Source organism: Trachemys scripta, chromosome 7, assembly GCF_013100865.1.
Source record: "Trachemys scripta elegans isolate TJP31775 chromosome 7, CAS_Tse_1.0, whole genome shotgun sequence".
Taxonomy (NCBI): domain Eukaryota; kingdom Metazoa; phylum Chordata; order Testudines; family Emydidae; genus Trachemys; species Trachemys scripta.
Genome location: NC_048304.1, coordinates 57983089 through 58126416, shown reverse-complemented (window position 1 = coordinate 58126416; position 143328 = coordinate 57983089). Strand labels below are relative to the sequence as shown.

The 143328-nt window shown below is 45.7% G+C and overlaps 2 protein-coding genes across 11 annotated transcripts; both read left to right on the top strand.

Moving 5' to 3' along the window:
* The first annotated feature begins 24832 nt into the window (after window positions 1-24832).
* Window positions 24833-85386, top strand: WASHC2C (WASH complex subunit 2C). Of its 8 annotated transcripts, none has more exons than XM_034775651.1 (30): window positions 24833-24967; window positions 26274-26438; window positions 36160-36225; window positions 37013-37186; window positions 38195-38288; window positions 38705-38763; window positions 39751-39798; window positions 40557-40658; window positions 41515-41602; window positions 42879-42947; window positions 43606-43721; window positions 46613-46685; window positions 47504-47560; window positions 49094-49258; window positions 49870-49994; window positions 51810-51902; window positions 52922-53029; window positions 55455-55571; window positions 58704-58870; window positions 62433-62544; window positions 63353-63532; window positions 64966-65154; window positions 67693-67821; window positions 68025-68120; window positions 70916-71041; window positions 74333-74395; window positions 75007-75219; window positions 79938-80543; window positions 81170-81344; window positions 84882-85386. In XM_034775651.1, the coding sequence occupies exons 1-30, from the start codon at window positions 24875-24877 to the stop codon at window positions 85019-85021; spliced, it is 4008 nt and encodes a 1335-aa protein (XP_034631542.1). In that variant the 5' UTR covers window positions 24833-24874; the 3' UTR covers window positions 85022-85386. The 8 variants fall into 8 exon arrangements, with proteins under 8 accessions (XP_034631542.1, XP_034631541.1, XP_034631540.1 ...); XM_034775650.1 differs by having other exon boundaries at window positions 52919-53029; XM_034775649.1 differs by having other exon boundaries at window positions 39751-39804.
* An 8141-nt stretch (window positions 85387-93527) lies between these two features.
* ZFAND4 (zinc finger AN1-type containing 4) lies at window positions 93528-132567 on the top strand. 3 transcript variants are annotated; one of them, XM_034775376.1, is made up of 10 exons: window positions 93528-93731; window positions 94352-94651; window positions 103641-103716; window positions 103820-103887; window positions 108103-108289; window positions 118783-118930; window positions 119745-120926; window positions 121524-121578; window positions 126898-127012; window positions 131658-132567. In XM_034775376.1, the coding sequence occupies exons 2-10, from the start codon at window positions 94468-94470 to the stop codon at window positions 131791-131793; spliced, it is 2151 nt and encodes a 716-aa protein (XP_034631267.1). In that variant the 5' UTR covers window positions 93528-93731; window positions 94352-94467; the 3' UTR covers window positions 131794-132567. The 3 variants fall into 3 exon arrangements, with proteins under 3 accessions (XP_034631267.1, XP_034631265.1, XP_034631268.1); XM_034775374.1 differs by having other exon boundaries at window positions 126895-127012; XM_034775377.1 differs by lacking the exon at window positions 93528-93731 and adding an exon at window positions 96688-96811 and having other exon boundaries at window positions 94519-94651; window positions 126895-127012.
* Window positions 132568-143328: the final 10761 nt, after the last annotated feature.

Here is a 143328-nt window from a genome sequence, read left to right as displayed (position 1 = left end):
GGGCTGTGGAGACTAGATCAGCCCCACTCTGCAAACTTTCATCGATCTTTTCTGCTTGTCATGGCATTTCTGTTCTATGCCCAGTTTGGTATGTGCTTAGAGACATATCTGTCCTGGGACTTAGAAAATCATTTGTGCATCCAAAATATATTTTCTGTTCTTCTACCTCTTGTATCTGTGTGCCCTTTAAAGATGTACAGCTTGGAGAGAATGAGCTTCACACAGGCACCAAATTCAGGGAGCGGAAACTGAGATAAGAGAACTGGTGATAAATGACAACTTGTAAGCTGTTTCACTGAGCTTTATCGGAAATGAGTTTCCGCCCCCTGACTCCCCACTAGTGATAATGAAGGGCCAGCTCCTCAGCTTGGTTCAGTGCTGGTTTACACCAGCTGGGGATCTGACTTCCAACCTTAGGATCTTTCACTGGCTTGTTACCCCTTGGGCAGATTTGGGCTTCTGCCAGCGCTAGGCCAAAAGAACTACAGCATGTACAGGCAGCCTCTGCTAGGCCACTAGGGTCATGTTCTGAGGAATAGGGGACTTTGGCATCTGGGAAGGCCAGCCAGGACTGAGTGAGTTTGGGGAGCTGTCTGTCTCATTCTTTGCTTTGTGACATGCCTGATGGTCCGTTTGCCCTTTTAATTGTTCCTTCCCTTTCCTTGTTCCCATTCCGCAATAAACTTCATCCTTTGCATTTCACAATAGGCGCTGTTACGTATTCAAAATGGTTTATTGATTCCAGAGAGCATGATGGAAATTATATTGCATGTCAGTGCCATGGTGGCATCCACTGTGTACACACTTCCTGGGTACTAGAGACTGTGTGCAAAACCAACTCCTAAGAGATGCCCGATCCCTGGTAACAGAGCCGGAGGCTAGGTATCATACCAACCCATGAGCCCAGGCCTATCACTCTCAGACCTGGTCTACACTATGAATTTAGGTCAAATTTAGCAGCGTTACCTCGATTTAAGCCTGGACCCGTCCACACGACAAAGCCCTTTTTTTCGACTTAAAGAGCTCTTTAAATTGATTTCTTTACTCCACTTCCGATGAGGGGATTAGCACTGAAATCGGCCTTGCCAGGTCGATTTTGGGGTAGTGTGGACGCAATTCGACGGTATTGGTCTCCGGGAGCTATCCCAGAGTGCTCCATTGTGACCGCTCTGGACAGCACTCTCAACTCAGATGCACTGGCCAGGTAGACAGAACAAGGCCCGTGAACTTTTGAATCTCATTTCCTGTTTGGTCAGTGTGGCAAAGTGCAGGTGAGTGCAGATCTCATCAGCAGAGGTGACCATGATGGAGTCCCAGGATCGCAAAAGAGCTGCAGCATGGACTGAACGGGAGGTACGGGATCTCATCGCCGTATGGGGAGACGAATCCGTGTTAGCTGAACTCCATTCCAGTAAATGAAATGCCAAAACATTTGAAAAAGTCTCCAAGAGCATGAAGGATAGAGGCTATAGCAGAGATGCAAAGCAGTGCCACGTGAAAATTAAAGAGCTAAGGCAAGCCTACCAGAAAACCAGAGAGGCAAACAGCCGCTCCGGATCAAAGCCCTGAACATGCCACTTCTATGATGAGCTGCATGCCATGCTAGGGGGTGCAGCCACCACTACCCCAACCCTGTGCTTTGACTCCGTCAATGGAGAAGCACGCAACATGGAAGCGGGTTTTGGGGACAAGGAAGATGATGATGAAGAGATTGAAGATAGTGCACAGCAAGGAAGCAGAGAAACCAGTTTCCCCAACAGCCAGGATATATTTTTCACCCTGGACCTGAAGCCAGTAGTCTCCGAACCCACCCAAGGTGTGCTCCCAGACCCTGAAGGCGGAGAAGGGACCTCTGGTGAGTGTACCTTTGTAAATATTAGACATGGTTTAAAACAAGTGTGTTTAACAATTAATTTGCCCTGGCATTCGCGACCAGTACAGCTACTGGAAAAGTCTGTTAACGTGTATGGGGATGGAGCGGAAATCCTCCAGGGACATCTCCAGAAAGCTCTCCTGGATGTATTCCCAAAGCCTTTGCAAAAGGTTTCTGGGGAGGGCAGCCTTATTCCGTCCGCTATAGTAGGACACTTTACCATGCCAGGCCAGTAGCATGTAGTCTGGAATCATTGCATAACAAAGCATGGCAGTGTATGGTCCCGGTGTTTGCTGGCATTCAAACAACATCCGTTCCTTATCTCTCTGTGTTATCTTCAGGAGAGTGATATCATTCATGGTCACCTGGTTGAAATAGGGTGATTTTATTAAGGGGACATTCAGAGGTGCCCATTCCTGCTCGGCTGTTTGGCTGTGGCTGAACAGAAATGTTCCCCGCTGTTAATCACGTGGGGGGTGGGGGGGAGGGATGAAGCGATAATCCCAGAGAATTGGGTATGTGTGTGTGTGGGGGGGGTATTTGGGTTTGTACTGAATGCTAACCCGCAAACCGCAGCCCTCCTTTTAAATTGCCAACCTATTTTAAATGGCCAACCCAACGGCCATTTGGTATGGGAAATGAGGGCAAGGCAGTTTGAAACCATTTCCAAACATTATGAAGGTTAAAGAAGCCAAAAGACTGTGGCTTACCATAGCTGCCTGCAAGCTGAATTCTGTTGCCTGGAACTGCGTGAGTGATCTCTCACACCAGACCGGCAGACCCTCAATATAAGAGGCAAAATGCGACCTTGTAATGAAAGCACATGTGCTATTTAATGTGAACAGCAAGGTTTAACGTGAAAGAGTCTACCCATTGTTCTCTAAAATGTGTCTTTTTAACTACCACTCTCCCTTTTCCTCCACCAGCTGCAAACTTTTCTCCTTCGCAGAGGCTAGCGAATATTAGAAGGTGAAAAAAACACACTTGGGATGAAATGTTCGCTGAGCTCATGCTGTCCTCCTACACTGACAGAGCACAGCAGAATGTGTGCAGGCAGACAATGGCAGAGTGCAGGAAAGCACAATATGAACGCTAGGAGAGGTGGCGGGCTGAAGAGAGTAAGTGGCGGGCTGAAGATGATAGGTGGCGTCAGCTTGCTGACAGAAGGCAAGAGTCAATGCTCCGGCTGCTGGAGCATCAAACTGATATGCTCCAGTGTATGGTTGAGCTGCAGGAAAGGCAGCAGAAGCACAGACCGCCACTACGGCCCCTGTGTAACCAACAGCCCTCCTCCCCAAGTTCCATAGCCTCCTCACCCAGACGCCCCAAGAACGCGGTGGGGGAGCCTCTGGCAACCCAGCCACTCCACCCCATGAACCTGCCGCATTAACACCATGATGTGCACATTGCCGGGGCCCGTACTTTGTGAGAAGTCTATGTCCATATCTATGTCCCCATCACTCTTGTCACTGCGCTGCCATCGCCTCCTCACCTGGTTTTGCTTTGGAAGGTTCTGGTTCTGCATATGCTCCAGGATAATGCACGTGGTGTTTAAAGTGCTCATAATTGCCACAGTGATCTGAGCAGGCTCCATGATCCCAGTGCTATGGCATCTGGGCTGAAAAAAGACGCGAAACAATTGTCTGACGTTGCTCTAACGTACGGTGATGGTGAGCTGAGCAGGCTCCATGCTTGCCGTGGTATGGCGTCTGCACAGGTAACCCAGGAAAAAAGGTGCAAAACGATTGTCTGCTGTTACTTTCACGGGGGGGAGGGGGGGGCTGACGACATGTACCCAGAATCACCTGCGACACTGTTTTTGCCCCATCAGGCATTGGGATCTCAATCCAGAATTCCAATGGGCGGCAGAGAGTGAGGGAACTGTGGGATAGCTACCCACAGCTACCCACAGTGCAACACTCTGGAAGTCAATGCTAGCCTCGGTACTGTGGACGCAGTCCGCCGACTTAATGCACTTAGAGCATTTTGTGTGGGGACACACAATGGACTGTATAAAAACGATTTCTAAAAATCTATAAATTCGACCTAATTTCATAGTGTAGACTTACCCTCAGCAGAGTTACAAAGTGGGGTTCCCTGGCTATAGCACAAAGCCTTATTTGGTACCGTCAGCTCCTGCAGCTCATTGTAGCAGAGATAAAGATGCAGAGGGATCCTTTTGTACAGAGATCACTCAATGCAACAAAAATAAATCTACTCACAGGGCTGCAGCCAGGGAGCTGTCTGGTTTTAGTTTAACTGCATCGAGTGAGGGACAAACTCCCACTGACTGACAGGAAGTAAAGGAGGCATTGGGCATAGCTCCATTCCATAATTCTCTGGATAACCTGATTAACCCCTATCATGACCAACAGCTTTCCTACAGTTCCCTCTTTCACACATCCCGTTTGGGGTAGAACACTCAGACTACTCGCTGGCATGCGTGTGCACACACACACACAAGACCCCAGCAGATTCGCTGGCTCTACCTGTCTGCTGCTATCCTTTGCAAAGCTCTGGGGGTGGAGGGCTGGCATCTGGCACCTGCTGGAGACCCCAACGAAGGGAGCACAGGATCCCAGGCAAGGTAGGGAACAGATGAAGCTATAGGTCCCAACTTCTGGGAAGAAAATTAAGGTACTGTAGGAGTTTGGGCAGACAGTATGGGAGAGGGGGCACGTGTGGGTAAGAGCTGGACAAACTACATCAGGCCTGTTCTGTAAACATTCGTGGACCTTCTGATCTTTCCTGCCTGTTTCGTATGTTGTGGAAGTCATCATGCACGTTATGATTTGCATCCCAGGACTTGTTTTGCTCTTCCACAGCTATAAGTCCTGTGGGATCTGCGTGAGTGTCAGGTATGCTGGGAGGACGGGGCTGAAGCGTGGTGAACGTGCTAGTTTGGTTTATGCTTGTGGAGGAAGAATGGGTTCGTTAGTCACTTTCAAAAGATGAAAAAGATCTAACTCGGTGCCCTCAGTCGCTCAGCATTCCAAACCAAGCACCTGCCCCGGCCATCGTCACACAGCCCCTCACTGGTCTGGACTGCACTCTGGTATGGCACAGTGGGGTCAGCGCTTCTCTCCTGGACCAGGCATCTGCCACCATGTTTTGTTTTCCCTTTATATGGAAAAGTTTGGAATTCAAGCCTTTAGGTTTGTGCAACCAGATCAGTGAAGAATGATCCGTTAATACCCTGAACTTTCTGTTGAAAAGATAGGGCTGTAACTGCTTTATTGCCCACACAATTGCATAGCATTCTTTCTCTATGACAGAATAACTTTGTTCTGTGGGTGTCAATCTCTTGCTTAAGAAAGCAGTGGGGCATTTGTTGTCCTCCCTTGACTGCATTAATACAGCCCCTAAAACAGTGGCTCGTGTTTCTGTACACAGCTCAATCTGAACAAGCTTGAAGAGGCTTTTCAGACAAGATTTTCTCCTCCCCCCCTACTGTTTTTAGCTGCTGTAGGAGCTGTGAGAACCCTCCCCCATGGAGTAGAATGCAATCGTTCATAGAACGTCATAAAGATAATACAAAAGACACCAAAATCACGGCCTGGGGTTGCAATATCTGTCACAGCCCTTGCATGGAAATAGGGCAGCTGGGTCATGAGGTCCCAGGTTCCAAAGACCAGCGCTGACACCCCGCCCTCCCCAAGATTCCACAGTAGCTTAAAGACATCTTCTCCCAGAGCTCCAAGCCTGTGGGTGCTGTGGGTTTACAGTTCACCATCCTCTTCACAAACTGTGATAGTGGAAAGAAAAAGACACACCTGCTTTGCAAAGGTACCAACATACAATCATTCTACTGTCATTAGCACAAGAAACATAGAGCTTTAGACAAAATAATAACACACTGCCTACATTTCCCTGCCTCCGTTTCCTTGCCACCCTTGGGGCTTAGGCCATTTGCAGCTGAAACAAATGGGTAGGAAGGAGGCGAAGACCTAGGGTTCCTGCTACTGTGTCACAGGTCCAGTGGCGGATTAACAAATTTGCTGCCCCAAGCCCCTCAAAAAATTGCCGTCCCGCCCCCCCCTCCCGCCAGATCACCTCCGCTCCCCCACAGCAAGCCTGGGAGGGAGGGGGGAGAAGGGGAGTTGTGGCGCGCTCGGGGGATGGCGGAGGTGGAGTGGAGGTGAGCTGGGGCAGAGAGCAGTTTCCTGACCCCCCCCAAGAGTTACTCCCCGCACTCGCCAGCCCCAGCTCACCTCCGCTATCCCCCAAGCGTGCCGCTACTCACTTCTCCTCCCTCCCTCCCAGTGCTTTTGCGCGGAAAGCCTGGGAGGGAGGGGGGAGAAGGGGAGTTGCTGCACACTCGGGGGATGGCGGCGGTGGAGCAGAGGTGAGCTGGGGTGGGGAACGGTTCCCAGCCCCCCAGGTTACTCCCCACACCTGCGGGCCCCAGCTCACCTCTGCTCCACCTCCTCTGAGCGTGCCGTTACTTGCCTCTCCCTCCCTCCCAGCACTTTCGCGCGGCAAGCCTGGGAGGGAGGTGGAAGGAGGGAAGTGCGGAGCACCTGGGGGAAGAGGCGGGCTGGGGATTTGGGGAAGGGGCGGAGTTGGGGAGGGGGTGTGAGCAAATTTGCTGCCCCTGCAAATTTGCCGCCCTAGGCCTAGGCCTTGTTGGCCTAGGCGATAATACGCTGCTGCACAGATCACTGGAGTTTCATAAGAAGTGTCTTTGCCAAGACCTCTCTGTTGCCAAGGCAGGCATTAACAAAGAGACTGGGGATCCCACAGCAGCCAAAGTGACCATTTGGACAAGCAGTCCCATCATGCTAGGCAGGGTGGGTGTGCCCAGGCAAACGAGATCAGCCACTGAAGACCTTTTCCACAGCTCACCACCAGATGTCAGGGTAGAGCTCATTCTGACTCTGCTTACACTTGCCAAGACCTCCCTGTTGCCAAGGCTGGCATTAAGGGCTAACAGTTCAGCACAATGAGCAGAGATTGCATGTAGGAATCCAGTTGTCCCAGTCACTCCACACACAGTGCTTACAGGTTAGCCCTAGGAGAAAGCTTGAGTTAAAGAAGGGATTACCTCAAGAATGGGAATGTCTTCCAGTGCCCTTGATCCTTTCCACCAGTAGTTTTTCCCTTGCTGCTTTACAATACACTGTATTCCAAATGGTGCATTGATTCCTAACACTCGATGTACTTGCGTTGTGTTACCGGTGAGCAGATGATGCCAAGCTAATGCCATACCAGTCAGCGAACAGAGGTTGCTCAGCTTCAATGGCTAGCATGGCTCAGAGGTACAGCCCTTACAAAGGCTGGTAGTGCTGTATTTCCAGCTAGCTGAGTGCTCCTGAAACCGGAGCACTGTTCCCACTGCTGACGCTTGCTACTTTGGTTTCCTGCTGGTGAATGACAATGAGGAACCCTATGATAAACGAAGGGGGGGTTGTAGCTCCCTTTTATGATCACCCCGCCAGCTAGTTAGCTGTAAAATCCCTTTTGGTAGCTGTTCTCTGCTTGCTTTACCTGTAAAGGGTTAAAAGTCCCCCAGGTAAAGAAAGGGAAGTGGGCACCTGACCAAAAGAGCCAATGGGAAGGCAGAACTTTTTAAAATTGAGAAAGAAACTTTCTCTTTGTCTGTTGTTCTCTCTGGGCTGCAAGGACAGGGAGCAGCAGTGCTATAAGCAGGAATGCTGTGTAAGGTGTGAACCAGGTATGAAAAATTGTCTTCCATATGTAGAAGAAATCATTGGGACAGGGAATGTTTAGATAGATGCGATCAGGTTTATTTCTTTATTTTGGCTTGTGGGTCTCGTCTGTGCTAACCCCAGATGCTTTTGTCTGCTTGTAACCTTTCAGCTAAATCCCCAGGGAAGCTATTTTGAGTGCTTAATTTTTGGAATTCTCTTTTAATATCTAGCAAAAGCCTAAGTTCCAAATGTATTTTCTTCCTTTTTGTTTTTAATAAAATTTACCTTTTTTAAGAACAGGATTGGATTTTTGGTGTCCTAAGAGGTTGTGCATGTTGTTTAATTAACTGGTGGCAACAGCTAATTTCCTTTGTTTTCTTTCTCAGCTCTTCCCCGGAGGGGGCGAAACGGCTTGAGGGTACTGCACAGGGAGGAATTCCCAAGTGCTCCTTCCTAGGTTCAAGGGGTTTTTTGCATTTGGGTGGTAGCAGTGTTTACCAAGCCAAGGTCAGAGAAAAGCTGTAACCTTGGGAGTGTAATACAAGCCCAGAGTGGCCAGTATTAATTTTTAAAATCCATGCGGGCCCCCACCTTCTGCACTCAAAGTGCCAGAGGAGGGATTCAACCTTGACAAACCCGTTCAGTGTTCAAAGAACCGTGGGCCAGGAGGAAACCTGGCATCTGGCATGTGCAAACCAAGTAGAATGCTGGGTCTGGGTACCTGCCGGCTCTTGCAGTCAATCAGGTGGTAGGTGTGTGTGAGAGAAGCATGGCCACACTGGAAATTGAGATGGATGGATCCTTATGAACATATATGAACCTGGACAAAGGGCACAGAGGTGGTTCAGGAAATACAGACTGATTCTTACTGTTTTCCTGAACTGATTCACCCATCGCAGTTAGAAAAACTGCTGAAATCAGTGCGCTCTCCTCAAAGGAAGGAGAGGGAGCCCCATCGTTACTTAGCTCTTATTAAGAAGACACTCAGGGACTTCTGGTGCTTCATGTGAGTTTATTTTACTCTGGTGATCAAAGCTCAGTTATGCTAATGCAGGGAATAACAGAAACAATATAGAATCAAGTACAGCGCATTCTCGCACACTGAACTGCTACTCAACAAGGAGAGGAAAAAACAGCTGTTAGTAGCGATGCTTCAAAGACCATCATGAATCTCGGAAGAACAGACTCATTCCGTTGTTGATCATTGGTAGAAGGGGAAGGAGAGGCACTATGCAGAGAATTCTAAATGGATTTGTAATTAACGCACCCAACCACGGACCTCACAGGTAGGGTGACTGGATGTCCCGATTTTATAGGGACAGTCCCAATTTTGGGGTCTTTTTCTTATCTAGCCTCCTATTACCCCCCCCACCCCCATCCTGATTTTTCACATTTGCTGTCTTTGGAGGGGTTGGCCTTCTCGACCATGCTGTAGTTACAGGTGTCCTTGTTGACAATGCTTTCACATTTTTCTCTGTCATCATCACCAGGCGATTGATAGCTGTCATTGGGAGAGAAAAAAGCAAATATCAGGCTGTGAGAATGGGAAGCAAACTATCTCCAGTGATGACAGCATCCGCACTTCCAGCAGGAAGAGACTGTGCTGGGAGGCGTTAGAGCTGGCTGAGCTGTTTTCTAGCTAATAGTTTGATTAGCTGAGCCCCTTTTGCTGCTCATGAACAAAGTCTGACTTTTGCAGGGTGTTTCATTCTTTGTCATTCGACAAAGGATCTGCAAACTAATTTCACCCGATGGCTTATTCTCAAAACGTGCACATTTTGTTTGTTTATTTTTCAGTTTTAATTATCCCATTGTCTGATTGGTCACTTTAGTCACATGACATTCTTTCTCTTCTCTGATTGGATGAGTGTAATGGGAGAAGATGGGAAAACTACAGTCAAGGCACTGGGCCCTTGTTTCCCTCTTGGAGAGAAGGGGAGAGCAGTCTGGGGAGTTAGGAGAACTTAGACCAGCAGCCTTAGGGAGTTTTTAAGACATTACGTCCAGAGGCAGATTACGCATTTGTGGGGCCCTGGGCCAGAGCAAGTGGGGGCCCTTCCCCACACCTTGCACCTGCAGTCCCCCTGCCCCACCCCCTATGCTCCTGTCAGGGAGCAGAGTCGGGGCACAGGGTCTTCCCCCGCTCCCCAGCAGGAGCACCAGATGGGTGGAGCAGGACAAGTCCCTGCACCCCGACCCCAATCCCCAGCAGAAGCACTGGGTGGGCAGGTGTAGTAGGTCAGGGCACAGAGTGCCCATTTTTCCAGGGTCCCCCAATTGGCCCAGTGGCTAATCCACCACTGATTACATCTTCTCCTTTCTAGCCACTTGAGTCAGGCCTGGCCTGAGACATCACTGCTAGAAAAATGAAAATCGAACTCCAGAAATCTGAGCTCCTTTCCTAAACCTGGAGGCCGTTAACATTTTTTAACATGAGCTAAATTTGCAAATGAAATTTTCCCATTCCTGCTAATATCTCAGGTAGAAGCTCCATATGCTGCTTTCTCTCTCATGGGGGGAAGAGCTTGGAGTATGTAAGCAACAAGGTGCAGGACATCTTAGGGTATTTACCCTCCTCATGCTTCTGTGAGGTAGAGCAGTGCCATTATCCCCATTTTACAGATAGGAGACTGAGGCAGAGAGAAACAAAGTGACTTGCCTGAGGTCACACATGAAATCTGTGGCAGAGCAGTGAATTTAATGCAGTTCTCCACGTCCCAGCTAAAACCGTAACCACTGGACTTCCTCTCTGATCATCAGAAATCTTGTGGCATTTTTCATAAAGCTAGGGGTGTTAGTCGCAGTGACCAGATCAAATTTCAGTGAACTTCATTCCCCATACAATTACAGCAGGATAAAATATTCCCCATCACTTCCTGTCCAACTAGAATGGACACTGTCACTACACAGCACCAGAACACACAAAAGCTACTTGCTTGAGTCAAATCCATTGGATGTCTGCTGTCTGTGATGCTTTCTGTTTACGCCTCTTGCCCACTGCCTGCCACTCTAAATATATAATTTGTGGGGTCTCCTACATTCCCCTCTTGATCCCTCTTTCATACCTTTCCTGACTAACATAGACCAAGTCAGAGAGAGTGTTTGTGATTCTTACCTTTGGTAGATTTCAATGGGTCATTTCGTTCATTAAAAAAGAACGCATCGCATAGTGTCATCAAGATGCCAAAGGCAAGAAGTATATTCAGTAAGCACTTTTGTAAGTGGTAGACATAGCAAGAGTGAGGTGTCTTTTCAACGGTTACGAGCTAAAAACAATTCATTTGTACGGAGTCAGACAGAAGAAATCTTGATATGCATAAAAACAAAAATCAAGAAGAAATAATTCCAAAGAACAACACAAATTTTCCTTAGGGTATGTGTTCACTACCAGCCAGATCAGCAGGCAGTGATCAATCCAGTGGGGATGCATTTATCGCGTCTAGACACGATAAATTGATCCCCAAGCACTCTTCTGTCGATTCCTGTACTCCACCTCGGCGAGAGGCGCAGGCAGAGTCAACGGGGGAGTGGCAGCACTAAGTAGATGTAAGTACGTCGACTTCAGCTACGTTATTCACGATAGACGACAGCAAAGTTGATCCCCTAAAGGCAATACCCCCACTTTGCCCTTAAATGGACTTGTTATATTGTGCAGATCAAGACAAGCAGACACAAGAGATACAGACACAATTGCTAATACCATGGGTAATTTGCTGCGAATTACTGCAGTTGGTGCACGCTACCCCATGTGCAGGACATCTTGGGGAAGACAAGATGCAGTTAGGATCCTGGCCTGANGCTACCCCATGTGCAGGACATCTTGGGGAAGACAAGATGCAGTTAGGATCCTGGCCTGATACTTTTGGCCAGAGTCTTTAAGGAAGTGGAGAATTTCTGTGCTTCATGTCCTGAATGCCAGTTGACAGCCCCCAAGGGAATCCTGCAGGCTCCACTAGTACCCCTGCCTTTGAAAGAATAGGAATTGACCTTATAGGCCCTCTAGAGAAGAGTGGCTCTGAACATCAGCATATATTTGTCATCGTGGACTATACCCCAAAGCAATACCACTCCAGTCTACAACTGCTAAGACTATTGCTAATGAACTGATGAAGGTCTTCGTGCGAGTAGGGTTGCCTGAAGAGATCCTGACCAACCAGGGGACAAATTTCACATCCTGGCTGATGAAAGAAATATGGGAACTATTAAAAATCAAAGCATTAGGCACATGTGTGTGTCACCTGCAGATGGACGGTCTAACAGAAAGATTCAATCAGACAGTCCAATATGCTCAAGAAAATTCATTGCTCAGGATCTCTGACACTGGGACCAACTTCTCCCAGCCTTACTCTTTTCTCTAAGCCACACCAGAGTTTTCACTCTTTGAATGGTTATATGGATCACAACCAAGGGGTATACTCGACCTGGTATGCGAAATCTGGGAAAGCCAAGCACCAAGAGCTGAAAACCTAGTGCATTATGTTTTAAAGTTACATGAGAGACTGGAGGCTATGGGCACATACACTACAGAAAGTCTCAAGGAAACACAGGAACAGCAACAATGATAAAGGAGCAAGGGTGTTCGTTTTTCAGCCGGGCACCAGAGTGCTGTTACTTCTTCCAAGCTTGGAATCAAAGTTAATGGCCAAGTGGCAAGGTCCTTTCAAGGTGATAAAGAAAGTGGGGACCATGGGCTACATGGTCAAACAACAAGGGAAGAAAAAAGGAACTCTGAGTTTACTGAAGCCCTGGAAAGCCAAGGAAAACCTTATCTGGAGGGATGAGAACTAGGACCTGAAGTTGATGACTGCCTAAAAGAAAGCTCAGTACCCCTCGGAAAGAAACTAAACCATAAGCAAAAGCAAGAGCACTCCAACATATTCTCAGTTGTCCCCAGGAAAATGTTTCTGGCACAACATCGCATTAATACAAAACCAGGTAAAGTAATGCAGAAGGGTTCCAACCAATCCCCAATAAGTTATGGGGGGGCAACGAGAAATGGATGAAGAAGGACACCCAATAACATATATCAGCCGGAAACTCTTCCCCCGCAAGAAAGTAGACTCAGTGATAGAAAAAGAGTGATTGACTACCAAATGGGCCAAGACAAATACCTCATTTCACACAGACCAAACAACCATGAGGGGAGGGGTAGCTCAGTGGTTTGAGCATTGGCCTGCCAAACCCAGGGTTGTGAGCTCAATCCTTGAGGGGGCCATTTAGGGACCTGGGGCAAAAATCTGTCTGGGGCTTGGTCCTGCTTTGAGCAGGGGGTTGGACTAGATGACCTCCTGAGGTCCCTTCCAACCCTGATATTCTATGATTCTATGGTATGTTTCTGTCACCAATTACCTAAGCCAGGGGTTCTCAAACTTCATTGCTTCGCAACCCTCTTCTGACAAGAGAAATTACTACACCACTTCAGAAGCGGTGACTGAAGCCTAAGCCCCCCCCCCCCCCCATAGAGGGGCCAAAGCCTGAGCCCCACCGCCTAGGTCATGGGGGCCAAAGCAGAAGCCCAAGGGCTTCAGCCCCAGGCGGGGCCCTGTAACCTGAGTCCCACTAGGGCAAAAGGTCTCAGGCTTCGGCCCCAGACCCCAGCAAGTCTCATGCAAGCCCTGGTAACCCCATTAAAATGAGGTTGTGACCCACTTTGGGGTCCTGAGCCGCACTTTGAGAACCGCAGACCTAAGCTAAACCAATAACTGAAATGTGAAAGGCTCTGCAATAATTAGTTAAGAGGAGAGAAGACGGTGAGGAATTACAGAAGAACTTAGCTAAGCTTAGTGATTGGACAACTCTACAGCAGATGAAATTCAATGTATGTAAATACAAGAATTTGAACTAATCATACATACTAAATTAACTACTTGGGGAAAAGATCTAGGCATTGTTCTAGACTAGAGCTCTGTGAATAACTGATTTTGTGGCTTATTGCAATTCAAAAAAATAAATTTTAAAAAAATTATTTCCGTTCAAACAAAATATTCAAAATATTGTGAATTTTTTTGGAATTTTTAATTTGTTTTAAACTGAAACAATCTGACAAAGCAGACATGAAATCACCGTATATTTTGATGTTGCCAAATCTGCATTATTTATTTGTTTGTTTGCAAAAAAACCCAAAAGTTTCGGGTGAAAAATTTTGCCTAGCTCTATTCTAGATATCTCATTAAAGACATCACTCAAAGCTTGGTGACTTTAAATAAAGCAAAACTAGATATTAGGTTTCATAAAGTAATAGATAGAAAATAATTCTGACAATATTAATGCTGTTATATAAATTAATATACCTCCTCACCTTTAATACTGTACAGTTCTGGTCACACTGTCTCCAAAATAGTATAGCAAAGATAGAAAAAGCTCAGAGAAAGGAGGATTGATAAAAACATGGAAAGGCTTCCATAGGGGGAGAGAAAAGATAAGGACTATTTAGTTTAGAGGAGAGTAAATGGGATGTGATAGTTATGTAAAATGAGAAATGGTGTAGGGAACTGAAATCAAGTGCTCCTCTTTGAGAGAATATATTTACACAATGAAAATTACAGTAGACCTCACTGCCACAAGACCTTGAGGCAAAACATTTAGTCAGATTCTATAAAGGATTAGACGCTGACACGAATAATAAAAATAAGTAGAGTTACATTAACAAAGTTAGACATGTATATGGGATATAAGCCATCACGATGTAGGGCATAAGTCAGCCACTAATTAATGAGGTTGAGTAGATGCTTCCCCTATGGGCAGGTTATTCCATAATTGTCCATATCTGTGTTTCTTGCACCTTCCCCTGAAGCAGCTAGTACTGGTCACTGTCAGAGACAGGATGTTGAAGTAGGTGGCCCATTGATTTGATCCAGTCTGGCTATTCCTATGTGCCAGAGTAAAATATACTCTATTTTGAAATGGACTAAACTCCCAAGAGGCAACTTGAAATCAGCCCTTTTATGTCAATTAGAACAGTGCGATTCTGAATGGCTTTAGACTCAGAGGTGCTTTTACAATGACCATTTCTCCCACCACCGAAAGAAAACGTTCAGCCCTGTGAGTAACAGAGACAAGCACCACCTAGGAAATGTTCATTGGTGTTCTCATAGAATTACCCTCAGCCTTTCATTCCCTTTATGGACCCCTCCAGGTATTCTTTAAAATGTATGTAAATAAGTTACGTGCATAGTTGGGCAGCTGTCACTAGCCCAAAGAGTAACTAAAATAAAGTAAATAGGACTATAGACTGCATCCTTTTAAAGCGTGAGATGCACACTCTGACTTAGCATTGTGGAAGCTTTCCCTACCGGAGATCCAGTAGCGTAGCTAGGGGGGTTCAGGGGAAGCAGTTGCTTCCCCTCAGCACATTTTTCAAAAGTGGCGCCTTAGGGGTTACCTTATATGGCGCCAGTGGGTGGGGCCCGCTCCTCTCTGAAGAGCAGCACAGACGGAGGAGCCATGGGGCGGGGGGGGCGGTGGGCGCATCTGGAGGAGCACGCCAGGCGGCCAGGTAGAGAGAGGGGACAGGCTGCGCTGCGCTGCTTGGCCTGTTCGGGTCCGGAGCGCTCGGGCTGGGTTGGGGGGAGCATGTGTGGCGGCGGCGGGGGCCCAGGGGGAGGGGAAGCATGCGGGGCGGCGGGGGGCTGGAGGGAGCATGCGCGGCAGCGGGGCTGGGCTGAGCTGAGAGCGTGCCGCCTGGCAATATGGGTGCCGGAGGCGGGGGGAGAAGCGGCGAGTGGGGAAGAGGCTGGGCGCCTCGGCAGCAGCCTTGAGGGAAAGGCTCCGTTTGGCTGGGCTCAGTGCTGCAGGGTGTATCAGCACAAAACGCAACCCTCCCCTTTTGCAACTGGGAGCGGTTTCTGCCACGCAGCGTAGCAGTTTGGTAAACTGTTTGTTAACTTGCTACCGCCTGTCCATGGGGTTGCGAATCAGGAGGGGATGGGGTATGTGGTCAAAAACGATCCCGATCTGCTTCCTGACCAGAGTGGCCGTTTTCATTGCATTCATGAAAGGGGAGGTAGGATTTGTGGGTATGGAGCGTGCCCCTGAGCCCAAGTTGAGACCACAGTGGCCCCTTTTCATTTTTTCCACTGCAGGGATGGGGTATGTGGTCAAAAACAATCCCGATCTGCTTCCTGACCAGAGTGGCCCCTTTCATTGAATTCGTGAAAGGGGAGGTAGGGTTTGTGGGTATGGAGCGTGCCCCTGAGCCCAAGGTGAGACCACAGTGGCCCCTTTTCATTTTTTCCACTGGCTTCTCCTTGCTTAATTCCAATGACTGGGCTGCTCATGCACCTGTCACTGGTCCAGGGATGGTTGCAAAACGGGAGGGATGGGGTTTGTGGTCGAAAACACTCACGGTCTGCTTCCTCTGGGGGATGGTTGCAAAACGGGAGGGATTGGGTTGTGGTGGAAAACACTCACGGTCTGCTTCCTCTGGGGATGGTTGCCCATTCAAAAGTTCTGCAGCCACTGGTTATGAGCCCAAGCCTTCATTGTTTCAGAAGATTTTCTGCCCTTGGGAAGGATGTAAGATGACACCATATAATATACTACACTGAATATTTGTGAATCAGCTTCTACACACAAGTCCAGCACACAGGTCTTGTTGTCTTTTCACTGCAGTCCTTGATCTTGCTGACAAATCTGTAGAGAATTACTGGAACCATAAACTCCCTGAACATTAAATCTCACCAAATGAGAGTCAATCCATCCTCATCATTATATCTACTCATTATACTCCACACCTGTACATAGCCACTATATGAACTTCATACCCTCATATCTCAATGCCTGTACTTTGACCCATCAACCTTTTACCCCGAATCGGGGATATTGCAGATTATGTATTCCTTATGCCACCTGATTTTAAACCAAACTTTGCACCATCGATAATTCTGTACAGTATTCCCTGATAACCATAAACTTCTATGCTCAAACTCTGTTCACTTTTTTTTTTTAAATCATCTTAATAAAAATTTTAAATCTGTTGAAACTGGTCTAGGTCTAGGCAAGAGATCTCAGGAGTCATGTCCCAGGGATATGCCCCACTCCCCAGCACTGCTCCAGCTCTGAGCTGTCTCCACTGCGACTGCCTGGGACCTGTGGGGCCCCACCTGCCTCCCCAGGGAAAGAGCCACCTGGGACTGGTGCAGGCTGGGCCAGTCTCAGCCAGTCCCAGAGGACGGCTGGGGGAGGGGGAGAGTGTGGGAGGCTCAGCTGGGTCCTGCCAGGCATGTGGGTCCTGAGGGAGCCTGGCCCGGGTAGGCCCTGCTCCTGCTCCAACCTGGCTGATTGCACTCCCAAGGGGCCGGAGTTATCCTGCCCCAAGACAAGCTCTGGCTGCGCTGCCGGCTCAGCCTGGCAGACACAGTCACCTCCCATCAGGGCCGGGTATTGTGGCTGGGGGTTAGGGTGTGGGAGAGTAGGTCTCTAGTGGGTCTGGGAGGGTGCTGTGCAGTGGGGGGTGGGGAGATCTGTGTGTGTTGGGGCACTGGGAAGTGTGCAGGGGTCTGGGTGGGGCACTGTGCAGTTGTGGCAGTGGGGCGGTGGGGGGCACTGGGCAGTGAGGGAATCTGTGGGGGGGCTCTGGGCGGGGAAGGGCAGGGCACTGTGCAGTTGTGGGAGGGCTGTGGGGGGTCTACAGCTAGGGGGCACTGGGCAGTGAGAGAATCTGGGGGGGGGTTGGAGTGGTCTGTGGGAGGGCACTGGGCATGGGGGCTTGTGGGGGTCTTTTCACGTATTCACACACAAAAACGTGAAAAAGCGCGCCTCAATTGTCCAATAGATCAATTTGGCATATTAGCCAGGAGGAAGCAGACCGTGAGTGTTTTTGACCACAAACCCCATCCCTCCTGATTCGCAACCCCATGGACCAGTGACAGGTGCATGAGCAGACAAGTCATTGGAAATAAGGAAGGCGGAAGCCAGTGGAAAAAATGAAAGGGGCCACTCTGGTATGACCTTGGGCTCAGGGGCATGCTAGCCAGGAGGAAGCAGATCGATGAAAGGGGCCACTCTGGTCTCACCTTGGGCTCAGGGGCATGCTCCATACCCCCAAAGCTTACCTCCCTTTTCACGGACTCACACACAAATACGTGAAACAGCGCACCTCAATCGTACAATAGATCAATTTGTCACATTAGCCAGGAGGAAGCAGATCAACCAAAGGGGCCACTCTGGTATCACCTTGGGGTCATGGGCCCGCCCCGAAGGGGAAGAAGCATGATGGGAGCACAGGGCCGGGCTGGCCAGTGTGCGTCTGGCAGTTCCCGGTTTGTAAACAGTGCCATTGTACTGGGCTGGGTGGAGCAGGGTTGTCCCTGCCGTGCCATGACCCATCTCCCATTGCCCCCGGCCAGCCCGTCGCTCTGAGGACTCTGCCCCCCCCATGCCCCACGTCCCCATTTCCCCCCTTGGGGACCACAAATATGTTTAGCACCAGGCCCACAAAAAGTTAATCCAGCCCTTTTTGGGGTGCAGGCTCTGGGATGGAGTTGGGGTGCAGGAGGGTTGCAGGCTATGGGTAGTTTGAGTGAGGGGTGCAGGCTCTGACCTGGGGCATGGGATTGGGGTACAGGAGGGGGTGCAGACATGTGGGCTCTGGGAGGGAGTTAGCAACTCAGCACGTTATATAAGAGAAATGAGCTGCAGTGATTTCATATAGGCATAGAAACTGATAGAAGACACTTTTACATATTCAAAATGTGAGAGGCAGAGTTGGAGGGAGGGAGTGTCTGTACAATATTTCACCGCATTCAGTCTCCTGGCTGGATCAGTAACGTAGCCGTGTACAGGGCCGCCCAGAGGATTCAGGGGGCCTGGGGCAAAGCAATTTTGGGGGCCCCTTCCATAAAAAAAGTTGCAATACTATAGTAACATGTATTTGGAAATGTAAAAAATAACCAGTGACATACATTCAAAAATGAATTTGTAATAATTTGAAAATACACTAAATACATTATTTAAAAACATTAAATGGTTTAATGGTATGTATACATTTGCAATTACATAATGGGCTGTTGCTGGGTGATGGTGATGGTTAGGATGGGGTCGGGGGGGGTGCCCCACCCCTTACCATGGCGCTTACCCCCTCTCCTGGAGCCTCAGCGTGCTGCGACCAGGAGCGGCCCCGGACAGCGTTGGAGCCACCGCGCTGCAGTGCGCCAGGGCCGCTCCCGGACGCGGCACGCTGAGACACCGGGGGAAGACGGAGTCGGGGGCAGCCTCCGACATATTCGTGGGGGCCCCTGCGGAAAATTGCCCCACTTGGCCCCCCCGTCTGGGCGGCCCTGGCCCTGCAACACTTGTATAGGATAGAGAGGAGCTGCAGTGATTAAGCTTTGACAGGCTAGGAATTGGAGGCCTGTGCCTTTAAGACCCCAGCCCCAGGAACCCGCCCCCTGCTCCGAGGCTGACATGCAGCGTCCCTGTGAGAACAACAAAAACAGCCTCTGCCCCCCCCCACACCCCTAGATTAGCAAGCACAGTGGGTGGCTCATCCCACGGGGTCACTGTTCCCCCCCTCCCCCTCCCTGGAGGGGGGTGTCGTACCCGCACGGGGTCTGGCAGTGTCTCCCGCCCCCCCCCCCCGCCTTAGCCCCCGCTGTCACCCCCCACCACCGATTTTTGCCCTTCAGCCCCTCTTCTGCCGCTAGCTACAGTAGCTTGAACCCCCCAGGCCAGTAAAATTCTGCCCCCTGCTCAGACCCTGACAGCCCCCCGCCGGGATTTGCCCCCCCCCCTTAATCCTTTTAAACCCCCCCCAAAGAGGAGGCAGCAAAGCGTAAGTAGAAGTAAGGGCAGAGAGAGGGCAGTGGCTACAACGAAGGTTACTGGGCATGCTCAGTTCGAGTGAGCATGCTCAGTACGCCCAAAGTAGCAAAACGGGAGCGAGAGCTGAGAACGGCCCAGCTCAGTGCAATAATTGATGGCAACAGCCCGGCTGACCGAGCAGGGGCGAGGAGTGCAGCCGGTCTCGGGCGGGCAAGCAGGCGGGTGGCTGCTTGCTGCTTAGCCTGCCGAGCTGCGAGCCCCGGCCTGGTGGGGCACCGGGCACCAGCAGCAGAGGAGCGGGGGAAGGGCTGGCCAGGGACAATGGCAGGAGGGATGAGATGCGGGGGGGGGCGTGGGAGAGGAGCTTGGTGGGCGCAGAGCAGCCGGAGGAGGAGCCAAAGGGGGCGTGGCCAGAGGAGGAGCCAAGGGGGGGGCGCCTTTTTATGTTTGCTCCCCTGCTCTTAAAACCTGGCTATGCCACTGCAGAGATCAAACAGTCTGTGGGCACTTGTGTTTTTGGCAGATTTATAAACCAGATAAGAACAAGTTTTTGGCAATGCCTAATGCTGAGAAATTTGAATGTACATAAATAACTCAAATATTTGCTCAGAAATCACATCAGTGGGTATGACTGAAGTCTAGGTCAGTTGGCAGGGGAAACGTTGACTCTGGTAGATCAGTGAGCCGATCCAAAATCCACTGAAATCAATGGAAACATTCCCAATGACTTCAGCAGTTTTTGGATCAGCCCCTAGGGCAGGGGTGGGCAAACTTTTTGGCCCTTGGGCCACAGATGGGTGGGGAAATTGCATGCAGGATCATGAATGTAGGGTTTGGGGAGGGAGCTCAGGGCAGGATGTTGGGGTGAGGCATGCAGGAGGAGTGCAGGCTCCGGCCCAGCGATGCTTATCTTGAGCAGCTCCGGGGTGGCAGCAGCGCGCAGCGAGGCTAAGGCAGGCTCCCTGCCTGCCCTGGCCCCACGGTGATCCCAAAACCGGCCGGCACCATGTCCCTGCGAGCCCTGGGGGAGGGGGGCCGAGGGCTCCATGCGCTGCCCTCACCTGCAGACACCGCCCCCCACAGCTCCCATTGACAGCAGTTCCCTTAGCCTTAGCCCTGGGGGTGCAATCCCGAGGGCCGGATCCAAAGCCCTGACGGGCCGGATTCAGCCCGCGGGTCGTAGTTTGCCCACCCCGCCCTAGGGCCCTGATCCAGTAAAGCCTTGAAGTATAAACTTAGCTTTAAACATATGAGTAGTTCTGTTGTCTCCATGGAAACTACACCATGTGCTTAAAGTGAAGCACATACTTGAGTGCTTTGCTGGATTAAGGCATAAATAAATGTAAAACATGAACTGGCAGCCATCTTGGCCCAGTATCTTCCCATGATAAGTATATATCACATGCTTTTTGGGTTGGTGGGGAAGCCTCATGGTCCAGGGGCAAAGGTACAGAACTGGGACTCGGAAGACCTGGGATCTGTCCCTGACTGTGTCGTGGACCTTGCTTGGGCAAGTCACTTCATCTCTTGGTATCTCTGTCAAGCAGGTGGGACTCTCCAGCCATGGCAGGACATCCACGCAGGAGAAGGAAAGCTCCAATTGCAAACCAAGAATGTCAGCCCTGGCCAGCCGGTTTGTAAAAGTTGTATCAGTCACACACGCTCTCTGGGTCTGCACCACCAACCCCAGCTAACAGGACACGCCAAAGCAATCAAACCTTTTTGGATAGTCTTCTAGACACGATTGCTTACAAAAGGGGGAGCAGACGTCATGCTCAGAAGAATGGCAATACTCTACAGTCCCACAGCTATGTGTCAAGGGTCCTAGAGATTTCAGAGAAGGTATCATTGCCAGGAGTTTCTTATTCCAAAGTTTGATAATGAATTAAGGGAGGGTACATGGGACCTTTCCTGGCTCTGACATTGACTTTCTGGGCAAATCCCTCACTTACAATTACTTACATACCTGTCAGGGGTGTTGTGAGGTTTAATTAAAGATTGAGCTGGGTAGAAGTGAAATGTATTATTTCCCGTACATGCAGTGTTAGCTTCTGAGACAGAGAATTAATCTGATATTCACCTTTACAGATTCTTTTAAAATGTATAACTTATTTTACTCTAGATTCAAGAGATTCCAGGCCAGGTTTTGTTCCATAAGGCTATGGTTTTACACTGATGTGGGTACTTATGATCTAGAGCAGACAGAGCCAACACAGTTTCATAGTTCAGGAGGCAATGATGAATCAACAAAGTGGTCATCAGCTGGGTAAGAGTCTTGGTGGTGATGATCATTTTAAAATCTTCCACTGGAAAGCAGGGCAAGCAAAAGATGTACTATAGGTTTTAGATTTCTTGAGGATCCTTAATAGCCTGGAATGTGTGTTATAAATACGGAAAAGGAAATAGACTGGTCTGTCAGTTGCCATTGAAAGCTATTTTTCCTGCAATCATCTGGGCATATAAGGAACAGTGATGTGTTTAATGAGTCCTGATGCATGGGGGCATTTTTAATTGATATTGTCTAATCAAAATCTGCCTGTCCATGACACCTAGGTCAAATAAAAAAACCCAACTTATGTAATTTTGAATTCCTCTCTGATGAGCATGATATTAGACCAACAGGTGATAGTCCGTGTTATCGCTTCTTTTTGCATGATGCAACAGACAGATGTAAAAGAAAACAGTCTTAAATCAAACTGAAAGTTGCCTTTATGCTGACCTTCTGAAAGTTCTGTCCACACGTAGGGCAATGGCGGGTAGTGGAAATGTTTCAAAGGCTCTGCTTTTCCCTTCAGTGGGCATGAAGTTGACCTACTGTGTTAGCAAATGTTTATACTTTGTGCCAGTTTGCACCAAGCGTCAGGTATTTTAAAAAGCATATCCAGGGGTGAACAGGGCTGATTTCTTCTCCACTGGAAAACAACCAGCAAGGCCCCGAAATCTGCAGCTACTTGGCAAAGGGATGACGCAACTGTTCAGGAACAAAGTACATAAGAAATATAGGCTCCAATCCTATACTGAAGTCAGTGAGGCTCTCTGCAGGTGCAGGCGTTTACGGACATAGAGCTTATTGGCTCGAGGCCATACTGAATGAGCATGAAGATTAACTGAATTTACCAGAGGCAGCCTGCTCCATTACTTAATGTTGGAGAGTGTGGAGAGCACTGAAAGCTCATAAGAATAATTTTAAATCATCCTCGGAGCTACCAGCTGCAGAGGCAGCTGGGAGCCCTGGGGCGATTTAAAGGGCCCAGGGCTTTGGCCGCTGCTATCGCAGCAGAGCTCTGGGCCCTTTAAATCACCAACAGAGCCCTGTCGCCGCTAACCCGGGGCTCCAGCAGCCAGGCTCGGGCAGTGCTTTAAAGGGTCTGGGGCTCCGGCTGCTGCGGGGTAGCGGCAGGTCTCCCACGGTGATTTAAAGTGCCTGGGGCTCCGGTGGTGCGATATGCCGTACTGGCTTACTTTCACCTCTGCCTCCCACCAGGGCTGGCTCTAGGTTTTTTGCTGCCCTAAGCAAAAAAAAATTTTGGCTGCCCCCCACCCCAGCCCTGGGTTCTCCCGCCCACACCCCCTGCTGCCCCAGCGCTGGGCTCCCCGCTTTCCCCCCCCACCAGTGCTCTCCCCTACCCCTCTGCCGCCCCAGCCCTGGGCTCTCCCCCAACCTGCACCCTCCTGCTGTCCCAGCCCTGGGTCACTGGTAACTCGCTCCCAGGGCGGGTCATTCAGCAGGAATTTTGGATGTGCACAGAACACAGACAGGATTGGTTCCCATATGGTTACAGAACTGCAGTAAAGTCGAACAATTTTCAGCTTGTGTGATTGGAGGATATCTGGATGCATATTATAAGACTATCCATAAATGAGGAAAAGTTGAGGTGCCTTTATTATTCTTTTGTTCCACTCTCTCTTTCTATGGAGAATTTGCCAATGCAATCACTGTCTTCCTTTTAAACAAATAAAACTAAAGAAAAAAGAAAAGGCAATGACTATTGAAAATAGCAATTCCAGTCCTAAAAACTACTGGGAAGCATTTCTTGCTCAATTTTATCCTACTTTTTCTACAGCAAGTTACAGTGGATCAGTATATTTGATTTGGGAGAAATGAAGTTAACAGCTGCCTGAATTGAGCTTGAGCACTCCTGAATTTTGAGGGTGTTCAAATCTGGAAGGCAGGTGCTAGATTCCCTTTCTGAATATTAGCTAAATCTGGAAAGGAAAAGTCAATTTCTGCTTCCATGGCTCAGAAGTGGAAATCCTCCTAAGTGCCTGGTACTGTATCTAAAGCTGCCCAGGTGCAGAGCCTCCCCTCCCTTACTTTTCATTTTAAATTCTGGTGGGATCCAGGAACCTCCCTTGCTAGGCTTCAGATAGAGAGGGGCACTGTCCATTTAGTCCACCCAATTCCTTCTTTGGGGGCTGCAAGGTGAGGTCACACCAGTATCCCTAATCCAGTCTGGGAAAGTCTTCTGAAGGGGATATCTGGGGCAAAGCCTTCTATTCCTTGGGCACACTTGTTCCCCATTCACAGTGCCACCCCTTTTGACTCACAGCAAGCTGCAGCATGGCTCAGCTACCTCATTCCCTACCGCTCCCTTTCCTGTTGATAGCTGCCAAGAGATTGCTGGGAAATGTAGTTCTTTCCCTTCTCCAGGGCTGGCTCTATAGGCAGGGAGCTAGGCAAGGAACTACAGCTCCCAGGGTTCCATGGGTTCTCAGCTCCCATGCTGGATCCCCAGCTGCTCTGTGGCTCCGCTTCTGCAGGGTTGTGAGAGGGCAGGAAGTGAGTTAAAAAAAAAAAAAAAAAAAGATGGCCCGAATGCTGCCCCCTGCAAGTGTGCCGCCCCAAGCACCTGCTTGTTTTGCTGGTGCCTAGAGCCGGCCCTGCCTCCCACATCTCAACCCCCTTCCCCAGCCTGGAGCCCCCTCCCACACTCCGAATCCCCCTTCCCCAGCCCAGACCCCCCTCCTCCACCCCAAACCCCTCATTTCTGGCCCCACCCCAGAGCCTGCACCCCCAGTTAGAGCCCTCACCCCCTCCCACACCTCAGTCCCCTGCCCAGCCCAGTGAGGGTGGGGGAGAGCAAGCCAAGGAGTGAGAGGGAATGTAGTGAGCAGGACGGGCCTCAGGGAAGGGGCGGGGCTAGGGTGTTCCATTTTGTGTGACTGGAAAGTTGTCAACCGTAAGGGGAGCTGGGATGTGCCAGGTGAAAAAGTCCTGGTGGAAGGTGAATGCAGGGGGTGGATGAACCCCAGCAGTCTGCAGGGTGTCAGTAATCCCCGGTGGCAGGGCGGGGAGGGTGAGTGAGTGTGGGAGAGGGGTTGTGATCCCTTGGTGGGGGGAGGGGGAGAATCAGCCCTGCAAGGCCTGGGGTGGATAAGCCCCTACGGGAGGGGAGGTCAGCGTGGGGGCAGTGCGCTCGGCGGGGGAAGGGGCGGGGTCAGTGACCCCGGGGGCGGGGCGGGGCAGAAGGGCATCTATCCAGTAACCAGAAGCAGCGGCTGCTGCTGGACCACGTGGTGGGGCGGGTCACATGATCGGGCTCAGCTGACGGCTGGCCGGGGCGGGGCGCAGCGCAGGCAGTGCTCTGCCATGGAGCGCGCTGAGCCGGTCTGGGAGCGGGCCTGGGCCCTGGACGAGATCCGCAAGGGCAGCCAGAGCTGGTCGCTGGCAGCTGACGCCGGCGTGAGCGTTGGGTGGCGGCTCGGGGCCATGGGCGCGGCTCCCGGGGGGCCGGGAGTGAAGGGAGGCTGGAGGCGGGGGTTAAGGGGGAGGTGAAGGGAGCTATGGGGGGGCTGGTGAGGGGTTGTGGGAGAAGTGACTTGCTCTCAGCCTCTGGGCCCTCCTTAGCCTCTCCTGGCACCTGTTTCCCTCTCCCCATGCTGTGGCAGTACCAGGGGGCTGTTCCCCAGGTGTTTCTCATTGCCCCACAGTGGGGGCCTGACCTGTTACTTGCTGGCCCCCTGCGAAGGGTGCTATCCTCAGGCAGCCTGTACCCCACTCTAGTGAGTGCAGTCGGGAGGGTCTTGGCAGCTGGGAGTAGTGGGGTGCTTGTGGGGGGGGGGCCCAAAGGCTGAGCCAGCTGTGTTCCCCAAAGCTAGCAGCTAAAGTAGGGGTTGGCTCATGGGTCTGGGGGGGTCATATACAAGCTGGCAGTGGGGCTCTTTGGGCAGCTGGCTCTAATGAGGGGTGTGTTTCTTCTATGCTGTGTGGATTCTTGAATATGTGGACCTCTCCCTGCAGACTGGAAACCCAAACATGGCACTAGGGTGCTAGTGCCCAAGAGCTGGGAAATCTCTTCCCCCCGGCCCCTCTGGAAATACAAACAGAAAATGAAACTGGTCTTACTCTCCAAACTGAGGGCCACCTTTCCTGTGGATTGGGGAGGAGGCAACCCACGGATGTCCTGAGAGCTCTAGAATTTCCCATCTCCCCATTCACCCTACTCCTCCTAGTCCCCTCTGTGACTTTCTTCTCCTCCCACCTGTTCAGCGCATGTACCGGTAGTGACAGGTTCAGCATTAAATACCTTCAGAAATTTCTCAGGTTGGCAGCACATCCAGAATAGTGCTGCAGACAGCTGCCATCCTGGGCTTTCCCCTCACTTCCCTGTGTCACATCAAGTCCTCATGGAATCATAGTGCAACTAGTGCCAGGTGGGGGGGCCATGGTGAAAGGAGAGGGATGTGATGCCACTTTAAATCCAACCCCTCAGCAAATCAGTGGTGGTTTCTGCTATTTTAATACTCTCTTGTTTTATGAGCTGGCCCTGTGTGAACTGCAAAAAAAATAAACTACAAAAATAATGGAGGGTTGGGGGGAAATCACAAGAACATTTAGAGTATTAGTAACTTGAGTCACGAGTTCTCCAGTCTAAAAGATCTTTCTTTTGTCATTTTCCCGTTTTTAATTCACTTGAATGACTGGCCTTTTTATTGTGACTAAAGTTATCTGAAATTAAACACCACTCTCTTATGTGTTTTGTAAATAGCTTCTGCATTTTCTGCAAGAGTTTTCCCAGCAGACCATCTCCAGGACGCATGAAATTAAAAAGCAAGTAGATGGACTGATTCATGAAACAAAAGCCACAGACAGTCGCCTACGTAATGTCTTCAATGACTTTCTTATGTTGTCCAACACACAGTTCATTGAAAATGTGAGTGCACCAGGATCTAACAGGGTTAGAAGCAAGTGATATAATTTGGAGTATGTTAAAATAGAGAGCATTCTCCTGGATCTCTCTTGTTTGTTCATTTTTGTTTTGCAATCCTATAACTATTGGTAGAATGATGTATTGTTTCTGATGATTTTGTCTGTTCAGAAGTCACTTCTCTAAATTATGCCAGAAATATTAGGCAAGTTTGTAGTTCTGGCTTCTTTACACTACTATGAATAGCACCTTCCCTTCCTTATCCTGGTGCCTGCTGGGTCCTAGCAACCCGGGGATTTCTTTTGGTTTTTCAGTTCAGCTGCCTGAAGTCTGACATAAGGGGCATCTCCTTGTGATCCACTTCTGGGTCACAGCCCCTGTCCATTGAGAGTGGCTGAGAGAGCCCATATCTGATTGTTCTCCACAGTGTTTTTTTAGTGTCTTGTTCAGTCCAGTTGTAAATGTCCTCTAAGGAGACTTTGTTAATCTTGGAGACTTCCACAGGCTGATCTGAAAAGCAATGTAGAGTTTTTTGAGATCACCTATCTCAGTGGTTCTTAACCTGGGGTGCACGCACCCCCTGGGGGTGCGAGATGCCCTTTCTGGGGGTGCAAGACATGCCAGATTTTTTTAGAAGGTAAATCATCAAAAACACAAATTAAGCACAGGCATGTAAGTACAACTACTTTGTTTCATCAAACCTATGTATTTATTAACATTATACATTTTTAATGATTATGCTGTTAAATTTTAACTGAGAATTATATATTTATTTTAATTTCAATCTTTCATCCTATAGTTATGATATATCTAGGTTTAAAGAACTGACCTACGTCAATGATTTTTGATAAGGGGTGCAAGAACATATTTTTGAGAACCAAAAGGGTGCAGGCTGCAGTAAAGGTTAAGAATCACTGACCTATCTGAATGTATCTCTTGATATACTGTTAATAGGGACAGTGTTCATACAAGCATTTGGTTCTGCTAAAGCTGCGTTTCCCAACCTGTATGTCATGAATCCCAGGGGGATCATGACAGAGTACTGTACTGGGAGGGGTGGGGTGTGTATGAGACCTTTGGGGGGGAAAAAAAGGGGGGGTAGAAAATGTAAGTAAGTGTTGCTAAAGTGTTGGGGGGGCGAGGGGTGGAAAGAGAGAATCAAAACTCTGGCACACTGCGATTGTCAGCTTGCATGGATGCATGACGGTACCAGCACTGGCAGCCACATAACAATGGGCTCGTAGATCACATGGTAGGAGTGCTGCCAGCATGGCACCCAGGTACTGCTCAGGCATGCTGGGCCTTGGGGAGCCAGGTCCTCAATGTGGCTGAGGCTTATGATTCTCTTGGCATCAAGGACCCAAGGCTCACCGGCAGTGAGGGGTAAGAGTGTGGGAAGCAGGGGATGGGTTGTGTGTATAGGGGCTCATGGTGGGAGGGAGAGCAGAGGCTCTTGTGTCTATGATCTCAGGGGCTCCCCCCCTTAAGGGCTCAGGGAGGCTCTGGGTCTGTGTTTGTAGGGGCTTATGGGCCATGAGGGGCAGGTTAGAAGGGGGCATCTGAGAGGGGAAGAGGAAAAGTCTCTAACCTTCAAAACGAATGTAAATAAAACAGTGTTATCCACCTTGCGGAGAACAGGCTGTGGAGTTGCTCAGTGAATTCTGTATGATAGGCCTGCAGCACCTTTGCAAGTACTGCAGCTGTAGTAATCACATCTTGGGTGACTTCACAGGTCATATTGGAAGCTCTGCACAATTGTAATGTCTTCATTATGGTATAGTAAAAGCAGGTGCTGTAAAATATCAGAGCTGATGGTTTGAAGACAATTGTCTGTAGCTATAGCTGTTTATTAGAAGAAAGTATTTGCTGTGACATAATGACTGTATTGGTGCTCGTATATGTGAACATCAGTGTTTCAGTACAGTAAGAAGTTGGATGTGAAAAATGTTGGCGTTACACACTAAACTTCTACTTAACGAGTAATGCTATAGCAATGAATGGCTTTAATTTCTTTAGGCATTCTGAAGTGTTGTGCACACTGGCAGATATTTTGCCTTGATCAACATTGTACTCTGATTGTGCTGGGCTTTCATAAAATAGAGATACTTTATTCCTGTAAGGGCCTTTGTACAAGGACAAGGCAGTGGAGAATCAGGCCCTTGGTATCTTTAGATACTGTGATACCTAGCTGTGTTGTGCTGCATCACAATGCTGCTGTGTACGACATTTAAAAGATATTATGGGTGCTCAATGTCTTTGAAAATCTGGTCCAAATTGTCTCAAGTTGGTTGCCCAAAAATTGAAGTACTCTGAATCGGGGGCCGCTTCTAATACCTTTGGCCTAACTTTTCTGTGCTTCAGTTACTAATCTGTGAACCAGTTTAACGTCTTACGAGATGTTCATAGCTAGGTTTGGCAAGCTGGTCAATTGACCATCCCTTATTTGACCATGGTCATGTATTCCAGCAAGTGTCCTGATGTCGGCATCAGCCTACCTTTTTGATTGCATCATAGTGCCAATGGATGACAAGCCTATTTAGATGTCTTGATTATTCACTTTACTACATGCTAATGCCACCTGTTGGGGGAAGAAGGTGAACAAATTGAAGTTGAGCATCTTGATTGGCTGGAATCTTCTAGAACAAACGTTGTATGTAGGATATATCTTTACTTGTATACTGGCCATCAATGCACTTAGTGACTTACAAAGCACATTCAGTAAATTAAGACAGTCTTTGCCTGAAGAATTTACAGTGTAAAATGACTACACAAACATGCAGAAATTAATTCTGAAGAGAGTGGACGAGGGAGAGGAGGGTTCAGTTATTAAAATTTCTTTCCCAACACAGAGAGAAAAGATTTAACTTTAATATTTTTCTTTTGTAACTGTTCAGTCTTGAATCAGTTCACATTTAAATATGAAGCTGACATTGCTTAAAAAAAGGTAATAATCATTCCTGTTTTTAGAACTTCACCTTACTGTGTTTTGCATTTTTCTCAGTTAAAGTAAATCAGTTAAGTAACTTGTTTTTTGTAATTAGGCATAAGCAAATAAGGCTAAGCCTATTGGAGACCATAAAGTCTTATTCTTCTTCAAGGGATTGCTCATGTCTATTCCACAGTAGGTGTGCATGCTCGCCACGTACACCAGTGCCGGAAGTTTTCCCCTAACAGTACCCGTAGTGGGAGAGCCCCATCGACCCCTGGAGTGGTGCCTCCATGGTGCAGTATAAGGGGTGCTGCGCACTCCCCCCATCCTCAGTTCCTTCTTGCCGCCAGTGAAGGTGCTTCGGAACGGCTCTGCTCCAGCTTTGCTGTAGCTCGTCCCCAAAACTGCTTGTTCGTTCAGTGTATGGTACCGGTAATTAGTTAGTTTAGTTTAGCTAGAGCGCCCGGGCTGGGGCGTGCCCCAGGTTTTAAGTCATGCGACACTTGTAGGTGATCTGTGCCACTGAGTGATCTGCACGCAGACTGCGCTTTTTGGGGAAACCCATCTCAGCGATCGCTGCAAGATTTGCAAGTCATTTAAGCCTCGGACCAAGAGAGAAAGGGACATTAGGCTCAGGGCTATTCTGATGGAATCAGCGCTGACCCCAGCTCTGGCACGCCGCCTCGAGTTGGCACCGCGGTGTTGGTGCGCGGTGACCCTTCGGCGCCAGTGACTAATCGGCATCGCTCCCCGACCATGGGGCATGTCAAGAAGGCTAGGAAGAGGCCTTCTTTGCTGCGGAACTGAAGTAAACCCAGGACAGGGGCTAGACCCATGTCAGGCAGTCCTTGATCCCCAATGGCCTCTAGGCCTCTGACTCAAGTCGAGTGGAGTAGCCCGGCCCATTCGGAGCAGGCCTCCCCGGATGTCTGGATGCCCTCCACACCGGAGGCCCTGCAGGCGACCCGGGATATTATGTCCATGCTGGTACTAGGAGCACCGCCAATGTCGGCCCCGCACTCCAGAGGCAAGCCGCCTCTGGGATCTCCACAGTCACCCCTGGCACAGTACCAGTCTCAGTCGGGGGAACGTTCCCGACACCGTTCACCATCCAGCAGCCGTTCAGGGCAAAGTCCACGTGGATCGCCCTCAATGCCCACCAGGCTGTCTGGTTGAGTTCCTTCTGACCAAGACTCTCTGCACCGCTCCACCTCGGAGCAAACACCGATGGGACCGAGGCAGACGATGCCAAAGTTCCTCGTCTCGGAGGGGCTATCGCAGCCAGTCATGGCATGAATGTCGACGTCGTTCCCGTTTGGTGTCGTGCTCCAGGACCCCGCCACGGCACCACCTCCGAAGCCCCGGGCATCAATCGCTGGCGTCTTGCTGTCGCAGGCCCACCCAGTGGAGCTGATCGCGGAGCAGCTGTTACCAACTGTACCAGTCCTCCATGTCGGGATCGCGGTCCTGTGGTCGGCATCCCTCCCGGTGCTGCTGCTCCTCCCAGTCCAGAAACAGCGGCAGGTCATATGTCAGCCTAGCCTCCCTTTGTAGCCGTCCATCAATGGGCCAGGCCGAACATCTGGCCCCACCGGTGCCACAGCAGGTGCAGTGGCATTGGGCCCTGTGGCTGGGCCCATGGTACCACTGGGCACCGTGGCCCCCGATGCAGCCCCTGGTGGAGGCTCGCTCCAATGCCTCAGAAGGACCTTCGGCCTCCCTCTCCAGACCTCCGAGGAAAGAGTCAGTGGGACGTACATCCTTGGCACCATGCCCAGAGACCAATCAGGTGGTGAACCCTCCAGTGCCGGTGGACACCCAAAGTACTGTGCCAGCCTCCTCACCATCCCTGGATGAGGCGATTATGGCCCCTCCTTCCTCTGTCCCACAGGAGGACTTTAGGTCCCACCAAGAACTCTTAAAAAAGGGTAGCATCAAGCCTCCACCTTCGAGCAGAGGAGTTGGAGGAGCCCTCGGACACCCTGTTTAACATGTTGTCCTCCTCGGCACCGGGCAGGGTGGCCTTGCCTCTCCACGAAGGGGTGGCGAAAATTTCAAATGCCCTGTGGCAAACCCTAGCCTCGTTGGCCCCCATCTCTAAAGAGAGTGGAATGCAAGTATTTTGTACCTGCCAAGGGGCATGAACACTTATACACCCACCCTGCTCCTAACTCCCTGGTGGTCGAGTCGGTCGACCACAGGGAATGGCAGGGCCAACCAGCCCCTACCCTGAAAAATAAAGATTCAAGGAGGCTGGACTCATTTGGAAGAAAAATTTATTTGTCCTCGAGCTTCCAGTTACAGGTGGCGAACCACCAGTCTCTCCTGGGCCTGTAGGAGTTCAATCTGTGGGTCTCCCTGCCCAAGTTTGAGGACCCCCCCCCCAGGAGTGCGACAGGAAGGGGTTCAAAGCACTGGTGGAGAAGGGCACAGCGGCCGCCAGGGCAACCCTGCAGGCAACTTCGGATGCAGTGGACGTGGCCGTACAGTCCATGGCCTCCACAGTGTCCATGAGAAGGGCGTCATGGCTCTCACTCTCTGGGCTGTCCAGTGAGGCGCAGACCTCCCTGCAGGACCGCCTGTTTGACGGCAAAGCTCTGTTTGCAGAACAAATGGATACAAAGCTGCATGGCCTGAAAGACTCCCGCACGACTCTCCAGACTCTGGGTCTCTATGTTCTGGCTCCAGCTAAACTTAAGTTCAAGCTGCAGCAGACTCCTGCTCAGGCCACCCAGTCAAAATACGAGACTGCTTATAAGAAGTTGTGGGACTATAAGAGGTGCCCACAGAAGCTGTCTCGGCCTGCCCCCCAGCCTGGGTCCTCCAAGGGCAAGCAAGCCAGGAAAAGGTGGCTTTGATGGGATGCCCTGGGGCACCCTGCTAGTTCTCAGGGATCCACCCTCAATAAAGCTTCCCTTCTCCAATCGGTTGTGTGCTTTCCCAGAGTGGTCGTGGCTGACCTCGGACCGATGGGTCCTCAACACCATCTCCCGGGGCTACACTCTCCAGTTTACTTCCTCTCCGCCCAACCACCCCCTGCCCCATCCCTTCTGGGGGACTCCTCGCACGAGGCTCTGCTCTAGCAGGAGGTGGGGCGGCTCCTGGGCCTAGGAGTGGTGGAAGCGGTATCGGGGGAGTTCAAAGGCAAGCGGTACTACTCCCGTTATTTCCTTATTCTGAAGGCCAAAGGGGAGCTCAGGCCCATCTTGGACCTGCGAGGCCTGAACGAGTACATGGTGAAACTCAAGTTCCGCATGGTCTTCCGGGCCTTCATCATCCCCTCTCTGAATCCTGGGGGCTGGTACGCCGCCCTTGATCTGCAGGACGCGTACTTCCACATTCATATATTTGAGGGGCACAGACGCTTCCTCTGTTTCATGGTGAGGCAGGAACACTACCAATTTACGGTCCTCCCATTTGGCCTGTCCACTGCCCCCAGGGCATTCATGATATGTATGTCGGTGGTGGCGACCTACCTCAGGCGCCGGGGGGTCCAGATCTTAACCATCTAGTTGTCCAGATAGGGGAAGGGCAGCTCCTGGTCGCAGGTGCGGGAACACGTGGCGCTCCTTCTGTCCACGTGCACCACTTTGGGCCTGTTGGTAAACAACACCAAGTCCAACGTTAGTCCTGGTACACCGCATAGAGTTTATTGGGGTGGTCCTGGACACCTCGTCGGTCAAAGCCTCCCTCCCACCGGACAGGTTCAAGACCATGAAGGGGCTCATCGACACGGTCACAAGGTTTCCGGTGACAACAGCAAGAGTGTGCCTCCAGCTCTTGGGTCACATGTCGGCGTGCACGTATGTGGTCTGTCACGCCAGACTCAGGATGAAGCCCCTCTAGCTCTGGTTGGCCTCGGAGTTCTCCCAGGCCAGGGGCAGGATGGACAAAGTCCTCACAGTGCCCAAGCCAGTGATTGCCTCCATACGGTGGTGGTCCTCCCCAAGAAACATGCTCTATGGGATCCCGTTCAGGGGCAGGGCCCTGTTGCTGGAGCTGGTGTCCGACGCATCAGACCTGGGATGGGGGGGCCATGTGGGGAACATTCAGACCCAAGGTCTGTGGTCAGCTCAGGATCTGACCCTCCACATAAACATCAAGGAGCTCCGGGCGGTAAGATTGGCGTGCATGGCCTTCCGCTCGCACCCGGAGGGCTGGGTGGTCAGGGTCCTCACTGACAACACGGCCTTGATCTTCTATATCAACAGGCAAGGCGGGGCCTGATCCTCTGCTGCAAAGCCCTCAGGCTGTGGGATTTTTCTATAGCCCACAACATCTGCCTACAGGCCTTCCATGTACCGGGTGCCCGGAATGTGCAGGTGGATCGCTTGAGCAGGGACTTCTCCTCTCAGCACAAGTGGTCTCTCCACCCAGAGGTGGTGCACAGACTTTTCCAAGTGTGGGGAACTCTCCAGGTGGACCTGTTTGCGACTCGGCAGAACCGTCACTGTCCCCAGTTCTGCTCCGGGGGTCCTGGGACGGGGTGCTATCTCCGATACCTTCCTCCTGTCCTGGTCAAGCAAGTTTCTCTATGCCTTTCCCCTGTTCCTGCTGATTGGCAAGGTCCTAGAAAAGATAAAGTTAGACAAGGCCTGGGTCCTTCTGATTTCCCCAGGATGACCCAAGCAGCATTGGTACAGGACCCTCATGGGCCTGGCGGTCGCCCTGCCATGGCTGTTGCCATCCTGCCTGGACCTGCTCTCCCAGGGCCGCCTCCTCCACCACAACCTAGCGGCACTCCACCTCACAGCATGGCTGCTCAATGGCTAGGTAGGGAGGAAAGGACGTGCTCGGAAGGGGTTCAGCACGTCTTCCTAGAAAGCAGGCGGCCCTCCACACGCCGATCCTACTTGGCAAAGTGATCTCGGTTTTCCAGATGGGCGGATGAGTTGGGGGCATTTCCCTGGTGGCTGCCCCGATCCACCTTATTCTGGACTATCTCCTTCACCTTAGAGCCCAGGGCCTGGTGCCCTAGTCAGTCAAGGTGCACCTGGCGGCCATATCAGCCTTCCATCCGCCGGTGCAGGGCCATACAGTATTCTCCCATGCTATGACTGGCCAATTCCTTAAGGGGCCCCATATGTTAGGCCCCCGGTCCTGCAGTGGGACCTAAACCTGGTGTTGGCCCGTCTCACGGGGGCCACTGTTTGAGCTGCTAGCCACGTGCTCTTGGTCACAGCTCTCGCGGAAGGTGGCCTTCCTGGTTGCAATCATGTTGGCTAGGCGGGTCTCAGAACTCAGGGCCATGACCTCCGAGTCCCCTACACGGTGTTTCATAAAGATATGGTCCAGCTCCACCCACAGCCTTCGTTCCTCCTGAAGGTGGTCTCTGCCTATCACATGGGTCAGGACATTTTTCTGCCGGTCCTCTGCCCCAAACCCCATGCGTCCAGTGAGCGCCACCTCCACACGCTAGATGTGAGATGGGCTCTAGCCTTCTACCTGGAGCGGACTAAGCTGTTCAGAAAGTCCTCACAACTGTTCATCGCCTCGGCCAAGCACATGAAAGGTCGTCCGATCTCCACTCAGTGGCTCTCCAACTGGATCACCTCGTACATCCGTAGCTGTTATGACCTGGTGGGAATCTGTCTACCACCAATTGTGAAGGCGCACTTGACTCGGGCGCAGGCCTCATGGGCTGCCTTTTTAGCCCACGTCCCCATCCAGGACATTTGTAGGGCTGCTACATGGTTTTGAGTTCACACTTTCACCTCGCATTATGTGATCGTCTCCCAAACCAGGGAGGATGCCAGGTTTGGCAGGGCTGTGCTCCGTCCTGAGAATTTGTGAACTCTTACTCACCTCCAACAGATATAGCTTGGAATCACCTATTGTGGAATACACATGAGTAATCGCTTGAAGAAGAAAAGACAGTTACCTTTTCCGTAACTGGTGTTTTTCAAGATGTGTTGCTCATGCCTATTCCACATCCTGCTCTCCTTCCCCTCTGTCAGAGCTGTCTGGCAAGAAGGAACTGAGGGTGGGGGGGCGCGTGCAGCGCCCCTTTTACCGTGCTGTGGAGGCACCACTCCAGGGGTCACTGGGGCGCTCCCCTAAGGGTACTGCTAAGGGGAAAAACTTCTGGCACCGGTGCGCGTGGCGAGCACGCACACCTACTGTGGAATAGACATGAGCAACACATCTCGAAGAACACCAGTTATGGAAAAGGTTACTGTCTTTTCTTTTGTTACTGTTCTAATAAATTAGTGCTTTTAAAATTTGACCATTTCTGATATTTGATCTGTCAATTGACTAGTTATTTTTAGAACAAACACCCAACCCTATTCATAAAATTGTTTTGCGATTCTCCTATTAAAGGTGCTATAGAAGTACAAAATATTTTGTACTAAACTGTAGAAAAAATGCCCAATCTTCTAATACTAAATTAATGTGTGTTTTTTAAATACACCTCTCCCCCGATATAACGCGACCCGTTATAACACAAATTCGGCTATAACACGGTAAAGCAGCATTCTGGGGGGGCGGGGCTGCGCACTCCGGCGGATCAAAGCAAGTTCGATATAATGCGATTTCACCTATAACGCGGTAAGACGTTTTTGGCTCCCAAGGACAGCGTTATATTGGGGTAGAGGTGTGTATGCATTAGCCAGTTCTAAAATAGCATCATGCTGAATCTCTCCGATATAAATGATCGTATTGTTTCTGTTTCCTGGAAATGTAGTGGGAATAGAGAGTCAATGTGTTAATTTTTCTATACTTTGTGGACAGTATGTTTTTTTCACTAGCTGCAGCAGAATGTTATATTAATTTGAATCAATTCTCTTGAATCCATAGAGAGTATATGATGAAGAAGTGGAAGAATCTATTCCCAAAACTGAAATAGGAGACAAAGCAGAACAGGTTAGATGACTTATATTATTATGAGTGATGACTGTGTGTTTGGAGCTGTGGAAAACAGAAGTAGACACAAGTTGTTTTGTTTTTGTTTTTTCGTTTTGTTTTTTTACTCTCAGGCACTTGTAATTTAGAGACTGAATTTTGTTTACTCTGCAAGTCCACCTGTTGGGTGACTTGAGTCTCACAACCCTAAGAACTCAGGAGCACTCTTGAGGATGACTAGTGTATTGTAACTTCTAGCCCAGTGTCTTGTGTCCAGTAGCCAAGCTTAAATTCTAGTTTTCCAAGAGCAACACGTAATTATAGCAAAAGGGGTAGGAGGCTAAGCACTCGTCCCAAATCCTGGAGTTGTGACTAGACACAGGATTGTGTCTGGCATCCTGTAATGGTGCAAAGCCAGGAAGTCTTTTCTTCATTTGGTAATTAAATGCACTTGGAAGCTAAAAGATCTGTTGTATTTCGGGGTTGGTAAAATGGAATTTAACCTGATGAAAAGATGTATTCAATTCTATCCATTTTAAGCTTACCTAGGGTTTTTTTGTCGTTTTAACTATAGTGAAACAGCTCTGAGAGACAGCAATTTTCAGTCTCATTGCTATGGCATAGTTGAACCCATGACCTCTACCATCAGAGGTGGAAACCATACCTCTATGCCACCAAGAGATCTGAAGGTAGCTGTATTGAGAGTGGAATCCTGCTGATTTGGAGCTAACCTCCTGCAGTTACGTTTTTCAGTGAAAATGACTTTGACTAAAACTAAACACTAATATGGTGTTTCTGTTATTTAAAGGAGAAAACCCGGGAACAAAAAGAAGCAGATTTGATTCCTAAAATCCAGGAAGCGGTGAATTATGGGTTGCAAGTGCTGGACAGTGCATTTGAGCAGCTGGACATCAAAGCAGGCAATTCAGACTCTGAAGAGGAAGAAACTAATGAAAGGGTAGAACTAATACTGGAGCCAAAGGTAAAGAAACTGCCTTTGGGCTGGTCTACACTGGGGGGAGCGGGGGGAGAATTGATCTAAGATATGCAACTTCAGCTATGAGAATAGTGTAGCTGAACTCGATGTATCTTAGATCGACTTACCTCGCGTCCTCACGGTGCGGGATCGACGGCCGCGGCTCCCCTGTTGACTCCGCTTCTGCCTCGCGCCCTGGTGGAGTTCCGGATTCGACAGGGAGCGCGTCCGGGGATCGATTTATCGCATCTAGACGAGACGCGATAAATCGATCCCCAATAGATCGATTACTACCTGTTGATCCGGCGGGTAGTGAAGACGTACCCATTGTGGGGAGCATTGGGCTTGAACCTTATCTCGTGTACGCCAGTGCAAGTGGAGAGCAATACCAGCCAAGTTGGTTATGCTGGTGTAAAACTGATACAAATTGCATTAGAATTGGGCCCATTGATTGGGGCTGAAGTGGCAGGCAGCAGCGCCCCTTGCTGAGCTATGTCTGGATTTGTGTAGCTAGCTCCTGTGTCTTAGAGCCAACCAGATAGTAGTTTTATGTATTTGCGAAGAGTACATAGAAAAAGGCCCTGTGCCCTTTTCTCTGGGTTTTCTGATGCATGTTGAAGTACAAGGGGGTAGTTTATATTGATGGGTTTGGGAGAGGGTCTTAATGAATGTGAACTCTTTGTTCTTTTATGGGGTTCGGAGACAGTTTAATTGATATAGACCACGATCTCCATTGGACCAACAAATAACAGCCCTAACGGTCAATCCTAGACCCAGGACTCCAGCCTAATATTTCTATTCGTCCAGTCTTCATGAGCATTATTCAGCACCTGATTTAGAACCTAAAACTGGTTTGGGATTAAAACATAGTGACTAATGGTCTGCATAGTGTTGGGTTCTTTTTTTTTTTTTTTTTTAAAGTGTGTGGTGTTGTTTTGAAATAGGAACTGTAAAGTGTCTTGTCCATGGCATAGAGATATAAACAAAAGCCCAACCCTCTTTGTCTCTTTACAGGATCTCTATATTGATAGGCCTTTACCTTATTTAATTGGCTCCCAGCTGTTCATGGAACGCGATGATGTTGGGCTGGGGGATTTCTCTAGTGAAGGTTTGTGCGGGCGATGGCCTTATTTATGTTGGTAACTAGTTCCTAGCTTATTGCTTATGGCTCATGTTGAAGTGAATGGCTCTGATTATGTTGTGTGCTGGTGATTTTGGTGACTGATGCACTAAGGGGGGGCGTGCATGCACCATATCAGGTACTTGCTAAGAGCTAAATGTTGTAGTGAACTGGCCGAGCTTAATGTGACTGAGTGCTCAGTGCTTACAAGATCTGACGCTTGTGGGCATGAAATGGAGGGATTATTGTAACCTGTGCTTTTCAAACCAGTCTCCTTTACACGGTGTTTAATTCTCCATTTACGATGCTGTAGGCTAGATGTCTGTGTTCTGAAGGCTGGATAGCTGCATGTGTCACTGTGCCTCTGAACTGAGCTCTCTTTTCTGTTTGTCATTTTTGAACAGAAGGGTCAGTAGACAGTGATCGTGGGAGTGTAATTGACAGTGAAGAAAAAGATGACGAGGTAAGAGGGGACGATAACTTGCTGTTTAAGCTTGTTGGGGCAGGGGCTATTTTTGTTCTGTTTTATACAATGCCTGGCATAGTGGGGTTCTGGCCCATGACTGGAGCTCCTAGGTGCTGTGCAATGATCCAAATAATTTTTTGCATAAACACTTGGGCTTCTTGATAATATGATGGCCTCATTATTTAGAATGACATTTTCCACTCCAACATCACTAAAGGGTTAAATCTCTCTTTTAAATTGTATATTTTAACTGTGATACAAATATTTCACATTGCTGTTCTTGTGCAGTAATTTTTCCTGAAACAAAATCTTTTCAATAGAGCAATAAAACTAGTTCTAATTTTGCTGCCTGTATTGAGCAAGGCATATTTGGCTGGAATATTTTCAGTCTAATCACTTAGTGTTGAAATGACAGAAAATTAGATCTTCCTGTGGCTACCCATGCGTTGCAGGTATATGCAATGATCCAGTATGGTGACAGAAGATGAACAACAGAAACCCCATTCACTGCTTACTCTGTAAACCTGCTTAGCTCCACTGATTATGGTGAACCATAACTTGTGGTTTTTTACCTTTACTGTATCAATCTTTTGCATCTGACAAGCAGTGTCTGTAATGTGTACATTACATGCACCAGCTGTATGCTAATTAGTGGAAGCATGCTCTCCTCTGCTCCTGAAAAGTTTTGCTTTCTGCATTTTGTAAGACTTGAGCTTTCCTTTTGAGCCAGACTAAAACTCCTGTTAAAATATGTTGAACACCTTTCTGAAAACAAAGCCTTAAAAACTCTTGCGCATCAGTCCTGGTCTGTAGTGACTAGTGACTAGACTGCTGGGTTCAGTGACGGAAAGCAAGCTGAATAGGTGCAGTAGGCTGTTTTGGCGGTCAGAACTGCTGCAGGCATGGAATTTTAAAGCATTCTACCTTAGGCACATAGCATGACTGTGTGCATTGTCTGTTTATCAAATCACTTTTGCATTCTAGGAATCAGATGATGAATTTGAAAACCCAAGCGAGGATGACCAAAAGCCAGTAAGGGCAAGTACTGTGGAATGGAACAAAAGGCTGTTTGATTTTTAAATCAAGATTGGGTGCTTTTCTGAAATTCCTGCTCTCGGAATTACTTTGGGGAAGTTCTTTGGCTGCGTTTTACAGGCCAGACTAGATGATCATAATAGTCCCTTCTGGCCTGGGAATCAATGTATCTATGTGCTGTACGCAATGGAGATGCAAGGGAGGGGAGATAAGATTTTATAGGGACAGTTGTTCAAAGTCTAAGTTAAAACACGAATCACATCATCTTTCAGATCTCTTGTTTGTGTGCTCAGCATGTTTGGACCAATGGTCCTTGGTTTGGGGGTGGTATGGGGTGTGGGTGAATGCTTTAAAAATGAAGTAAAGCCCACTTGCAGTTCAAGTCCAAACCTTCAGAAATGCACAGTGTCTCAGATAAAACAGAAAAGGCAAAGTAAATAGGGGATGAAGCAGAAGGGAAGGTAGAAACAGAGGTGGGAGGGGTGTATGTGTAATTGTGAGGATATTGTCCTAATCAGATTCTTTGTTATCTCTCTTCCCTTTAGTCAACTGGAGGAACTGTCTGTTAGTGCTGGGCCAGGGAGAATATGCAACATAACTTGGGGCTTAGGACACTTTCTTCCCTGTCATCCCCACTCCCAAAAAAATCATACCCCTAAAACTAGTTGAATGTTCCTGTAAGCAAATTCAGTTCAGTCTGCTGGCCTTTCTCTTTTTAGCTGTAACAGACAACGACTTGTGTTCTTGCTTCTCAGAGAAGGACATTGGTGAGTGATGAGGAGGAAGAGGAGAATGGGTGTGACCTCTTTGGTGACTCTGAAAAAGAGGAAGAGGACTTAGAAGAAAACACAAGGCCGGTAAGGGATTACTGCTGCCAGTGGGAATGAGGCAGGATACCCTCTTGAGGGTGTGAAGGAACTGCAATGCTATCAGTGTGAGGAAATGAGCAAGCACAGTGATGGCTAAGAGTTCTCTGGCATGGGGTGTTTGCAGAGACTGTTGAGGCTCCTTTCTAACATTATTGCCTGTTCATGGTACCTCTTGGGATGCCAGAGCCCCAGGTTGGCTCCTGAGCAGCCTCTGAAGCTGTGCAAAGTAGATTACTGCGCTCCTATATGCAAATGTTGTCTGTCTCTCACTCCGGGGACTGCCCAGAAAAAAGGTGGCGGCTTTAAGAATCTTGAAGACAAGTTGGAAATAGCTTGTGTTGCCTGTTGTGATCCATTAAATTACCTGATAATTTAAACTTGCATAACACTTTCTGTCCTGCAGGATTCCAAAGTGCTTTGCAAACCGTTAGCATATGGCCCTATTGAAGCAGTGCTACCTCTGGTGTGGAGCATGGCAGCTAATAGGGGAAGGGAAGTGATTTAGCCCAGAATGTTGGGAGAAAACCCTTCCTCTTACACACAGTCCTAGGACGTGAGCTCCCTTCCCTAAGGGTCTGATCTGAACCCCCTTCCTATCCCATGCAATTATGAGGTTGAAACTCTGTGGATTAGCCTCAGATGAATGAAGGGCTGATTGATTCTGCTGGCATCTATATCTGTGTTTACAGGTACCGAACCTGTTGCTTGCGCTGCTGAGCTGTCCCGTTGGGTAATGTTTTTATCTCTGCCAGTAAGGGGTGAGCCAAACATTCGTTGAGACATAAAATAGGACTTCACTGAAAGGAATACAGTATTCTCTCCCTTCTCCTTGTTGTACCCTCAGAAAAAGAAAAGACCAACGTCGTTTGCAGATGAGCTGGCAGCCCGGATCAAAGGGGATGTGCCTAGCAAACAAGATGAAGAGCAGTCCTGTAAGCTACTCTTTAGTACATGTCTGTGGGGCAGCGCTAGGATCTTGAGGCTGTTTGAGGAGTTCTTTGTAATAGTGCAATAATATTCTCAGATGTGTGAGTGCGTTTTGCATGAAAGCAAATAGCATGCATCAGTCCTCTTGCAATCAAGACAAGTAAATGATACAGACAATGATGATCTAATAACACAACATTTGACAATGGGATTCTAAAGGGGTTCTGGCCTGGGGTAGGTATGAATGTCAGGTTGGAATTTGTAGGGAGAACCAGTAGAATCCTCCATTCAGGAACAGGCTAATCACTTCTCCGCTTTCCTGCAGTTTAGGTCAGGAAGGGGATTTTTGCCTAGTCTTTGCCCCGCCTGGTGTAAAATTGCACATTGGTGAATGCACATTGTTTGGCTGTTTCATTAAATTAATGGAGATGTCCTATCTCCTAGAACTGGAAGGGACCTTGAAAGGTCATCAAGTCCAGCCCCCTGCCTTCACTAGCAGGACCAAGTACTGATTTTGCCCTAGATCCCTAAGTGGCCCCCTCAAGGATTGAACTCTCAACCCTGGGTTTAACAGGCCAATGCTCAAACCACTGAGCTATCCCTCAAACTGAGCTATCCCTCAAACATCTGACTTAGGGGGAGACGCTGGCCACTAGCCTCTTCCCTTTGTGGCTGCTCTAAGAGCGAGAGAAACAAAATATCTTACTGGTTTAGTGTGTTCAGGCTTTTAAATAAAAGCTAACCTGTCAATATCACTTGTACTCTGAGAAACATTTCTTGCTGCTGGTGTTAGTCCCACCATAGAGATGGATTGTAAAAGATTTTTGCCTCTTATTTACTCTTGACATTTAGACCACCTGTTGTTGTTTTTTTATTTTTCCCACTACTTTGCTCAGCTTGAAGGGTCAAACTAGATTGGTCAGTTTCATGCTTAATTTGCAAAATGTTCTTGTTTATGAAAATAGAGGAATCTTCTACATATACCACCATCTAATACTTTTGGACCCAGGGCCCTGATATATGAAGTTTCTAAGTGCTACTGTAATAAAAAAACACATTTCTATTCACTCAACCTCTGAAAATGTTCACTCAGTTGAACAATGGGCATAAAACTAGTTTGCAGGGTTGCTTCAGGAAGCTGTGCAATGTAGAAAAATACACAAATAGGCTCTTGTTCTGACTCTGTGTTTTTAAAATGCGTTTATAGTAAACTGGCCTCAGGTAATAAATCACAGGAGTAAAGAGACTCTTTAATGACCTCTTCATCTTTTCTTCTCCAAGCCCTGTCAGCAGAAATCAAAACGAAGAAGACTGTGAAAGAAAAGAAGGAAGTCAGAGTTCCATCAGACGGTAGGGCTTCCTCCTCTGCTCTGTAACTTCTGCTTCCAAATTTGGGGGCAGGGGGTCAGATCTTCTGGATAAAGTGATATATTCCAGACCTTCTGCACTGTATCAATTAGCATCCTTCATTTTATATGATGGGGTGTGTGTGTGTGTCTATGTATGTATGTATGGAGATATACCTATAGCTCAGAGAACTGGAAGGGGCCTTGAAAGGTCATCGACTCCAGTCCCCCTGCCTTCACTAGCAGGACCAAGTGCTGTCCCTGACAGGTTGGTTTTTTGTGGGGTTTTTTAAGCAGGCCAATGCTCAAACCACTGAGATATCCCTCCTCCGCCCAGTAAAGTAGCCTGTGTTCATGTCTGCACCAAGCAAGAGTAGAAATGGGTGTAGAGGAAGTTCCTGCTCACACATGATCTTACTTGGCGTGGTCCAGTTTCTACAGATCTCATGCTTAGTTTCAACAGTGATACGCGCGCAATGTCAGAACTTCTATAGAGTAGACAAAGCTGATTGTTCCCTGTGCATCTGTAAAATCAAAACAGGGTTGTTACCATGGAGCATGTGTAGTTATTTGGCCCCTTCTCTGTGTTGCCCTTCCTGAGAATGCAGAGAAATAGGCCCAGTTAACAGCTCTCTTGCAGTATGTGTGTCCTGTGTTTCTAGATGATGAGGATGACATCTTCAAACCTCCCAAGCTGACTGATGAGGACTTCTCGCCATTTGGTTCGAAGGGTGGCCTTTTCAGTGGCGGGATGGGACTCTTTGATGATGACGAGGAGGTTAGTTACTGGTGGGGTAGAGGAGCATGTGGATTCCTGCACAGATGTCCCCCTAAAAATGGGATTGATGCTGTTGGAAGGTGAGGAGAGAGGAACTCTCTAACTTACCACAACATCTTTCCGGCTTGATCCGCAAACATAATGCTCAAGTGAGGTTCTGCATTTTGTTTCTCTCTGCACAATGCCCTTTCTCCAGTAGTGGAGCTAGTATAAAAAGCAATGAGGGGATGGCTTGGCGTTCCGAAAATCACATTGGAAATAGATTCCTTGGATTCACAAGTTCAGCTCCCAGCTGGGTTGACTCAGCCCTTCTTTTTGAGGTAGATAAATCAAGGAAAGTGCAGTTAACTGAAAAGACCTGTGTGTAGTAAAGACCTTTAAAGGCAGCTCCACACTGATGCTGAAAATCATGTGCCTCTCTTCAGAGGATAGCAGATTTGACCCTGGGGTCTTTGGGCTAAATATCCCTCCCACTTGCTCTGCACCATTAGCATGCAGGAATGCTATCAATAACTGCTTTGCCACCCCTACCCCAGAGATACCATATTGCAACGATGCAGTATGTACATAGCTTGTGAAGTGCTGTATGATTTTTTTTGGAATGGAAGGCCAGTTGTATAGACCTAAAACTAATGTTTAATAGCCTCCGTGACCCATCTTAGACTCTTGGTTCACCCCTGGTCCTGTTAACCTTTGATTGTACAACTCCTGGGTACCTGCACTGCCCAGAAAACTTAAAATGTACATTTGTATGCGTGTGTAAAATTGATTTACAGAGAGATGCAACTAAACTGTCTCTTTTCTCTTCCTCCCCTTCCCCTCCCCCCCATTTATACATGCCTCAGTTCTATGCAGAAAAATGTTGGTATTGTGAAAAGAAACGCTTGTATTTCTAATAAGATTTAAGAATCATGAGGTAAAGAAGAAAAATAACTGCTTTGTGTGTTACAAGCTAGAGTCAGCCGACTTACTTAGAGCAGCAGCCGTTGGCTTTTGTGGCTATATCTGCACAGTTCCTCAACAGGCTATTGAGTTACTAGTCATGACCAATGAGACATAAGATAGAAGCATGATATTAACAGTGCACCCACTGATTCAGATGTTTCCTGAGGACAAGACTTTGCTATCTAGCAGCTTGTAGAGCAGACTTACCCTGGAGTGGGTGTCAAAGAGTTCACAGAAAGATTCTGACACTTATTGGATATTTTCCAACAGACTAGGGAGCCTCTTTATTATAGATACCTGTCCTCCCATCCCAACTCTGCCTTCATCTGTTTTAAAGCACTAAAAATATATTTCCACTCTAAGCAGCAGTAATAGATTTTTCTTTTAATTACAGGATTGTAGATTTGGGTTTTATCAATACAGATTTGGGTAAAATAACTAGGCTCTCATTTATTATTGTAAAAATTACCTTCATCTTAATTTTTATTAAATGCGTCTACATTGAAAAAGGAAACCATCCTCCATAAAGCTTAGTAGAAGAATGAATCTGCAGCAGGATTCCTCAAGGAGCCTGTTTTCAAACCACTGTGCCCAAATCCCTCTTGTACACTAGGGCTGGGATATTTTTTGAGGTGCCTGGGAGAGTTGGATTCTCAACACTCTGAGTTTCAGTGATGCCCAGTTCTTAGGATCCTTGGGTATCTAGGGTGAGATTTTCAAAGTTCTCGTTTGAGTGATCAGCATAGGGCAATTGGAACCTGTGTTTACTGTTTGAGGAGCACAATTTCAAGTTCTCTTCAGCTGAACATGTGTAAGAATGAACCTAGTTCCATGCAGTCACTGTCCCAGCTTCTGGTAATCTAGCTGGAGCTATGTGGGTTTGGCATGTCTCTAGCCAAGGGAACTATGTGTAGGTGTGGAAGGGATTCCGTAGTAGTCAGCTGTTCTTTTGAATTGTAACATGTACTTTTGGGGAGCAGGGGGTATCATGTCATCTTTAAATGCCAGTAATCTAAATCTGTCACACTGCATACTACGACCAGTGATATTAACACTTTAGTTTGTCCTGGTCTGAAACTTGAGAGATTCATGCTATGATCCTATCTCACACTGGTCCCTCTTATGCCCTGTCTATGTGAAAAAGTTGCATTGGGATAACCTAACAGACAGCTCTGACTGAGGAAAGTCCAGTACTGCCCAAACAAACAAATCACAAGTCAGGCTGAAAAGAATTGTGAGTAGCTTAGAACTCATTTGGAACCACAAGTACGCAGTCAGGCAGCAGCAGAGACCCCCCCCCCCCCAAAAGCAAATACAGTAGAGTACTGTTAAATGTAAACTACTAAAAAGGGAAAGTTTTTTTTTTTTTTTAAAGTGTCAAACTTTCTGTGCTTGTTTCATTTAAATTAAGATGGTTACATGCAGCATTTTTCTTCTGCAGAGTAAAGTTTCAAAGCTGTATTAAGTCAAAGTTCGGTTGTAAAGTTTTGAAAGAACCACAACATTTTGTTCAAAATTATGAACACTTCAGATTTACAAACAACCTCCATTCCCAAGGTGTTCATAACTCTCAGGTTCTACTGTTAAAACCATTGCAAGCCCACGTGGATGCTTATATTGGTATAGGAGTGGCTCTTTGGTTTAGTGTAAATTGGTTGGGACCAGGCTTAAATTAAACGGAATAAAGCTACTCTTACACGAAAATAAGTGTCCATAAAAGTTTTACACTGGCTTAACTAAATTGATGCAAGTTTGGGTGGCCAAGCCCTTAGAGGAGGAAGTGAAGCAAAGGGGAAGAATTTTTCCTAACCCAGAACAAAAATGGAAACCTGCAGAAATGCACACATTTCAACTTCTCCACTGGCGTTGCCCCAAGTCTGTATCTTTGCAGTCAGTTGATCAAGTTCTCACACTCTCTTCTGTTGTATGTCTTTGTCTTCAATCAGAACGATCTTTTTGCTGAAGCACCAAGAGGGGATGACTCGAAAGAAAAAGAGCTGCGAGCCCCAATAAATGATGGTAAGAACTGATTTGTACAAGGAGCACATGTCTCCGGTTGCACTATAGGTGTCTAGATTCTCTGTGGTTGGTAATTGTCTCTCTCAAAGGGTAATCTGAACCAAACTAGATAAATAGCAAACTAATAAGCTAGAAAAGAAGCTAGTAGTTAACTCTGCTAGATTCTCAACAGAGCGCAAGGTTTTCTGTTCTCAGTGTGGAAATATTTACGTTTTTCTTTGATTTTAAAAAGCTAAATGTTTCTCCACCGTAACTTTTTTTATAGTTTATGGCCCCCATCAGGTTGCTGGGTGGGAGGCGTTCCCATTAGGGACTTGATGCAGAGTCAAATGCTTTTCAGTATGGAGTAATTTGCAGCGGGGTGGGGGAATATGGCTAAATGTCTTTCGAAAATGTTTATACCTAAATTTAGGCTTCTAAATTCATATATGAGCAGCCTGACTCTGAAAAGTGCTGCGTGCCCAGCTGCTCCTACTGAAGTCATCTAACTCCAAAGACTAAATTTTCAAATGCACCTTAGGCTCCTAAGTGATAGTCATTGTTTTAGGGACACAGAGGGGAGTTTTAAATGATGATGTATAACTTGTGGATACAAGCTCATCTGCACTCACTTTTTGTTTGTCGAGGAAAAACAACCACAGAAATTCAGAGAATGTGTCTAAAGCACATTGATTTGAAGACCTTTGGGCTCCTGAACAAAAACGAGAAAGCTCAGTACAGTCGTCATTTTTCTTATACTGCCGTATTTGGGGCGTTAATTGTACAAAATGTTTGCATCTATAAGTTATTGTCTTGTCTTGTATTTTCCATAATTTCAGAGCCATCAACAAAGGCTTTACGGAAAGTTCCTGCGGGCGCAGTCTCTCTTTTCCCAGGTATGGTTCAGTTGACAGTGACCTGCTTCATACAGGGAACAGATCTCTTGCTTTAAAACACACTACAAAAGCTCTGTTATCCAGCACTTTACCAACCGGAAAGCTCTATAAAGCTGGCATTTCTTATTTTCATTGAAAGTCCAGTTTATAGTCGGGTTGGTGCGGGGCCGGCAGGCTCCCTACCTGGCTCCGCATGGCCCCCCGGAAGTGGCAACATGTCCCTGCTGCTCGTAGGTGGAGGCACGGCTAGGTGGCTCTGCGTGCTGCCCCAATCGCTGGCTCCGCAGCTCCCATTGGCTGGGAACCGTGGCCAATGGGAGCTGTGCGGGCAGTGCAGCGCACAGAGCTGCCTAGCCGCACCTTTGCCTAGGAGCAGCAGGGACATGTTGCCGGTTGCAGGGAGGTGCCTGAGGTGAGCGCCGCCTGGATCCGGCATCCTGCACCACCTCCTGTGCCCCAGCCCTGCCACCCCTGCCCCCAACTCCCTCCCTCCCTCTTAATTGACTGGAATTTTTTTCACTTACCCGCACCCCCAGTTTCCCCAATATGGCGGATAACCCAGCTTTTACTGTACAATGGTTTTAAAGAAAAAAATTCTCAAAATGCAGCACTGCTGTATTGGCTGTTCAGCCTCAAACATATGAATTGTGAACATGCTAGGCCTGAATTTCACTGTGTTCTGTGCAATTATAAAGCTTCTGTGGGGGGCATTCGAGAAACTTCCAATTTCACTGATATTCGCGCTATCATTTCTAAACTACCATAATCTTGGATAGCTTTATTTTTAAGAGTCTGTTTGTATCAGTGATTCATATACTGAATGTATAAAGGCGGATATTGTATGGATACAGTTCAGTCCTATTCCTATTTCAAGCAGTAGTCTGAGCTGCATTTAAAAAGTTGGCTAGATCTTTACAGTATTGTGCCGTTTCTTCATGCTAGCATGTTAAGTTTGTTTTGAAGGAGGCGTTTAAACTTGTTCTTTCCCTCATGATTAAAAAGAGAAGAAATAGTTACAGAACTCCCTGGCCCCCTTAGTTTCTCTTAGGAAGCTGCTCTATGTGGGGAAGAGCTTCTGGAAGTATCTTTAGTTTTGAGCTACACAGCATGTTGCACATTTTAAGTGTAGTAACAAAAGCAAACTGAGGTAACATGTTTGCACCAAAGTCTTATTTTTATATATTGGATATATTTCTTCCTATATCATGCCATTCTGGCTGGTTCTGTCTAGATGAACTCAGAATTCTCTCATACCTTTTCACTAATGCACCAGGGATGGCTTTGGCACAGGGTTAGGTCAGATGCCATCTTGCTCCTCTGGGGCAAGTGCACACTTTATCAGTGTTGGAGCTGGCTAGACTGTCTGTTGCAAGCAAATGAGGTGATAAATTTAGTCCTCCCTTCCTATTCAGGAATTGTGCAAGTAGATCGTGAATTCTATTAATTTAATCACTGTTCAAAAATCACTGGCTAAATAGCTCTTAAACTTTGTAGTCAGTGTTCAGTCAAATTATTCCATATTCTGACTCGCAGGTGGGAATGACGTGTTTAGTTCAGCCTCTGTTCTCGTGGAGAAAGAAAACAAGAAGCCCGTGGAGCAGAGCGCAGACAAAGGCCCCAAACAGCCTGAGAAAGTCAGTCTGTTTGATGACGATGATGACTTTTTTGTGGAACCAACTAACAAACATTTGAAATCGGGTAAAGTGTGTTTGGAAAACTATAAAAGGTCATAGAAACTAGGGCCAGTGGGGACCTGCGGGTCCTGAAATCCCCCCCTGCACCTGGTGTTATTTCTGCCTCAGCTGTTCCACTGTCTCATGTGTATCCGATCCCTCTGAACGTTACCATCAGTGATGTCTCTGATCTTTCTTGGCAGCTGTTGGCCATTCACTCTTAAGATTTTTTTTTTTCTGGGAGGCTTTTTAGTGTTCGGCGATATTTAATTTTAGTTCAGAAGAGCTGTATGCGTCTAGATGGGCGTGCACACTCAGGGTGTGTGGGGAGGATGGAGAACTGCAGCACCCATTGACGTTTTGGCTAATGACCTTTGTACCCAACTGACGCTTCACCTTGTGAGCTAGCCCAACCAACCCGCCCATCCCCATTTAAAAAAAAAAAAAAAAAAAAAAAAAAAAGACTTCTGTTGCTCATTGCTGTCATTCTGCTCTCTACAGAAGAGACTATACTCCTTCTAAAATGTCACAACCTCTCTTGTGACCAGTGATAGCTGGTCTCTTCCAACAGAAAACATTCCCCAATATAAATGTGTATTTTATTTCTTCTTTTTTTTTTTTTTTTTTTTAACAAAGTCAAATCCACTGCTGTTTTCTTTGACAATGATGATGGCGACTTATTCAAGAAAAAGCCTGAAGTTGTTCCTGCAGCTGTCATTAAGGCAGCTGAAGGGCGTAAAGAATCCGTGGGAGGGAAAAAGGTAATGTTAGAAGTGGATTTTTCCATTGTGCACAAAGAACTGATCTGAGAGGAATAGTTAGGCCACTCTGGCTCTAACGCTGCTGGAGTCTATCCCACAGAATAACAGTAATGTTGTTTGTCTCAATGAACGTGATGCTTAGTTTCCAGATTCCTCCCCAGCTAGCTCTGGGGGTTGCCTGTATGCCTTCTGCAGCTCTTTGTCTTTCTGGGATTCCTGCCAGAGGTTTCCTGTGCTGCAGGGTTGGTCTCAGGGAGTCTTACCAAGGCTGGAGTTGGTCTCCTCTGTCATGTGCCTCTCTTGTTCCTCCTCTTGCTCTGTAGCAGCTGGCAGAAACTGGCTGTGAAGTAGAGCTGGGAGGAATTTCCTGGCTGAGTAGTTTATTTGCTGAAAAATGCAGTTTCAGGTCGACCGAAGCAATTCATGAATTCAGGTCAAGCTTGGCTAATAGTTTTGGCTGACTAAAAATGGGGAAAATAAATTTTCAAAAGTCAAAATGGATCATTTTGACACTTTTGTCTCTAAACAATGTTTTGTTTAGAAATTTAGCAAGATTGACTTAAATATTTGTTTAAAAGGGTAAACTTCTGGTGAAATGTTTCATACTTGGTACACCTCTACCCCGATATAACACTGTCCTCGGGAGCCAAAAAATCTCATCGTGTTATAGGTGAGACCACGTTACATCAGGGTAGGGAGAGGAACTGCTTTTACCACTCCCCGCCCCAGTTTCTATCCCCTCCCCCCTCAGCTGTTTGGCCTGGCAAGCCTGGAATGGGGGAGGGGGGCAGCGCGGCAGCGGCGCGCTCGGGGGGGAGGCGGAGATGAGCTGGAGCGGTTCCTCTGCGCCCCCCTGTTACTTGCTGTGGCCCCCCAACCCCAGCTTACCTCCGCTCCATCTCCTTCCACGAGCGCGCCGCAGCTCTGGTTTTCCCCTCTCCCCCAATCAGCTGTTTTGCGCGGCAAGCCTGTGAGGGAGGAGAAGCAGAGCTGAGCGGCGCGCTCGTGGGAGGAGGCGGAGGCAGAGGTGAGCTGGGGCGGGGGGGGGCCGCAGCAGGTAAGGGGCGGGGCAGAGGAACTGCTCCCCACCCCAGCTCACCTCCACTCCGCCGTTGCCTCCTCCCACGAGCGCTTCTCCTCCCTCCCAGACTTGCCGCGCTAAACAGCTGATTGGCGTGGCAAGCCTGGGAAGGATGGGGGGAGAAGTGGCGCTGCGGCGTGCTCATGGGAGGAGGTGAAGCGGAGGTGAGCTGCGGCGGGGGGGCCCCGGGGAGGGCCGCAGCAAGTAACTGGGAGGGGGGGCAGAGGAACTGCTTGCGGTAACGCGAATTCGGCTATAGCGAGGTAAAGCAGCCCCGTCTCCTGGAGCGCTGCTTTACCGCGTTATATCCGAATTCGTGTTATATCGGACTGCATTATATCAGGGTAGATGTGTACTTATTAACTGAGGGTTGTAGTATTCTCCCATTGGCTAGTTCATTTCTCTTGTCTCTACAGAGGCTTATCCAGGAAAATATAGCCAAGCAGTGCCATGGAATCCCTATAAGTGCCTCCTGTTGAAGTCAATGGGAGTTATATGCAAAAAAAATCTATGACCAGCACTTAAAATCATCCTTATGCAGCTGAGGCTCTGCAGAAAGATCTGTTTTCAAAACTATGTGGGTCATAGTTCTCTAGTGTCTGGATCAGAATTTCCTAGGTTTTAGCCATCCCTTTTCAACAGTTGGGACACTTAGCAGGCCAGCTACCAAAGAGGAATGTAAAGTGTGTTGTTACATTGATTTAAATAGGTGCTGATGTGTTCTTGTTTTGAAGAGTCAACCATCTTCCACTGAGGACTCCAAGTCTTTATCTGACATACTTCCCAAAAACCAAAGAGGCCTATTCTCTGATGAAGAAGATTCTGAAGTAAGTGCTAAATGCTCTTGGATCTAAATGGAATTCTAAAGGGCCTGGACCGCAACATGACTGCATTTCTACTGCCACGTTACCTAAAACCCATTCCTGTTGAGAGATGTCTCAAATCGTTGCTTACCTCCAAGGAATGGGATCTCTGGTATGTGGTTCCCCCAAAAAACACTCTCTCCAGCAGGAGCAGTTTCTCTCTCCCAGCATTTTCCACCAATTTTAAAAATTCTATTTTGCATGCACACAGAGGCGTGAGATGGAAGGTTAAATGAAGTAAAAAGGCAGGAAAGCGCATCCGACCCTGGGATTTGCTTCAGTATGTACAGGGGTCATGCGAGCTCTTCAGTCCCTGTCTTCTTGCTTCCCAGCTTGGACCTGACCTGGAGCCTTCAGAGCAGACATGCCAAACCTATGAAAAAATGCAGAAATTGGACTTGTTTTTGGCTTAATTGGCTTGTGAGCTGCTTGCTGGCTAGTTTTTGGCTTGTAGCTTGTTGCTTCTTTTTGTTTTGTTTTGTTGTTTTTTTGTTTTTGATCGGCTCCTGGCAAGCAGGGGCGAGAGAGAGTCAGGGGTGCACAGCAGGCCCACCACAGTCCCAAACTGCACGCTGGAGGGATCTAATCACATTGAGTGTTGGGGTTCTTAGGGATTGGCTTGTTTTTGGCCTTGTTTTGAAATGGGATTAGCTTGATTTTTGGCTTATTGTGAAAGTCGGGGTGCTTATTTACTGCGTAAAAGTTGGCAACTGCTTCAGAGAACTCCCAGGAGAAGTTGCATGCACTCAATATTTCTGAATCGGGCTGAAGGTGTATTCAGTAGGGCCCCAAAATCTTTTCTGTGAAAGTGTGGGCCTCTGGTTTAGGCATGGTGAGAATCAGCCATCTTATTCCTCTTCAGTAGTACACCAAACAGTCACTTTTTGAATAAATGCAAAGTGCATATTGTATTTCCAAGTTCTTAAACCCTGTTTCTCTCATCTCAACCTGTCTTGCTAAGTGACTGTGTTTGGTTCTAGCAGGACTTGTTTTCATCGAGTCAAATGGGGAAGTCAAAGAGCACATCTCTACCGCCTAGCAAGTCAGCCACAAAAACCCCACTCTCCCTCTTTGACGACGAGGATGAAGAGGTAAGTGCCTCCCCATCACTGGTCGCACTTTCTCTGTAGCCCACTCCTGGGCTCTGTGAGTAAGGTAAAGCTGTTAAAAGGGTCACTGTTCACATGCCAGGTTTTAGTGCCATGTAAATATCCTCCTGTAACAGATTGAGCGTAATGGTTGCTTGAGAAGGGGTACAGACAACTGCAATCTTTGATTTATTACTTTGTACTCTTCTAGTCCTCTTCATCCCTGGAGCTAAAGCAGAGTCTGTATCCTCCACTTTGGAGATGGGGAAGCTGAGAGCTGAGGTGATTTGCTCAGGGTTACTTGGTCAGTGGTGGAGCTGGTGCCCTATTCTCCAAGATATGCTGCCTTTCTAGTGGGTAATAACTATGGACAGGTTCATGGTATTCTTAATTTAGTGTGTCTTGTGGTACTGCCCAAAAGCCCCCATCCTAGGCGCTGTACAAACACACAGGGAAGCATCTCCTCTGCTTTTCAAGAGCTTACAATCCATCTTTGGACACCCAGCCCCCAGAGTAAACTAGCCTGCCCCACAATCATACCCTGACTGTGATGAGGTGTCAGCAGATTGTGGCAGGCCTGTGACTTATGCAAATTCCAGAGCCGTCCTCTGAGAGCACCTTGCCTCCAGCTCCCAGCTCTTCCCATCTGGGACCGTTAGCAGAAGCTCCCCATTGCTTAGCAAACCATTCTACTGGGCATTCCTGATTTTGGGCTTTTTGCAAAGTTTATAACCAGGAATCAAAGTTCAACTGGAAAAACTTTTAAGGGATTCTGTTTTGATCCCACTTCATAAGAGTCTTGCACATGGACAAGTACCGCGTTCACCAGGTGTCTTTTTACATGTACAGTAGGTCACACGACTGTTGCAGATCAGGATCCTGGTCTCTTTCCCAGATGCAACAGTGCTTTGTATTTGCTTTCCTGTTCTGTTGGAAAGAGTCCCTCCTCCATCCCTAGTCTGCAGAGATGACAGCTGTTTGTAGTGGTTTGCTAGGCTACAGCAGAGCTGCTGAGCAGTGGGTTGTGGCTGGGAAGACTTGAACTGCAGTAATGAGCTGTTCAACATATGGTGGTATATCTGTCCCTGTGATGGAGAAATTTCCTTGGAGGCCAGGGTCAGAGAGGTGTTGGGGATCAGCTAGTAACGATCCGGGGGTAGTTTCTCTCTTTCTCAAAGAATAAATATGAATACATCTTTTGACTGTCAGAAAAACTTCCCATCTCATGAGACACTGTACTTTCATTTCAAAGAGCATCTCCTAAAGCTCTGCCATAGACAGCCAGTTACAATATCCTAATCGGGAAGATGTGCACATGCCTAAACTGAGTATCCATGTGGTCTTATTGATTTGTAATGTTTGCCATCTTACACCACCTTCTTGCTGTCTTCTTCACTGACCTTGTCTACCCGAGCAAACTTCATATAGCCATAATTCACCACCACCACCACCACCCAGATCCACCACTTTTAGCATGACAAAGCTAAGATGACATGGTATCTAACGGGCCTGAGGGCTAATCTACACTACCATGCTACATCAGTGCAGCTGTAGCACATTGCTGAAGACGCGCTATGCCCATGGGAGAGTGCTCTCCTGTCGGCATAATTACTCCACCTCAACGAGAGGCGGAAGCTATGTCGGTGGGAGAGCGTCTCCTCCTGACACAGCATGGTTTAGACACCGCTTTTAGTCGATGTAACTTATGTTGCTCAGGGGGGTGGCTTTTCCACATCCTTGGGTGACATTATTTACATGGACTTAAGTGGTAGTGTAGATAAGCCCTGAGTCCTGTTTGCAACTGTGATGATTTACAGCTACAAAGCCAGCTACTGTAGATGTGAGACAAGGGCTGTGTCCAACATGAGGACAGAAAATAAATGACAGTGCAAAATAAACAATGATGGAAAGCGTACGTGCAAGCTGCAGTCAGTAGAGAACCTCTTTCAAAGTGAGGGTGTGGTCTTTAAAATATCCTTTTCACATCCTAGGTTTAAAAGCCTGGTAGATGTAGTTCTTAATCACGTTACGAATTGGAAGTCCCCAGCTGAAACAGAAGTTACAGAATAAAGCCAAAGCCTGCAATGGGAAAATTGACTTTAGGGAGACGGGGTGGGAGTCCTGGCTAGCCGATCCCATTGCAGGACCGGGTTCTTATCCTAGCTTGTCAAGTTGTTGAAAGCGTTGATACTTACAGGCTTTTGGTCTGTAACTTCTCTACTAAACATCTGTGGATGCCTTGGCTGAGAACCGTTTGCTCTATGGTAGCTGAAGCTGTTGTCCTTTGAATAGGTTTTGGTGGAAGTATTTATATTTCCTTAACCAGTTGAATGTAGTTCAGCCAAGAAACAGATGTTGATAGGAACCTAAGTGCTGATGCTCACCAAGTACCAGGCAGAGTTACCTTTCTTGGCTTTAATATTTTTAGGATCTGTTTGGTACTGCACCTGCTAAGAAGCAACAGTCAAAACCACCCCAGGAGAAGGCAAAACAATCGGAGCTCCTCAAAAAAGCCTCTGGCTCGTTGTTCAGCAGTGATGAGGAGGTACTATAGAGCGAGATGCATTTTAAAGGGGGGTATTGGGGTTACAGCTCTCCAAAAGGTGAAATGTTCAATAGAGCATTCGCTCCGATGCACTCGAGTGTGGACTGTTAAGCGCCTGGGCTGTCTACAGACAATGCTCCTTCCAGCTGTTGTAGTATATCTGTGGGGCTGGGGAGAGCTCTATGTTCTCTTTAGCTGCATGCCCCATGGGACTGGCTGGCAGAGGTACCATGGCAGGGAAAATATGCTGGAAGTAGGCTATAAGTGTCTAACAGAAAATGGCACAGCAGCCTCCTGCCAAGAAGGGTGACTTAGAGCTGACCTACAAAAGAGGAAAAAAGAGCATGAGCTCCTTTACCCCAAAACTTTCAGGCCCTTTTTATACACAGTAGTAGTAATCAGGGTTTATTTAGAAATATGGGGGAATTAGAAAACAAGATTTGACCTGTCTCTGTTGGAAGCGCTAGTTGGATGACTCGGGTACAGGGCTTGGGAGCTCTCCCAGCCCCTAATCAAAGAGTTGGAGGGTGTTGAATCCTTAATCAAGATTTGCAGCCAAGTCCTTGAGTTAACAAAGTGTCAGCATGACCCACTTGAAAGGAACTTTACTGTGTGATTTAAAACTCACATTCCTGCTTAATCATAAGAACGGTCATACTGGGTCAGACCAAAGGTCCATCTAGCCCAGTATCCTGTCTTCCAACAGTGACCAATGCCAGGTGCCCCAGAGGGAATGAACAGAACAGGTAATCATCAAGTCATCCATCCCCTGTCGCCCATTCCCAGCTTCTGGCAAACAGAGGCTAGGGACACCATCCCTGCCCATCCTGGCTAATAGCCATTGATGGACCTATTCTCCATGAACTTACAGTAACTCCTCGCTTAACATTGTAGTTATGTTCTTGAAAAATGCGACTTTAAGCGAAATTATGTTAAGTGAATCCAATTTCCCCATAAGAATTAATGTAAATAGGGGGGGTTAGGTTCCAGGGAATTTTTTTTCAACAGACAAAAAACAATATATTATATAGATATACACAGAGTATACATTTTAAACAATTTAATACTGTTCACAGCTATGATGATTGTAAAGCTTGGTTGAGGTGGTGAAGTTAGAGGGGGAAGAGGGAAGGATATTTCCCAGGGAATGCCTTGCTGCTAAATGATGAACTAGCACTCGGCTGAGCCCTCAAGGGATAACACATTGTTAATGTAGCCTCTCATCAAGGCAGCATGAACAGGAGGTAGGGGAGACAGCATAGCAGACAGGCACACATCCCTTGTGTGTGGGAGCAAGAGAGATGCACACTGCCCCTTCAAGTAAGCTGACCCACTCTTAAGTGCATTGTCTTTTTAAGTGGATCAGGAAGTTGAGACAGCAGCTGCTGCCCCAAGCTCTCTCTGTCTCTCTCCCTCCATGTTCCCTCCCTGCTCTATATGGAGAAGGGGTAAGCGGGGTGCAGGGGAGAGGGGGACACCCTGACATTAGCCCCCATCTCCCCACCCCTGCACAGCAAGCAGGAGTCTCTGGGAGCAGCTCCAAGGCAGAGGGCAGGAGCAGCAAAGGACAGTGGGGGAAGGGACAGTTGAACTGCCAATTGATAGCCTGCTGGGTGTCTGTAGCACAGGGAACTTAGGGAAGGGGGGAGCTGATGGGGCTGCTGGTCCACCCTGGTTCCAAGCCCCCACCAGCTAGCTGCAACGGGCTGCTCTTCCTGCAAGCAGTGGACAAAGCAGGCGGCTGCCAAACAAAGTTAGAAGAGAGCACTGCACAACTTTAAACGAGCATGTTCCCTAATTGATCAGCAACGTAACAACGTTAACTGGGATGACTTTAAGTGAGCAGTTACTGTACCTAGTTCTTTTTTGAACCCTGTTGTATTTCACTGCTGCTTTAGTGACTGTCATAAAACTACTGGCTTTTCAGGTAACCTATAATTTTGTTGTTTTTTTTAAGGTAGATGAGACATGAATATCTAATATGAAAGTAAAGCAAGGCCAAATTTAAAAAAAAGCCTTTGTCATTTTTTTAATACTGCATCCCTTTCCTACTTTATGAAGTGATCTTCCATCTGCAGACCACCTGTAACATAAAGGGATAAAGAGACGCACTGTAAGCATGAAAATAGAGGAAAATATTTCTGGGATCTGCAGTATTCCATATTGAGTCAAATTCTGACTTCTCCCTTAGATAAAATGTCGATATGTAGATAGCTTTGTTGCAGAAAGAGACAGGTATGCTATTGCTCTGTTAACCTAGCCTTTCAGAAAACTCTCTTCAGCCAACCCGTTTTAACAGCAAAGGTGTACATTTAACTGTTCTCTTCTCATCTCAGCACATTCACCTCCAATTGAGGCATGAACATAAGTCTAGTTGGGCCATTTAAGAGTTAACAGTGTATTTAGCATGGTCAATTATTTTGTTAACCCAAGAGGAAAAACTCCCTTAATATTACAGTTAGAAGTCAGGAAATGAGGCAGCATTGTTCTGATATTATCTCAGGACACTGCATAGTGTGTCAAGTATCAGGGGGGAGCCGTGTTAGTCTGTATCTACAAAAACAACAAGGAGTCTGGTGGCACCTTAAAGACTAACAGATTTATTTGGGCATAAGCTTTCATGGGTAAAAACCTCACTGCATCCGAAGAAGTGAGGTTTTTACCCACGAAAGTTTATGCCCAAATAAATCTGTTAGTCTTTAAGGTGACACCAGACTCCTTGTTGTGTTTGCATCATGTGTGTTTCCGCACTCCTCTAACTGTCTAATCGTCAAAGTGTTATGGGTCAAATGCTCAAAAAGAACAAGTTTCTCCCTTCTGTGGCAGCGTAACAGGGGCAGATCTCCGAGATGCTAGTACTCATTTACACCTGCAACTCATTTAGCATCTGCTAAATGGGAGCCAGGCCTATGTCCTGAAAGCTTGTGCAGTGGGAGGTTAATAATATCATTTTCTGGCTTGTGTTGCACTGGTGTTGGTATTTAATGCCTAGATATAAGAACAGCCCATGTCTTCAAAGGAACAAGCGCTGATTCTAGTATGCCGACTAAGGTAGAAGAGGTGAGGAAATGGCTGAAATGACCTGCAGGAAATAGGCTTGTAAGAGAATAATTCCTATATTACTATTTTTAGGACCACTGGAACGTCAGCAAGCCGACTAAATCTATTTCCGAAGACAGCCGAAAGGGGGAACCTGCAAAACCTCGCAGTGCAGTCGATCCGGCTAATGTTGTGAAAAAGACCAGTCTCTTCGAGGAGGATGAAGAGGAGGAGGATTTATTTGCAATCACTAAAGACAGGTGAAAAAACTGAAACAGCAGAGCAGCACGTTTCTCTCCAAACTCTTGGAGCAGGCTTACCCATTTCAATAGTTTGTCAAGGGTATTCTGGGATTCCCTTCCTGAAATAGCACAATGCCTCCATTTTCCCAGGAAGCTGAGATGCTGTCAGGTAATCTTAAAATCATTGTTTTCTGCTGTGCATTTCTGCTATTCCACTGTTACACTGATGCACTGGCTGAATGTTGATTTCCAGGTGGAGATTAAGGTGTTGGTTTAGCCCCTGGTTTCCCATGACCCTGTAGTGCTGCCATAGCTGGAATCACCATAGGCACCTAAGCTGAAGAAACCTCTTTAAAGGGAGTGGGCTGCTGACAGGGCATTCACATTACTCTTGACTCTGGTGCTCCCCATCCTCCTCTGGGACCAAAATAACTGAGATCGATTTGCCTGCAGGGCACACGACAAAGCTCACCTGTTCTCAGGTTAAAACAATGAGGAGTCCTTGTGGCACCTTAGAGACTAACAAATTTATTTGGGCATAAGCTTTTGTGGGCTAGAACCCACTGCATCGGATGCATGAAAGGAAAAATACAGGAGCAGGTATAAATGCATGAAAGGAGGGGGATTGATTTACCAAGTGTGAGGTCAGTCTGAGATAAATCAATTAACAGCAGGATACCAAGGGAGGAAAAATCTCTTTTGAAGTGGTAAGAGAGTGGCCCATTACAGACAGTTCACAAGAAGGTGTGAGTAACAGTAGGGAGAAATGAGTATTGGGGAAATTAAGTTTAGATTTTGTAATGACCCAACCACTCCCAGTCTTTATTCAGGCCTAATCTGATGGTATCCAGTTTGCAAATTAATTCCAGTTCTGCAGCTTCATGTTGGAGTCTGTTTTTGAAGTTTTTTTGGTTGAAGAATTGCCACTTTTAGGTCTGTTGTTGAGTGACCAGAGAGACTGAAGTGTTCTCCTACTGCTTTTTGAATGTTATGATTCCTGATGTCAGATTTGTGTCCATTTATTCTTTTGAGTAGAGACTGTCCAGTTTGGCCAATGTACATGGCAGAGGGGCATTGCTGGCACATGATGGCATATATCAGATTGGTAGATGTGCAAGTGAACGAGCCCCGGATGGTGTGGCTGTTGTGGTTAGGTCCTATGATGATGTCCCTTGAATAGATATGTGGACAGAGTTGGCACCGGGGTTTGTAGCAGGGTTTAGTTCCTGGGTTGTATGGTGTGTAGTTGCTGGTGAGTATTTGCTTCAGGTTGGGCACCTGTTTCCCAAGGTCTGTGACAGTGAGGGATCGTCCTTCAGGATAGGTTGTAGATCCTTGATGATGAGCTGAAGAGGTTTTAGTTGGGGGCTGTAGGTCATGGCTAGTGGCGTTCTGTTACTTTCTTTGTTGGGCCTGTCTTGTAGTAGGTGACTTCTTGGTACCCTTCTGGCTCTGTCTGTTTCTTCACTTCACCAGGTGGGTATTGCAGTTTTAAGAATGCTTGATAGAGATTCTGTAGGTGTTTATCTCTGTCTGAGGGATCGGAGCAAATGTGGCATTTAGAGCTTGGCTGTAGACAATGGATTGTATGATGTGGTCTGGATGAAAGCTGGAGGCATCTAGGTATAGCAGTCAGTAGGTTTCTGGTACAGGATGGTGGTTATGTGACCATCGCTTATTAGCATTGTAGTGTCTAGGAAGTGGACCTCTTGTGTGGACTGGTCCAGGCTGAGGTTGATGGTAGGGTGGAAATCGTTGAAATCTCAGGTTGTTATGGAGTGTTGGGTCTGGTAAGACAGGTGGGGAATTCATTTTTATTTGGCTCTCTGGGTTTGGTTAGATGAATGGAGGTCAATCTTTTTGCTGCTAATTTTTGCACAGATTTATTAATTTTGTGTAAATATCTTCATGAACAGAAGTGTAGCCTTGGATGTGCTGTTGCTTCATGGGGTCAGGGTGGTTATTTTGGGGAATATCTAGCTTGCTACCACTTTACTTATGAAAATGTTTGGATTTTGAAAACTTCAGATTTTAGGCTAAAAGTCTAATCATCTGAAAGGGTCTAAGAAAAGTGCATTGTTCGAGATGCACAGTGAGTATGTAATTCTCCTCCTGTTTAAAAAGTTGTAGTCATCCAATCAGGAAGCGGAATTGACATCAAGTGACTTAGGTGACTGACTTGCACACCAGGTGACTAATTTACACACCAGAAATAGCATAGTCAGTGACAGCTTGTGAACACCTTGATAGTCTATAAACTGTGCTGCTGATGCTTAGGAGTGACAAATGGATTTGCAGAATCCAGGATGGATTTGTGGACAGGACTAGGGTCATACTGAGTTATTAGACTAGCTGTAATGCCCAAGTGGAGAGAACCCCATGTTCTTGTGAGACAATTCATAGATTCCAAGGCCAGAAGGGACGGTTGCAATCATCTAGTCTGACTTGCTGTGTAGCACTGGTCATGGAACTTCCCCAAAATAATTCCTAGAGCAGAGCTTTTTAGAAAAACATTCAGCCTTGATTTAAAAATTGTCAGTGATGGAGAATCCACCACAACCCTTGGTAAGTTGTGCCCATGCTTAATTATCCTCACTGTGTCAAAAATGTACCCCTTATTTCCAGTCAGAATTTGTCTAGCTTCAACTTCCAGCCATTGGATCGTGTTAGACCTTTCTCTGCTAGATTGAAGAGTCCATTATTAAAGATTTGATCCCCATATAGGTACTTAGACTGTAATCAGGTCACCCGTTAACCTTTTTTTTTTTTTTTTTTGTTAAGCTGTATAGACTCAAAGAACTCAAACACTGTAAAAAGTTGTCTAATCCTTGAGTCATTCTTGTGGCTCTTCTCTGAACCCTCTTCAATATTTCAAAGTGATCTATTCTTTCTGCAAATACAAAAGCAAAGTCTTAGTGATCGTGCTGAATTAAGGGTTTTGTTCAGCGTTTTTCAGGACCATATATGAAATTTATTCCTGGAGTTCACCCTCTATTGAGTAGCATCTTGGGCCTCTTTTCCCCACATAGTCCTGCCACATGCACACCAACTCAAGTGAGGGGAGGATGTCATGTTGGAGGCCACAAAATCCTACCTGTGTTCCACTCCAGTAGTGACGCTGCTTTGCTTGTTCTGTTAATCGCGTTTATTACAGTAGTGTCTAAGGGCCAACCAAGACTGGGGCCCTGTTGTGCTTGGCGCTGTACACTGAATAGTAGACAGCCTCTGCCCCTAAATGCTTACAGGTTAATAGGCAAGATGGATTCAGGGAGTGGGAAAGGGTGTATGTGTCACCTTCATGTAAAGAGGTGAGAGATGAGACTCCAGTGCTAGTGAGGTAAGCAATGGAAGCAACCTACTCTGGCACTCACATATCCTAGTATGGACTGAGGCTGAAGGCACGGTCTCCTGCCAGACTGGAGCAGCAGTCCTGGGCCTCTGTAGCTTAGAGAAAACCTGGCCCTGATCATACGTTGTTCAGACTTTGTGTTCTTCTATACCATGTCCCTAAAGAGGACGGTCTAAACGATACCATTTGACCAGTTAAACATGTCTGCTGTGCATGGATTTCTCTCTACAGTCAGAGGAAGCACCAGAAGGCTTCTCTTCTGTTTGAAGAAGATGCTGTTAACGGAGGACCGCTCTTCAGCTCCCAGCCGACACGTGTTCCTTCAGCAGCTAAAACCACAGTGGTACCTCCTTTTCCTGTTTAACCCCAAAGCAGATGATTTACTGAATGGCACTGTTGTAGCAAGGCAGGCTTCTCCATAACATAACATTAAGTAGCGCCTTTAGGTTAGATGACTTCTAGCAAATTTATAATAGGATTAAGGTGATTGGAATTTTGGGCTTAAAACTACTTGGCTTCATTAGGTTAAAATTATACTCTGAAATGGAGTCTGAATGCTGCCTTGGCTGGGCCTGCTCAGACTGTGCTGTGAGTATTACTGAAGGGTTTTGAGTATGGTCCTAGGGATGAAATCCTGGTCCTATTGAAATCAATGGCAAAGTTTCCATTGACTTCAATAGGTGCAGGATTTTTCCGTGTCAGACCCACCAAACTCTGATTCTACACTTGTGGCTATAATTCTCCCCAGCCCCTCCAATCCCCAATAGGGGTTTCTGATATCACCCAGGTTCCTACCATCCCAGCCTGGTGTGCTGATTGTAGTAATAAACACTCTGCCACCCAGTGCCTTCATATCTGATGTGCCAACCCCAAAACACTGCGCCGAATAGCCACCATAGAATCTACTGTTGCCTGCCACATAATAGCCCCTAAACCTCTCCTTTTCACAAGCCCACTTGCCATGTGTGGACCACAGGCTTCTCCCATCTGTTGAGCCACTGGGAACATGGGAAGTCCTGTTTACCTATCTGCTGTTCCATGTGGGCCAGAGACCCCACTCCTTCATAGATACAGACCTCTTATATGTATCCATCTGTGTGCTTATGTGCCAGATCTCCGTGTGTGAGTAGTAACATCCTTTCATTTCCCAGGAAAAACCAAAAACGCCTCAGGCACCACCTTCGTTATTTGATGAAGAGACGGAAAAGGAGGATCTGCTGGACACATCAAAGACTAAACTGGTAGAAGATAAGTCAGGATGTTTAGTGGAGCATAGAGCAGTTCCTGTGACTGGAGGAACAGAGGTTGCAGGGCAGCAGAAAAAGGAAAAGGTAAGGGATACTCTTTTAGTTAGAGATTTGGCAAATGTTCCTTTAATCTCTTTAACAGTGCATTTCGTAGAATTATTTGACCAGTTGGTTGAAACAATCGTAAAGAATAAAATTGTCAGACACATAGAAGAACATAAATTGTTGGGCAAAAGTCAACATGGTTTCTGTAAAGGGAAATCATGTCTTACTAATCTATTAGAGTTCTTTGAAGCGGTCAACAAACATGTGGACAAGGGGATCCAGTGGATATAGCGTACTTAGATTTCCAGAAAGCCTTTGACAAGGTCCCTCACCAAAGACCCTTACATAAATTAAGCTGTCGTGGGATAAGAGGGGGAAGATCCTTTCATGGGTTGAGAACTGGTTAAAAGATAGGGAACAAAGGGTAGGAATAAATGGTAAATTTTCAGAATGGAGAGGGGTAACTAGTGGTGTTCCCCAAAGGTCAGTCCTAGGACCAATCCTATTCAACTTATTCATAAATGATCTGGAAAAAGGGGTAAACAGTGAGGTGGCAAAGTTTGCAGATGATACTAAACTGCTCAAGATAGTTAAGATCAAAGCAGACTGTGAAGAACTTCAAAAAGATCTCACAAAACTAAGTGATTGGGCAACAAAATGGCAAATGCAATTTAATGTGGATAAATGTAAAGTAATGCACATTGGGAAAAATAACCGCAACTATACATACAATATGATGGGGGCTAATTTAGCTACAACTAATCAGGAAACACACACAGACACTTTGCAATAAACCCAGGAACTGTTGTGATGCTATTGAAACATTCTATTTACATGCATCACACTCGTGTGCCCATGGGACTATAGACCTGCTAAAACCATGAGTTTCTGCTTTTGGCAGCAATATTTGCTAACTGAGATTGTCTCAAGTGTAATGTTGGAAAGGTTCAGCCAAATGTAGGCCACCTCCCAGCTACTAAATTGCTCAATGAATGTTGTGGGAATTATTGGGAAATGACTTTCTAGGTACTTAGTTTGTTAGCAACATTATGTGCTCGTAGAAAACTACTCTGAGCATATCTAACAATCATATAGTGCTTTCCGCTTCAGAGGATCCCAAATGGTTTAACGAACTAGCAGCACAACTATTGACAAGCAGCCATCTCTGGAGGGGAGCAGAAGCAGCCAGCCAAAAAAACCACAAACAAACCCTGATGCACAATATGCTGAACAACAGGACTAGGGTGCAGGGTACTGACGCAAACCTGTGCTCTTCTGCAGGAGGGCCATCAGATCTGTGAGGCCCTCAAGTAATGCATATGGCACTCCTTTTTATCTGCCTGAGAAGGATGGGTGCGTTTAGCTGTTTGCCATGTTACTGGATCCCAGAATTCTGGATACATCAAACATCCAAACCAAGATAATCCAGCAAACCAGCACCAAATTCCAGTCCCTGTTTTTTGTTTTTACAGTTGGAGCCTTTCGTGGCATCGTCTTTGGGGCCGATCAGTAATTTGGATCTGTTCACAGCCTCTCCACCACCTCTGGAGAGGGAAGCCAAAACCAGGGCTAAGAATGTGCTGAGCTTGTTTGAAGAGGAGGAAGTGGAGAAAATGGAAGATCAAGACGTCAGTAAGATTGAGCAGAAAGAAATAAGAAAGGTGAGCAAAGAGCAAACTGGCTCCCTGGCTTGCCTGCAGACCTAGCCTCCCTCTAACCTCCTCTCCTTGCAATGTTCCTGCTCCTTTGTCTCACCTGCTGTCTAGAACAGCCGTTCTGTGTTTCTGCTTCATCAGCTCTTCCTGATCCTGTCTGAAACCAGCTTTACTTGGCTGCCTGTTCCTCTGGATCTCTCTTCTCTTATCAAGTTCGCTGTAACTAGCTCTAACTCTGCAGTGTGTGTTTGTGTGTGTGTTTGTGTTTGATATTACCTGAAATTTAAAAACTTACTTTAAACAAAGCTGCCTGGGGTTGGCCTGGCACATAGGACCAGAGCTCAGATCCTGAGCTAGCTCTGAGATTGCTGTGGCGGGAGGGTCTGGGAATGCAGAGATGCTTCTGATACTTCCCTTCACCACTCCCTCCCCTCCTCACATCTGAGCAGGTGGATCTAACAGGAGCCATTTCCCATTATGAAAGGGGAGCCTAGCTCCAAGCCACCTGTATATAAGTGGTATGTGAACCCTGAGAGCCCGTTATGCTCCCCAGGGCAAAGTACTGTAACTCACACCTCTGTGCTAGTGAGCCTGACCTGGTATCTCCACCACTACCCTCTGACGGGTGTTGCACCAAGGGACAGGAGAGCACAGAGTTCCTTTCTGCCAAGGCGAGGCTGGCCTGCTGACACCGGCCTGCTGACACCCTGAATCAGCCCATCTCACCACTGCCCCTTTTCAAGCAGGTGCTGCAGCATTCCTCGCGTTACATCGCCAGGGTCTGCAAGGCTGGACCCAGTGCACTGTGTGTGTGCATGATGATTTTTAATACAGAACTACAATTAGGAGAACTTGTGAACAACTTCATTCATTTAAATGCAGCGGGCCCCTACATGCTAATAAGTCTGAGTCCTGTCGGATGGGATGGGCAGCAATTTCTGGAGCTGATGGCTCCTAATGGAAAAAACTCTGCCTCCAGCCCCCACCTGTTTGAAACCAGGTGGCTGATGGCCTGAGCATCTCTGCTGATTCTGGCTATGGAGCATCCCAAGTACACCGGATATATTGTGAGGTACTTGATGTGCTCTCCAGCAGACCGGGGCACATAATAGATTTTTTTTCAGTTCACTGGCAGTTTTGAAAAGTTGGATGGAAATTTGTTTTTGTTTCAACCCTAAAAATGTTGTTTAGGCTTTCAGGCAGTTTGAGAAAAGCAAGCAAAGGATTCAAGAAACAAGGTGTGGTGGTGGGTCTTGGTTATGAGCTATAGCCCAGTGGTTAAGGTAGTGAGCTAGCATGTGGGAGGCCCATGTTCAATTCTCCTCTGTCTGATGTGGAGAAGGGATTTTGAGTTTGGGTCTCTCCCCTGGCAGGAGACTGCTGTAAACTATGGGATATTCTGATGTGGGGATCCCACATCTCTCCTGTAGAAAAGCTTGTATAAATAAATAAACTCAACTGTAAATAAGCCCCTTCGTTTTCAGTTTAAACTGATTTTTACTGAAAAATCCCTGGTTTTACAAAAAGTATTTGTTTTTTTTCCAATGTTCACCCTACTTCTGTATCATTCAAATATGTAAAAAATAACTTGTTTTATTAGGAAAATACAGTACATTGCATGAGAGAGATGTATTACGATAATCCATTAGTCTGTGCGTGTGTGTATATGCGAAGCTGCCTGTTGAAGTAAGGCTATGTATTAATCTAGAAGATACACACAAGAAACGAACAGGCATGCAAGCTCTGAAGTGCACGCGCATCTGAATGTACTGATGAATCTCGCGTACACATTTCAAGCTGTTAGCAGATGATGGTTTAAAGATCTGACCCACTAAAATGGGAAGAAAATGAAAATCATATACATTTTAGAACACACAGTATTCTAAAGTTTAAAAAAAAACAAAAGCAGGAGAAAAGAATGAAGGAAGGCTGAAAGAATTGGGTTTGTTTAGTTTGGAAAAGAGAAGACTGAGAGGGGACATGATAGCAGTTTTCAGGTATCTAAAAGGGTGTCATAAGGAGGAGGGAGAAAACTTGTTCACCTTAGCCTCTAAGGATAGAACCAGAAGCAATGGGTTTAAACTGCAGCAAGGGAGGTCTAGGTTGGACATTAGGAAAAAGTTCCTAACTGTCAGGGTGGTTAAACACTGGAATAAATTGCCTAGGGAGGTTGTGGAATCTCCATCTCTGGAGCTATTTAAGAGTAGGTTAGATAAATGTCTATCAGGGATGGTCTAGACAGTATTTGGTCCTGCCATGCGGGCAGGGGACTGGACTCGATGACCTCTCGAGGTCCCTTCCAGTCCTAGAATCTATGAATCTATAAATCTTTTTATTTCATTGTGTGCTGCAGGGGGCTTAGTGTTTAGTTAATTTGATTTGATTAGTTAAAGCTGTACAACTGTGCCTGTGTGTATAAAGACTAGCCTGGCTTGCATTGCAAACCCACTTCATTAATGTATAAGTGTGATACTGGGAACAAACTGTTAGTGGGTTTTGTAACTGTGTGTGTGTGTGTGGGGGGGTTTTCTCCCCTTCCCTCAGCCTGCTGAGAAGAGCTCTCATTCCAAAAGCACTGGAGTGTTTCAGGATGAGGAACTTCTCTTCAGTCACAAGCTGCAGAAAGACAATGATCCTGATGTTGATCTCTTTGCCAGCCCCAAGAAATCAGAGGTGAGTTCAAAGTCCTGTTCTGAATCTGCTATTTAAAAATGGATTCTTTGAAATGTACAGATTGTAACATTGCTCTGATGTCCCTTACTCGAGTGTTCTGGATAAGGTCGCTGACCACCAGAGAGGACAAAGTAAATGTGGATGCAGTAATCCACAGTTAGAAATGTGGCTTTGACCTAGGTGGCATTTTGTCTTTATTTCAGTCTTCAAAACTTCGTGTGAAGCTGTCATCTGCAGGGGGGCTCTTTGGAGATGATGATGAGGATGATCTCTTCAGTATTGCTAAAGCAAAGCCTCCGGTACTTGCCTTTTTATTGTAAATGACTTCTTTAAAAGATGTAGAAAAAAGGTGGGTGGGTGGGTAACATAGATTTCCAAGTGAAATCAGTTGTGCATAGAGTAGAAACTTGTTAAAGTGACTCTCTTCAGTTAGTGGAACCTTGCTCAACAGACCTGTATTCAGGTTTACATCAGCTGATTTTAGTGACAAATGTATGTTTTTATTGCTTGGGGTTTTGTGTGTGTGTGTGTTTTGGTTTTTACTTCTGAGTCACCAAAGCTACAGGAGAATGAGTTAGATTCTGTTTCTCCTTGTGCATCATCAATTAAACTGGCTGTTTCAACTGGTCAGAGTTGTGCAAAATCACTGAGGCAGTAGGGTTGCCCTTACATCTCTGAGGTCCTGACTTGTTTTGTAGAACCTTTACAAAGGTGGTGCTGTGTGAGATGGCAAGAACTCCAACCCTGCTTCCTGATTCCCAGGCAAGTTTGCACAGGTCACTGTTCACAAGGTGGTTTAATAAGCTGAGCCCACTTGATATGGAAAGTAGAGTTAATAAACATGGACGCCCACAATGCTGCCACTTAGTCACTTTTCATCCTAGAACTGCACTTGCCATAAAACAGCCTATGAACTATTTTCAATTTCTGTGCTACGGTTATTTTTTTTTTCCCTAAAGCAACTGACTTTTTTGGGGGAAACTAATGCAAATCAAAATCTGGAACTGACTAGACTTTCTTTGACTGGTCTAGAAATTCAGCAGAACAAGGAGTCTAACAATCCCTCCCTTCCCATCTTCCTCACAATTAATTATGGTGTATTTAAAAATACTAACACTATTTTTCTACAGCATTGTGTCTGTGTCTGTGTACACAGAGAATCTGTAGTTATATAAAACATGCATAAGGAGATGTTACGGTTGAGCTAATAATCTTAACGTTAAGTTGATTTGGGGGGGGAGGGGAGAGGAAGGGAATGAACTATATGAGCTCTTCCAGCCCTACAGTTCTCTGATCACCCTTCGCACTCTCTGACTTCTGTATATTCGACTGGCAAATTAGTTGTGTGTTAATGGGTGAGTTCCCATTTTCCCCCCCCCCTTGCTCTGAAAAATTCACACTATATAGAGCTCTTATTTACCTGGTTGGTTTATCGACAACTCCATGAACAACCATCAGTCATAAACCTTCCTCCGCAAGTATGACTGTGCCTCGGCTTTTCCCTGTAGGACTTCTCCGTCCCAGACCTTAGTTCCCTCAGTTCAGAGATCCAATCCTTGTTACCTGCTTGGACCTTAGAGATTCACATGCTAGTATAACTTGCCAGTAGTTACCTTTGTGCATGACTCAGAAGACCCTTCCTCACCCACAAATAATGTCCTTGGAAACCTTTTGCAGATTGGCTTAATGTAAGGCTTTAGGTTAGTTTTAATGAAAAACTCCAGGCACGTCATTTAGGGACCAATCAGGGATGGTATGTGTCATCAGACGCTCCCGGTGTGGTGCTCTGCTCTATTCAATGTTGATATCAATCGGCTGCGTGCATGTGTTCCTTCTGTGTGCTGCCCCGGCTCTGCGCAGATCGCTGACACAGCAGACCCTGAGAGAACCCCCAGTGACCGCAGATTCTAGTAAGGTACGAAGGCACCCAGACAAGGTTTATTGTTGAAGGGAAACAGTCTCTAGCTCCCCTGCATTAGATATCCAAGGTGCTGCTAACTAGTACATATGCCTCCCTGGCAATGGACTGGCTCAGTCAGTGGCGGGACTTTCCACTGCCCCCTAGGCCAGATAAAGACACCGCCCCAGGGATGCATTCTTATACACAGGTACAAATAAGTTACACATCACTCCTGACGTAGTGAGGTGCACCCCTCTACGTAGCAAGGTGCCGCCTCTCACCTTGTACATGTTGGTTCAAACAAAACAACTCTATCCATCATATTACCCTTTTGGCCCTGTCATTGGGATGGGTCAGCCTGTTCCTTTGTTATCTGTGTGGAATGTACTAGTATGCAAATGTTCTGATATCTGGTGTCCAGTACCTTTTAGGTATGTCTCCTTTTGCAGCATCAGCCCTTTCCTTGCCAGCTTCTGTGAGCAGGGCCTGCCTCTGGCTCACAGCTTAACTTTGCTTTATGTTAGCAAAGTCTTGACCATTACTTTAGTTCAGGCCTTAAGCCTCATACTGGGCCTCTGATATAAGGGTTTATGTATCTGGGCCTCATCTTACTACAATATGGTCTACAGCATGAGCAACAGCAGACAAGCAGGGTTCTGGATGGTCACTGTTTAAACTCTTAGCAGTTCCGAAGGCATTTGCTAGCTTTACGAATTCTTAGGCTTTAAAATATACTGAACTTTAATCTTACTTTACGTCTCAGTCCATGAAACAAGCAAAGCTGTAAAATCAGTAAGAACATTCCCAACTTTCAAGTGATAAAACATTGTCAAACTAATTTGGAAAAGGGTGCACTGTACTAATAATCACACCTAGGGTCGTGTTTACCAAAATTATGAGCATTTGGCACGTAATGAACTCTTTTTGCAACAAAGCAAAGAGCCAGTCCTCAGCGAGGGTGGGCGTATTTAAAGCCCGAAACCTCAGCCCTTCCTCCTGCTGCCTTATGTGAGGGATTTATGTTATGTTAGGAGTTAGCTTTTTGTCAAGCTAGAAAAGCTTGATTGGAATTCAGAAGGTGCAGGAAGGGATAGACAGTGTGCAGAAAACTATAGTCTTTTACCTGCCCATAAAAGAAAATTATGATGTAAAATATTTTTGCAGACTCATTTTAAAAAAATCTTCTAATTTCAGAAAGTAGCAGAAAAGAAAACAATAGTGAAAAAGGACAGTTCTGGCCCTTCTGTGGAGAGCAATAAGGGTCCAGAGAATATACTGAGTGCCAAACAAGATGCGGTACCTAAACCAGAAACCACTGAGGTAAGCATCTAAGTTCAATGTTTTAAATAAAGCAAGCAGAAGAGGGTTTGTTGGTTTTATTGTGAAAACTGATCATGGAGACTGACTCTTTGCCTCATCGTGGCATAGCAGCATGACCTGCTGTAACTCATAAGATTACATTTAATATTGTACTTGGAAAAACTAGAACAGCAGTTCCCTTTCCTAAAAGGTTGAGGCATTCTCTTTCACTGGGTTTAAAATGCTGTTGAATCAGAACAGTAGTGTATTACACCCACTTAGCTCTGGGCTGTATGAATACACCAAGTGCAGGGCAATGGAGAATTGGGCCCATTGACTTAACGATTTAGTGAAAAATTAAGTTTTATTGACCCTTTCCCTCCCGCTTGCATCTTCTTAAAAAATATAAAATAAATCTCAATTTCTCTCATGGACTTGAACTTTAAAGTGTGGTTAGCGTCAGAAGAGACTTTCTTGCCTAATGACACCTGCATCCTTCCCCCTCCCCCACACCTCCTCCTGTGTTCAGCACCCTGTCTTGAATTTTATTTTCCGCTAATGAGACTCCTACTCCTGTTGGCCCTGAAGAGCCAACGCAGTTCTGGGAGAGGCGCTGGCTTGTGTTGTGGCTTGTGTCTCAACAGAATTATCAATTAGATTCCAGCCGTAGCATCTTATAACTAGAGGGAGGAGCCTCGGGTGAGTTTGCAGGGCTGGCAGTTAGCCCATCTCTTTACTTGTAACTTGAGCACCCCTGATGTGGAGATGCTGAGGCCTGGTCTAGACTACAGGGTTAGGCCAATGCAATGCACCTTATGTCAACCTAATCATGTCAGTGTCTAGATTACAATGCTGCTTCTGCTGAAGTAAGTCCCCTACTATGCCGATATCATAACTTCACCTCCCATGAGAGGTGTACCGCTTTTGTTGGTGTAGTGAGGGTGATGCAGTGTCCGTGTGGACACTGGGTTACTTACATCGCCTGTTGGCTGTCAGCCCTGAGTGAGGCTGACAGCTGGAGCCCCATCCCAGCTGCCCCGGTGCTGACTGCCCGAGCTGTCAGCCGGGCACTGGGCTCACAGCGGGGTCCCCCTCGACCCCAGCACTGACAGCCCAACCTGTCAGCACTGGGGCAGCTGGGCTGCAGCTGTCAGTGCCCCACTTCAATCGCTGGAAGCGCTCCTAGTAAGAATGCTCACTCCCGACAGAAGGCATAAGTGTGGATGTGAATCACCGCTTTAATTACTGTGGCGATTGTATGTTCACATAAATCGATTTAATTTTGTAGTGTAGATAAGCCCTGAGAAACGCACATTTTTCTGGCCTTGTAAACTGGCCCAGTCCCACTCTCTGGACAGACGCCAGCCTGAGGAGACCGAACTGCTGGATCCCAGATGCTTCTAAGCCCTGCTGGACCGGTTGCGGTTTTCTAGCACTGGATCTCTTGGGAGCACTCCAGGGGCACATCCCATGTCTGACACCCTTCTTGGGCAGCAGCACCTCACAGTCTGGCTCCCTTTAGACCCCAAAACCAGTGCCCTGGCCCTCCTGAACCACCAGTTACTTAGACATGTTCCCTTCTCCCTTCCCAAGGGTTACCCCTTCAGGGACCAGGTGGCAGTAAAACAAGGCTCATGGGCTTAACAAAGGGATTTCTTTGTTCTTACAAAAGCAAACAAATGTTAGGGATCTATAGAAAGCAACACTCCTGAGGGGAATTGCCTTCAGTCTGATGTCACCCCTCTTGTGAGTTGTGAGTTTCGTCCGAGTTCTTGGGCCAGACAGCTCTTCTCGGTGGTCTTGCTTCTGATGCTGTCTGGCCTCCCTTACATAGAGAGAGCACCCCTTTATTAAAATCTGTCCCCTGTTTCTCAATGTGCTGCAAGCTGGGTGTAGGTCCAGGCCCTAGTCCCTCCCTCAGCTTTCTTTGGAGAGTGTTGTTGAGTCATTGTCCCTACTGGAGAAAACCCATTGTTCTAGTGAGCAAGAGCCATTCTGTGTGGATGGCCCTTAATTGCTCTGTCACAGCTTCTCCAACACAGTCTGTCCAAGGAGCACCAAGGCCCACTGCCCCGCATTCGCAATGGAGGTTACAGTCACGAACGGCGTGTATGATTGGAATTCACAATTTGACATGGACAGACCTATCCCCAGGCTGTATGCAGTGTTGTTCTAGCCGTGTTGGTCCAAAGATATCCTCAAACTGTCAACTCACTTTTTAGAGTTGAAGTAAGTGGAACAAGGAACAAGAAAATGGCTTGAACTGAAGTGTTTTGTATGTCCCTTTAGCTGTAGAGTTTCCTTGTGCCTCCTGGTGACACAGCTTGCTGGTGATGCCAAAATTGGGTACACTGATATATTGTGACTTTACTTGTTTAAAGCCCTAACTGCCTGCAAGGGGGATGGCGTAGGAAATGGCGGATGGATTTGAGCATGAGCTAGCGTAAAGTGGGATCTAAAAATTATAAAGCAGCCTTCGCATTGCTGGGCAAAACTGGAGTGTTGTGAGGATGAAGAGGGACTTGAGGCTTTGACAGCAGCAATGTGATGATGGAAATGCAGTGAAGAAAGCCGGTGGGGTCTTTCAGGCACCTCGAATTGTGCTAGGTTCCTTGTAATCAAACACATAGCCCCTGCCCTAGAGAGCAATCCACTTGACTTGACAGTACACGAGTGGGTCATCAACATATGTGGGGAGGAAGGAAAGGGTAGTGACAAAAAGTTGGTGCAGTTATGTGTAGGTAATGTACATACCCTGATGGCTTGGCTCCTTTTAATTGGGTACCCATCCTTCCCTTCACTGCTTGGCAGCAGTGAGTTTTGGGGAGGGAATTGAACGAGGAGAGAGAAGCCTAGACTGTCAGACTTGAGTGTTCCGTACATACTGGGCAGCAGGGAAAGAGATGTTCCTTTGGCTCAAAAAGATGATGAAGGCAGTAACGTGGTTGGCAGCATTGGCGTGACAAGATGCCGTGTGGGAGGAAGTGAAAGGAGATCAGATCAGGTATGTAGGCAGGAGCTATATGCTGTTGGGCCTCGGGGACCAGGATAAAACATGGCAATAGCTGCTTGCCTACAGGGGCCGTAGGGAGATGAAGTTAGGGGTTAACTGTGTGGGCTTTGGGAATTAAAAGCGCTATGGTGAGAACCAAGTGTTCATTGCAAGGTCACCTCTCCAGCTCTTGCTGAGTAGTTGGAGGGACCAGAACTAGCTTCTTCCCTTTAGATATGTTAAAATGCAGGCTCCAATCAGTGTGAAGATTTAGATCTCATTTATCCAGCTGATTTTTAATCCAGTGTAATTTTGTGCAGAAATCCACAGGTCCTGCTCTCATTAAAACCAAAGAGCCCTCATCTCGGATTGGAAAACTACAAGTAATTATTTTATTGGCATTTTGACTCTCTCTGTCTCTATCAAAGAAAAAAAAATCTTCCCTACATCACTAATGGCGCTTTATTTTTTAAAAATTCCTTTTTTACTTCATCTTCTCAGGCTTCTTTTCCAGATGCAGTTGATTTTCAGTTGTTGCTTTCTATATACTGCATGTTTAATGCTTTTTTCTTGTGTTCAGTATGGAGGCTGATTCTGGGCAGCGGTATCTGTAATTCTTCATCTGAATTGAGGGAGACTGTTCCCTAACGTACTGTAACTTTCTTCAGCACTGCTTTTCTCAAGCATGTACAGAAACTTGTTGGACAGTCGGCCATGGATTGCTTGTAATTCGGTATTACAGTAGCCTCTCCTCAGAGCCCCATTGCATTAAGCTCTGTAAAAACTGAGTGAGCCAGGTAAAGGATAAATGAAGGGCGGGGAAAGGGTGGCACAGAAAGATGAAGTGACTTGGACAAGGTCAGTGGCGGAGCTAGAGTAGAACCCAGAACTCCTGAGTCTTAGCCCAGTGCCCTACCCACTAGACCATGCTGTCTCTTCGGTGCTTATCTGTCTCTACGGAAACACTAATGCAATTTTGTTCATGGTTTTTTAGGCTAATTTAGCTATTAACCCAGCAGCCTTACTACCCAGTGCAGTTCCTAAGATCTCCAGTGTGAAGCCTGCATTGCCAAATTTGGAGACTCCCTTGCATGAGCCGGATGGTGTAAGAAGTGCTGAAATCTTTTCTGCTGCAGGAAACAGTGAGGAGGCTGGTGTGAGCTTTGATCATCCCATCCAAGTGGATACCTTGCGCAGTGCTAATAAGGTAATCTCTGTGCCTAGGTACTAAGATGCTTACAGAGCGAATGAGTCAAATTGATATCAAAGTTCAGTAGAGAACTGTGTGTTTGAGCAGTGGTTATGTGAGCTTAAAAGTTAGTGGGTTTTATGGCCCGTGTCTTAAGTACTCTGCTGCATGTAGGGGTGGTTTGCTCAGTCGAGGTCTACAGAAGTAGAGGATTTTCCTCCTGTAATTATACAACACTGTTTAGGCCACAGAAGGATAGCAGCTGTACTTCAGCATAACGCTCTGCCAAATCTAGTTGGGAGACAACTCCATTCTAATCCTTATAGAGGCATTCCTCCATGAAACACCTTAGGGCTACGGAAAAAGCCAGTGATGCTGCTTTCAGTGCTGTCCCTGTTCTGTGGATAAAGAACATCGTTTTCCAGGGCATTCACTCTTGATTCCTGCCTGAGCAATAAATCCACTCTGGGGTTGGAGGGGGAAGTTGCTGCTCTGAAGTGACTGCTCTTTCCCTCCTGAGTAGTTGGTTTTCCATTCATGCCGTTATTTTATTGACTGTAAATGCCATATTAAGGGTTTAATGGATCTTTAAATGGAATTGAACCGAGCAACTAGAATTTCAATGTGGGGGTTTATGGATCCATAAATCTCTTATTTTCAACAGAAGTGACTTGAACAAGATAATTGAGGGTCTTAACATTGATTTTTCTATCATAACTAGACTGATCATTACTAGACAAGAAGCAGGAGGAAGCCACAAGGACTTAGAAGGATGCAGCAGATGTTGCTATAATAATAATAATAATGGATTATATGACCCCTTAGTACTGGCGGGGTTGTAGAGCTTACACATTAGCACTAATCCATTGCCTTGCAGGAATCCTTATTTCCAGTGTCACATGCACTGTGCTGTGAAAACCCTTCTCTAATGCTATAAGCAGCATGATCTGTAAAGGGGGAAGGTTTGTAGCACCTGAGTCTAGCCACAGAGGATGGGCTGCACAACCTCAGACTTCTCTTTAGGATGGGGAACCTCCACACTCATTTCTTCCCACACCGATCTGAGATAGATGTATGAGAGAGCACACTGTGAAATGTTCTTCATTGATCCCTTTGTGCTATTTTACCTAGTATTGTTGCTTCTTGGAGCCTTTAATTCTAAGTTAATCTTTAAACTCCCTGAGATACAAAACAATCCTAAAGTAATACACCCCCGTTCTTTGCCTCCAAAGGCTGAATCAAACCAACTGTCCCAGCATTCTCCCTCCCCTTTCAAACTACCCCCCTCCACAGGGATCAGCCTTAAAGTCAACAAGGAGTCCGGTGGCACCTTAAAGACTAACAGATTGATTTGGGCATAAGCTTCCATGGGTAAAAAACATCACTTCTTCAGATGCATGGAGTGAAAGTTACAGATTCCAGCATTATATAATGACACATGAAGAGAAGGAAGTACCTCACAAGTGGAGAACCAGTGTTGACAGGGCCAATTCAATCAGGGTGGATGTAGTCCACTCCCAATAATAGATGAGGACGTGTCAATTCCAGGAGAGGCAAAGCTGCTTCTGTAATGAGCCAGCCACTCCCAGTCCCTATTCAAGCCCAAATTAATGGTGTTAAATTTGAAAATGAATTTTAGTTCTGCTGTTTCTCTTAAAGTGCGTCTCCCATCCACATGGGATCGCTACTCTCCAAACACACCCTTGTTAATACACAGACCCATGTCCCATGATAGACATATAACTACTGTGTTTCTCTCAGAAATACAGAACCCCCCACCCTGAGGCACAGCAAACCTGTCTGGCTCAGCTTTCCGCTCCAGGGTAGCACTCAGTAACATGGAGAATGTCGGTGCCCGCCCTTACCTCCCCCCGGCTCTGCGAAATCTCCCTGCCTATACTCGGTACTACAGGGACTAGAATAAAGCCTTCAGATTTTTGCAGCAGCAGGGTGAACTGCAGGAGGCTGTACTTCAAATAAATGAAATTCAAAAAATCAAAATAGAAAAATCTGTGTTCAGGTGTTAGATCATATGACTAATAAAATCTGAAATAAGCAGGAGGGACTGGACAACAAAATGGCAGATTAAATTCAGTGCTGATAAATGCAAAGTAATGCACATTGGAAAACCTAATCCCAACTATACATATAAAATGATAGGGTCTAAATCAGCTATTACTACTCAAGAAAGAAATCTTGGAGTCATTGTGGATAGATGGGGGGAGGGATAGCTCAGTGGTTTGAGCATTGGCCTGCTAAACCAGGGTTGTGAGTTCAATCCTTGAGGGGGCCCACTTGGATCTGGGGCAAAAATCAGTACTTGGTCCTGCTAGTGAAGGCAGGGGACTGGACTCAATGACCTTTTCGGGGTCCTTTCCAGTTCTGAGACAGGTATATCTCTATATATTAGTTCTCTGAAAACATCTGTTCAGTATGTGGCAGCAGTCAAAAAAGCTAACAACGTTGGGAATCATTAGGAAAAGGATAGATAAAAAGACAGAAAATATCATATTGCCTCTATATAAATCTTGAATACTGCATGCAGATGTGGTCACCCCATCTCAAAAAGGATGTATTGGAATTGGAAAAGGTTCAGAAAAGGACAACAAAAACTATTAGGAGTCTGGAACAGCTTCCGTATAAGGAGAAATTTAATAACACTGGGACTTTTCGGCTTGGAAAAGAGACAACTAAGGGGAGATATGATAGAGGTCTGCAAAAGCATGACTGACGTAGAGAAAATAAAAAGAACAGGAGTACTTGTGGCACCTTAGAGACTAACAAATTTATTAGAGCATAAGCTTTCGTGGACTACAGCCCACTTCTTCGGATGCATATAGAATGGAACATATATTGAGGAGATTGTATGTGTGTATATATGAGAAAAACTTCAAAAACAGACTCCAAGGAGAGACTGCTGAGCTGGAATTGATATGCAAACTAGACACAATCAACTCCAGTTTGAATAAGGACTGGGAATGGCTGAGCCATTACAAACATTGAATCTATCTCCCCTTGTAAGTATGCTCACACTTCTTATCAAACTGTCTGTACTGGGCTATCTTGATTATCACTTCAAAAGTTTTTTTCTCTTACTTAATTGCCTCTCAGAGTTGGTAAGACAACTCTCACCTGTTCATGCTCTCTGTATGTGTGTATATATATCTCCTCAATATTTATTCCACTCTATATGCATCCGAAGAAGTGGGCTGTAGTCCATGAAAGCTTATGCTCTAATAAATTTGTTAGTCTCTAAGGTGCCACAAGTACTCCTGTTCTTCTTTTTGCGGATACAGACTAACACGGCTGCTACTCTGAAACCTGTAGAGAAAGTAAATAAGGAAGTGTTATTTACTCCTTCTCATAACACAAGAACTAGGGGTCACTAAATGAAATTAATAGACAGCAGGTTTAAAACAAAAGGAAGTATTTCTTCACACAACGCACAGTCAACCTATGGAACTCCTTGCCAGAGGATGTTGTGAAGGCCAAGACTATAGCAGAGTTCAAAAAGAACTAGATAAATTCATGGAGGATAGGTCCATCGATGGTTATTAGCCAGGATGGGCAGGGTTGGTGTCCCTCGCCTCTGTTTACCAGAAGCTGGGAATGGGCGACGGGATGGATCACTTGATGATTACCTGATCTGTTCATTCCCTCTGGGCACCTGGCATTGGCCACTGTCGGAAGACAGGACACTGGTCTAGATGGGCATTTTGTCTGACCCAGTAAGGCCATTATGTGTGGTTTTTTTTTTTTTGTTTTGTTTTTTTTTAAAGAACAGCATTCTGTCAAAATCCCACTGCGAGACTGCTGCAGGATTGTGACCCAAGCCAATAAAGAACCTTCATACCAACACTTCACTTGTGTTAATTTTGCTTGTGTAATGTGACTAATGCTAATTAAGCAATAACTGTCAAGGAAAGCTCTCTGCACTGAACTAAATAACCTGGCGCAAAGGGTTGATAGTTTGAACAGCAGCCAGTGGACTCAAGTTGGTCATTGACCTCAATGCAAGGTGTTTTCTGGCAATTGTTAATACTGTTATGGCACAAAGTTGAGGGTCAGGAGCCCTGAGTTTTATTCTGTATTCTGCCATTGACTCGCTCTGTTACCTGAGCACCCTGCTTTGTCTGCCTGCCTCGGGTTTCTTGTGCTGCCAATCTACCTCACAGTGGGGGCTGAGGCAATATGGAAGTTTGCAGAGTGTGGTGGCTCGAATATTAAATTTTCCTTAGTGTTAATTAAATGTTCATATTACAAAAGCCTTCTCAGAGCTGGGATTAGATTTTGGGAGGTCATTGGGTCCCCATCTGAACAGGGGAAGGCAACCTATGGCATGTGTGGTGAAGGCGGCACGCAAGCTGATTTTTCAGTGGCACTCACACTGCCGGGTCCTGGCCACCGGTCCGGGGAACTCTGCATTTTAATTTAATTTTAAATGAAGCTTCTTAAACATTTTAAAAACCTTATTTACTTTATATACAACAATAGTTCAGTTATATATTATAGACTTATAGAAAGAGCCCTTCTAAAAACGTTAAAATGTATGACTGGCACGCAAAACCTTAAATTAGAGTGAATAAACGAAGACTCGGCACACCATTTCTGAAAGGTTGCCGACCCCTGTGCTAGAATAAAACGTGGAAAGATAGAACATGAGGAGAGCAGGGTCCCTGTCAAGTGCATGCCTCCCTTCAAGCCCTTAACTCAACCTGATCTCCCTCTTCTCACAGAGCAGGATCAAGGTGATGAACAAACGAAGGCCTCCCTCCAGGACAGCCCGGCGGCTAGCTGCTCAAGAGTCCAGCGAGAACGAGGAGCTGAACAGCACAGAGGAGCCACAGCTGCCGCTCCCCAAACAGAGCTCTGCATTAGTGGATGCAAAGGAGCTCTGCACTGCTGAGCCAAATGCTAAGGGCAGCACAGAAAACATTTTGGTGGCTAAGCTGCCATCATCAACAGATGGCGGTAGCCTGTCACCTGGAATGGCCGGAAGCCCTTCTGGGAAAGGCACAGGCCAAGAGGATGACTTGTTTGGGTCCGACTATCTCTTTGTGAAAAATTCAGTGTCAAAGCCAGCAGCCAAAGCTAAAACCCCAGAGATCTTGGCCAGCAACCCCCTTAAAAGTGGTGAGAAGAAGTCTGCTCTGTCAGTGCAGGATGATCAGGGCAGCAATGATCTCTTCCAGCCCATAATGCAGAAAGCATCCAAGAAAAGCAGCCCCATCTCTTTCCTGGAGGATGAAGATCTCTTCACTAGTCAGAAAACTGTGAGGAAGAAGGAGTTGAAACCCACCACCCAGCAAGACCTTGACCCAAAAGCCCAAGATATCTTTGAGGTAATGGCTGATTTATTGTGGGTTGTGGGTTTTTTTTTTTTTTTTTCCCCTCCCCTAAATAGAAAGGGAGGAAATGTATCACTAGGGCCTTGGGCAAAATCATTCTGCCTTCAGCACAGAAGGAATGGGGCCTGTGTGGGCCAAGTAAGGCTAAGCATGAGGCCTGGTCCTCTGCTGAGCTGTAGAAAATGCTGACTTACTTACCAGAGCAGAGGGTAAAAGGGGATGGCGTGTGGGCGGACAGCGGGTGTATTTGAGGACCTGGCTCTCTCCCTGCTAAGGGAATGCTTAGCTCCCTCTCTGACCTGACTGCTGCTACGCATCAGGAGTAACTGAGCTACACAACAACGCTGATGGTAATGCAGGAATTAGGCCCCCATCCTGCCTGGGCCTGTCTGTTCCCCTCAACCTTGCTCTCACATGTCCTGCACCTGGCCTGTGCAGTATCAGCAATGACTAGATCTCTGCCCATGCCAAATTGGAGACCTGATCCTAACCTGATAGAATTGCAATGCCCAGGGTAGTTACAGGACTTCTAACTCTATCTACTGCTGCATGTAGTTGAACCCGAACGCTCAGTTATCATGTCCTGTACTGATGCTGTTCAATTTATTCTTTGCTCCAAGGATGATATATTCGCAACAGAAGCCATTAAGCCTCTGAACAGAACAAAAGAGAGAGTGACGGATTCTAACCTGTTTGATGAGAACACTGACATTTTTGCGGATCTCACCATAAAACCAAAAGAAAAGAAGACCAAGAAAAAAGTGGAATCCAAATCCATATTTGATGATGATATGGGTAAGGGCCTTCTTGGTATTGATTGTCTTTATCTTGATTCGACCGTATGTTAAATACCCCAGTGACAAAGGATGGATTTTAGAAAAACTCTCTCTCTCTCTCTGTTGGATTTACACAGTAGAGATATCTGTCTTCATAAGTGTCTGCTTGGCAGTCTTAAATATTTTACACTAGAGGCCAGTTTGTGTTGGCCTTACTGTCACAGAGGAGTACCTCACTTGACAAATAGTTCCCATTGATTTTAATGGGTAATAGTTCTGCTGTGTACGGTACTATTCAGTGAGCGATGATAGCATAAACTGGCTGCAAGTACTTGGACTGAGACTTTCAAACCAATCACCCCTGATGTCCATCTCTTCCCATTGATGTCAATGGTAAAACTCCCATTGCCTCCAATGAGAGTGGAGATAGCTCAGTGATGAGTGCTTCTGAAAATCCAGCCTTAATTTTTAGCTATTGAGCATGGTTTCCCAAGATCTTTTCATGAAATGTATCAATAGAAATTTGGACAGAATGAATCTGAAAGCACATGATAAAGAAAACTACTTTCATTCCAAACTATGGGACAATTTGACAATTTCAAAACTGTTTCCAAACAGAAAATTTTGTCAGAACTGAGCGTTTTCCAGCGAACAGTCTCAGTTCAGATGAATTCGCAATTTCTGACCAAAAACCGTTTTGTCTAAAAATTTGCACCCAACTCTAGTTATCCTACAGTCTCCAGCACTAGCCCTCACTGTTTGCAGTGGCATTTCTGGCACTGAGGCACCTGGAGCACAAGTCAGAAATGTCCATGTAAATGAATGTACCTTCACCCTAATCTCAGTTGGTTTAAGGGCACACCACCTCCAGATGAAGGATTCATGCAGGGGCAGCTGTTCAGTGCTCCAAACTAGGTAGTGCTGTCTTCAATGCACCAGCAGGACTCCAGGGAAGACATTTGTTTCTTTGATCAGCCTGGCAGCCCCAGAACAGGACTGGCATAGCATCTTCCCTAGCTGTTTAGCTAAGGGCTGGTAGCAATGCCCACCTTAGAATTTTACCAGAGGCTGTCACTGCCTGTTGAGCCTTTCCTGCTGGGAATGCTGTCTTTTGAACTGCACCCAATCACTCCTAGTTTATCATATTTGCAAACTAATTATGATCCCCTGCCCCACCACCACTTTCTTTCATTGCTTAGCCTAGATGTAGATATTTAGTTCCTTTAATCTCTCCTCATAAACCCTGTGATGTTTTAGGGATTACCCAGACCAGTAAGGGCTTCTGTCACCACCAGCCTTATAACTTTGGCTGTTTTCATGCTAGGCTGCTATGGCTCAGAGCCCTGCCACCAGTCGCCAGCCTACAGGCATAATCTTCTCACCCTGCCTTCCAACAGCCTATGCTCCTTGGCAGGGTGACCACAATAGCCTGTCTGGTCCCAAGGCTCCCTATATCTGCCCCCCAAGTTCTTAACTACCAGCCACTCAGACTTTTCCTTTCTTGTTTGTCACCCCCGCCCCCCCCATAGGAGTGAAACTAGCCCCCAGTTATCAGTCCACTTGAGGCCGCACAGTTTGCACAACAGAGAACTGCCTGGGGTTCAGAATAAACAGAAAAGCTCATTTAATAGAAAAAATACAGATTCAAAGGTGGACTAGTCAGATAAGGCAATGCAGACAAATTACATGGACAATGAACATTAATGATGCCACCTCACGCTTTACCTTCTGCATTACATGGAAAGCCTTCACGTCAAACCCCTTCCCTTCTGACAGGGTTTGCAGGGGGCTTTTTCTTTCCGCCTGGCAATTCATGGTTACATAGCGCATGGGAAACACCCCCCTTCCTTAGTTTTCCAAGACTGAGGTTGTCTTTTCCATTCCAATGGCTTTCTATTACTTTCATGGTCTGCTTTTCTCTCCCTGGGTTGTACAATGCTGGGAGTTAGTTTTGTGTAAGCCACTAGCCTGGGAGGCGCTCCTCCCTGCCTGCCTGCTTCCCAACAGCTGTGAGGTGAGCGGGGAGTTAAACCTTTGTTACAATTACCATGTTCTACACACATACACCCGCTTACATTCAGAACCATAACCTGTATACACCCTTCCCAATGACCACCAAGTTCAGCATTTTACTTGACCTATATTTACATACAATAGAATTGTATACAACCAGTTGGTTCAGTTGCTTATTCTTTGGGGTGCAGACTCCTGTCTTCCTCTGAGAGTGTCTGGAACCTGACTGTGTCAGAGCCATCCTTCTGATCCTTATAGTGCCTCTCTTCCAACACTAATTGATTGGTATTCCGGCTGCTGAAAAACTTCTGGGCATTGTCTCCGCCTGTGCTTAGGATGCTGCCTCCTGGGGAACTGAGTATTCCTCGGCAAGGAGCATCCCACCCCTTCAGTACAGCCCCACAATCAGCAACCACTGTGGTGAACCCTACTGAGCTTTGAAGTTAACTATTGCTGCCGCTGCCCAGATGGGACGCCCCACCCTCCAGGGAGGAGAGAGGGCTGGCTCTGGCCTATTGTTTAAGGTCACTGCAACAGAAGAAACTAATAAATTCGATACTAAAGTATTAATGGCCCCATGAGTTTCACTGCCTCGCATGTGAATGAGCACAACAGCATCTGTGAAAGAAACTGGGCTTGTTAAACCTCCATCTCCTCTAACTCTGAGACTGTTTCTCAACGCTTTCCAATTGTGCCTGTTATCTGTATATGCCACTAAATGCATTTCTAAATCCATCCTTGTTCTGATCCCAGGTGAGCCATGTTCTCCGCTTTACACTACTGCTTTAAGGTACCTGATTTGCAGAGCCAGAGGTGCCAGCGACAGTAGTAAAAATTCCCCCTACATGTACGACTTTCCCAGCTCACTTGGGTAACAATGCTGGCAACTTTTGCGGTTTGTTTTAGCAAAAAATCTCATAATTTTATGAACCTGGGTATTCCCAGACTGCCAGCCACAGGAATGCCTTAATGGGCCAGAGGAATGTGAATGTTTGTACAGCACTTAGGAGATGAAACGTGTTAATTAGTAGAACTCATGTGTGTGCATGCATGAATAATACATTCTCCAAAGGGCAAATCTGTAGACATCATCTGTAGTATGACTTAATGGTTCTAAAGCACAGGACCGGATGAGTCTCTAAGTCCGCTCCCAGTTCTGCCACTGGCTTCCTATATGGTGCTGGGTGAGCTGCAGAGAAGTTAAGTGACTTATTCATCTGTGAAATGGATATAATGCCTCACTCAGCATTGTGAGGCTTCACTTAGTGCTTGTTCAGTGCTTTGAGATCTCTGGCTGGCATAAATGCCAAGTGTCAGGATTTCTTTTGATCCCTCTCATTGACTATACCTGGTAAAAACCCACAGCTAAAAGCTCCCCCATATGTCCTCACAAATACATTTTCTTGTCACAAGCAGCAGGAAAGTGTTTATCAGCAAAGTGTCCTTGGCAGTAACTGCTACATGCTGGGGATATTTCTGTGTAATGTCTTACGTTTGGCAGCATCTTTTCTCCTTTTTAATCACTGTTTTTCTCTTTCTCTAGATGATATCTTCTCCTCTAGCAGTCAAACCAAGGCGTCTACCCCCAAAGGCCGATCCTCTCAGACAGCCTCTGAATCAAAATCTGAAAGCAAGGCATCAAGTACGTTTGATGACCCACTGAATGCCTTTGGAGGCCAATAGACCATGGTGGGCGTTGCAGAGAGAGGGCCCTCTCTGCCAGGTTATCCTGACCAGTACTAGTACTCTTATGTCAGCTCTCTTTGAGTAGAGAATCTGATGACCATGGACAGTCAAATGACTGACTCCCCACTTTACATGGTTAGTATCTCTTCCCTGCACTGGATCTAATCATGCCTAACACTGTAAAAAGATTCTCCAATCGTAACTTTCTGCAGTCCTGTTTCAGTGCTGCCCAGATGGCATAGCTTGTGCAATACCTGCGATAATGTAATCTATTATACAAAGTATAAGTTCTTTTATTGAACAGATCTATAGAAAAAAATCACTAATATTGTGAAATAGTAAATGGTGTCTGATAAACCAGGTCCAGCTGTGCTTGTCTTGCTTTCTGCTCTGCTGTTTGCTAGCAGTCTCTGCCTCCAGATCCCAAAATGGGGAAAACCAACACCACATCTCTCATTGGGTCAGCAGTCTGTCTGCAGGGTGCATTCTGTAAGTTCATATCAGTTCCTCCCATCAGGGAGCAGCTTTACCTCGTCTCTTACAGATTGGAGCATGTTGTCAGCGCTTAATAGATAAATCCTCCCGGAGGAGAGGGTGCCAAGTGAGAACTAGAGGAATGGAGGACAGATTTTTGCCCATGACTGTATGCAAGCTGCTGAAAAATATTGGATTGAGGCAAAGTTTCCATTGGTATTGGTGGGAGGAGGAACAAGGTCCTTTAGTGCTCTGGCACTGTGCGGAGTATCCTTACCTTGCAGGACTGTTCGTCCCCCGCCCCCTGTTAAAGCCCATTTACAGTTAGCAAAGAATGAAAGTAATTGGAGAGCCCAGAAATTATTCAGGAACCTGAGAGATGTTGAGCACTTGCTGTTCCCACTGAAGTCAGGATTCTGAGCACCTCTCAGGGGTCAGGCCCTAAATGTGTTACCTGGTAACAACTGTGTTTTATTGTACGTCACTGGGCACACCTAATCAATGGTATAAACTGTGTCCCACCTGCCGGGCATAATGTTTGGAATCACTGCGAATCTCTAGAACCTCTGGTTGGGGGGACCTGGTGTCTGTTTTTTGACCGGAAGACCAGGTTGAAAAGGGACACTGACCGCTCCAGTCAGCACCGCTGACTGGGCCATTAAAGGTCCGGTCAGTGGTGCTGCGGTGCTAAGGCAGGTTCGTCCCTATCTGTTCTGGCACCGCGCTGCACACCGGAAGGTCCAGCTCCTAGGCGGGGGGGCCATGGGGCTCCACGCACTGCCCCCGCTCCAAACACAAGCTCCGCACTCCCATTGGCCAGTTCCCAGCCAATGGGAGCTGGGACGTGGTGCCTGCAGCGGGCGAGAGCAGTGCAGGGAGCATCCTGCCTCCCATGCCTACTACCATCAGACCTGCTGGCCGCTTCCGGGGCGCGTGCAATGTGGTGTCAGGACAGGCAGGCAGCCTGCCTTAGCCCCCCTCCTGCAGCACTGACCAGGAGCCGTTGGAGGTAAGCCCACTCCCCTGCCCCAGCTCTGAGACCCACCTGGAGCTCCCTCCTGCACCCCAAAGCCCTCATTCCTGGCCCCAGCCTAGAGCCTGCACCCCCATCCCAGAGCCCTCACCCCCTGCACCTCAACCCCCAGCCCTGAGCCCCCCCAAACCCGGAGCCCCCTCTTGCACCCCCAACCCCAGAGCCTGCATCCCCAGCCAGAACCCTCACCCCCTCCCGCACCCCAAGCCCCTGCCCCAGCCCAGCGAAAGTGAGTGAGGGTGGGGGAGAGCAAGCCACTAAGGGAGGTAGAATGTAGTGAGCGGGGGTGGGGCCTTGGGGAAGAGGTGGCGCTAGGATGTTCGGTTTTGTGCCATTAGAAAGTTGGCAACCCTAATCTCTGGGTTTGAGAGCAGGGGCTCAAATTTTGGCAGGGGAGCCGCCCTGGTGTCAGTTAGGGTGACCAGATGTCCCGATTTTATAGGGACAGTCCCGATATTTGGGGCTTTTCCTTACATGGGTGCCTATTACCCCCCACCCTCTGTCCCGATTTTTCACACTTGATATCTGGTCACCCTAGTGTCGGTTGTCCTTTTTACTGTCCCTGTGGCAAGTCTCCCCAAATTTGGCGCAGTTATAAGCCTCTAAACAGTATCTGCTGAGCATGTGCTAACTAGATTCCATCTGCATTCAGTATGCTCTGTCCCCTTCTCATCTTCTATATGTGACTGGACGGGCTGTGCCATCGCCACAGTAACTGAGCATGCTCCATCTTCAGGCTGCAGAGAATGAGTAGGACTTTCCCTGCAATTGTTCCTCCTGGCTGGTGGGGTTGCCAGGCTGCTGGGCACCAAAACTGAGATCAGGATGAGCGTCTCCTTGCGCTCTCTGCTGGCACCTCAGCAATGTGGAGAAGAGGGAGGTGTTAATTCCATTCTCTATCTCCTAACTTTCAAGTGCTTGACTTTGCTTAGTATTCTTTTAATGTAGTGCTTTTTGATGCAATAGCTATGCAACAGTTGAAAACCTTCCAGTAGAGGTAATGCCATTGGAAAGCAGAACCTGGTGCAATCAGGGGGTGGAGATGGGGGTGGCTTATTTCAAAAGTAGGGAGGAAAGAGGAAAACAAGTGATGTCTCTGCTTTCTGAGCATTCCTCCCCTAAATGTCTCTGGATCTGCTGTGCTTTAAGAAGTGCTCAGGCGTGTAACCATCTAATCCTGAGTGACTCAATGCCTATCTGCTAGGCAGCCCCATGGCAATGTCAGTGAGTCAGTAACTTGGTCTCCATCACACTCCTGCAGGCTGTACACCACTGGGGTGTAAAAATCCACTTTTGCCACCAAGATGCTGCTGAATCTGAGATGACCTCATCCTGGATGTTAAAAGAAAAAGATCCAGTGTGATCAAGGCTTCGATGTGAAGCTGGAAAGGGTAGACCACTAGTTAGCTCCCTTGTTATCCTGTGAGAATTGATACTGAACTTGTGTGAATTTTGCACTCCTCACCAAGCTTGACATTCTAAAGCGCCTTCTGAAATTTTTGTTAATTTGTAAGTGATCTAGTCTAGAACATAGCCTGTTTCAGCATGTGGACTCGAAGAACACTCTAAATCTGAAATAGATGCCACCTCAAAACTTTGGTCACAACTTGCTTGTGCCAGAGTTCAGCTGACTCCTTTGAATAGGGGTATGATAACTTCTCTGACTTATCCTTTCCAGTATCACTAAAGATCAGGGTAGCAGGGGGAGGGAAAGGTGTTTTGGTCCAGCTGTGCCCATGATTCCAGTCCAGCTGGAGTTTTATGCTTAAATAATCAGCAATGAAATAGTTAGCAGTATTCATGGTGAACTTGGATGCTTAATGACAATCTAACATCCATTTAAAATTTCAGAGCTCCTGAATGCAGACACCTGTTCCCTATATACAGGTCCATAGTTATGCAGGGTGCTCTAAATAATAATGCTTGGGTCATTTTGTATCTGAGCTCTTGTGGCAGAATGCAGCTACAGGCTCAGCCTATCTTGGTTCATTGGGAAGTGATGGAATGGCATTCTGCTGCATGCTGTTCATGCTTCATTGTTGTGCAGCGCTTCGTGCCGAGTTGGCACAGCATCACAATGCTGTCATGTTTCTACCAACACACAGGGTAATAGAACCTAGGGAGCACTACAGCTGACTAGAAAGTAGGATTGTGCTAGAGCTGTTGGCATAAAAACAGTCCCCAGAATAAAATAGTAAATCAGTGCTCTATCTTTCCTAGGCTAGTCTGGGAACATTCATAATCTGTAACGCTGAGCAACTGTGAAATAATCCCATTATCTCTGAGGCACCAGGGATGTGCATCCACATGTAACTAAAGTTTTCCATGGTCACTGGCGTGACTTGAAATAGGTGAATTTTTTGCTTTCGAAGGATCGTTCAGATTCTTGCTCTGCCCTGGATTTCTTATTTGACTTATGATCCAAAAGCTGGAACTCAATGAAAAGACTCCCATTGATGTCAGTGAACTGTGGGTGAGGCCCTTACTCTCTCCATCTCAGTTCCCACTCTGTAATACTCCCCTAACTCACGGAGGTGTTGACCACGAATCCGTTAATGGGCACTCCCCCACTACAGAGTGAGTGCCATAGAACTACCTAAGACAGATAGATAGTGAAATGCCGAGTCGTTTTCACTTTCCAGTTCTCCAGCCCCAACATAATACTGGTGTATCTAGGCTTCCAAGCCTGCGGCTGAACAGTTAAAAAGCTGTAATCACCTTAGGTTTGTAAAATAATTCCCTTCCTCTCTGAACCAATGCTTTTGGACCTAACCTAGTTGATAGTGCCCCTAGAACGGAAGCCAATAGATCTATGTATGTCCAATGATGCAGTGCAATATAGTGTATTCCGCTTTGACACGGAACCTAAGCACTAGTGTGTGCTAGAAGAGCAAGGTAGGGGTGTGTATGTATGTGTGTGTGTGTGTGTGTATATGTCTATATAATGTGGAAGGTTTCATTTGTGAGCTGGGTGAGTGTCAAATCTTGCCTACAGCCCATTAGTAAAAACCTGCTTTTGTTCTCTTATTTTGAAACAGTGAAATGTGCTTTCGGAACTGCATCCGTTTCAGAATCAAAATACTTCTTGTTCTGCCTTCGCTGTCAGCGTAGGAAGAAATGCTCTGAGCAGTCACTCAGTAAACACTCCTGCGAGAGTGATTCTTGTGACGGATGCTCAGCTTTCCTGTAGCTTGTAACTTGGACAGTGGCTGTCACTAATTTTGGGATAGCTGCTTTCTATCCTGCCCAGCCCTTGAATTTGCATGACTGGTACTAACATTCAGAATGTGGCTAGAGTTCAGGAGTCAGCAACAGCAGGGGTATGGCTGAGGGGGAAGCTACAGTGCAAACGTTGAAGAGTAGTGCTTGTTACCTTGACAACAGCTCCATTAACATTAACAGGAATAATAGTGACAGTTTGAAATGTGTAGAGAGGAGAACGTGGGCGTCCTCATTGAACAGGTTTTAAAACTGAGCTAGCGCTGTCTCCCTGATCTCTGTGCCATAATACAGTGTGAATGTCTCGGTGGAACGTGTCCTCATAGGGTTCATGGGAATGCCCACATCTGACCTGCTGAAAGAGAGATGTGACAATGGTTGGAGTTCTACCTTTATTCCCTTCCCTTGCATTATAAAGGCTTTAAAGGGGTTTCAGGAAATACAATGCGTTTTTCCTCCTCCTCCTCCTCCTTTCAGCTATTCATATCATAATCTTTTGGTATTGCTGAGAAAGTGTTTATGTATTGCAGTAGCACAAGTGATGGGCCAGGGCCCCATTGTGCTAGGTGTTGTACAAGCACCGAACAAAACATCCCTGCCCCAAAGAGCTTATTCAATTGCAAGTGAAGGATTGGTAGCCCTAGAGATGAAAGGCCTCACTTTCTCCATGGGGTAGGGGCAGTTTCCACTCCACTCCTTTGCCAATCTGCCTTGCCCCTGGACATCCCCCATCTAAGGGTTTGTCTTGACTAGCATGTGGGGTGCTGTTTTAACTTTAGTTACTATGATTGTGGAGTGGCTAGAATAGCATTTACAGACTTTTGTCCCAGCTCTGGTTTGCCTTGGGCTCAGCCTAGGTTAACCCCCACAATGTTAACCTTGCATTTGTAATACCATTAACTGGTAGTCAGTTAGCGCCTGCTAAAACAGGTCCACAAACGATCCTGGGAAGGAGAGTGTCCAGGGTCCATGGCATATTTAAATCCTTAGTTTACAGCCTTCCAAATAGGGTATAAGAGGATATTTCTCATTCTCTGCTGGTGAGAAATAATGTGTAATTCAGGCATGCATATTAACTGGGTGTGAAGCCAGAGAGCTACAGTGATTCTGACTTGTGCATAATTTAAATGCTAAACTAATCACCTTTTAAAAAGTGAAGCAGTTAGCTTATTAATAGGTGCTAACTACACCTGCCTGGTTCTTTTGGTGAACTGTGCTGCCAAGAAACCAATTGTTATTTCTGGGCTCTCCTGGTTGAGGTGAGCTGTTTACTATCTTATTGAAAATGGACGTGGTTTGGCAGTGCTAGGCCTAGGCCACTGTAACAGGGGCCTCAGAGGTATAGCTGACTTTGCATGAATTTATTTTAAGGCTGTTAATTTCCAGTTCCAAAATGTCTGGTTTTGACAGACAGACACATAAGCTAGAGCCACCTTCTCTGAATAGTTTGCTAAGAGTTTGTGACTTGTGGGTGAATATTTTGTAAAATGTAAGTACAATGTGTAGTGTGCTATATTTATATGGTCATGTATGTTACAGATGCTATGTAAAATATCAATAGACAGCACCTGTGTCACACTTTGGGGACCCAATTCTCCTCTTGCTTATGCTAGTTTTTATTCCCCTGGGGGGTGTGAGCACCACGACTCCTGTTAGAGGACCATGTTGCTTGGGGATTTTTCATTCTTCCTACATGGGTATTTGCCTACTTCTGCAAACAAACAATGGGGGTCAAAATAAGGGTATCTTTCTCTGTTCTGATTGAGATGGAGATAAGACAAACCTCTGTTGTGATGTAGACCCCTATCCACAAGAGCCCAGACCGGGGTTCCTTCTCTTAATACATCTCCTATTTGCCTCTCAATCTCCTATATACCAAACATATAATGGAGCCCCCTTACCTATTTCTTCCAATCGCTAATGCTCTTACACCCCATGCTTTCCTCAATAGCACATGAGTGTTTTGTTGCGTAGTTGGACCCTGATTTTTCAGAAGTGACTTGTGGTTGTGGGTATTCATCCTGAGGTACATTTCAAAAGTCTCTAGCCAATACTTTCTAAAACTCAGGCTCCTGTCATGTGTCTCCAGTTGGGTAACCAAGCTCACTGGTCACATGAAAATCTTGGCCTTTAGACACCAAAGATCTGAAAAGTGGGATTATCCTTCTCACCCCCCCCCCCAAATTACCCTCCCCTCTTTGTATTTGGTGTTGTGTATTGCCCCCTACTTTACCCCTCAGCTACCAAACTACATCTGGTTTTACTTGCTTTATGTGCTGGTCTGATGAACCAACATTTTCAAACAGAAGTGTAGTATGAGTTAAGCTCATGTTATCTCTTTCTCTGAAAAGCACTAACTTTTGACCTCTGCTGTTAATAACCATTTTGCAATAAATGGCACATCTTTAGACAGGCTAAAAGCTACCTTTTGTGTACAGTAGGGAGCTGGAACTCCTAGGTGTAACCAACTCTGGTGTGAGTTAGACTACAGATTGTCCCAGGCTAACTAGAATTCAATTTACGACTGGTTGAAAGTTGTTACTACTGCCTGTTCAAGCATGTGAAGTGAATTTGAGGGGGTCCTGGTCCACTTCCTATGAAGCAAGCACAAAACCCACTCTGCACTCAGAGCATTAATTATTCCTCTTGTTAGTAGTCCTAGAAGAGAGGCCAAGGCGTAAAGTTGGTCATTGAGGAGAACTTTCCTCTTAATCCTGTATGGTGTATGTCTAGCTCACAGTCAATCCCCATTAGTAAAGCCACATCTGGGAAAGCTTGGCTAGTGGTTTTGTGCTCTACCTGTTCTGTGGTTAAGGATGATGGCTCAGTGTGATGCTATACTGAAAGATGGGAGAAAGTAGATTCCACAATGAGAAGGGGATGAGAGGCCCTTGATTGACCAGTGCTGTTTCCAAGTTCTACGTGCTCTCTAATTATGAAATGCAACCTAAAGCTGGTAGATTAGCACTACTCTACCTTTTCTTTGTAACTTTTGTTTGTATGGTTTTTCTTAAAGCCCTAGGTCCTGGTGTTGGGTGGCTTATGAAAGATAATACTTACTCCTGTTATCTTGTCCAGGCACCCCTGCACTCATAACCTCTCAATGTCCCTTCCACTCCTATGATTAGAGTATGTGCTGGGCCTGAAATAAAACAACTCCCAACACCCCCTATCTCCAGTCTTTCATGCCTGTGAAGAAGAGCTTGAAACACTAAAGAGCTAAACTTTTTGTGGGGGAGGGTAAATCACATGCTGATTTTGTTTGAAGAGGTGGGGTGGGCGATACTGCCTGTGTCTAAGGGTTCAGTGCCCTATCGTAGCGTGGTTATAGCTGGTTCCTGTGAAGCAGGGCCTGATGACAAAGGACCCTCTGCCTGAACAGCTGGCTATCGGCATTGCTTAATTACTACCTGCAGAAAGAGCGGGGGAGGGGAGAGGTGGAAGTAATCAATTTCTCATATAACGGCTGCTCGACCCAACTTGGCACCATTGAAACTACATTTCCCATCAGCCCCTGGGGCTGCCAAGTTAGAACGGCGTCACGTGATTACTGTTAGCGATGGAGAGGCTGCATACGGGTCCTACTCTTCCTTCCCCTCCCTTCCTCCCCCCGTAACGACCACAACAACCAGAAAGAAGGAAGCGCTAAGGCCTGGTGGACATCCGCCCGTGCTGGTTACAGAAGCACCGCCCCTGCGGCGAGCTGATTGGGCAGCGGTTGTAAGAACGGCCGTCTCATTGGTCAGTGGGAGTGAGGGGATGTCACAAAGGATAGGTAGGCGCGGCGGCGGCGCAGGGAGCGGGCGGCGGCGGCGCAGGCGGAGGGGGTGGCTCCCCCTCCCTGTCTGTCCCCTTCTCCCGGCGGCGGTGGCTCCTTCATGAGGGCGCCCAGGGCTGGCGGCAGGTTCCCGTGAGGAGCGGTGGGCGGGGCCTGGCGCTCGTCTCCCGCTGGCCCCCGCGCGGGCCCGGCGGTAGCGGCAGGTGAGACACCCCCCCCCACACACACACACACACCCCAGGACCCGCCCCCGGGGCCGCTCTCTTGGGGGGGCGGGGAGCTCGCTGCCGGAGCAGGGGCGCTGCGCAGGGCCCGGGACCGCCCGGCAGCGATCGCTGTCTTCTTTGTTTGTAGGCGCCTCTCGCTGCCTGGCCCAGCCCGCGGGCTCCTGCAGTCCCCACGGAGCCGGGCGGCGCGGGGCCCAGGAGACGATCTGCCCAGGCGCCCCTCAAGGCAGGATCTCGCCCTGCTCCAGGAGTCCGCTCGGGGTTCCGCGTGCGCGGAGCGAGCACCGCCCTCCTCAGCTGGGGCAGGGGTCAACACTGGCACCCGGGGGATTGGCGCTTCCTAGGCACGTGCTCGGTACACCTCTTGGCGGGGCTGTGAACCAGTCCCTCTTCCGAAGCTAAAGTTTTGTCTCCGGTGGTACTGCTAAATTAGCACTGTTCGTTACACTTTTCTTTCATCGCCTGGCTGTCTGCCTTGTGGGTTTTAACTAGCGTTTTATTTAATGATTCCTTGTGTTTAAAAGTCAACAGCGAGCGATTAGTTTGTTAAAGAGCGCATCCTGCCATTGCTAAAACTGTCCTTGTGTTCTCCGTAGGTGCAACATTTGAAACATGAACAGCAATACGCGTTACCAGTTTTCAAAGCTGGAACACAGTTGTCTGCGACGTTTCCAAACTAACCTTTACACAAGGAATTTGTAAATCCTTTGTAATGGCCAACAAGAAAGAACCTCCTTTCTTCAATGATGATAACGTGGGACCGTTTCACTACAAACTTCCTTTTTATGAAACTATGGAGCTCTTCATTGAGACACTTACAGGAACGTGCTTTGAGCTGCGAGTGGCTCCCTTTGAAACAGTGATTTCTGTGAAAGCTAAAATTCAAAGATTAGAAGGTACCTGTCTCTCTCCTTTATAAAGTCAGCACATTGTATATCATTTTAAAGGAAAAGTCAACTTGCAAATGACCCTTAATTATAATTGTGCTGAAGATCAAGCTAGGGAATTAATGTAAGTGGGTGATGCTGTCCATAAATTAATTTGTAGCTAATGGTTTAGTAACCTCTGGTTTAAAGAGACTTCTGACATTTCCTGTAATTTCTTCCTCCTTGTTTTTGTACATCCTGCTAAGGTATTATAAGGGCACAGTTTATCACTAGTAAAACTTTAACAATTTATCCTTTTTTGGAGATAATTCTCTGACACAGTGAATAATATCTTAGACACAACTTTTTGGTTCACATACTAGAGTTTTAAAGCATTGGAGTTTTAATGTGAAGAAGCTGCTGATTTGTCTTGCCTATAGTTCACTGGCTGTTCCTAGGTATAGTCAGGAGGTGGACTCTGCTTTTTCTTAAAGTGACAAAGTTGCTGCATGTGTTGAAATTAAAACACCTTTGATGCTGATCTTATTCTACAGTATGTAAAAACTTTATTCAGTGAATGGGGACTTACTGTTAACTATTAGATCTAAAGCACCATGTGAAGTACGGCCCCATTCCCAGGAGGCCTAACTCTAAGGATTAAATCTACCTCCATGAAACTTTGCACTGGTGCAACTAAATCAGTGGCTTTGCACAAGTATACAGAAGGATTTGCACCAGTACCAAAGTCAGCTGTGCTGCTCTAAGCCCCATTTTATGCCAGTTTAGTATGTCTACATTAAGAGTTTTTACCAGTTTAACTACACCAATGGAGTTATACAGATATGAAGTCTAATTAAGGCCCTATCTACATGAAGGAAATTCACAAATTCTTTAACATCTTGTGGAGGCTGTGGGGATACGGGTTGCATGATGAGTGGAGGGAGAGGTTCTTATGAGGTTGGTTTTTTTTCCCCATCATGGCTGAGTATGGTGGTAGAATGCTAGCCATATCAAGCGAGTTAAAGGATTTGGGGGACAGGAGTCAGTTGCTTAATGCACAGGAGCAGGAGAGCTGCTCCAAGAAGAGGAGGAAAAGGGGCGGCAGTATGTAAGGAAAAATTCTGGAGCTGTAAGTGGAAGAAGGAAATAGCATATTAAGGTGAGCAGAGCTGGTGGTGGTAGGGAGAAAGAAGAGTAAGGAAAATGGAAATCTGTAGAAGTCCTTGAATGTGGTGAGGAAGAAGAACTTGAATTTCCTGCAGAAAAAATCTGGAGGCTAGCGAATAGGCATATTACGCTAGACATATCTAACTTGTGGGAAGATCACAATGAGAATTTGATTATCACTAAAGGTTGTGTTATAGTTACAAATAGTGCCACTTACTAGAACCTTATGATTTACGAGTTGCATTTCTCAGAGTGGGAAAGTGGTAAACTGCTTGACATTCCTGAATAATGGGTCTGATTGTATAGGCTTTAAATTACTGATAAATATACTCCACAAAAATGTGGAAGACACAGAAGTCCACCAATGCTCATCTCTGAAAATCACTTGTGTGGCTTAGTGTTCCAGAGTGGGGCTAAAAGATCCCAAGATCCCCCCCCAATGTGCTGTGTAGGGGCAGATAGGCAATTTTTCCTGACTTGCAGTTGATCAGCTTGTACATGTAAATAGAATGCCATGGTGAAACATCCCATCTTACACTGTAAATGTAAGTTACAGGCAAGTAATTACCCCCATACTATTGTGTAGGTCAGGATCTCTGAGAAGGAAATACAGAATCTGGGATTTCTGTGAGGGAAATCCAGAATGACGTTAACAGTTCCCTTACAAGATTTGCACTCAACAATGGTCAACTATAACAAATGCTGCTAGCAGAATTAAAAACTAGTAAAGAGAACTATTCTTTTGTCCGTTGCTGTATTATCAAGAGACACCAGTGCATTGTCTGCGCTGTAACCAGGCCTGAAAACAGACAGATGGGGACCAAGTAAATATGAATATTTCAAATACTGCCAAAGCCACTTTCCTACTCCCTATTTCATAATCTGACCTTCTTGGGCAGGTTTAGGGACGTGGAAATAGTTGATGTCTGCTTTAAGAAAGCTGGATATCTCACCGAGAACAGCCCCAACACCTCTCTGCTGATTTTACCTGGTATGAAGAGCACAGGTAAACTTTGATAACAGGTAAGAGCCCAAAGTTCCTCTAGCACATCTAAACCCTCAGTCTGTGTGTAACTGCTTGAAACTCAACCAGAGCTGATGTGGTGATCATGCCTTTCAGCCGCAGGTCTGTTCCCATGCATGCAGTCTGTCCCATGCAAATCACAGCAAACTTGTAAGCAAAGATTCAAACTTGTCCTAGCAAATTACACTTGATTATCTTCAAGGCAGTGACAACCTGGATTCTTGCTTCACCCAGAACAGTTCAATTGAATGAGACTTTGGAGATGCTGTAGTGAAAGAGAGAGCCTCATTTGTCTCTGATAGCAATGGCATAAGAATTTAAATGCTGTCCTAGTCAGTCTTCCTCAGAATAGGACTACTGTCAGCAACAACCTCCACCTCATCAGTTTCGCTTCCTGCAGGAATCGTATATTAAGGTAGAATGCTAGGGTAGTTAAAAAACAGCATATTGATTGATCATGGATGTGACAATAAATCACTCTGTAGATCTAGATCAGACTAACGCAAGCAAAGTGATTATAAAGTGGTAAGATTTTGGACTGCAATACAATGAAATTGTAAATATGAATTCTTTTACTAAAAACATACTGAGGAGACTGGAATAATTGGTTCTCTTCTGTTGCTGTTGGACTGAGAGTGATCCCTACCCAAGTCTCTCCAATGGCCCCGCAAGTGAACCTTTTACATTTGTAAAGTCACCCCTCAGCCCATAGTTGTCTTTCCTTAAGGCAAAATACGGAACATTTTATAAAAGGTAGAACCAAAAAAGAGAAAAAGTGTTCTTTTTAGAAATATGTTTCCTCCAGTTCTCTTCATATTCTGTATCACAAGTGCATTACGTGTAAACAGCATCAGTCTTATTTCTTACCACTTAAAGTCATAATCAACTGGTAGTTACTTTTACAGCAACCTATTGTGATGTCACAGAATTTATTTCAGTTGAAAAGCAAGCAGTGGGAATGGATTGAACTGTGCAGCTTACTCTGATTTCTTGCAGAGGCAAGCTCCACCACTGCAAATAGTGGGACTGCCTACGCTGGGGTTTATATCAGCTGTAGAAAGTAGTTCTGGCTGCTGGAATCTTGTCTACTCCTCTTGCTGTAAGAAGGTTTAAAACTGGCTTGCATTTTTTGGAAACATTTCCCCAGTGTAGATAGGGTCTCCTAGGCAAAGCAAAGATTGCTTTACCAACTCAACATCTTCAGTCAGGGACAGTAAATGTTAAAAAGTCAATTAATATCCTACAAGGACTTCTTCCAGCAGATAGTCATGCCTGGGGAAGGGTTTTGCAAATATATGATGAAAGTTCCAGTTGTATAGATTGACCTTCAGATGAATATTTGGGGTGATAAAATGCAAGGTGGAATAAAAAAAGGGAACAGACTATTTAGTTACAATACTAAATACAAACCTGTTTCCTGATCCACATGTTGTGGGGTGGAGGAGATGTTTCTGGCATCTTAAAGCAGGTACACTAAGGAAACCTGGAAGATGTAGTGAGACAGAATGGGATTGAACTTCAAGGGCTGTGTCTGACAGGCTGGCTCCAAGAGGGGAGAAAATGATAGTGTTCTGTATAGCAATGTAAATTATGCCTTTGAGGGCAGAGAGGCGGGGAGAGGACCTGGATTGCTCCCCTGGCTCTTGCAGAGCAGGTTGTCACTTGGAGTGGCAGTAGATGTTTGGAGAGAGGTAAGACCTGAATTTGCTATCACCCCCTCCCCTGAGCTCCAGTTGGCCAGCTGAGCTGATGCAACCTTGAGATATAGCTGAGCCCTACTTGCTCGGAACTGATTAGAACTGCCCAGTAGCAGGGCCACATGCTTCATAGGATGAGGAGGCTCTGTGTGATCCTCATGATCATTGCCAGCTTTATATTCCAAGTCTGTATGCAGATGTCTCATAGAAGGTAAACTACAATCCTGCAAAAGAACACCTAATGCAGCTTTCCTTGTATATGAACCTACAGAAACGGATACTACTTTATTTGCATTTTAAATGTAGGAATTGTAGGAAACAGCATAAAAGTGAGTGTGTCTATGCTTCCGTTATTGCAGACAGTAAAATTATTTTTTTTTCAGCATCCCCCACCAAAAAAAAGTACTGTCACCTTAAGAAGAATGAAAAAAATGTCTGATTCCGTGGGATTCAAGTTAGGTCATTTTGTCGCAAAAGAACATTTTGTAACAAATGATCTATTAGTTTATCAAAGTAATTGGAAATCACCCCTTCAAGGCAGACACAACCATGACAAATTCAGCCAATAAAGACTGTGTAACCAGAACTGTTAAGTTGAAAACCATTTTACTATAGAAGACTCACTGGTTTTTGCCAACTTGCTTTTGCTCATGCTGCAGACTTTAAATATGACCAATTATTAAATAGCCAGCTGAAGAAAAGGCATGTGTTGCTCTATCATGTGAAGGTTTCTCCTTCATATGTGACTTTGTCAGATTTCAAATGGGCACAGCACTACTGTCATTTCATGCCTTTTTTTCTGGCTGAAGTAAAGATATGTTGGCAGCTTCTAATGTTGAAGGGATAAAAGCGACCCCTCCCATAACCTCATGGGGACATTTCCTGTAGTTCATAATTTATTTTTTAAAAAATTGACAGTTGCTCCAAAATGTGAGCTCTGCTTCAGAATTGTTCAGTAGGCCCTGTAGCAACAGTGAACAGATACCGACTGGCTCTTTTGTGCCCTGTTCATGCTCTGTTGTGTTCTCAACTCTTGCTAGGTGTGTTGACTGCAGTGTTATGATTTTGAGAGCTTGATTCTATTCTCATATGTGCATCAAACATAATTGATGACTAAATTCCAATTTGAGGGCCAAAGCCTTTCCTCAGATATACTTGTGCAGCCTCAGTGTGCAAGGGTTGTAAATCAATGGGCCAAATTCTTCCCTCGCAGTTTATCTTGGTGATGCAGTAATCAGTAGTCAGCTTGACTTTCAGTTTGCTGGTGAGTTTACAGGGGTGGCAGCTAGAAAAAAAACATCTTGTTGATATCCAGAATCATTGACATGATATATGGAACCCTTTCTGTCATTTTATCACGCTGTGACATCTCTGCTCAACCCAGTTTTACTAGTATTTGTGTCTTGCTCTGATCTGTTGTTACTGTTCCAAACCATTGTGCTGTATCATAATATTTTGCAGCTTATATTTTTCAAAATACTAGGCAGATCTTACAAGGCATTTGGTTATCAACATTAATCATTCTTCCTGCTCTTAAACAATATAGTGTTAAAATTACACATACCTGGGCAAGATCACTTCAAAAACAAAGTTATGGAAGTTGTATCTTGCTGCAGTTTATCACAGACGTTGTACAGTGTTCCATAATGAGATCTGTGGAGGTGGTGAGTTTGGGGTCATAACTGAATATCATACATATTTGATGCCAGTTGTATCCTCGGTCACTTACTGTGTCTTTCAGTTGACGTAGTGTACTCTAGGTTATCAAGCAAACATTACAAAGAACTCATATTGTGTATTACACTATTCTGTACCCTCACTTTTGAGTATTGGAATATACAAGTAAATAGAGTATTGAGCATACAGACATTAGAATTACCAGGAGTAATTTGGTGTATTTAGTATCTGTTGTTTTACTGAAACTGCGTATAAATGGTTCTTATGAACTATAAAATATTTGAGCCTTTTATCACCAAAAAAGCAAAATTGCTCTTCACTGTTAAATGCAGGAGTTGTATTTTTCTGTTATCCTTCATACTAGGTATTCAAAGGTCAATAGAAACTAACTTATGATCTGCTTCAAATATTTGAAATGTTAGGATTAAGCTATTAAGAACAAACGTTATGTGAGCAACAACATAATGTAAAGTGTTTTGTTCGGTGATATTATTGTAGGCCAAAAATATATAGTAAGGAAAAGATCCGTTTCTCACAAATTGCCTGTACCTGGCAAACGTGCTACTTTTTGTCAGCTTCTTATGAACACTGTGCTTCTATCTGTTTAAATTGCAAAATACCCTATTATATATAAAGAGAGCTAATCATTAGAAAGTTCATGTTACTGGTCACTTAGGAACTTCTCATTAATCCAGATCTACAAAGATTGAGAACACTTATATACAGTAACCCTCCGTTATTCCTCTTTGTGGTCATAGTGATTCTGACCCACATCTGCCTTCATTGACAAACATGCACACTCATCGTGTTCCTATGGCTGAAACTGAGGGCTGAATTTGACTATGAAGCAGGATGAATTAAAATAATCAATTTAAAAAATCATTTTTACTCATTTACATGCTGCTAGTTCTTTATTTCCCATTCTGTAGTCTTAAATTGCTAAAAAGTGAATGTTTTGTAGCTTCCTAATTGCAAGTAGAATTTCAGATTTTACTATTTTTTCCTATTAAAAAGTTTCACACTTAAAATATTGCTGTATGCTGACAAAGACCAAGTCCATGGCCCCATTAACAGCCTGACCATCATAAACTCAGACACCATATTGATAAGTAAATAGACCATGCTGTATTGGTAATCAGTATCACCTTCCTATACAGTATATTGAACTGCCTCAAGTGAAGAAAGCTGAAATGTTTCACCAGCCCATATATAGTCTTCCATCCGGATTTTCAGTTTGAAGTCCATGACCCTTGTGTTTCTACGTCTTAGATGTTTCTGAAAATTCCACCCATAGGCCCCAGCCTCAGCCTGATTTAAATCACTCGATCCTGCCAAGGAGTAGTTACATCTCAGTTGTATGCAAGAACAGCATCCTCTTCCATATTTCTTCTGTCACAACACAACTCAATTTTCAGTGTTTCAGAGGATGAAGGGACGTGTACATACTACAATGTAATTTTAATGTTTGGCTATGAAGAGCCATTTGGATAAACATCATAAATTCTTATCTGAATGTATTCATAAGGCCAAGTAACCCTTTCTCAGTGTGTTAATTGTCCTATGGAGGAATCTTACTAGTGCCAGGAGGAGCGCAAACCATAAAATGGGTTTGATTTTTTTTACGTTTCCACCTTACTAGGCCACTAGGAAAAGAATATGTATAGGAGCAACAGAGATGCAAAAACTAAGGATTCTCCACTGCTGTGTTTTGGGAGGTATTTGCATGATTTAGAGAGTGCTAGCTTTTTGCGTCCAGTGCCATGACCCTTGTGCCTCAGTGTGAAGATTAGTGTTTCCACTGCTCCTGCAGGCAGGCAGTATGTGGTTTCCATATAGTTTCATTCTACTTACTATATTTGTAGAATGTTTTTAATGAAGTCTTAGAATGTACTGTACTTTGTGTGGGTCATTTGGACAGAATTGCTTCCACCTGACACTTTGTTAATTTTCAAAGGCCCAGCAGACGGATCAACATGCTAACTGTGATTTGTGCCTTTGGCTATCTACCTTTCAATCTTAAATAACTTGCCGATTACAAATATTTTTCCTTTCAAACTTGTCTGGTTGTGAGTTTACCCAAGAAATCAAGACTGGAAACTGTCACTCTCCTTTTAGGAAGGTATAAAGGGTCATTACTGAACTCTGTACAGTTTGCTTTAAATGGGTGTCAAACTATAAATGAGTTGTCCATACACATGGAGGGAAAACAAAGTTAGCCAGCAAGTGAAACATATGACTTCCTGTAATTTCCAGTGCAAAACACAGACCTCATGTACACTGCTGCTTCTCAGCACTCAACCCTGTTTCCTTTTAATAATACCCTGTCATGTCAGATTTGTCCTAAAATGTTGGTGTGGTTTAATAACAAGCTTTATCAGACATAAGACTAGTAAAGTGTTTCTGTAATTTAAAAAACAGACCTGTGAGTGTTTGCAGTGCAAAATTTGCACAGCCGTGGATCCTGCACCGGGATCTGAAACTTCAGATTTAGCAGACACAGAAGTAAAAACACTATTAACTGGTGAAGCCTGGTCTAACTAGGGCTGCCATGGGTGGGCAATCTTTATCTAAAACACTGAAGTGTAGCCATTGGCTATTATCCAAGGTAAGGGATGATCTGACAGACAAGTTTCTGTATCCGTAACTGGTCAGAGTCAGAAGCCTTATTCTAACTTGCTGCCAAGGCTCAAAGACCTTGTCTACACTGGTGGCAGCTTGAAGGATACATGCTGCTACACACAGCAGTGAAGGGCAGGCTGTGTCCACGCTGTGGCATGTTGCTATACAAGGCAGTGAATGCCTCTGGCAGGTGGGAGGCAGTTGGGAAAGGCTTGAGCAGCAGGGACCCCACTGCTTTTCCCTGCCACTGGAGTCTCACTGTGGTGGGGAAAGGCTCTGCTGGCAAGGAGGCAGCAGGATACTACACTGCTAAAAGTGAAGATGTGGGAGGCACTGTGCTTGGGTGTGTAGAAAGCCATATAGTGTGTGTACCCTAGGGTTCTGGCATGTCTGTACTCACCTAAGCAATACCTCACTGGCTACACAGCTAGTAAGGGTGTAAGCAGCAGGACATTCAGTGTCTGCACACTGCCATAAGTATAGATTTACTCAAAGTGTGTGCACAAGATTCAGGGGGTAGGAACTGGATGACTGAAATACCACAGAAGCATTTGGGAAGCCATTGAGTAAGGCCACATTTGCTGTAGCTTAAGCTGTGCTAGTATGGGTGTGCCTTCCTGAGTTGCAGTGCACCTCAACTTGCAGTGTAGACAAACCCTAACTATGGGTGGTAGCTCTTTAGTCTAAGTTATAGTCCTCGCAATGTATTTAAATGCGTGCCTAATGTCTGGCAAGTGGTGTGGCTGGAAAACTCAACCAGTTTTTAGTCTCTCTGAAGAAGATTCTACAGTGATTTTATACTAATTGACTGACTTTTAATGTTGTCTTTTTGAAGGTATTCCTGTCTCTCAGCAGCACTTAATTTGGAATAATGTGGAGTTGGAGGATGACTATTGCTTGAATGATTATAAGTGAGTATAAGATAAAACTAAAACTAACTGTTCCAAATAGAACTATTACTATTGAAAACTGAGAGTACTACAGAACTTCACCTTTTTTGTTGACTATTTGCAGCATTTCAGAAGGTTGCACTTTGAAGCTGGTACTGGCTATGCGAGGTGGGCCTATTAACACTAGAAGAGGTAGGTACAAGTTTGTTTGTGTTGGTTTCATGTGATGAATCAAGACAATCTAATAATGACTCTTACACAAATGCTCATAACTGTAGACCATTGTATTTTAGTCAAGCTTTTTGGCTGAATGGACTTTGATTGTAAAGGAATTGAAAGATTTTTGAGGAATATATAAGGGTCTCTTCACCCATCTTTCATTTGTAATATTTTGTGTTTTTAAAAGCCATTAGCCCAAACCCATTAGCCTAAAGGAAACTCTTGATGTGAAGTTGGATTAGACTTTGAAAAGTGAATATTGCAATAAAACTATTGACTTGGCTGCCTCACACATCCTGAACTGCATGTCTTACAGTATAAATTTAATGATACAATAAAGTATTAATCTATAAATTTAACTGGAAAAGTTGGGATAGATAATATGTACACGTTATGGTGGGATTTCCAAAGGAGACTTTTATGGAGTTGGATGCCAACTGAAATCCCCAAATTCCTAACTAACATTGAAAAATCTCTGCTATCATGGCTAAGTTCCCATTCTGTTGGAATGGTTAAATTCTGCATGTCCTAATTGTGTAACGTGAAATGTGAAAATATATTATGCGTTGGTAAAGGGACACATCTTAAAAATCATGCTTGCCTAAAAATGTATCTTCTGGTGTTTTATAACACTAAGATTATTATTAGCAAAGTTATTAGATTATTACTTTTACTTTTTTTCATTTAGCACACTTGTGCATAGTCTGTCGAACTTGGACATGGGTGCTACATGTTACTAACTCACTTTATAAAACTGGCTATATTTCAAGTCAGTATGCCTTAAAAAAAAAAAAAAAAAAAAAGAGTAGTATCAGGAATCCAGAGCTATTTGGAGTGTAGACATTATGGGAGCCTTTGCTTCAATACATGCCATTGTGTTTTGAGATCACATTAGCTTCCCTATGGAGAGGTTTGTTTTTTCAGAGCCCTGAGATTTGATTGTTTCTATTATCTTCATTGCTTACTTCAGTGGCAGTTCTTCCTCAGCCCGACATAAGTTAACTCTTTGTTTTATTATCCATTTTTCAGGCTGAGTTACATTAGCACAGAACTCTAGAGGAGTCGTCCTAATGAGGTCCATCCTTACCTAATAATCTGAAGTTCTGTAGTGCGTCCCTAGTCATGAAGGAAAGAGTAGGGCAGTAATTTTGGCAACACATGGTCTTGCCAGCTTCTGCATTTCACATGACCCAACACATCATTTGTTTGCATGTAAACTATTCTCAATTTTTAATAGTCTAGCGAAAAGGGAAGCAAAAAGGAGGATATAAAGTTTAATTGCTGAAAATGCAGAATGGGTTTTGAGAAGGGCAGCAAAGTAGAGCTACTGACTTCAAATAGTGTCATGAATGGACTGCACTTTAAATGCTGATGAAAATACGTGCACAGGACTGCCTCTATACTGATTCTGAACTAGAAATGTGATAGACTGATTCAGGGGTCGGCACCACCATGTTGTGCAACCGACATTTGACAAAATTACTGTACTTGGTGTTGGACATGGGGAAGGGGGTTTTATGTCATTCACTCATGCAATTTTTTGAAAATTTAACATGGACCTCAGAATTTTTACCACGGACATGTTGCTGATCCCTGGACTGATTTGTTTTTGCTTTTTAATTTTCAAACTTTCTGAACCTAGCATAGTTGGACAATGCAATTTTTAGGTGACTCTCATCCAAAGAGATGACAGCTGGGGTTCAAGGTTGGAAAACAGTTCATGCTCACAAAGCATATATACAAGGACACCCAGATCTTTTTGCAAACGCCCCCTTCAGCAATATTCTGAAATAGCTTGGAGGTCGAAGAGCATTGCAGTTTGAGCATGAGAATTATCACACCAAACATTCTCTTATGACTTCAGAATCTCCGTGCCCTGTGAATGGCAGCTCTTAAACTGCAGCAGGGTTACCCAAGCATGTCATGCTGACGCCTCTTTTGCTTATTACTACATACAGATGGGGCCGCAGCCTAGCCTGGGATAGGTAAAGCATTGTTATGTGATAAAAACCCACAGAGGCATGAAAGCGGAAAGTGAGGAAATCCCTTTGCTATTTTCACTTGTAAAGCACACTGTAGAAGACAACTTTACACATCTTGTAGGGGATTCACATCTAATCAGGCTTAAATGAGTTCAACTTTCAAAGGCAATTAAAAATAATCTGCCTGACAGAGCTTTCATATAATGAAACCTCAGTTACAATGTCACTGTAAGTACAATCTACCATACATAACTGTAAAAATGCCTTGTTTTACAAAACTCTGCTCTAGTCTTTTCACTGCAGGCTTGTAGGTTGAGTTATTTTCATAGGAGAATTACATTAGTCTTTATTTCTAAAGGTGCTCCTTGCTCTAATCATACTCTGGCAAAGCTGAAGGTAGAATGGGTCGCACCCTTCTAAATAAACTGTAAAGCAGTTTGTTGTAAATTTCAGTCACTTAACAGGCTTCTAGGATTCCTCAAAAACTAATCTCTTTGCCAGAAAAAGCATTCAGCTCAATATACTTAAAACATAGTGAGCACTGTTGGGATTATTTTCTCTAATTCAGATTAGAGTAATCAAATCTAACCTCACTTTTCCTCATTTTAGAATAGTAAAATTAATCAAGGTTTAAAACCCCAAAGTGGGTCTGATTTCATTGGTTTTTGTATCCTCTGCTCACTTTCAAATGAGATTTAAATATTTTAGGGGGAAGTTTATATTTAAGGTTTTCTTATCAGTCTCTCTAGGTATTGGTTCTAATTAATTTATTTTACTTATAAATCTAGTTAGTAGAATTCTCCACCCTTAACTAGCTAACTTTTTTTTCTCCTCTGTCTTTCTATCCCATCCTTGGACATCTGAAGGCCCCTCTGTGTTTGGTCTGCCATTCCCTTTTGTGTCGTGCTCCACATCTCCTATGAAAGTACGGCAGTGCTGGGGGAAAAGGTGTGCTTTCTGTCCAAAGCCACCATTGTGTGCGGGACTTCTCTCTTCTTCTGTTGTAGGCAGTTAGGAAGAGGCAGCGTCTGATGCCAGATCTTCAGTAACTAAGCAGGATCTCATGGTCTGCTCATTTATCTCATTCCACGCTTTCCCATATGTGGAATTCTGCTTGGAGCTGCTGCTGGTGATGTGGGGTCTGCTTCAATAAGAGGAGTCAACAAAGGGAGGGGCTAGTAATGGAAAGGGGAGGAGAGCCAGACAGATGAATAGGGGATAATAACAAACACCTTCATTTTAGGTTGCGCTTTGTACCATTCTGGTCAACTGTTTCTGGCACCTGAGCTTTAAAAATAATCCTACCTCAAAGCTGTCCCCAAGTGTTTGGGGGGGAGAGGATAGCTCAGTGGTTTGAGCATTGGCCTGCTAAACCCAGGGTTGTGAGTTCAATACTTGAGGGGGCCACTTAGGGATCTGGGGCAAAATCAGTACTTGGTCCTGCTAGTGAAGGCAGGGGGCTGGACTCGATGACCTTTCAGGGTCTCTTCCAGTTCTATGAGATAGGTATATCTCCATATATTATTATTATTTATTTTATTATTATAATGCACACAATGATGTGGTCAAAGCATTCATGCCATAGCTTTCCTAAATGTTGTAGCAGGTGCTACTGGACTTCCTGTGACTATAATTTCCTTTTAAAAGATCAGTGAGTGACTGAAAGGTAGCTGTGATGTGGATTTTAATGTCTCTGACAGGAGGAATGTAGGTGCTTGTGAAGCTGGGTGATAAAACCCTGTCTCAGGTAGCTAGAGGCTCATAGCTGTCAGCATTTAGACATGTCAACTCGGGGAGGCTCCATTGGTTCCTCTGGGCTAACTGCCAGCAGTCACTGAAGTCCCCTAGAGAGTGGAGATATAAACATAGCAGGGAGAGGTGTGGGAACTTGAGCTAGGTACTAGAGTGCTTCAGACTCTTGAATGCACTCCCACAAATGACTTGGAACCACAGGGAGTTCAAACTACATCTATGCAGGTGTTTTATGTTTGAGTGCTGGCTGAAAAAACTCATTTTAGGTTGAACAGTTCAAGTTGTGCAGATTACTGTTTTCTTCCTGAAGACTGTTCCATCAGTGACATTTTCAGACCATCACTGTAGATTTCTTAAACACAGTATGCAGGTTGAGGTGTTCTACCTCAGCCTCTTTGAGGGATTAGACTTCAAAGTTGAAATAGACTGTTTTTCATTCTGTTTTCTCCTATAGTTCCTGTGGAAGACCCTATTAGGGAAATGGCTGAATACATGGACCCCAGTCGAGATGAGGTCTGGGAGAAGGGGCCATCCAACAAACAGGTTACCTTCTTGGTGTACCGGGAAGGAGATCAGTTGAATTTCTTCCGTGTTGTAGACAGGGGGGATGGCACTTTAACACCATTATCTGAATCTTTAAGGTAAAAAGTGGGTTTTGATGTCTGGTTTCAGAGGGGGGAAAGCTGTACGACTTTTCAGCTGTTATTCCTTAACTTGTGTCCAAAGAATATTTAGACTGCCACAAGCATTACTATTACTGATCAAATTTGCAGATGACACAAAGCTTGGGGGGGGTAGGGGGGGAGTTGCAGACACTTTGGAGAATAGAGCTAAAATTCAAAGGGATCTTGATAAATTGGAGAACTGAGCTGTAGACAACAAATTAAAATTAAACAAAGGCAAGGTGCTACACTTTGGGAATTAAAACCAAATGCATAAACGCTGAATGGAGGATAACTGGCTTGGCAGCAGCACTGCAGAGAAGGATCTGGGAGTTGTGGTGGATCACAACTTCAACATGAGTCAGCAGTGTGAGTGGCAAAAAAAGCAAATGCGGTTTTGGGATGCATTAACAGAGGCATAGCTTGCAAGTCACAGGAGGTGACAGTACCGCTCTACTCGGCACTGGTTAGGCCTCAGCTGGAGTACTGTGTCCAATTTTGGTCACCAGTGTATAGAAAGGACATAAAGAAGCTGGAAAGGATCCAGACACAAGCATCAAAGACGATCAAATGGATGGAATGCAAACCATGTGAGCGAAGATTGAAGGAACTGGGTATGTTCAGTTTGGAAAAGAGGAGACTAAGGGGGGACGTGATAGCAGTCTTCAGATATTTGAAAGGCTGTCATAAAAAGATGGAGAAATGTTGTTTTCTCTTGTCACGGGGGCAGGACAAGAGGCAATGGGTTCAAACTACAGCATAGCAGATTTAAGTTAAATCCCAATCCCAGGAAAAGCTTCCTAACTGTAAGAAGACAATGGATCAGACTGCCTAGGAAGGTTGTTGAAGCTCCTTCACTGGAGGTTTTCAAAAGGATGTTGGATAGCTGTCTGTCTTGCATTGTTTAGACACGATGAATCCTGCGTCTTGGCAGGGGATAAGACTAGATAACCCTTCTGGTCCCGTGTAACTATGGTTCTATGATTAGTATTTAAATATATAAAATATAACAGTGTTTAAGTTGGATGTCCTAACTAAGCAGCAAGACTGCAGAGGATGTAGTAATGCTGACTGATATTCTCTCTTTCTCAATACAAAGTGAAACAAAGCTGACTTGGCCTCCCAGAGCAATCCAGAATTTCCATCTCTGTTGAGAGCAAACTTGGAAACAGATACAAAAGAAATGTTGCTTCAGTACTTTTTCCCCTCTATATAAAGTTGCATGTGTAGTTTTATAAACATTTGCTCCTCTCACAGCCCAAACTTTTTTTCTTTACCTATCCTGCAGTGAAGTCATAGTCATGTATAGAAGTCAGATTGGCAACTGGAAGTGGTAGGGTCCTACCCAAGTTTTGCCTTCAGTTCCCAAGCAGCTGGATTTTTTTGCTGAAATGATCAGTATTGAAATAGTACTGTTGACAGCTACAGTCGGGCTTTGTTTAGCTGAACGCTGTTGAGGCATCAGGTCCATCACAGGTGGCCAGCTGTGATAGAACTTAGGGACCATCAGCACCAAAGCTACAAGTCTCTATCACCTTAACTGGAAAATTAACTTTATTAGCTGACATTCAGTAGTAGGCTGCTACCAGTGCAGAGGCCAGCAACTTGAGACATGATGACATGCATTAAGCCAGTGTAATACATAATGACAAAATCTTAATTTTTGTTCAGACTTAATAGTATCAGAGAATTTAGGAATCTGTTAGTAAAACATTTCTAATTCTTTAAAATCTTCTGGTAGCTGAGTTAAAAGTTCAGCTGCCTGTTCTGCTTCCATTTGTGCTTGCATGTCGGTTGGCAAAATCAAGGGTGGTTCTTCAAGTGCTTGCTCACGTCCATTCCATTGTAGGTGTGTGTGCTCGCCATATGCACTGGTGCCAGAAGTTTTTCCTTCAGTGGTAGCCGTAGGGCACCGGCTCTGGCACCCTCTGGACTGGCGCGCATATGCGCTGGTATAAGGGATGCCACTGGCTCCTCCCTCCCTCCCTCAGTTCCTTACCACCAGTGACAGTGCTTCAGCAAGATTTCCTAATTTGTTGTATATAATTTTTCAAAGTTGCATAGTTAATAGTTCCCTTAGTGTTAAATTAGAAATAGTTAATTAGTCCCGTATGGGACTCAGCCTAGGGACAGGCATGCCACGGTCTCTGGGCTTCAGACCTCGTGAAAGTTGCAAAAACCCCATGCCAGTCAATGATTCCCATAGAAGCTGCCTGAAATGTTTGGGGGAAACCCCCCTGAGCGACAAGGGTTGGATTTGCATGAACTTTAGGCCGCTGACCAAAAAGGAGCGGAACATTCGTATTCGAGCGCTCCTTATGGAGTCAGCCCTCGCACCGGCCTCGAAGCCGACGAGATCGGATTCTGCTCCAAGCACTGTGGCCTAAATGTGGAGTGTGCCTCTGGCAGCGACCGGCGCCGATCGCCGTCCCCGGTACTGGCTAAAAAGCAAAGGAAGGCCGGGAGGGGGCATTCTTCTGGGTCCCATGAAGGGAAGGAGAGAGTCAGAGGAGCAGACCCCGCATGGGGTAGCTCTTCGTCTCCGGATGGTGGCCGGGCTCCGATTCCCGCTGAGCTGTCGAGCCTGCTTCAAGACCCATCCCGGAGGCCTTTCAGGCAGCTAAGGACATACTGTCCCTTCCGGTGTCACCCACGCCGGCTGCTGAGATGCCCTGTTCAAGGAGTAAACCCGCCTTCGGACCTTTCCAATGGACTCCATCAGTGCGGCACTGCTCCTTGCCTCAGGGGGTGCCCCGTCAGCCCTTGTCTGAACAGCACCACCAGCCCCCGGACGGAGGTCGGCTTATCTGCCAGAGTTCCTGGCATTTGTCCCTGGACTCTAGGCACAGTTTCTCAGGCGTCAGTCACCAGTGGTCTGACGCAGAGGCGCGGCACCAGTCCCCAGAGCCCCAGTGCTGGGAGTACCTGAGCCATTCTTCCAGCTCATGGCATCTTTCTGGAGGGTTGAGATGTTGGTCCCTGGAGCCCCGTCACCGATACGGTTCACTGTGGGCATGTCGACATTCTCCGACACATCGGTCTTCTCACTCCCTATTTACAGAGTGGCACCACTCTAAACATGAGGCATCAATTGGGGTATTGTTGCTAATCCACCAAACGCTGCGGCCTGTCACCAGGGTTGTAACACCGAGAGCCATGACCCCTGTACAGGTCCTCAGTGGAGGTCCACGGCCAGAGCTGACGGGATCAGGGTAGGTAAGCGGCCTCGGTACTGTCCTCATCCCCCAGACAAGTCTCTCCTTCGGGCTTGGACAGCAAGGAGGAGACCCTGCCTATAGGCCAAGGCCACTCACCACGGGCATCGGCATTCCCCTCTGGGCCACCAGTGGCAGCATGGCCCCAGGGTCAGTGGTCTGACCTCTGGCATCTATGGAACCCCTGGGGGTTTCCCCACCAGTTGCAGGGGCATAGGTCGGTCTTGGGGGCATCTGAAAGACAGTCAGCAACAGTCTCCTGCCTACCCCCTGACTTGGATGCGGAGTCAGAGCAGGCTCCCTAGGGCCAGCCAGAATTGGCGGAGTTGGCAGACCTGCCGCCGCCTCCTCCTCATCTTCGCCCAATGAGGTGATAGCGGGGCCTACCAGGAGCTTTGGAAGAGGGTTTCCTCAAACCTGGGGCTGGAAGCTGAGGAACTGGCAGAACCCTTGGATTCCCTGTTCGATGTGCCAAGGGCAGCAGCTCTCTCCAAGGTGGCATTGCCGGTGCACAAGGGAGTGGTGAAAATTACGAAGGCCCTGTGGCAGATAGGGGACAGGGAGGAGGCTATCTCCAAGTGGGTGGAAAGAAAATACTACATCCCCGCTAAGGGATGAGTATCTTTATATCCACCCTGCCCCAAGATCACTGGTTGTGTCAGCAGCCAATGAGCACTCTAGACAGGGCCAACTGGGATCAACGCCTAAGAACAAGGAGGCAAAGAGGCTTGATCTCTTTGGTAGCAAAATTTATTCTATGTCCAGCCTCCAGCTGAGAGTAGTCAACCATCAGGCCTTACTTGGCTGTTACAATTTTAATATTTGGCAGTCCATGCCCAAGTTTACAGATTCGCTGCCAGAGAAACCCAGGAAGGAATTCCTGGCTATCCTTGATGAGGGCAGAGCTGTGGCCAGGGCAGCCCGCCAAGCAGACTCAGTTGCGGCAGACTCTGCAGCCCGGACTGTGGCTTCGGCCATTTCTATGAGGCCCTGGTTGCAGTCAACAGGTCTATTGATGGTGGTTCAACAATCCATCCAGGACTTCCCATTCGATGGCCTGACACTGTTTTCAGAACAGACAGACAGTAAATTACATGACCTGAAAAATTTTAGAGCTACCTTGCGCTTCCTGGGCCCTCACACACTGGGGACGACGAGGAAGCAGTTTAAGCTGCAAGAGCCCCACAGGTTCAGGACCTGACCTCGGTCAGAGCCCTTCTGCAAGAAGGGCAAGGGCTATAAGCGCCGGCAAGGGTTAAGCGCCAGCATCCTCTGCTCACTCAAGCTCCACCCGTAACCAGCTGGGTAACAAGCAGGCATTTTGAGGGTACGCTTGAAGGCAACGTTCTAGCCTGTGTCCTGGATCCTGCTTCCCTGTTGTTTTCCAACTGTTTGTCCCCTTTCCTCCCTGCCTGTGCCTCTCTCACATCAGACCAGTGGGTCCTCAGCACAGTAGCAGGGGGATATAACCTCCAGTTTATTTTTATTCCACCCTTCCTCCCCATCCCTCTTCTCATGAGCATCTGCTCACTCAGGAGGTACAGGGCCTTCTGCAGGTGGGAGCCGTGGAGGAAGTCCCTCTGCACTTGAGGGGGAAAGGATTTTACTCCGCAATTTTTTTATCCTAAAAGCCAAGGGGGGTCTATACCCTGTCCTTGACCTGCAGAGCCTCAACCAGTATCTCAAGAAGTTGAAGTTCTGCATGGTCTCCTTGGCCTCCATCATTCCTTCCCTGGATCCAGGAGACTGGCATGCTGCCCCTTGATCTGAAAGACACTTTCACATATTGATATTTCACGGACACACATGGTTCCTACGTTTTGTAGTTGGGACCGCCCACTACCAATTCGCAGTGCTCCTTTTTGGCCTAACAACGGTGCCAAGGATGTTTACTAAATGCACGTCGGTGGTGGCGGCCTATCTCAGATGTCGGGGTATCCAGATCTATCCATTCATCAATGACTGGCTCATCAAGGGCTGCTCCAGGATCAGGATCCGGGTCCAGGTCCAGCGCAACGTTGAGACGTTGTGAGCCACTTGTCAAGCTCTGGGCCTGTTGATAAACTAACAAAAATCAACGGTGATCCTGGTCCAACAGATAGAGTTTATTGGAGTGGTGCTCGACTCTACCTGAGCCAGAACGTTCCTGCCAGAGGCCAGGTTCAGGGCAATGTCAGATCTGATTGCCAGCGTCACCGCACACCCTCTCACCACTGCCCGGGTCTGTCTTAGACTCTTGGGGCACATGGCAGCATGCACGTTCATTATCCGACATGTGAGACTCAGGGTGCATCCCCTCCAGATGTGGCTGGCGTTGGTCCACTCCCCGGCCAGACATTACCTAGACAAGGTCATCACGATCCCTCCATGGATACTTACCTCTCTGCATTGGTGGTCCAACCTGATTCAGGTGGTGGAAGGTGTACCGTTTGCGAGCCTGCGACTCATGGTCTTCCTAATTTTGGATGCATCCGACCTTGGGCATCTTGGTACGCTGCAGATTCAAGGGTTATGGTCTCGAAAGGAGCTTGTGTTGCATATAAACATTAGGGAGCTCAGAGCCATCTGCCTGGCTTGCAGTGTATTCCATCTCCAACTTTCCGGGCGGTGCAGATGTTGATGGACAATGTGGCCTCCATGTTCTATGTCAACAGGCAGAGGGGAGCTTGATTGTCAGCTCTGTGCCAGGAGGCCCTCCATCTGTGGGACTTCTGGATCTGGCATGCAATCCACTTGGAAGTCTCACAACTCCCCGGCGTCAGGAACATGCTGGTGGATCACCTCAGCAGGTCCTTCTCTCATCACGAGTGGTCACTTCACTTGTAGGTTGTCAGAATGCTCTTTCAGAAGTGGGGAGCTCCCCGAGTGGACCCATTTGCCACCAGACAGAATAGAAAGTGACATCAGTTTTGTTCTCTCCAAGGCCTCGGCAGAGGCTTACTTATCCGATGCCTTTCTTCTGTCATGGTCAGGAGACCTGATGTACACCTCCCCACCAATTCCACTCATCAGCAAAGTCCTCCTAAAGATCAAGAGGGACAAGGCACAGTTCATTATGATTGCCCCAGCATGGCCTTACCAGCATTGGTTCGGCATGCTCAATCACCTGGTTGTAGCAGCCCCATGGCCATGTCCCAGCCGCCCAGACCTACTCTCACAGGATCGTGGTAGATTCCTGCACCCGAACCGAACCTCTTCACCTCACAGCTTGGATGCTATGTGGCTGAATCCAGAGAAACAAGCCTACCATAGTCAGGTACAGCAGGCTCTCTTGGAGAGCAGAAAGCCCTCCATTGGAGCAACTTGCCTGGCAAAGTGGAAGCGTTTCTCCTGCTTGGGCGTTGGAGTGGAATATCTCCCCAATCCAGTCGTCTCTGCAGTACATCCTGGATTACCTGCTTCACTTAAAGCATCAGGGCCTCGCTTCTCTTTGATCAAGGTGCACCTGGCTGCCATAATGGCCTTCCATCCTTGCATCCAGGGTAGATCGGTGTTCTTGCATGAGATGTCAGTCAGGTTCCTGAAAGGCCTTGAAAGACTCTTTCCACTGGTCTGGGACCCGGTTCCCCAATGGGACCTCAACCTGGTCCTCTCTAGGCTCCCTTGTCCGCCCTTTGAGCCTATGGCTTCTTGTTTCCTTTCCCACTCATGGTGGAAGGTTGCATTCCTTGAAGCTATTACCTTGGTGAGATGTGTCTCCGAAATTAAAGCCATCACTTCGGAGCCCCCATACACAATATTCTACAAGGACAAGGTCCAGCTGTGGCCTCATCCAGCCTTTCTGCCAAAAGTGGTGTCATACTTCTATGTCAACCAGGATATCTTCCTCTTGGTGTTCTGTCCAAAGCCTCACATGACCAATGAGGAGAGGTGGCTAGATACTCTAGATGTCAGGCGCACCCTGGCATTCTACCTGGAGTGCACAAAGCCCTTTCACAGATTGACCAAGCTCTTTATCGCAATAGCTGACAGGATGAAGGGCCTTCCGGTGTCTTCTCAGAGGATTTTGAATTGGATCACTGCCTGCATCCGTACTTGTTACGAGATGGCGCAGGTTGGGCCTCCACAGATAGTGAAGGCTCGCTCGACTAGGGCTCAGGTGTCTTCGGCAGCTTTCCTGGCACACATCCCTATCCAGGACATCTGCAGAGCCCCGATGTGGTCTTCAGTACACATGTTCACAACACATTACATCATCACCCAGCAAGCCAGAGATGATGCTGGATTTGGCAGAGCTGTATTGCAATCAATGCGTCCCTGGACTCTGAACCCACCTTCGATGATACTGCTTGGGAGTCACCTACAATGGAATGGACATGAGCAAGCCCTTGAAGTTAAAAAGATGGTTACCTTTCGTAACTGTTGTTCTTTGAGATGTTACTCATGTCCATTCCATGACCCACCCTCCTTCCCCTCTGTGAGTGTTGCGGCAAGAAGGAACTGAGGGAGGGGGAAGCCAGTAACGCTCTTTATACTGGCGCATACGCATGCCACTCCAGAGGATGCCAGAGCTAGTCCCCTATAGATACTACTGAGGGAAAAACTTCCGGCACCGGTGCATGTGGCAAGCACACATACCTACAATGGAATGGACATGAGCAACACAGCTCGAAGAACAACAGTTACCAAAGGTAACCATCTTTTTCTAAATGAGTTTAGATTTTTTTTCCCCTTTTTTGCCACTGATTCAGCCAACAGTTAAAAGTTGAATCTCTTGAGTTACTAAGATGAAAATGACCTTTACTTACTATAGAGGCTACAGACTCCAGAAGCAGATGCCTAAAACTTTGTGGTGCTTTGAAAAGTAATGATGGCAAATAAATCCTAACTTACGTGTTTATACCTCAGGCATTTAGCTCACCAGATAGGAGCTCTATGGCTTTTTGAATCCAGGGTGGGAGTTGTATATCTGATGCCACATATATTCACTTGGCTGGCAGCCATGATGTTTTCATGTATCCATCCGCATGTTGTTATAAGAATATTATTTAATGTCTCTTGCCTCAAAGCTCAACTACTGCTGAATGTGTGCTTTCTCAAACTACTGTATACTATATAGAAGGAGATGATAAAAATGTGTAGTAAGTGGAGGGAAGGAGGAGAAAGCCAGAAATATGAGAGAAAGCTCTCACTGTGCCCTTCACGCACACCACTCGGCTTCAGTAAGTAGCACATTTGGTATCGTGTGCAACTTTGAAACAAGAAGGTAAGGAGATAGAACCAGCAACAACAAACTATCTGTTGGCTTGCTGCAACCTGCCTGCAGCACTGGACATTGAATCTGGGGCAGGGGTGGAGCCCAAAAATCTGGCTTCTATAATCTCTAGATACCCTGCCTTTGCTAGTCTGGTGTATATCAACTTGGGAGAGGTTCTAAGTCCCTTGTCGCTTTCCTTTCCTTTTGGAAATCAGATTTTAAGGCTAAGCCTATGGACATCATAGGGTAGGAAATTGTAAGAAGGAACTTAATCTTTCATATTTGTCTGTTTCTATACTTTCTAGTATCTGCCAAGTGTTCTAATTCTTAAAAATTAGCACTCTGAATTTCCCTGTCAGTTAAGACCATGGTATTCTAATGTATGATTTGAAATATGAATGTACCTGAGTTTAGCTAAATGCTTTATTTTCAGAGAAATACATTATGCTGAATGGGTTTTCCTAGGACAACTTGTTAGGGTTGTCGGTCCAAATTGGTGTATCAAAATAGTAAAAATGAACATTGTTCCTAACAAGTGAGTTTTTTTATTTTTATTGTTTGAGGAACACGCAGAGCACCTAACCAGGTTAGGGCCTAGTTGTGCTAGGTGCACCAAACTAAATACTCCTCTTCCTGCTCTGTTTTAACCACAGTACTTTCAGGGAGAAACTAGCCAAGGACATTTCTCCTAAAGACAGCCCAATCTTTATTCAACTTTAAAAAAAATGGATTGTCTGTAAGCAAGCAGGAAGCTCATGAGGCCAGATTTTGTGTGGGTCATGGGAGAGTGGAGGAGGGAAGAAAGGACACAAATCAAGCTTTCCTTCCAGTTGAGCTTGATGTGAAAAGGTTCAGAATAACCCTTAGAACATTAGCATTTTCCAGCTTGCCAGCCAAGGAAATGCTTAAGAACATAACGTTCATTGTCAGCTGTTTGTCAGCAGTAGAGCATCTTGTGATTCAGGAAATTGATGTTTCCTGCTTGGCCATGGCACCCTTACAGACGCTCCAGCTAGCCCTTAGCTGATGTCTTTTGGGAGGAAGGCCAGGTGCCTCTGTAAACCATGGAAGATGACAGCTTTAATTTGTGATCATATGATTGAGACACATCTGGCTCGCGCAAATATGAAATTTGGCATGCTTTGTTATAATTACACCTGTTTGACCGTGATAACTACTTCCTGGCTGTTAGTTCTTTCCATGTCTCTCTTGGAGAGAAAATACTTCTGTTAAACTTGATAAGACACTTGTATGAATCAAACCCTATAACCTTTTTAATGTTCCCAGTGTTTCACAGTTAAATATTGGAGGTGTATTAATAAAATAATGCTTGCTAGAAGGAAAAAAATTAGGTATAAGATTTAAAACCTGTGTATTTTAGAAGATGGTGTGATGTTACATTATTTCCAGTGATCAGTGCCGTTGATTGGCAAGCTGTGTTAGATGTATTTTTTCTTGTTAGGTCTAGCGGTATTAGTGTTTCCTTTTTCCAAATGAGATTCTTTAGAACCCTAACTGATCCTATTTGTTTTTTATTTTAAAAAACAGACCTAGAATGTCAAATCCACATGGGTGACCCTTCCATTTTCATTTATGGTGAAAGCACCACTTGGGATGGATAGAAATTTGGACTTCCCATACATGACAGTGTCTAATTAATGGGAAAAATGATCAGCCTGTTGTCTGAGTCACACAATTAACAGCTTTGGCCATGCCAGCAGGAGACACTAATGAAACTGGATGTTGACTCTTAGGGGAAAATATATAGTGGGTGCAAAACAACTGCATACAGTACAATAATTTCCCAGTAGCTTGGCTATATTCTAATCTCATCCTTATCATTTCATGGTGTGAACATCAAGGAATTCTTGTTTTCACTTAAGAAAATTACTTTTGATGTATCCTTTCATACAGTTCATATAATGCTTTGTCAACGGATGGACTACTGGCTTTGTCTTTCTAGTTGTGTGTGTGTGTACGCTACATTGATAGTTTTTGGATAAGTACCTTGATTATAGTGTGTGAAAACACAAAAGCTTTATTTTTTTTCCTCTTTTCAGTGGTGGTTCAGTTTATAACTTATACACAGATGACGACGAAGAAACAGAGGCATCTCCTTCTGGCCAACAGATTATTGAGAACTCGATTACTATGAATAAAATGAAACTGCTCAAGGCAAAGATGGAGAACATGAATCTCAGTAAAAAGGTGAGGTGGTGATCTCAGTACCCCCACAATAAAATGGTTCATGCCTTCCCATTGCAGGTCTTTCTAGAGTGCTGATTAAATACATTCTGGTTGTGCTCTTGGATAATGTAGGCATAAAGGGCATATCTTTTGGTATTCATTTTGTTACATGGTGGGCTGAGGCGCAAGTGGTCTTCGATTATGCAAATAATAGTTTAATCTGGACCCACTGCCTCAGCATTCAATGAATTCAGTGCTGTATCATGGATTGTTTCACCTTTTAATGCTTCACTAACATAAGGCTATTTAATACTTAATTCTACTGTTTTGTAGTAATGCTATGATGTTCATAAGTACAGTCAGTAAGCAAGTGGTGTCAGTCCCAGGATATGAGAGGCACAAGGTGGGTGAGGTAATATCTTTTATTGGACCAACTTCCGTTGGTGAATTGGACAAGCTTTTGAGTTACACAGAATGTGTAGCTTGAAAACTTGTCCTTCCACCAACAGAAGTTGATCCAATAAAAGAGATTACCTCACCCACTTTCCTTAATCAGTAAGCAAGGTGATTAGCTGCTGAAAAGTATCGATGCCTTTTTAATTAGAAAAAGTATGAACAAGAGACTGAGGCACTAGGCTGGGTTCAGTTCCCACCTCTGCAGTAGAACTTAGGTAAGTCACTTTAGTCTCTGTGTCAGTCCCCTTTATCTTCTGTGCCGGGTCAATCTCTTGCTATGTGTACGTACAGCCCCTAGCACAATGGGGACCTAGTGTCAGTTGGATTCTCTAGATGCTACTGTAACGCAATTAATGTCTTTTTTTCCCCTTTGAAATAGCCTAAGAAGACTGTCAAGGTGAAACCTCGTCCACCTATAGCTCCTCGACCATCTAGCAGTTCAGCAGCAGCTGCTCGCCACCGGTTTTTAAGAGTACTCCCCCACATTGGACAGTCCTGCCTACCTCCTCCTGGGAATTCATATCCCTCGGAGTCTTCCCAGAATGCACTTTCAGCTTTGGCTACTTTGGCCACTGCTGGTAGAACAATGCCATCCATTACTAGTGACTTTCTTAAGGAAGATGACAACTGGGAGAGCACCTCCCGGTCTCAGTCAGTTAATAGCATTCGACTACCACCGAAAATATCTCGTGTTGAACTAGAAAATGCAAAACTACCTACAAATAACTTCCTTCCCCCTGTCCCATCGCTGCCTATAAATTCAGAAAAAGCTTTAGAAAATGTGACATCCACAAATGAGGACGATCCTGTCTTGTATCCACATCTAACAAACGTAGAACTGTGTGCAACAGAAGACAAGCTTCTACCTGAAACAGATGCTTTTGCTTTGTTAGCAGAAGCAAACACTGCTGAACAGTATAGTGAATTATATGGAATAGGGAAGGTAAACCCAGAGCTTGGACTGTCTGATGGGGATGACGAGTCTAAGGCTGTAGAACAGCATAGCAAACCCATTACAAAAATCCTGAGCGCTACAACAATGGAGGCTGGACTTCTCAACACTCGTGAACTAAGTCCTCAGAAGAACACACTCTTGTCACCTCTTCGGTATTCAGCCCAAATGGCACATCACAGTTCTCTGAAACCACAGACACAACCCAAATGCTTTGAGGTCGGTAACTTGAGACCTGCTGCCTCCCCAAATCTGCTCCGATCTTTGGAGGTCCGCAATATAGCAGACTCCTCTTTTCCAAGGACTACAAGATTTCGTGGTGTGAAGGTAGACTCGCCTGGCAAAAGACCCGATATCATTTCTAAAATGGAGGCTAGGGACATCACAGAGGTGGCAAACAAGGCATCCAAAGAACCTGTGGGTTCTGTAAATAACTTAGAATTTCTAGCTTCGCTGGCCCGAAGCACAAGCAGGGAAAGTTTACAGAATTCCTGCGGGACAGGCAGGTTTCGGACTTCTGGTATTGCACTACCTACGAACCTCCAGTGTTTTCAGGAAGAAAGCTTTAGGAAAGCCTCTCCCCCAGATGAAGCTGCTGAATACTTCCTAGTAAGTACCAGTATTTCCTGAACAATTGGGGTTTTACTATAGTCTCTAGTAAAGACTGCCAAAAAATGCCTATTTTTCAAGTTGGGGGACTATAAATCTCATCTCACGCCATCAATAGTTCAGACTGTTTTTTTTATTTCTTTGGCACCTTGATTGCATGTTTAGCTAATGGGTTTCTAGAGGCAATTTTCCTACAGATTTACAGTAATGTTAAAGTACTTTTGGTTCAGAATGTAAACTCCTTTACTACTTGTAACTCTGCTGGATAAATACTGTATGTGTAGAAATGTCCTCCAGCTATTCATTAATTGTGAGCCATTTTAAAGGCTGCCTTGTAACTGACACTGTATGTGCCTAACCACAGACTTTTAATATGCTGTACCACATTTCTAATATGCCGTATAAAGTACGGAAAGACTATTAAACAAGGTTTGTTCCATGTTAACTTGAACTTCATATACAAAATACTTCATAGCTCTCTTCATGCGTATATTGACTGATACAACATGAGCTTCAGACAAGCTGATATGAAATTGCTTAATCTTTTATTTGTTTACCATCTGTCAGTAATTCCACTTAAAATATTCTTGTTTTTAGTCTGCCCATGGGCTTGGAATGAATGGAAATGTTGCAGCTACAGGGAAAAGAGTAGGTAAGTAATGTGAATTTGTTTAAAGAGCTGAAGTTGACTGTTTAAGTCTCTTCCCAGTTATCAAACATGCAAAGAGCAAGAATTATACCTTTGTAGGGCATAAAGCTTTGAAACACTCTCTGTATTAGATTTTTACAGAATGGTATTAAACCTGAATTTTTTGAGTTGTACTTTCATACATGGAGCTCATTCTGGCCTTGGGTAGAATTTGGGACTCAAGAGAGTATTCCTGGCTCTGTCACTGCCCTGTTGGATAACCTTGGGCAAGCCATGTACCTCTATGTGCCTCAGTTTCCCCATCTGTAAAATGGGGGTAATGATGATGCCCTCCTTTTTAAAGCACTTTCCATCAGTGCTATATAAGAACATGGAGGTGGTACTATAGCTGTGTTTTAGCTGCATTATTTTTGTTGTTCACTAAGCGCCAAAGTGTTCTGTATCGTCCACAAAAATACACATGTTCTCTGCACTGAAGAGTTTATCATGTAAAGGGGCTGATCCTGCAAACAATTATGCACCTATTAAAGTCAGTGGGACTACTCACATAGTGAAGTTACTCTTATGTGTGCAGGACTGGGTCCTGAAAGACCTTGCAATAGGAAATGTGGAGCAGGCGAGGGCAGGGTGGGAGTTGAGGGTTACAGGTAAGGTCCCGAGTTTGGTTTGTCATTGGAGCAAACATCACACTACTTGTGTTAGTGGGGAGCTGTGAATGTCCAGTAACTACTGAAAATCAAGCCACATGTTTAATGTCTAGATATGGATTGAGACGCCTGACTTGGGGGAATCCAAGCTTGAAAATGTTGATCTATATGTCTAATTTAATAAAATAAGCTCTTACCTGTTGCTGCCATCTTGTTCCTGTATGCTTCCTAATGCCTGGCTGCCATGTTTTCCTTGCCAATACTCACTTTTCTTAGGGCAAGTTTACACTTAAAACACTGCAGTGGGGCCACTAAAGCGCTTCAGCAAAGATGCTACTATGCCGTTGGCATAGTTAATCCACCTTCCCGAGAGGTGGTAGCCATGTCGATGGGAGAAGCCTAACGCTGACTACAGTGGGGGTTAGGTTGGTATAACTATTTTGCTCAGGGGTATGGCTTTTTCACACCCCTGAGCGATATGGTTAAACCAATGTAAGTTGGTAGCGTAGACCTGCTCTTAAAAAAAAAAAAATTGCCTGTTTGCTTTGTTTTATCCCACTTTTTTATTAAGATTTGTTTATTGCAGTATTTTGTATTTAAATTGTAGCCTTTCTACTTAACACTGCCAATGATTTATATAATGTGTGTTTGCCTAAAGATAGTTTTAAGAATAGCTTAGTTGATGCACACTTCATTTAGAGTTAATATACTCTTAATACTTGCAAAAGAATTTCAAGTGAGCAGGACTAATTTTAATGCACTGTACTTGTAAATGATTCAGAACCTTTTACATGTGTGTACTGTTTTTTACATGCAAGTACAGTTGTAGGTATCGTGGTAAAATGTTAGTGTTCAGAATATTATTGTAACTTGCAAGTGTCTTGTATTTGGATATCAAACAGCATTAGATATTCTTTAAGGGGAGTATTCATCTCTGGAGAAGTTCCCATGAGTAATGTTCTTATTTTTGGTTCCATTTTGAATATTAGTATATTTTGATAATCTGAATGTTAAACGGTCATTGGTGTGTGATTAAAACTCAGTTGTATGTAAACAGATGTTTCTCTGAACAATTTGTGTAGTTCCATTGTTGGAGAACAAGAACAGTGTGCACCTGGTCTAGTTCAGTGTATGTAAGTAGCTCTGCCATCTGAAACAAGTCTAGCTATTTGTTGGGGACAGAGGTAGAAGGATACTGCTACTAGCTACTGTTGCTTTAAGGAATGATTGCTCCAGCACACGGCCTGATAAGACCTCACCAGATCTGTTGTCTCTGTGAACCTTTTTCCTTAAAGAGTCATTTATGCATCTCAGGGAGTGTTTTGCAGAGTAAGCTCTTCAGTGATGAATACCATTCTTTCTCACAGTCCTGGAGATAAGCTTCTTGGCTATATTTAATTCCTTATTCAAGGAAAGTATCAGTGTGTTCATTTTGTCTTCAGACTAGCTTTAATAGTTATTTTTGTGTTGGCTCAGTAAATTCATCTTTTAAAAACTCTTAAACATTTTTCAATAGGTTCTTGGGAAGGCCTCTACTGGCTTCAAGCTTTGCATAGGTTTCTGGTACAGGCAAGACATCTTAAGAAGTTAGGACTGCTGCGTTGGGGTTGTATAGAATATCTTTAGTTTTTCTAACTTTCAGAGCCTGCAGGCAATCCCCAAACCTACATGCAAGTCCAAGGAACTCACAATAGCAATGATTCTTGTTTACTTAAGAGTTAAGAAATCAGTTGAGCATGATTGATTCTTTTCCTCTTTTGCTTCACACCCTTCACAGTTGTCCTACAGACTTTTCCTCCACCTAGCATAACGTTGGAAAAAGTGATGAGCAATAAGATCTAAGATCTTAAGATATATTTGTGATGAATCAACTAGAAGATCTTGTTCCTCAAAAGGGAATCATATGACTTTCACAGTTACAACTGTTGATGAGCTATTGGCAGAGGCAGTGGACACTGTCTTCCTTCCACTGCTGGTGGCGTTGTTGGTTAATCCAAAGCTGCATTAATGTCCAGCTGAGTCCTTAGCTCCCATCTCCAGTCCAAAGCGGGTATGTGTGCGCTATAATGGTACTCACCAGGGTCAAGGAAGCTATTGCTTATGTAGTCCACTCCAAAAAATGAGTTGGGGGGGGGTGAGTATTTTGTAGGACTTTGTACTGTTTTCTTCCCTTCTCCTCTGCGATCGTGTACAGCCGATAAGGGTAAGTGGGATATTAAGGTTTCTCCTCCATCTGGACTTACTACATGGCTGTATATACATGCTTGCCATAGCGCTTGCACTGTCAAAGCTTGTTTGTTCTTTTCTATGGCACCGCTCTTGGTGCTGTTATCTGTGCCAGAACAATGTATTTGACTGGAAGGGCCTTACAAATAAAATATATCAGGTTTTCTTTAGTTGGGGCGGGAGGGAGGGGTACCTGGTAGACTTTGTACATGTAGGTCATATAACTTTGTGAGAACACTAGCTGACTCTGTAACGCTTGGAACATCCATCATATGAGCTGTGTGTACTGTATTGTAATCTCCAGCTATTATTGGTTGCCAAGTAGCTTGACTTCTGATATGTTTGTCTTTTAACTCTGCAAACAATCTTGTTTGCAAACTGCTTGGGTATATTTAATAGGCTCTTACACAGTGTTCTCCTTCATCTGCTTTGAAGCATTTTAAGTGGTTCAAAGTGGCAGCATTTGAATAATCAGATAAAATGAAATTGAATGCACTTGGAAGATCAGATCTAAGCAGGCTTATCAGAGACTGTCAGTGTCAAAGTTATTACCAGGCATTTATTTTTCAACCATTTGTGGCACAACATGGTGAACCAGGTGCTCAGGAGCTATAAACTAGCAACACTGTCTTAACTAGAGCTATTTATGCCAGTTTACACCAGCACAGGGTCTAGCCTGGTGCACGGTATGCCAGTTGTTTTCAGCCTGTGGTCCGTAAAGCCCTGGGGGTTCGCAGACAAACTCAGATTTCCAAAGGGGTCCGCACCTCCATTTGAAATTTTGTAGGGGTCTGCAAATGAAAAAAAGGTTGAAAACCACTGTTACGCCAATAAACAGCATGTCTTGCAAACAGTTCCAGACCTCTGAGAAGCGGAGAGGCTGGTGTTGCACTGTGCAGAGCCTTGTGAGATTTCCTAGGAAACGAATTGCTAATGGTCTCCTGCAGTGTGTTGTGCTGCAGACTTCACACTTCAGTGGCTGATGTTACAGTAAATTTGTCAGCCAGGTTAATCGCCTTGGAAAGAGCAAGACACTAGTGAAAAAGGCAGTTCCCAAACTGTACTCTGCAAATAACTGATGGTCCATGGAGGGCTGAATAGTCACATGGTGTTGGCTTCTCTCATTTCCAGCTGCTGAACAAGCAGCAAGGATATTATTTCATTGCAGATGGGAGGGCATTTGTCCATGAGGCGCTCTCTTTTTTGAGTTATTTTGGGGCAGTTCTCTGGCCTGTGCTATATAGGAGGTCAGACTAGATGATCACAGTGGCCCTTCTGGCCTTGGGATCTATGAATCAGTATGGTCCACAGTAGGAAAAATATTTTTAAATCCACCCTGTTGTATAAACCCTTAATATTATATACTGCTCTCAACACCATTCCCAAACTGGGCTAACTGAAACCTGCTGATAAGTGTCTGGGGACAGAACCGGCTCCCCAAAATGGAGCCCAGTAAATTGAGCACAGTTTTAGAGGATGAAACTGGTAGTGTGGACTAGCTAGATCTAGAAATAGGTCTTCCATGCCAAGCAGCCATTGCTTCAGTGGGACAAACTCAGCCCTTGTGTGAGCAGGCACAACTCCCACTCACGCACTGGGAGCTATGTCAGCTTAGCTTAGGGCTGAATTTGGTCCACTGCCAGTTGCATCTGAAAAGGACTGAGTATTAGAAACTAAGCTGTGATGTACGTAAAGTACTTATGTGATGGCTTGTGCTGTGAGCATCCAGATACGATGGTGATGGATGCAGCAGAAATGCATTTATAATCCTCTGTATAGGTTGGTATTTTCCTCTCCTGATTGCTAACCATCACTTGCCACATGGCATCATACAGTAGGTGTGCGTGGACAAGGTGACTGACTAAAGTGTTCAAATCTCTCTGGTGAAGGGGAAAATGAGTATCTTGTCATTTCATGCCTACTTTTCCTGTTACCTTGCAATATGTCTGCAAAACTTTAAAATGTTAACTTAACATATCCAGACACCTGTTACATTATGATATTTAAAGGGCAAACATCTCTGAATTTACTTGCTGCTGCATATGCTATATACTGGGTACATCCTAATGATCCACTGATTCCACTGGAAAGTCACCAGTGGTCAAGGCATTCTGTTCCAGTCACAAAATAAAAACATACACAATGCATCAGGGAGACAGACTTGGAGCTTCACTGCTTGGTTCTGCCCTTCATTAATGTGAACTTAGACCAGTTGCTTAACCTCTCTTGTATGTCAGGACCCATAGCCTACCTCCACTTTTCTAAGATGCTGTGAGGCTTAACTGATGCTTTTAAAACAGACTGGAGCCCCATTTGAAAGGTGCTATGTAAAGGCAAAGTATGTTCTCTGGCTGTGGGACTAGTTGAATATCATCTCTTGAAATACAAGTGTTCAACAGCAAATGTAACTATAAAATCTGTTCATTACGTGTTTTACCTTTGAAAGCAGGTGAAGCAACCCATCTCCCACCTGTGAATGGTTCAATGCAAACGAAAAAGAAAACTACAAAGCACTGCTTTCTCTGTGGCAAGAAAACTGGATTGGCAACTAGCTACGAATGCAGGTGGGCTGAGTATATAACAAGTGGTTAAAATGTGTGGCTGTGATCAGACAAAAGGGTGTGTGTGTGTTGAAAAGTACAGTAATTCTAAAGCTGGGTAAACCACAAGGCAACTAGTGTTCAGAACAAGTTGAGAGAATTGTTCATGACTTAACTGTGATAAATGAGGTTCAAATAGAGAATGTATTCTCTGTTCTTGGGGTATCCATCCTGTGCCCTTGCAGTCAAGAGGTCTGGGCTCACAGGAGACTTTGGCTCGCTAGGTGTAGCCAAGAGAGCGTGATGGTAGGGAGAATACAGACAAGTGTGAGAAGAACTTGTCTAAGATTCCATCATCAGTGAGAGAAACTTAAGAACATATATTTGTAGCAATTTGGAGAATACGCTGCTTTGGTTGGTACTTCTGTGTAAATCTGCCATTGACTTCGAAGTTGTATGCAGAGGTGTTATAGCTGTGTCAGTCCCAGGATTTAGAGCGACAAGTTGGTCCAATAAAAAATATTACCTCCCCAACTTCTGTTGGGGAGAGGAACGAGCTTTTGAGCTTAAACACAGCTCTTCTTGAGGTCGCTTGAAGAGCTCTGTGTAAGCTCGAAAGCTTGTTTTTTCTCACCATCAGAAGTTGGTCCAATAAAAGATATTAGCTCCCCAACTTGTGTCTCTGATTGACTTCTAGGGTTACATTCGACACTGGGGTAAGCCAAAACAGCTAGCTAGCAACACCTCTTTATTACTTTGTATTCAGCAACGTACTGTTTTTAAATGTTCTATTTTGTGTAAAACAGCAGTTGCCACTGAACATTCTTCCATTTATCCTCTGTTTTTAATTAGCTTTCATGAAGTCAGACAATCTAAAGGTGGGGAAAGATAAAGCACTAAAGTTTAAAATGGTGGTTGGGCTCTCCTTGTTTGTTTTGTGTGATCTAAACATACTGAGGAAAAAAGAAAAATGTGTTAAACTTATTCCCTCTCAAATTTTACCATTAATCCATGTGCTAAATCAAAGCAAATAGATATGGTCAAGGTGATAATGGTGCACGTCACAAAAAAAGAATGGGGTGGGGAGCGGGGAATTAGCAGAAGAAAATATCAAAAATTCAGTACTAGAACTAACAATGTTAGTTTCCGAGGCAACTTCCTCATAATGTAAAAATCGGAGGATTTGATGCAGGACGTGCTAAAAGAGCATTGGTGTAATCCAAATCATAAAAATAAGCTACCTTATCTATGAGCCATTATTTGACTGGGTTTCTCTGCTTTATTTCCATTCCAAGTAAGAAAGATTGGAAGGCAAATGAGTCTGGGTGGCCTTCACATCAGTAAAGCTATGGATGTTTTTGTCTTTAGATAAAATTTTACCTTTTTTCATCCATGTATCTTGCATTCAGTCATGCTCTCTCAAATCAGGCTTCATATTAAACAGTTAAAGCAGCTAAAGAATTTAAGAAATTGACAGTAAATCCAAAAGAACCTTCAGTGGGTATCAAGGGAGAAATACTGGCATATAGATCTTGAGTCATTTTCCCAAAGTATGATTCCCCCCCCCCCAACCCCCCCATTTATTAGAGTTGTCCTGTATTAGGTCTTCTAAAAGAATTTTAACTTTAACTCCCTAATACAGTGGTTCTCAAATCTTTTTTCCGCGGACCACTTGAAAATTGCTGAGGGTCTCGGTGGATCACTTAATGATCTTTCCAAATGTTGTTTGTACTGTTAGCTAACTATTGTAAAGCACTTTGGATAAAAACACTATATAAAAAAACCTTAATAATTAACATTTTTTTATTCTACAAATAAAAAGACACAACTCACATTTTAATATCAATAGTCTTACCTTTCTAATGCAATGGATGTGCCCTCTCTCCCCTGCCATGGCAGCCCCTGAGCTGGGGCTGGGAAGGGGTGGGGGGGTCTCTCCCGCCACGGCAGCCACAGAGCTGAGGCTGGGAAGGAGGGTCATCGCTCCCCAGCAGCCGCAGCCCTGGAGCTGGGGAAAGTCGCCTCATTCTCTGGCCACCGCAACCCTGCATGTCCCCAATTCCCCCCACCCCCTCTTCTCACCTCACTGCCCCCTCCACCTACCACCTATTCCCTCCACAAGGCCACTATCTCACCTTACATGTGCATCTTCTCTAGGGTCCAGGCACCTAATTAGTGGAGCTATGCCTGTGCAGCTCCACTAATTAGGTGGGTGGCCCTTCATTCTCTCATGTGCGGCCGCCCAGGCACACACCTTAGAGGGAACTATCTGTGGACCATCTGAATGGAGCACACAGACCACCCACAGTTTGAGAAGCTCTGCCCTAATACAATGATAGCATCTCAATTTTGGGCTTCCCCGCCTGCATTCTGTCTTCCCATTAAGAAGTTCTGTCAGCCAAAATATCAAACTTGGCTCCAGGAGAATCTGTTCTTTAGACTCTAGTTCCTGAGTAGCCTCAAGTTGTCTTAAGAGAAACCCTAGGAAACACCTGCACCAGATCAGGCTAATGTAAGGGTATGTCTACATCACAGAGACTATGCTAGCATAGCTAGAGAGCCATAGGTATGCCAGCATAACCCCATAGTGTAGCTGCAGCCTGCACCGACAAAAGGGGTTTTTCCAACAGTGTAGGAACACCAGCTCCCTGAACAACAGTAGCGAGGTCAATGGAAGCATGCTTCTGTCAGCATAGCTGTGCCTACAGTGGGGATTGGGTTGGCAAAGCTAGATCGGTCAGGGGTGTGGATTTTTCACCTAACTTTTCTCAGTGAGGCAGAAAATCTCAGTTGCAGCTGCTGGCACTGGGGACTGACAGAAGGATGAGGCACTACTTCCTAACTGATTCTCTGAACACTGTTGGCTTTGTAAAGATTTTGGAAGTTACACGTTTCTATATTGAGGGAATATCTTGAGACTCCTGTAGAATTAGATTAAGTCAGGGGTAGCCAACCTGAGCCTGAGAAGGAGCCAGAATTTACCAATGTACATTGCCAAAGAGCCACAGTAGTATGTCAGCAGTCCCCCATTAACCCCTTCTTCCCCCCCGCTCCCAGCGCCTCCCACTCACTGGCAGACCAGCCGATCAGCACCTCCCGCTCCCTCCTCCTCAGCTGTTTCGTGGCATATAGGAGGCTATGGAGGGGGAGGAGCGAGGGCACTGCAGGCTTAGGAAAGGGGGCAGGATCTGTGGCAGAGCCAGGGGTTGATCAGTGAGCACCCCCCATCACATTGGAAAGTTGGCGCCTGTAGCTCAAGCCCTGAAGTCAGTGCCTATTCAAGGAGCCGCATATTAACTTCTGAAAAGCTGCATGTGGCTCCGGAGCCACAGGTTGGCCACCCCCTGGATTAAGTGGTCTGCTTGAGCCTGAAAGTGTAATGTTGTGCAGGTCTCCCTCCCCCCCCCCCCCCAATGGGGGAAATCTGTAACCCAGCAACAGGGTCTGCCACTCCTGAGAACCTACAAAAATCCAAATGTTCCTCTTACAATGGAATGACAACCAAGTATGGAATGTAATTACACAAGAGAACTTCCAATTATAGACCCAGGGAATCAACCTATAAAATCAATACATCAGCATAAAATTCTGCAGGAACATTCTACAATGAACCCAGTTAACTAAATAGAGTAGGCGTATAGCCTAATCAGGTCTTAAAGATGAACACATTACTATCAGATGCAAACTCAGAAACCTCCTGAAATAAGTACTTAGGACTTTACATTAGTTTTGACAGGCTGTTACACTTCCACTGCCTTGGCAAAGGGCCACAAGCAGTGGCTGGGGAGAGCTTATGTCAGGGTGTCTTGACGGGCTAGCTACTTCCTGCTGACTTTACTCAAACTAGAGATTTGTGTGTGGGGACAGGAGTCAAGTAAGGGTAATGCTCACGTTCCAACTCGAGCTAACTGCTGTGAGGACACCTTTAGTCCTTTTTCCCTAAGCAGCAGACTACAGTGTGCCCTTTTTCCTTTTGTCATGCTAGGAATTTTAGCTAGTCAAGCTGTCAAATTCTAAGGCAAAAACATTCCCTTTTCTTAACTCATCTCTGCTGCTGCTGTCAGGGGAAAGGCAATGTTTGTCTCGTGTAGCAGAATTGTAGTTGTGCCTCCATGTTCATCCCAGTCTGTGATGGAATGGTATTTGTGGCTGGATTTTAAGAGGTAAATAATGGTTGATTTCTGCCCCTTCCCCTCCTCTTCTCCTCTCCCCCCCACCCCCCGCCAGCTCATGGAGTACCTGTCTAGTGATTTGGGTTCACTGAAAGAAAGGGGCACTGTGTCAAAGCAGAAACTAGCACTGTTGGGCTGAGCCTGTGTCCTGACTTCAGAGAAGAACACAGGGAAGCCCTGTGTTGGCTGAAGTCATTTGATAAGATGATCAAACTCCTGAATTTCACCTGCTCACATTCTGGGATGGTTCTATAAAGCTGGAATGATTGGCGTTAAGTGCCAGAGCAATGCTGGGTACCTTTCTGCCAGCTCATACCCAAAGCAGTCTTTTCCTTGTCTCCCCATGGAAGAGAGCTGCAGTGGTGACCCAGTAATGGGGGGTGGGAAGGAGGAGGAGCAGTAACTCCAAAAAGAAGGGAAAGGGCACCTTCTGAGTGTGTCCGAGAAACAGGCTCTCGGAAGGTGAGTCCTAATGTTCTGTGTTCTTCATTCTTCAGGTGTGGAAACAACTTCTGTGCAACTCATCGCTATGCAGAGACTCACACCTGCACCTACGATTACAAGAGCGCGGGGCGGAGGTACTTGCAGGAGACTAATCCCATCGTTAGTGCACCAAAGCTTCCCAAAATCTAACTATGGTTGTGCTGCATGTGGCTGTGCTGCCATGGCGGAATTGTATTACATTGAGAGAAGCAGCATTTGCTTCGACTGCATTTATTTTGCCCTGCTCCATATCTAAAGATTTGCCAAGTAACAAAAGCACATGAGGATGCATCTGATTGAAGAATAATGTGAACACTACTGTAGCTGACACCTTTATTCTTTAGTGAATCAAAAGTTTAAAAAGTAGTTTTTAAAAACTTACACTATGATTTTAACTGTTCTTGCACGTCTTGTGTTAAGTGTTTTATATCTGAAAATGCTATTTCACTAGACAAGTCTTTAAAAGATGCACTTTACTAAGTTTCATATTTACTGTATAACCAGACTTGAGGGGGTGCTGTAATGAGGGTGTCATGTAATGTCTCTGTACTCTACCTTGTGTTTTGTCCATTGTGTGGTATCTTAAGTTATTTCACTAGGAAGTCTCCCCCTTACTTCGAACCACCTGTCCAGAGCTTCAAAGAGTGTGGTACTTTCTGCACTTCTGTTCCGTTCAGTTTGGCATTCATATACTGTGTATCCATTCTGCAAATAACATATCATGGTAATCACACTATTTCTTAAAATACTACTCTTTATATGGCAGTTTTTTTAAATAGAGAATTCCCTTTGTTGCCATTAAATACAAGGAACAACTTATTTTAACTTTTTTTGTAATCCTAGATTTTTTAAAACTTCACAACTTGGTTTGTTAAGATGTTGAGTGCTGTTACCAGAAGAAATTCTAATAAATATTAAATTTTATTCTGGTTTGCATGCGCTTATCATAAACTCATACTAACTTTTAATATTTTACAGGGTGCTGGAAGGGAAGGGAGGTTCTCAGAAGCTTACAGCATTGCCCTACCTTTGTTATCATTTGAAATCAGTGGTAAAACTCCCCTTTACTGGGAATAGCTAGGCCAAAATTGAGCATATTGAAAGTCTCTCTGTCTTGCAAACAAGCCAGTCAAACCAAGCAAATCTGGGTGTTACCAATCTTCAGCAGATGTTTAACACACCACGCAATATTGTTGGCAGCCTTCACCATCTTATGCCAACATCACACTGGGTCAGCTTGGTACTTGTATGGGAGACCTCCAAGGAACACACAGGTGCTGCAGAGAGTAGTGTTAGAGCATCACCTGCTGAAACCATTTCTTCTTCTACTCATTAAGTATTAAAGCATCCCAGTCTGGTCGGGGTACAATGCTACTAGATGTTGCCTGATTTAGGAGGTTAATAATATCAATTTGGATAGTGTGGGTTTTAGGCTCGCCAGTCTGTCTGATCAGAAGATAAAAAGGTTCTTGTCCTGAATGGGGCTCCACAGAATTTACAAAGGACAGGAAGCTCATACTGAGACAGATACAGCCTTAAAGACTTTTTATTAAGATAAATGAAACAGTAATTAAATAGTAAAATAATCAGAGTTACAAAGTTACATTTGTATTACTGCTATTCAAAAGATACATATGGTATTATATGCTACAAAGCTTTGGTTAATATACTCATACCCTTCCTTGATAACTTGGTGTTGAGAGACACAGGACGAGCCTCGCCTCAGGCCGTTCAGGTTCCTCAATTCTTCAGTGAGAGGTGCAAAGCTTAGAAGAAGCTAGAGCCAAGAGCTATTGAAGCTAGCTTAGAGTTTACTAAACTACCTTAAATTTAAAATCAAAACCTAATACACAAAACTAAGAACAAAAGCATAGGGAAACCAAGCTTAGCCTAGTCCCCTTGGAACTTAGAAAGTTTTAAGAAAAACAAGTACAGGCTCTCTAGCAAGGCCCTCTTTTATAGGGCACAGGTGTCTGAACCCTCCTCCTATGCCCAAACTTCATTTCTCACCATAGGCTAGTATGTTCGTATGTATTGATGACATGTACATACATATTAATGACATTAGATCATACACTCACTTTATTCTTGTTTTCCCGGTTATTTCGTTTTTTTCCTTGTGGTGTACCTGTGAAGTTTGAGGATACAGACTTGGAAACCCCCTACGCCATTCTACCATTATCTATCTATCTAGGTGAAAGATCCCAGGCATAGATATGCTAACTTTGCCTTAGCTCAACATACAGAATATGACCTGTAGGTTCCTTGCATTACTATCGAACTTACTTTAATATAACTCTGTAAACCTATTACAATAAACCAAATACTTAAACTATAAGAAAAGATTATATAAAAATGCAAGCAAGCAGGTTAATCCCATAGCTACATAGAGGAGCCTTATTATGAATATGTTTTAAAACTCCACTCCCTGCCATGTTTGGCCATTACCATGTCATGGCACTTCTGAAGACAGGGTGTTCGGCAGACATGCAGCCAAGTTCTGACTTGGATAACTTGTCCACTCTGTCTTCTTCTAAATTCCCTCACTGACTAATTGGCTGTGGTATCCTTACCTCCTAAATGGTTGTGTAGTGTTACTGCTGAGAGTGGTAGTTCAATGGTGACTAAAGCTGAATCAAGAAAAACGGTGTTCCTGGTAGGAAGAGGGAAGCAGTTGAAGAGCTCGCTTTCTGTAACATTGCCCTTTATTGAGGGCACCTGCAGCCTCCAGGTCCTTCAGGATACCTAAATAGCAATGGCTATTTTAATAAATTAAAAAAAAAAAAAAGCCCAATCTCATTTATGGCTGTTCAGAAGGCCACAGTTGGGGTGAAGGTACAGAATGGCAATAGTGACCCATGCATTTGACACCTCAAGGCTCAGTTATGGCCACACTCTAGTAAAAACATCGAGTATAAAATACAGCTGCCCCCTTTGTAGCAACACTAATCACTGTGAACACATCACCTTGGTGCTCTGCCCTTTCCATTAAATACAGACTCCAAGTCACCCTAATATTGAAAACTCTAATATTTCAATACACATCAACATGGCATTGAAGGCTTCTGCTAGGGATTGTGCTCTTGGTCTTTTAAACTTTACAATGCCTTTTAGTAGAAAATATAATCAAACTAATACAATCCCGGAAAAAGTTACGTTACGGGAAACAAAGTTGTACAGCTAAGTGACCACATCAGGAAATGCCCCCATTAAGTTTGCATCTGCAACTGTCACTCTTCCCCTTTGTACCTGTGCATCATGCTAGTCTTAATTGCATGATCTTACTGTTTAGCAAATATAGTACATTTTCCTGATTTACATACCTATAGCTTCTAGTAATTTTTTCCAGTGTTGTATCTTTATTGATGTAGGTTTCTTGTACAATGTTTTACATTCTCTTTATTGTGAGCACTCTTCTGTATACACCCTTCTTTTAAACCAGCAGCATAGCCTTAAGTGCAATTAGCAGATAAAACCATTAATTACAAAAAGTCTATATTCCTCCTGTGTTAGAATGTATGACGGATTGTTTACCATGTAAACTTTCATATAAGTGACTTGCACTTGACTACACTGAGTAGTACACAGTGCTCCACATCTGTTGTAGAGAAATGTTAGCTTTTGTATCTGAGTCTATTTGATCATGTAATTAGATTGTACTATAAAGCATTTACACAATGGCAGTTTACAGGTGACCTTGGCTTGTGCTCCTCCCCTTTTATTTTTGCCTGCTTTAGGGTTTTACCTAAGAATTATGAGGAATGCCAACGCTGCTCTAGGGATAGACTAGTGGTAAAAACTAGTCTATCCCTATCTCATTTTCTATCCCTTGGGATGGAATTGCTCTGTCTCCTGTTACGATAGGCTTCAATAGTAAACAAGACTTGAATTGTTAATGTAAAACACACACATGCAAAGAAACCTTTCCAACCTCCTTTATCCACTGTAAAGAAGCAAAGGGTTTGTTTCCTTACCTGGCATCCTCAACCCTCATAACGGAGAGCACTGACTGCTGTGGACGTGACTCATGGCTTAGACCTGCTTGTGCCCTGACGAGTGAGGCAGTTTAGATGCCTGCTGGGCTATCTAAGCTCAATCGATGTTGGTGTAATTCTGAATCATGGTAAAGTTTGAAGGGAAAATTGTGAGGAGGCAGAGGAGACTCAGTTGATCAAAGGAGGAGGTTTTTCTGGCTGAGGGAGCTGATTGCGTGCACTGGCATGAATGAGCGAGCCCGCACCAACTTAGATTACTGCAATTCAGCTTCAGGGTGAATTATGCCAATTGTTGCCTCCAATAATTGCATGAAGCCCTTGTGTGTGGATGTAAGGTGCTCTTTAATTGGTTGGAGTGTGGGCAGTAGGGACACTGAATGCAACTTCTCTAGTGTTGTTAAGGGCTAATTTAAAGACAATCTCGGAAACCAAAAACGTGACAGAAGTCAGTATAATCCGTTTCACAAAGAGGCGAACTTGGGCAGAGTCTTGGGAAATGAGTGCCCTGCGGGAAGGAACCACTGGGATCTATTGGTGATAGTATTTGTTTCTGGTGCAGAATTCTAACTCTTCACTTTTTACAATGGAAAATTCTCTTAGCTGCAGCTTCTTGCTTCAGTTTCTAGAATATGTTTGGCACCTGTTATGCGGTTTTGAGTAAACCTGAATCCTGGGAAAGAATGTTCATTTGGCAGGAAGACTCAGAGATTGATTGCATGCATCTTTTTGCGTGATGCGTCTCTAAAAAATAAATTGTAGCACTGTTTGCTCAATGCTGAACTGAAGAAGTGAAAGTCTGCGCACATTTCTATACAGTCAATTGGAGGTACTTTCTGTACCCATTGCACTAGAAAAGGTGTAATTGCTTGTCTGATAATGTGGATTGTACTTGGTGCTTAATTTGTGATGCAGCTTTCCAGGGCTGAGCTCAGCAGTTCAGCGCCCCGGTGCCTCTGGGCTTGCTGTGTCAGTTATGAAAGTTTAAAAAAAAAAAAAAATTGCTTCAGCTCTGGCACCTAATTGCTTGAGCCCCGACACCTCTTTCATTACAAATTAAGCACTGTTTGCACTACAACAGCCAAGCACTGAGTATCTTCCTATCCTGGTCCTGTGGGAAATCATCTAGATGGTTGTGAGACAGCAAAGGCCACTAGATGTCAGTGATGTCACCCATATGAGAGCAGATGGAGGGATAAACTAGAGCAAAGTGCACCTCCAGACAGTGCAGATCGGTCTGTTTCTAGCAGTGCTTGCTCTGTTGCTGTTATGTATGGCCTGACTTAAAGCTAGTGGCTTTGCTTTTCTGCACCACCTCAGCAGAGAAGTGCAGATTCCTTTACACATATTCCAGCCTTATTAGCTAAGGTAGCTCACTGCTCCATTTTCAGAGAGCAGATCTTCATCGTGCTCCTTCATTCCTTGGCTTACTATAGGGTGTGATCTGTCTTTTCCTTTTGGTGCAGGACTCATGGATCTCAGGCAGGATATCCCCTCTGTTCTAGAGTTCTTCCACAGTGGGTTCAACAAAGGGTTCTCCACTAGCTTTCTGTGGGTCCAGCCCTCTCCCCTTGAACCCCCCAGTTGTCTGTAGGAGTGTTCCTGTGAAGTCCTACCCCAGTAACCAGTTTTCTTAAAGTGGTCTCTTACCTTAACACCCCACCCTTGCTAAGTATCTTGGCAATCTAGGTAAATGGATATTTGGATAGAGATAAGCGCACAAGCTGGGAATTGAACAATCTCCTACTGGGAATGTGATCTCGCTTAATAATAAGGGATGTGAAAAAGGCAAAATTATTATCAGTCAGTAGAAGTGAATCTCCTGGTTTGTTGGTTCCCTGAGTAGTGCCCTTCTCCCTAAACCAAAATGTATTTTGATGGGGGAGTACTTCAGGAGGAGGAGGATCCATTTTTCTGTGGCCCATCTGGAGTTTGCCCTCTGTGTGAAATTACTGAAATGAGACAGCAGGGAGTGGTGCATATGCACTGTTAGAGAACAGGGAGGAGGGTTGCATGTTGCCAATAATGAGCTATACACTACAACTACACCTAGGAAATGGTGATTTTTGATAGCTTATAAGTCGGTCAGATCTGAACAGATGTACATGAAGCCAGCAAAAGGCACTTCCCTGACATCAGGACAATTCCTCCAAATTTCAAAGTCCTTCTGCAAGCGGTGGAGGTGTGAGTTTCTTACAAAAATTCCTGCAATCATTTTTTTTTAATGGAAAATGATAGGCTGCCTTAATGAGAGTTGCTTCTACTCACCATCTATGATGAAGTGACAATGTTCTTAACGTGTTCTTTGAATACTGCGTGGGGAGTATTGACCTGGGAAGGTTGCAGGGGAGTTTTGCTGGGACTGTCTGCCTGGGGGATGGGAGACTTTTCCTGAGGGAGGATACCTGAGCACATACCATGAGAACCCAGCAATGGGGTTGGAGGCCAGGTGACACCTCTGCCCAGGAAATTGGACAAAGGCTGGGGGAAGAGCCAGGGGAGAGGCTGAGTGAGGGGTGGAGGGAGTTTCAGTTTGGAACTGGCTAGAGAAATGGAGAGGAGCCCAGATGGGCTCTGGTCTCCCAAAGGGGCTCTGGCCTCCCTTCCCCTCCCCACCCCCACCCCCGATGGACCTAACTGAGGGGGTCCTGTTTGTCTGTACCTGCAAGACCTGTCTTGGATTGTGTTCCTGTCATCTAAATAAACCTTCTGTTTTACTGGCTGGCTGAGAGTCATGGTGAATCGCAGACAGCTGGGGTGTAGGGCCTTGTTTTCCCCCACACTCCGTGACACCATCTAATAACTATTAGTATTACAGTGTTGCCCAACACTTCCATTGCTCTAGGTGCTGTATAAGCACACACAAGAGACACTCCCTGCACCAAAGAGTTTACAATCTAAACAGACAAGATAAAGGAAGTATTGTTATCCCCATTTTATAGCTGGAGAACAGGTTAATTTTGCATGGAGACTAGCAGAGCTGGGAACTGAGGCCAGATCACCCAAATCTACTTCAGTGCCTTTTAATCACAATATTATCCTTATTCCTGTTGTCGTGGTGAAAAGAAAAAGTTACACCACGATCTAACAGCTGAAGTTGAAGGTGGACTAATTCAGACTGGAAGTAAAGCATAAATTGTTAACAGGGACAGTAATTAATCATTGGAACCATTTACCACAGGTTGTGGTTGATTATCCATTACTGACAATTCTTAAATCAAGATTGGATGTTTTTTCTATAAGATCCACAGATTCCAAGGCCAGAAGAGACCGTTGTGATCAGATAGTCTGACCTGCCTAACACAGGCCAGAGCTCTCGCCCCAAATCATTCCTCGAGCAGATCTTTTAGAAAAACAAGTCCCTTCTGGACTTGGAACCTATGGTGTTACGACTAAAGGAGCTTTACAACGAAAGGAAAATATTTTAAAATATACTCCTGGGCCATCTTTCAAATCTATTTTCTAATCCTCTCCTTAATCCAGGCCTCAGCATTGCACTATTACACACCATTGCATTGGGATTATACACTCTAATCACAACTGCACAATGAATACTTGATGTAATTAGATGCTCTCTCTGCATAGAATCAGAAATTTAAAACAATACCTAATCGCCAAAACTATTTGAACTGCTTGGGATTTAATTAGGGGGTTAATGGGTTGGAAGCCAGATGCAAAGGTGACTAAAAGGAAGAATCCAGGGTTTCAAACATCTTTTTTTTTTTTTTTTTCCTTCTGCCCCCCCCCCCTCCTCTTTTTTAAACAAAACACCATGATTTTAGAATAAAGGGGCAATTCTCCTTCCTTGTTCCCCTCCACAAAACACATGCACATATGCTCAGGCTGTCTTTATTCTTTTTAACTGTTTTTTAAATTGTTTCATGAAAGAGTGGATCTTGGCTTTATTTTAAATGGACCCAGTCTAAGCTTCCAGGTCAAATACTCAAACTCCTCATCATAATGCCTCAAGTACAGTGATCTTATTTGGGCTACACTGTTTGCGAAACCCCATAGTGTGATCATTGCTGTGCAAGACCTGGGGGAGTCATAAAATATTCTTGGAAACGGCAGGATGGTCTCGAGATGGAGGCACAGAACTGAGAGCTGGGTTTTCTTCTCAGCCTTGCCATAGTAGTCACATCACCTTGGGAAAGTTACCGCCATAGGGACATAGGAATTGCCAGCCTGGATCAAATCTGAGGTCCATCTAGTCCAGTATCCCATCTGCCAGCACTGGGTAGCACCAGATGGTTTAGAGCAGGGGTCGGCAACCTTTCAGAAGTGGTGTGCTGAGTCTTCATTTATTCACTCGAATTTTAGGTTTCACATGCCAGTAATACATTTTAATGTTTTTAGAAGGTCTCTTTCTAGAAGTCTATAATATATAACTGAACTATTGTTGTATGTAAAGTAAATAAGATTTTTAAAATGTTTTAAGAAGCTTCTTTTAAAATTAAATTAAAATGCAGAGCCCCCCAGACCGGTGGCGAGGACCCGGGCAGTGTGAGTGCCACTGAAAATCAACTCGCCTTTGGCACGTGTGCCATAGGTTGCCTACCCCTGGTTTAGAGGAAGGTATAAGAACCCCCCCAGTCGCAGATGTAGGATAATCTGCCTCCAACATTAGGTCTCCTCCTGATCTCTGATCCTTAGAGATTAGACTAAACTCCAAAGGGTTTAATGTCCCTCCCAAAATTTTTGTTGTTAATTATTTACTGATCCCTTTTTGAATCTTGACCAGTTCTTGGCCTCAATGACTTCCTTTGGCAATGAGTTCCATAGTTTAGTTACACCTGTGGAAATGTATTTCCAACCTTTTAGTTTCACTGAATGTTGCCTTGTTTTTGTGTTAAGAGACAGGATCTCCCTGCTCTAGTCCATTCATTGTTTTAGGTACTTTTTTTCACATTCCCTGTCGTTCATCTCTTTTCTAAGGTAACAACCTGTCTTTTCAGTCTCTCCTCATATATGAGGTTTTCCAGGTCCTTCATTCTCATCACCCTTTTCAAAAACCCTCTACTTCTGCAATATCCACATAAAGATGCTTTTCTCTGACTCAGTTTCCCCCACCCCATGTCTATCTTGTCTATCTTGTAAGCTCTTCAGGTCAGGGATGGTCACTTATGTATTCGTACAATGGGTCTCTGATCTCAGGGCTTTTAAGCATTAGTGAATACTCCCGCAAAGAGACTGTCAGATGGAAAGTGCCACAGGAATGCTCAGGACTACTGTACCCATCTGTTGTTTTTGTACAAGATATAAATTAATGTTAGCGGGGATTTTGTGATGGCAGAATGTGGCAAAGCTCTGCAAAGAAGACAGCCAGCTGAGACAGTTCAGCACAGTTCTTACCAGTGCAGCCAGGAGACTCTGTCTTGGCCCACCAGGAAGACCACAAGATGCCTACTTTGAGGCTCAGCTGCAATACCATGCAGGATGCACACAGTCTGGCTATGCTGGGGGTGTACTCTGCAAATCATCGAAGTCCCCTGTAGAGTTTGACCATTAGGGGGAAGTCACAACAGAGCTAGACTCTCCTGTGGTGTTTAAGCGTATTATGGCTGTGAAGGGAGAGGCTGCTAAGTAATTTAACCTTGCACAAATCTAAATAGTCGGAATCACAAAGTCATAGAAGACAGAGTTGATACAGGCATACGTGACAGCTCATCCAGTCCATGTCCTGACAGGGCAGGATGGATCCAGTGCTTTTTCCAGTCTAGATGAAGATGTGGTCGGGTTATGCTCTGCCACCGGCTGATTTTGGAAGTGCATCATCTTCCCTTGCTGGGCTTCAGTTTACACTGTGAAATGTGGGTAAATCCTACCTTACAAGTGATCTTCAGTCCTTATGAACTAGTGAGATGCAAGGGCTTTGGTATCCTCACATGGGAGGAGCTTCAGAAATGCTAAGTGTCTATTAGATGTGATAGAATAATGTCCCAGGGCTCTGATGTCTACTGATAAAAAATTCTGCAGTGTTAAGGACCTAAACAGCCCCCACATTCTTCTTCGAGTGCTTGCTCATATAGATTCCAATTAGGTGTGCGCGCGCCGCGTGTGGAAGATTTTTGCCCTAGCAACTCTCGGTGGGTCGGCTGAGGCGCCCCCTGGAGTGGCACCCTCATGGCGCCGGATATATGCCCCTGCCGACCCAGCGCCCCCTCAGTTCCTTCTTACCGCCTGTGACAGTCGTCGGAACTGTAGAGAGCGGCATAGCTGACCTCCACATCCCTAGCTTTCTCGTTGTCTTATAATTAGTTCTTAGTGTAGTTTATTAGTTTAGCAGTTTTTAGAGTAGTCTTAGTAAGTTTGTATATCGTGTATTAGTGTATATAGTTGTACATAAGTTGGGGAATCGGGGTTTATCCCCGTTCCTCCGCCCGGGTACGAGGGCTCATGTCCAAGTCTCCGGGTTTCAAGCCTTGCTCGGCCTGTCTCAAGCCGACGCCCATTGGAGACCCCCACGACTCCTGTTTGAAGTGCCTGGGGGAAGCTCATCAACCTGACAAGTGTCGCATTTGCAAGGCTTTTAAGCCTCGGACAAAAAAGGAGCTGGACTTCCATCTAAAACAGCTCCTCATGGAAGCGGCACTTAGTCCGGTGGCACCGCCCACAGGCCAGACACCGTCGGTCCGTAGCGCGCCTCCAGCACCAGCCAGGTACCTCGGCACCGGACGTCTCCGGCACCGGTACAGAAGCGGCACCGCTCACTATCTCCGCAGCCCAAGAAGCAGCACAAACCACCTGCTGCTCCTCCACAGGTGCAAGCACCGCCAGCGGCCTCAGTGGAACAGCACACTGTGCCAGACCGCACTGCGAAGGCACTAACTGCGGCACCGTCAAGTCCGGTGCATATAAGCTCCCCGGTGCACACCGTGGTTGAGCTGGGCCTGCCAATACTATCTGGCAGTCCCCGGCGTCCATCCCTCCCACAGCAAGAGGGGTGGAAAGGAAATACATGGTGCCATCCAAAGATTATGAGTACTTGTATGTGTACCTTGCTCCCTCGTGGTACAGTAAACAAGAGGGAGAGGCATGGCCAACAAGCGCCCGCCCGTAAGTCCAAGGACGCTAGGCGCCTGGATCTGTTCAGGCATAAGATTTACTCAACTGGTGGCCTACAGCTCAGGGTAGCTAATCAGCAGGCCCTCCTGAGCCGTTATAATTATAACACCTGGAACTCGATGGGGAAATTCAAAGAGTTGGTTCCCCAGGAGTCCAGGGAAGAGTTTGGGGCCTTGCTCGAAGAGGGCAAGAAGGTGGCAAGAACATCACTCCAGGCGTCTTTAGATGCAGCTGACTTGGCAGCTAGAACTCTCTAGCCTTGGGAGTGGCTATGCGCCGCAATTCATGGCTGCAAGTGTCCGGCCTTCCTCCGGAACTGCAGCAGATTATACAGGACCTGCCCTTTGAAGGCCAAGGTCTCTTCTCAGAGAAGACTGATCCCAGACTGCAAAGTCTGAAGGATAACCGGGCCACCATGTGCTCATTGGGCATGCATACCCCAGTGACGCAACGCAGGCCCTTCTGGCCCCAGCAGCAGCACACTTACCCTAACCCTCGACTGCTGCAAGACTTCTCTAGAAGGCATGGTCGTGGCAATAGGAGGCGACAACCTGGTCTGCAAGCAGGCCAGAATCAGGGCCCCCCTAGACCATCAGCGGGGCCCAGACAAAACTTTTGAAGTTGCGCT

Coding starts and splice junctions, on each gene's coding strand:
- WASHC2C (XM_034775648.1), top strand. CDS start 24,875: ATGGAGCGCGCTGAGCCGGTCTGGGAGCGGGCCTGGGCCCTGGACGAG. Junction 51,903..52,918: donor CTGATGAAGAAGATTCTGAA/GTAAGTGCTAAA, acceptor GTTTGGTTCTAG/CAGGACTTGTTTTCATCGAG. Junction 80,544..81,169: donor AAGCCCAAGATATCTTTGAG/GTAATGGCTGAT, acceptor CTTTGCTCCAAG/GATGATATATTCGCAACAGA.
- ZFAND4 (XM_034775374.1), top strand. CDS start 94,468: ATGGCCAACAAGAAAGAACCTCCTTTCTTCAATGATGATAACGTGGGA. Junction 108,290..118,782: donor CCATTATCTGAATCTTTAAG/GTAAAAAGTGGG, acceptor TCCTCTTTTCAG/TGGTGGTTCAGTTTATAACT. Junction 127,013..131,657: donor GCAACTAGCTACGAATGCAG/GTGGGCTGAGTA, acceptor TTCATTCTTCAG/GTGTGGAAACAACTTCTGTG.